The sequence below is a fragment of the Plecotus auritus genome, assembly GCF_963455305.1.
Source record: "Plecotus auritus genome assembly, chromosome: 13".
Taxonomy (NCBI): domain Eukaryota; kingdom Metazoa; phylum Chordata; class Mammalia; order Chiroptera; family Vespertilionidae; genus Plecotus; species Plecotus auritus.
In genome coordinates this window covers 8,119,673-8,229,471 of record NC_137779.1, presented here as the reverse complement: position 1 = coordinate 8,229,471, position 109,799 = coordinate 8,119,673, and the positions used below count along the sequence as shown (strand labels likewise).

Sequence of the window (109,799 nt, the reverse complement as noted above, 5' to 3'; positions counted from 1 at the left end):
CAAGGCCTCCCCAAGGTCACTGTGGGACGACAGCTTGCAAAGCAGGTGTTTGCAGAACAGCTTGCCAAGGCGACTTGTATTTTTAACTCTGTAGCAGCCTGTGTAAACCACCATGCGTTCGCAGCACAGCTCAGCCTCCTTGCCGTGCAGCCAGGAGGGACAGGTTCAGCTCTCAGTGACAGGGTCGGGCCATACGGGACCCGACTCCCATTAGCGAAGCACAGAGAGAATTTTCCGTCCCTTGGACCAGAAGATAATGGAGCTGTTTTGTTAAAGTCCAGCAATAACTCGTTCCCTGAGAGGGTGCATGGCCAAACTTGGAAGCTGCTGTAACCTTACTCCGTTTCCTTATCCATAATTCATGTCTAACGTGGCTGCAGAATGTCTCCCCCAGGCCTCTCCTATTAGATTTCCATTACACAGCCCTTTTGTAACCCTACCAAATTGCTGTTGTGTCAAATTGCCGTATTCGTCCAAAAGCCGAGATCTGGTAACTCTTCCCCCTTGGCGATGTGGCAGTGTAGGATGAGATCCCGCTTTCCACCTGAATCCTGGGTAAGTGACCTCACCCTCCACTGGGCACCGGCCCTGCCCCGCCTTCTCCCTCTGTAGCCCGAGGCCCTCAAAGCCCTGACTTAGCAGCTTCCTTCAAATATTTGGCTTTGCATTGATTTCTGCCTACTTCCTCTTAGTCACTGCAGTTCCTGATAGAACGAGGGCTAACAAATGTATCTATTTGATTTATCACCCGCCTGTGTTAGAATACATTTCAGAACAAACATCACCTGCTTCGATGAGGTGGCCCGGCCAGGGGCCAGGGGGCTGCTGCACTCTCACTGGGTCTGTGCAGCCAGCTGGCCCCTCCTGGGCACACCCGCTCGTTCCGCAGGTAAGAGGAGCCGTTTCCAGGCCACTGCGTCTGGCCCCTGCCCGCTCCACACTACCAGATGGCACCCGAGACCTGTGCCCAGAGCAGCAACCCTCAACTTGTTCATCAAAGGCCAGCAGCCCCACTAGACGGTGGGGTTGTAGCCTACCCTTCTGGGAGGTTTGTACCAGCTAAGCCAGCCCTGGTCACTCCCCAAACGACCGAATGAGCAAAGGCCCAGGCTCACAGAACAAATCAGCTTCCTTCTGAGCAGCATGGCCTGGGCTCCTAGTGAGTCAGTCTCACGCTAATGAGCATTTAAGGTGAGCAGCGGCCCAAAGCTTCAGACATAAAGCCTGGTCCCTGTGTGGTCTGCAAGTGAAAGCGTTCGATGCCTGCCCACATCCCAAACTCCAGCTCAGGGCATGGGGCCGGTGGAAGACACATTACTTATAAAAACACTTTACATTAATGAGCTGCCTTTGTTGAGAAGAACAAAACTGAAGCAAACTGGGAGCGTCCAGCAAATGCAGGCCTGCTGTAGCCAGGGTCCTCCCGCTCTGACCCCGGGTTCCTCTCACTGGGCATGAGGAGGGTACCACGCCTCCGCACGGCCGCGGGGTGCACTGGAGGCACTTCCTGGGCCAGATCCCCCCACACCAGGCTGTCCAGTGACCCCAGAAACCTGCTGTCAGCCAGAAAACCCAAGGGCATGAGCAAGATCCCCAGCAGCAAGGGGAGCAGGAGGAAACCCCATCCCAGCCCTCACCGGGAAACGGCCTGGCTGTCCTCTTCCTAGTTCTCAGTTGGTCTTTCCCACCAGATGTGGCCCCTGGAGGGCAGGAAGCAGAGGCCTTTGCCTCCTTACCCCTCTTGATGCCTAAATGTTTGTTGAATTACACGCTAGTCTAGGATGCAGAGCCCTGGGCAGGACTTCAGACTGTCTGTCACTTACCCTGAGGTTGGGCGGCAGCCTGACCGTCCACCTGCAGCACAGGGTGTGGGGGCCGCAGTCCGCACGTGTGAGATCGTGGTGGCGGGTCCCAGGCCAACGTCCTCGGGCACAGCTGGGCTCCGCGGCCCGGCCCCGTCCTGCCAAGCGCTTTCTGACAACAGGACGCAGGCAGGAGCCTCCGTCAGCCACCCTCGGACTCCTGCGGTCCACACTCGCCCGCTTCTCTCCAACTCCCTTGCTGCTCTGTTTTGGTTTTTAAATATAAATGCCGACATTAACTTCATCCTAGACAACGCATTTGCCTCTGTGTGCCAATGGGGTTAAGGTGAGGCCCTGGGAAGGGAAAGTTGGGGCCAGACAAGAACAGGTTAGAGACCCACATGCGCCCGGCTGTCCCTTTTCCAGTCTGAACCCCAGTGCGTGGGTGTGACAGAAGTACTGTAACGCACTTAGGTCAAAACTATGAATTGAAAATTCGAGAATTTAGCCCAGCCGTGGTGGCTCAGTGGTTGAGCACTGACCTATGAACCAGGAGGTCACAGTTTGATTCCAGGTCAGGGCATATACCTGGGTTGCCGGCTTGATCCCTGATCACTGATTCTTTCTCATCATTGATGTTTCTATCTCTCCTCCCTTCCTCTCTGAAATCAATAAAGATTTTTTTTTAAATTAGAGAATGCAAATAACAGCTGTTGCCAGTTCGCAGGAGAACTTTCTTAGAAGGCTGGAACAGCGCTGCCCAACGAGTGTCAGTAAAGGAACCAAGCGTCTCCTTAATGCGATGCCAGGAGGACGCCTGGAATGCATACAGCAACAGCTCCCACCACCCAGTGCTGTGCCCAGGGTGTCAGTGCTGGGCGAGGTGCAGGGCATCTCGGCTCCCCAAGTGTGACCCGGGCCAGCCGCCTGCTGACTCACAGGCCACGGCCCCACCTGCGATGCACCGCCTGTGCTTCCTCACCCCCACCCACAGCCCATCCCGAATCAGGTGAGCGTTGGGAGATCCTTACCTGGGGCGGTCACCTCCCCCCGCGGTGCCAGGTCTACATTGCTGCCACGGACGCTGGGGACCGAGTGCTGGGCCCCGCCACTGCCCCATCCTGCCAGGAGGGGCCACAGCACCCCAGCCTGAGCCCTGGCATCGGTGCCCAGCAGCACGAGGCCAGCTCGGGCCCCTGCAGCCGCACAGGCTCTAAACGTGCGGCCACGACGCTGCGGAAGCCCACGGCCAAGTGCCCAGTCCCGGGAGCAAGGAGCTGCCTCCTGACTTAATTCCCAGCACTTCTGCAGGGAAAACAGCAGACACATTACCAAATGAACCCAACAAGGAGAAAAAATCCCCTCCTCAAACCAGCCTTCGACCACGACTCAGCTGCTTGCTCCTCGGTCTCCACTGTGCCAGCCAATGGCTGGCCACTCGTGTGGGCAAGGGACAGACAAGAGCCTCGTTCATTAACAAACCCTGTTCCTTTTTTATTAGAGATAAAAACAGTAAAGTCCCACACACCATGCCCTGTCCTGGGGACGGGATGAGCTGCAGCCGTAGGCCCCAGCCCTGCTGCTCGGCCTTGGGGGGCTGCTCGACCTCGGGGGGGCTGCGCGGTGCAAAGTGCGGTCTCCGCGGGGAGCGCTCAGTGGCAGAGGGCCATGGTCTCCATGTTAAGGAAGCGGACGTGCATCTTGGTCTCGATGTCGATCCCCTGCCAGATCTGAAACGCACGGAGCGGCGTGAGGGCCTCATACTGACCCAGGCAAGTCCTGAACCACCCCCCGACCCCCCGCCAGCATCAGAGATGTGTCTGTGGGACAACCAGCTAAGCCACCACAGGGACTGCCACTCTGCCGGTGAGCTTGGCTCTGGCGTTCCGGTTCTCTGAGATGTCCCCGCAGGTGGTGACTGAGTCCGGAACCCACACTCCTATCCCTCCACCGCCTCAGGCTCTGAGTCATGCCCTTACACCTTTTCACCAGTAAAATGCCGAGACCACCACCTGTCCCCCACAGCACAGAAGACTGGGGTGTGGGGTGTCGGATCATCAGAAGCGTTTTATCAACTTTAGGGCTCTGCAGTTGTGAGGTTTCAGTAAGCCTCCATCACTCATTAAAAGGTGACACAGCCTGGGCTTTATAACCGTCCCCTGTTCTACACAGACACGCTCAAAGGAAACGTTTCCACTCAGAGACCAGGTCCATGGCCACATACCGGGTGCTGGAGAGGCCATCCCAGTGCGGCCTGGCCGGGCTCTGCCAGCCACCCCCCCCCCACACACACACACACACAGAGTCCCACACCGGCTGGGTGCTGGAGAGGCCGTCCCAGTGAGGCCTGGCCGGGCTCTGCCAGCCCCGCCCCCCCCCCCCCACACACACAGAGTCCCACACCGGCTGGGTGCTTGCCAGCTCCTCAGCCACACAGCGCCCCCAACCCCCCAAGAGGGCCCCAAATGGAGCGCAGGCAGGAGGGATGCTAACAGCACGGAGGGATGTGGTGGGCGGTGACTTCTCACGGGCTCCCTGCTTATGTAAGAACGTCAAACTCTCAAGCTGTCACCACAGCGTCTCCAGGGACGGCCGGGGGCTGGCAACGGGGAAGCCAAAGCCACAGGAAGGCCTTGGCGCGCTTCTTGCCACTGTCACATGCGCGATGCCCACGTGCTCCCCGGCCCGCAGCTGCCTGGTGTGGGGTGAGGCCCACAGGAAACACCTGGTTCCACGGGCGGGCTCTGGCCTCGCTGGGTGAGCAGGACGTTCCCGGGAAAGATGCCTGGGCACCAGGACGGTTTCTGCCAAAGGCAGGTGGCAACCGGGTCACCAAGGAAGCCGGTGGAGCTCAGGGTGGGGAGGCGCTAGCCGAGCAGGAGAGGCCCACCGGCTGGAGGCCTGGCGGCCAGCCTCCAGGGAAGAAGCTGGCTTCTCAGGCAAAGAAGGAAGGTTTCCTGCCTTCGCCCTGCCCAGCCCTGGGTGGTGCGTCTGGGAAGGCGAAGGAGACCACGAGCCGCCTCGCAGCCTCTGTCTGGGTCAGGCGAGTGCTGGTGACGGGCCAGGTCAGGGCTGCAGACGGAGCAGGGCCTGGCCCCACTCCGTGCACAGTCCCCCCGGCTTCCTCTCTTTCTCAACCCCCAGAAAGGCCTTGGGAACCCCGATGTTGGGGTGCTCAGGGCCAAAGAGCCAGTCAGAGAGTGGGGGCCTCATCTCCCTGCCACGGGGTATCTCCTGTCAGAGCAGCGAGGGGTCCCAGCTCCCAACCTGGGAGTCATGTGTAGCAGGAGGGGTGAGCAAGGCCTGAGTGTCCACTAGGGGGAGCGCGAGAGCCCGCCCGGGAGGCCGGAGGAGCGCAGCCGCCCCGCAGGCGCAGGCGGGAAAGCCAGGGCAGGACCTCACGGGGTGGGTCCCGCGTCTGTGCGCTGGCACCGCTTCTGAGAAGGGGCGAGGGACTCGCCTGGGAGAGACGGAGTGGCGTTGTACACCCTTTGTACCCTCCAAATGTTCTGACCACGCGTGAATATTACTTTTCAATAACATAAGTAAACCGGTTTAAACTGTTTTAAAGGCCACGCCCAGGCCCGACCCTTTCCACAGAGCTGCCAGTCTCCTCCGGACCAGCTGGCTCCCCCGCGAGTCCCACCACAGCCACACCCACGACTCTCTCTCCCCGGACACGCACCTTCAGGAAGTCGTCGAAGGTGATGCCCTCGTACACCTGGTCAGGCTCCTGGGGACAGAGCACAGGCAGGGTGAGTGGCTTCCACCAGAGGCTCAGGAGGCTCTGCCCCACCCCACCCCCGTGCATCCCCCTGTGCCCCCTCCCCCCACGCACGCGCGCGCGCACACACACACACACACACGTGCGCACACGCATACATGGTTGGCCCTGTTTATGTCAAGTCACAAGAGGGTCATTCTGCATTATTTGTCTCCAGCTCAAGGCCAGTCACCCTGAATTCGACGGCCCCCTCACTGGCTGGAGGGTGGGAGGGTAGGTGGGTGGGGACCCCGTGGACGAGGGTGGAAAAGGAGGCGGGGTGGGCGCGAGGCACGGGCTCTCCTTCCCCACCGGCCCCCTCTGCCAGGTCCCAGCAGGACGCCAGTGGGCACGCACTTCCTGGTCCTGCCTCAGCGCCCCAGCACTGATAAGAACCGGTTCTAGGCTGATCCGAGCTCAGGCCACCGGGGAAAGGAGCAGGGGGTCGAAGGCTGGCCTGTGTGCCCAGTGAGTCACCATGAACACGTCTGGTGGTGGCCTCACCTGCCCCGTCACTGGCGGTGCTGGCCTCCCGCTGTGAGCCTGCTGTGGGCACAGGGACCTCGTGAGACGGCAGCTGGGCTCCTGTCCCTTCTGCTGCCACTCTCAGCTCTGCTCAAGGGCCCCGGACACCTCCCCCCAGCCCCTTGGTGATGGGAAAGCCCGGCCAGCGTCCCAGATGCCCAGCCACGTAAACGTCACTTGTCCATGGTACCGGCCACTGTGCGGCCGTTAGAAAAGGGCGATCTATACACGCGATAGGGAAACAGCGCCATGACACGTACACAGTGGAACCAACCAGCACCGTCAGGAGCAGAAGGACGTCTGCGGGCCCCCTGCCCAGCTAACCAGACCCCTACTGCTGCCACGTCGGGGTCGGCACAGAGGAAAGGCCAGGGCAGTCCAACTCGGCAGAGGGCCTCGGAAAGACAGCCAGCAGGGGCATGGCGTGTGTGTGCCTTGTTCCCTTGGAGCAGGACGGGTGGATGGCAGAAGGCCAAGGAGAGACGCTTCTCTCTCGGGACCTCCCTGGAAGCTGTGCTGTGTGTCTTTAAGGAAGTCTGCGACGTGCCAGGCACTGTCCCGAGCGCTTACCACGTCGCTGTCCCGTTACCACTGACGGCAGCCTGGCAGCAGCCTCCCACGGCGGGCCTGCCGGCAGCCCTCACAGGGACGGCCATGGCCGGGGCCAGGCCGCTTGTCCCGTGGGCAGGGCTCTCCCCTGTGGTGTCTTCATCGCACCTGGCACACACACTTCCTTTTAATGTTACCAGTGCAGCCAGTCCTCAGATGCCGGTCATGGGCCCAGGGGGAAGTGGCCGTCCTGTCCCTGCGGGCAACCCCAGTCCCCCGGGCAGCGAGGAGAGCCAAGTACAGACAAGGCCCCTGGCCCGAGCCAGGCTGCAGGGCACCCTTGGAAGGAAGGAGAGAGGGGAGCTCGGGAAACACCCCAGGCCAAGACCCCAGCCAAGCAACGCCCCTCTGGAGCCCTAAGAAGCCTCCCCAGAGAGAACACTCCAGAAAGAAGCTGTTGCCGTCAGTGACAGGCCCTGACGTCCACTAAAGGGGTGATGGTGCTGAGTGGGGCGGCGGCGTGGCAGACGCATTCGGCGTCCTCAGAGGCCGGCTGCACCGAAACGCACGCAGCTCGCCTGCTGCTCTGGCCCACGCCGCCACGGAACATGTGAAGGGCACACAGGATGCCGAAGTGGACGGCGCTCGGACACGGCCGGGAAGCCACGGCGACATGCCCTCTTCGGGGGCTGTGCGGGGTTTATGCCCGTTAGCAGCTGCGAGCCGCCACGTTTACTCCAGCAAGTGGAGAAAGCGAGCCAGCTGGAGCGGAGGGCCGGGAAGCGGCTGAGAGAAGGCGCGTGTGGTTACATCACAGGGGAACTTGGCCCCACAACCGGTGGGCATCCCTGCGCTCCCCGCCGAGGTCACCAGCCTTTCTGTGGCAGTTACGTTGCTGAGTGGGGTGGTTTCTCAGAGGCCAGCCGCCTGCCGGCGCCCAAGCAGCAGGCAGATAAAATACAGGCCAGTAATCCCCAGCCCCACCCTGGGGCAGGCCTGGCCTGCTGTGGCCCCTGGGCTCAGGCTTGGGGCACAAACAGATCCAGCAGGAAACAGCCCCCCACCCCGTGCCACCACACACACACACACTCACACACGCTGTGAACCCTCAGCCACAGAGGCGTGTACAGCGGAGCTGACCGAAACACAGGAGCAGGCAGGGGACGGCCCAGTGGGACCCCGACACGCAGGGAACAGTCCATCGAGACGGCCCCGCGCCTGCCGCGAGGTCCCGGGGGCTCGAGCCACAGTGTCAGGCTGGCCCGCCCGCCCCCCCCCCCCCCCCCCGCCCCACGAGGGAGCTTACTAAGCACGGCCCCGAATTCCAGGAGCTCCGTGTCCCCAAGCCCCGGTCCCCACCAGTAAAAATGAGGCTAAGAATCAACACGACGCGTATGTGAAGGGCCTCGCACGTGGCCGCACACGCTGTGGTCACCTCGGAGGGGCCTCCACACCCCGACAGCAGCGTGAACGCGGGCAGCGGCCGCTCCTACGGGCACATGTGGTGACTATCACTGAGCATTTATCCCTGTGACCCTCAAATCCAATGGCTCTTCGCTGGGGACAATTCCTCCCTCTCCCCACGGCCACGCTCCCCACAGCCACGCTCCCCACGGCCACGCTCCCCACGGCCACGCTCCCCACAGCCACGCTCCCCACAGCCACGCTCCCCACGGCCACGCTCCCCACGGCCACGCTCCCCACGGCCACGCTCCCCACGGCCACGCTCCCCCACAGCCACGCTCCCCACGGCCACGCTCCCCACGGCCACGCTCCCCAGGGACATCTGGCAACGTCTGGAGACATTTTGGTTGTCACAACCAGGAAGGTTCGGCTGGCACCGAGTGGGGGGAGGCTCTGCAGACCGCCGCCCGGCCACATGTCGAGCGCGGGGTGGGGAAGCTGGCTCCAACCCGCCCAGCTCATCACAGGCTGACCTGCAGCCCTGAGAAGTGGCCCGGCCTGTCTACACCAGGGTGACCCAGCCAAGCTCAGGTGTGTCCTGCTCTGTGCTCATGCCCGTGGGTCCCCCCCGCCCCCCCCCCCGACCCCAGCTCTGCCCGCCCGGCCTGAGCAGAGGAGGCCTGGGGGCTCCCACCCTCCGCAGCCTCAAGCTCTGAAGGCGGAGCCCTCGCCCACATTTCAGGTACCTCCCCCTTCCCCCCGCCCCCCCCAGCTCCTCAGGACCCCAGACCAGGTGGCCCAAGAGTGAGCTCCCTGTGAGCCCTGCCTCAGGGCCTCAAATCCCCTCCGAGCCACGCCGGACAGACACAGTAAAGCGAGCCCGCGCTCCACCCTGCCCGGCCCTGCCACGGTGCCAGGTGCTGCCGCTGCCGGTCGCTCCAGAGGCCCCACAGCCGGCCGCCCGGGCAGCTCACTCACCATCTGTCCCACGCAGACGCTGGCCGCCTCCATCATGGCCCCGTCGGCGATGGAGCGGGCCGAGTCCTTCTCGATGTGCGGGTTCCCCGAGAGCAGCTCCTCCACCACCTGCCGGCGGGCGGAGACGTGACCCAGGACCTCCGTCCCCGCAGGGCGGGAGGTGCCAGGAGCCCTGGCCGGGCGGGCGAGGAGCATACTTTACATTTCGATATTCCTCCAGGGTGATGCGGCCGTCGCTGTCCGAGTCATACATGTGGAACAGAACTGGGGCGGCAGTGGGAAGGCTCAGTCAGGGAGGTGGAGGGCGCCCGGGGCCCTGCCCCCCTCACCTTCCCAGCTCCTAACCTGCCTCACACTGAGCAAAAGACCTTAACAGTGAAACATGAATGCCAAAGCCATAGGGGTCAAGGGCAAAGGACAGGGGTCAGACTGGCCACTTCCTAGTAGGTGACCTTGGGCAGGTGACCCAACCTCTCTGAGCCTAAGTTTCCCCACCTATAACATGGGAAGAGCGAGCATCTCCCTCATGGCACTGCCAGGGCTCAGTGAGTGACAGCGGGCGGGTTAGGGCCCAGGATGCCTGGCTCACTGAGCGTGGATGATGTGACAGCATCGTTGGCATGGAGACAAAGCAGTGTCATTTCATGGTTTTGTCCCTGGCAGGGCCCGGGCCCCGGGGCCCTGGCTGATGGGAGCTTCCCGCCGTGGGCATGAGGGGCATCAGCGCCTCCTCCTGGTGACATCCACGCGTTCCTTTGCTGCCATCACTGGCGCCCACAGCAACAGAGGCACCTCCCGCCCTCCGGGCTTGGCCCCAGGGAGCCCCAAACTTAGGAGCCCCCTTTGCTGGCATCTGTCCAGCGCTGGCCTGAGGCCCTGGTCAAACACCCTCTCCCTCACCCTCACACTCCCCATGAGGCTCAGATGGGCTGTTGAAGCTCATGGAAGTTAAGGTGCTTGCCTTCGGCCACCGTTAGGGAGGGGGAACCAGGGCTTTGGACCCGGGTTCATCGATGCCACGATCCCATCAGCCTGCGAGCCAGCCTGGGTGCACAGATGCCCACGTGCAGGCCAAGGTCACATGGCCGCCCAGTGGAAGGGTCTGAGGGAACCAGGTCTCTCTGAACCTAGGGCCTTGCTCTTGCGCGTCACCTACAACCCCTTCTATGCCCGGGACCTCCCGCTGCTGAGGGTGCTCACGGGGAGCCGCCACAGGGCCATTTCGGAGGCGGGAGAGCCACCCTTTGTGGTGGGGTCACTGGGACCGACCTTCCCCCCCCCCCCGGCCCCCACCCCCGCCCAACAGCAGGTGCATACATCGCAGCTTCTCTGTCCGGCACAGCTGCACCTGCTCCTCGCCCATGGTGGCGTCGACGGGCTGGAAGTAGGCCATGATGGTCAGGAAGTCCTCGAAGCTGATCTCGTCGGCCAAGCCGCTGGGCCCCTTGCGCAGGTTCCTGCGGGAGCGGCGAGGCGAGTTGGGAATGAATTAGAGGCCCCACAGCGCAGAGAGCTCGGCCCTGTGGGACACACCCTTCGCCCTCCATGGCCGTCCGAGCTTGGGTTCCGTTTCCCAACAGCCTGCTCTGGGCCCGGGCCTAGGAGGTGCCACGCAGCCTCCCCCACCGCCATGAGGTCTCTGAGAGCGCACACCCGGGGCCTGGCACGCAGGGCCGCCTGGCTGTGCTGCAGGCACAGAGCGGGGACTCGCACCCGGGGAACCGGAGGCTCCGAGCAGGGCAGCGGCTCACCGGGTCCGGCTGACACTTTGCACCGGGGCTTGCGCTGAGCAGCTCAGGGACCCAGGAGGGTCTTCGTGCTTTGAAATGGCTGAAAGAATGTTTGGGGGGAAACCCAAAAGGATGGCACTTCATGGCAAGTGAAAATTACATGAAATTCAAATGTCAGTGTCCACAATAAAGTGGTATTGGCTCAAGCCACGCCGTTCCTTCACCTGTCGCTGTGGCTGCATTCAGGCGACCAAGGCTGGGAGCAGCTGGGACAGAGACCCCGGGCCCCCAGGCCTGACATGTCTGTTCTCCGGCAGCGTCCCAGCAGCCCAGGCGGCTCTAGGAACCTGTCACTACCAGGGCAAAGGTCACACGGCGCCGGGTGTCTTAGTAAATCGGGGCAGTTTGCCGTTGTCCCTGTCTGTGCCGTCCTGAGGGGCAAGAAAGGGCATGTGCCCGGGCGGGGATCTGGGAGCGCACGGCAGGCATGGTCACGGCCACCCAGGCAGGTCCCGGCGACAACAGCTCTGGAGGGGGCCTCCGCCATGGCAAGGCCTCAGACGGACCCGGCAGCCAGTCGGGCGGCTCCGCAGGGAGGTGCCATCAGAATGGCAGGCGGGGTCCCGCCCTTACTGTGCGTCCTGGCCAGGGGGCACCTTCCAGCTGGGACAACAAGCCGTCGAGGGCAGGGCTCCCAATTTACTGGGGTCCCCCTCGGTCGTGACTGTCCTGGTTTAAAAGAAAATGTGTGGTTCTCTCTTCGGGACCCATCTATTCTCTTTCTGCCACTGACCGACCCTGACGTGGGACCACCCTCCACAGTCTGCGTATCTCCCTGGTCCCAGCCTTCCATCCCAGGAGACTTTCCAGAAAGAGGCGGATGCCAAGCCTGGCCAGGGAAGGCGGGCTGTGAAAACTGCAAACCTGAGATGCAGGGAGCCCAGTCCGAGAGTTTTCCTGCCTCCCCTAAAATCTCCCATCTGATAGCGTCCCACGGCCCTCCCGACAGATCCCGGCGACCTCGTAGCTCCCGTGCCAGGGCACAGGCCTAGCCCGGGGCAGAAACAGCCAGGGCACCGGGCTCCTCAGCGCTGCTCCGTGCGGCCGGCTCAGGCGTCCTTCCCGAGCGGCTTTGGCTGCAGCCCCGGGAAAGGCGGCCCTAGGTCCTTCTCAGGGAAGGTCAAGAACCAGGCTGCCTCGCCATCTGGTTTTTGTTCGGATGAGAGAGACCCCCTGGCGCCCTTCGCAGGAGTAACCGGGGCCTACCTCCCATCGGCACCCCTCACGCTCACCAGGGGAGCGAGTCCCTTCCCTCCTCGTGTCCCAGGGAGGCCCACGTGAGACAACATCATGGTCTCCAAAGGCAACGAGCGTGCAGAGGCCAAGGAAACGCAGACTCAGCTCCTGGAGCCAGCCATACCTGCTCTCCACCCCCATTTCCTAAACGGGGCGCCCACAGCCAGGGCTGGTGGACGGAGGAACAGGGGTCCCCACCCAAACCTGCAACCCAGCACGAGAACAGGGCAGCTTTCGTTCTTTTTGCAAAGATGCCGATTTGGAGCAGTATTTTTGCTTCCCTTCACTTTCTGATGTTTCTGTAAGGCGCCCCTGGAAGTCCGGACAGACCCTGCCCTCGGTTCACTCTCCTGTTCCCTGAGGGTCTTGGGAAGCAAGGCTGGTGTTTCTTGAAAAAAAAGTCCCAATGCCAGTGCCCCCTCTGAGGTGCTCCCTCACCTCCTTGTCAGACCTGGTTCATGCTCCACACCCCCCCTTCAAATCCATCAGTGCTCCCCACTCACTGCTCCACGCTGAAGTGAGGACGCCTCTCGCTGGTAGAGGGGCTGCACTAGGCTGCGCTGCCCTCCCACCCCGCTCACCACACTCAGTCTCTGCACTCAGCCGGAGTCCTCCCTGCCACCCTACGAACTGCCCGTGCCTGCCACTGGGCCTCCGCACGAGCAGTTCTCCGGCAGCATCTCTTCTCCCACTTTGCCTGGTGAACTCTCGGTCGCTCTCTCCTCAGGTCTTGCCCATGAGCCCTGGAGGAAGGCCTCCACATCTTCGGGGGCCGCCTGAGGACTCCCTACGCCCCCACCATGAGCAGGCGAGGCTCGGAGAGGCTCAGCGTCTTGCTCGGGCCTCGCAGCCCCAGTACAACCAGAGCTGAGCCGGTCAGGCTCACGCTACTTGAAACGGGTCAGGGAAGTCCTTACGGCCCGATCCCTTCCTTCCTCTTTCTGCTGGTTCTTCCTGTGTCAGCCATCTCTGCAGACAGAGGGGGTCAGGCCTGGGAGGGCGTACCCACCCTCACCGCCAACACAGCCTCACACTCCAGGAGCCGCCATCCGGTCATGTGAGTCTTTCAGCTCCAACAACACGGCATTGGGTGGAGGAGCTCTGGCCAGAGCCTCAGCTCTGGGACTCAGGCAGCCAAGTGCACCGTCTCCCCGAACCTCAGTTTTGCCGTCTGTAGTCCAGGCAACAAGCAGGATAGCCCTTAGCGCTTTAACGCATCATCTCTGCACCCTCACAGCGACCCTGCAGGCAGAGGCTATTACCTCCATTCAATAGATGGAAAAACTGAGGCAGCCTCCCAGGTGGCCCCCAATGATCCCACGCCCCTGCTCAGTCCCTTTTCCAAGTGTGGGGTGACCCGTCCCTTGAGAGATTGGGTTACCAAAACTGGTGGCTTCTATCTGGGGTGCCCAGTCAGTCCCCCTCCTTGTCATTGGGACATCTCAGTGGGGGGAGCCAGCAGCTGCCACGTGCACGTACCCCTATGGAGAGGTCCTGAGATGCCGCCTGCCAACAGGGAGTTCGGGAACACAGCCTCCCCTAGTCGAGCCTTCAGATGCCTGTAGCCCCAGCTGACCCTGAGCCCAAGGACTCAGCTTGTTTGCACCCAGATGCCTGATCCACACAAATGGTGAGAGAATAAATACTCATTGTTTGAAATTGCTAAGTGTTGGGGTAATTTGTTACACAGCCATAGCTGACTAATACAGAGGCCTAGAAGGACTGAGTGAGCCACCCAAGTCACCCAGCTCCGACCCCAGAACGGTGTGACCCAAACCTGTGCTCACAGCTCCTACCCAAAACAGCTCCCTCCTCTTCCCTGCGCCAGCTCCAGGCTGCTCTGAGCACACGAGGGCTGTGAGACGTTAGTTACAAGGGTGGAATGCTCCCCCGAAGACACAGTCCCCTGCCACGGGAAAAGGCCCACCGGTTATCGAAGAAGGCACGGACGATTTTGGATCGGATCGGGTTGAGCTCCAGGTCAGGGACGTTGTTGAAGTGCTCCTTGCTGGTTCCGGACGGACGAGCACCAGGAAAGGAGAGAGAAAAGAAAGCAGATGTCATATAACACTTCACCATGTACCAGGCTGTATTTTTTTTAATCCTCTACTGATGAGAGAGAGAAACAAAAACATCGATGTGAGAGAGAAACATCAATTGGTTGCTTCCCGTATGTGCCCCAACTGGGGATCGAACCCGAAATGCGTTTGGGTACGGGACGAGGCTCCACCCGACTGGGCCGGGGCCAGGCTGTCCCTTTCATCCTGAGTGGGGCCCACGAGAGCAGGTCAGCAGGACTGAGCATGCTGCCCTGACCCAACCCTGGACTGGCAGGAACAGGGCGGGTCTGGAGGCTCAGGGAGGCTTTGGGGAATCCACTAAGTGTCCTGGACATTCCCCTCCAGAACGTTCAAGGGATACAGGATTGCACCCCGTCTGGGAGGTCAGAGACCACTTGCAGCGCGTCACATCCCCGGGTAGGGAAACCCGCCCCGGCCACTGTGGAGTCGCACAGCAGGATGCTGGCCTGGCGATGTGGAAAGTGGTCTGGCCGGTCCTCCAGGCGTGAGATGACAGGTTACCGCCGGACCCAGCGATTCTGCTCGTAGGTGTGTACCCAGGAGAAATGAAACATGTTGACGAGAAAATGTGCAGGAATGTTCGCGGCGGCATGATTCATATTGCCATGGAGGGAAACACCCTACGTGTCCGTCAGGTGCTAACTGGATAAAAAAAATGGGGTCCCCCGCACAGTGGAATGTTCTTCAGCCGAAAACAAATAAATGGACTGTGGATGCATCCTGCACAGAGAGACCCTGAACGCATGATGCTGAAAGAAACCAGACACAAAGGCCACGTAGGGTATGATTTCATTTATAAAAATGTCCAGAGCGGTCAAATCCACAGACACGGGAAGGAGAGGCGTGGCTTCGGGGCTGGGGGCTGGAGCGATGGGCGTGACGGCTGAGGATACGGGTTTCTGTGGGGTGACAAAATGTCTAAAAACGTCTAAAACGTGGCTGTGGTGCTTGCTGTCAACAACTCTGGGAACAGACTAAAGCCAGTGCCATGTGCGTTCTAATATGTGAGCTGAAGGGCATGTGGATTGTATTTCGGTAAAGCTGTTAAAAAAAAAAAAAAGATGCCGACTTGGACGGAGGGGGTGAGCCCACCAAACGCAGTGGCCCGTCGCTGGGCCCAGGCTGACCGGGCCCTCGAGGCTGTGGGTCTGCGGGCACCGGCTGAGGCTGTGGGTCTGCGGGCACCGGGTGAGGCTGTGGGTCTGCGGGCACCAGGTGAGGCTGTGGGTCTGCGGGCACCGGGTGAGGATGTGGGTCTGCGGGCACCGGGTGAGGATGTGGGTCTGCGGGCACCGGGTGAGGCTGTGGGTCTGCGGGCACCAGGTGAGGCTGTGGGTCTGCGGGCACCGGGTGAGGCTGTGGGTCTGCGGGCACCGGGTGAGGCTGTGGGTCTGCGGGTACCGGGTGAGGCTGTGGGTCTGCGGGTACCGGGTGAGGCTGTGGGTCTGCGGGCACCGGCTGAGGCTGTGGGTCTGCGGGCACCGGGTGAGGCTGTGGGTCTGCGGGCACCGGGTGAGGCTGTGGGTCTGCGGGCACCGGCTGAGGCTGTGGGTCTGCGGGCACCGGGTGAGGCTGTGGGTCTGCGGGCACCGGGTGAGGCTGTGGGTCTGCGGGCACCGGCTGAGGCTGTGGGTCTGCGGGCACCGGGTGAGGCTATGGGTCTGCGGGCACCGGGTGAGGCTGTGGGTCTGCGGGCACCGGGTGAGGCTGTGGGTCTGCGGGCACCGGGTGAGGCTGTGGGTCTGCGGGCACCGGGTGAGGCTGTGGAAGTCCCCACCTCCCCACCTTCTCGCACAGCCCACCCTTTGTTCTCGGAATCTGCTTCCTGCTCACCTTTCTCCCTGCGCGGCGCCTGCCACGGGCAGTGTGTTGGAAGAGACCCAGGCACAGGTGAGAATCCGGGGAACAGGGAGGCACGCCCGGGCAGGAGGAGGAAACCACCACCTCAAACAAGCAGAGCCAGGGAGGGACTGGCATCCCACCCAGGACGGGGAGTAGGAGGCCGTGCCGGGAGGAGGAAGTGCCTCGTACGCAGAGACTTAAACACGGTTTCAGTTGAAAGTTTCCCTAAACACCCGGCCGGCCCCTCTGTGCAGAGAGAACGCCCCAGACCTGGACAACCTCTGCTCTCCGCCCCTGTGCCAGTGCCTGTGCCCTGCCTGGCGCTCCCAGCTGGGCCAGAGCCAAGCCCAGACCCCGGGCAGAGCTCAGCCCCTAAGGGCCCAGTCCGACCAGAGCGGCTGTAGCCAGTCCCGAAGGGCGGAGCCTAGTCCAAAGGGGAGGAGCCTCCCCCAGGAGCCCAGCCACGCCCCTAGCAGCACCCCCTCCTCCAGAGGCCCCGGGAGCCAGCCTCAGTGTGGCCCCGTGGTTTCCACAGCACCTCCCCCTGGAGAGTCAGCAGCCCTTTCAACCTCGGGCTCCCAGGCCGAGTGTGCTCACTTAAGGGTCCTCTCCTCTAAGGCAGTCTTGTGGGGACCGGGCTTCCCCATGGCCGGGTCCATTTGATTTTAACGGACCTAGCCCGGGATGGCCCAGCCAAGGCCTAAGAGCCCAATCTAGTCCCAAAGGGCTGACACTGGTTCTGAAGACCCCAACCCAATCACAAATAGCTAACAATGAAGAGCCCAAATGTGGAAGCTGCCGGTTCTACGGGGCTGGGAGAGACCGAGCCCCCATGCGTGTGCACGCGGCCAGAAGGGACCAGCAGCCCTGGTCACCGTGAGATCCCATGAAGCGTCAGCGGGGCCCTGGGGCTGACCTGAGAGGGAGGACAGGCAGCAACGTCCTGGGAGGGAAGGTGAGGAGAAAGGATGGAGGGAGGACCAACCCCGCAGGGCCAGCAGCTCCCAGAGCCAAACTACCCGTCTGGAAAAGCAGGTAGCACAAAGAGGCCTGCTCTCCGACAGCAGAGGGGAGGCGGGGCCAGGAGTCAGCAGGTGCATGAAGGTGTCCTGAAGCCCAGCTGCCTCCGCTCCTTCCTCAGAGGTCGCTGCCAGGCCCACAGGCGAGCAGAATCTCCCCTCCCCCTCACCACAGGCACCTTCCTGACTCTCGGAGCCTCCATTTCCTCATCTGCGAATTGGGTGCAAAGCTCACACCTCCCATATCAAAGGGGATGTGAGTCAAGCTCAGGGGGGGCCGGTCCAGGTGAGCCCCAGCCACGTGTCAGAGCCCCGGATTTCTCACCTGAGAAATGGGATCGCAGGTAACATCATGGGGCTAATGAGACGACTATAGGCACGCATGGTGCAAAGCCCACTGCCCAGCACTCAAGAGCTCTTTACTTCAAATGACGACGACGATGATGAGGACAGCAGCTAACCTCCCGTGTCCTCCCTACGTGCCATCATTACCCTACAAGGTAGGGACTCATCTCCGTCTGAAAGGCGGGGAAACCGAGGCCGAGAGGTGAAGGAACTTCCTGCTAAGGATGACACCGAGGACGTGGGCCGCGCCGCCCTGGCCAGAGCAGGCCCTCTGAGAGCAGGGGGAGGGGGTGTCTGGCTCTCGGGGACACTCCCAATTATTTGCCAACCTCTCTTTTCAACAAGTTGGACACAGGCCTTGTGCCCAGAACTGGGAAAGACTAACCAGTTCCACGCCCCATAAATGCTGGTTTCGGTCTTATTGCCCTTCCTCCCCACTGGCCCCCGGGTGCCCACTGGGCTGGTTGGACCGGCTGGGCTGACGGTGTCTGAGCCGTGGGAATAGGCCCTGCCTCACCTGGGACAGGGCACTGCTCTGGGCCAGAGCTGAGGCACGGTGGCCGGGGCCCCTCGAAGATGCCCCGTGACCCGCAGGGGGGTGTTGGCCCACAGGCCCGCAGGGGCACACGGCCTCCTGCCCCCTCCAGGAGGGCTTTCACGGTGTCTGGCTGTGCTAAGTGCCACCCCATTTCACAGGCAAGAAAATGAGGCCCAGAAAGGGGCAGTGACTAAGCCACGGCCACACAGCAGTAGAAAGGCTGCGAATCGGCTCTGACCGCCCCATGCACTTCCTCAATACTTCCTCCCGCTTGAGCGTTCTTACTTTAAAGAGAAGGAAGAGCAGAGACCTTTGTGGGGCACCTGCTCCCACACAGCCCGAGAGGCGCAACCAGGACCCAGAAAGAGGGCCAGTGTCTGGCCCACAGGGAAGGACAGGATGGAACAAACCACCGAGGCCGGCCGGGACCTTGCGCAGCCCGTGGTGTGGGCTGGTTTCCGGAGGCTTTGAGGCTCGGCTCAGCTCAGTTCAGCGGCCAAGTTCTCTGCGGCTTCTGGCTCTGGGCTGCCCGCAGCCACCCCAGGCTTCCTGAGCCCCGAGCTGAGGGTGCAGGAGGCCCAGATCCTCAGCCCGGACCTCCAGCCTCCCCATCGGATCCCGGTGCCCAGGGCCCAGCACTGGGAGGGCCTTTCCTCCTCCCACCTCCCCTGACCCCGCCCCGCACTCACTGGTCAGCGTCAGCCGCGCCCACGCTGGGCCACTGCATGTTGAACAGGGAGGGTACCGGGGCCCTGGGCCGAAGGGGGGACCGCATCTCGTTTAGCAAGTGTCCTCTCGGGCAGTGGCCAGCTCCTCCAAGCAAGGCCCGGCCAGCAGCGGCGGCACAGCCTGGGCCCTGGAGAAGGCAGAGCCCCTCGGCCCAGACCCGCTCCTCACCGGCCTGCTAGCCCATCCCGGGGGGTGTGCACCCCACGGCCCAGTGCTGGGCACTCCCCAACGGCAAGGGCTCTCCCAGCCACATGCCTGTGCACACACTCCCTGGCAGGAAAGGCCACGCTCTTACGACGCTTCCTCCTCTCCCGCCACTGCTGCGTGCCTGCACCAGCTGGCCTCCGGCGCCTGGCACCGAGCTCTGACCAGGGAGTGGCACCGGCTCGGCGCTGGCTTCACAGGGACGGACCAGCGCAGCCCTCCTGAGGGTGGTGGGGAAACGCGAGGCGGAAAGCCATGTCTCCGGCGTGACGGGCGCCTGGCCTCAGCCTGAGCGGCCGGACAGAGGCCGCAGGGAGGGAGCTGGTGGAAGTCAGCGGGCGGCCTCGTGGCGAGGGGGACACGGGAGCAGAGACCGGAGAAGGCGCGTCCTCAGCCCCGGGGGACAGCTGGCCATGTCTGCGGGCATTTCTCACTGTCGTGGTGGGAGAGGAGTGGCTATGGGCGTCGAGGGGGTGGAGGTCAGGCCAGGGACGCTGCTCAGCACCCTACAATGTGCATGATGACCCCCAGCAAGGATGCTCCAGCCCCAAGTGCCTGGGGAGAGCATTCCAGAAGGTGGACAGTGGGTGCTGGGCCTGAGGCGGGGCCAGCGGGCCGTCCACGTGGCTGGAGCAGGAAGAAGAGGCGGAGGGGGTGGGCCCATCGCACAGGGACCTGCGGATGTGCAGCGGCCTCGGGGGCTCTCACTTCATTTTTCCTGGTGGGATGGACCTTTTGGGCCAGAGAAGCGCCATTTTAATAGGATCCCCGCACATTCCTGTGTGTCTGTGGCCGGGGCCGCGGACAGAAGCCAGGGGTCCAGGGAGCAGGCCCTGCCACACCCCGGTGGGCGGTGGAGGAGAGGAGCGGCTTGCTGGGGGCACATCCATGTGAGGTGGGGACGAGGTGGACGGCCGCTGGGACGTGGCCTGTGTCAGGTTCCTCGCGCAGGGCAGGCGTGGGCATCACCCTCGGGTGTTTCAAGCCAAGAAGGAGCATTCGCTTCCAGTCCTTGCGATGCTCAGCCCCCTGCCTGCCCGGCCCCAGCATCCCGCTCAGGCGGCCCCTCTCCCTGCCTCCGGACAGGGCCTCCGCCCACAGCCCCTCCCCACGCTGCTCCCAGCCCCGCACCGCCTCAGGCTACTTCAGCACCGCCTGTCCCAGGCCCTTCTCCCACGGGTCCCATGTCCTTCCTCTACCACCACACAGAGCCAGCTTGCTTCTGTGAGCCTCGGCTCTGGCTCCACCCCTCCACCCCGCACCCCACCCCACCCCCACCCTCACCCCACCCCCACTCTCACCCCCCGGAACCGCCCCCACCCTCACCCCCCCACACACCACTGTCACCCTCACCCTCACCCCACCCTCATCCCATCCCCACTCTCACCCCCCAGAACCCTCCCCTTAACCCCCCACACACCACTGTCACCCTCACCCTCACCCCACCCTCATCCCATCCCCATCCCCACCCTCACCCCTACCCCCACCCCACCCCCACTCTCACCCCTACCCCTACCCCACCCCGAGAGCAGAAGCCCCCATGGGGCTCGCCAAGCATCCTCAGAGCTGGAACCTGCCCCAGAGGCCCGAAGTGCCTGCTTTGAGGGAGACTGAGTTGGGACAAATTCTGGGAAGGAGTCATTTACGCACGTTCCTGCTAATAAATCTGAGACCATCAGAGAGCGCCCTCCTGCTTCGGGGACACCCAGGCACCCTCCACACCAAACTGATTGGTGGCTGCTTCTCACCGCCCCCCTCCCCCCGCACAGGTGTGGGAGCCCTGACCGGCTGCTGTTTCCGGAGCAGCTTTACAAGTGACTGGGGGTTTTCTTTTTAAACTAGAGGCCCAGTGCACAAAATCTGTGCATGGATAGGGTCCCTAGTGGCTGCCGACTGCCAGCTGCCAGCCTTGGCCTCCCTTCGCACCTGCCTTGGCCTGGTGCCACCCACTCACCTGCTCCACCATCCCGCCAGGGTCCCGCTCTCATCGGGGCCCATTGGGGCTGGCAGCGCCTCCACTGCCGCCCGCTGCCAGCACCACGCTGCCGCCCCCTGGTGGTCAGCGCACGTCTAACTCCCCGTCATCGAACTCCCGCCAGTGGGGACAATTTGCATATTAGCCTTTTATTTATTATAGAGGGTAAATGTGCATCGTCCTAGCGGCGGCTTTAAGGAAAGGCTCGTTAACTCCTGGGATACATCAGGTCCTGACGGTGAAACAGCCGGCAATCCAGGCAGGGCCTCAACGCTTGCGCAATGGCGATTCTAAGGAAACGGTCAATGTCTAGCTATCTGACAGGTTTGTGACCCGGTTAACAAGTGACTCACGGCGGACGGGAGCACCTCACGGCCCGCTCTGCTGGGAGACTTAACCTCTGGGCCTCAGTTTCTTAATCTGCAAAACCAGGTGACGATGTGGACTTCAGAGGGTTCCTGTGAGCATCCGGCCCTGTGCCGGCACACGTCAGCACTCAGCCGATGGCGGCCGGGACTCCCAAGTGTGGGGTTCGCCCTGAGTGAACCTCTGACTGGGAACGCCCACCAGGCTGGGGAGGGGTGCCGTGGGTGTGCCTGGTGTGGGCCGAGGGGAGCACCGCCTGCACCTGGGGCCTGCAACAGTGCACACCACCCCTCCTTCCCCAGGGGCACCTGGGGCCTTTATCCCAGGAGCCACCCGCTCGGGGGCCTCACGGACCTAGAAGTGTGCCTGTAACGTGCGCTATCTAATCGGCCTCCCGCTCCGCCTGGCTGAAGTGGCCTCTGCGGCTATTTCTGGATGTTGGGGAGCCTGCCAGGCGCTATCAGGAAGTGGAAAGTTGCTGTTTAAGGCAGTTGCCAGTGAAGGGCCCAAGGAAAGTGCACGAGGCCATGACTGCATTCTCTTCAGGGCCTACGATTCGTCTTGCAGAGGGTCACTGTGGGGGTCACTGTGGGGGTCACTGTGGGGGTCACTGGAGATCACTGTGGGGGTCACTGTGGGGGTCACTGGAGATCACTGTGGGGGTCACTGTGGGGGTCACTGTGGGGGTCACTGTGGGGGTCACTGTAGGGATCACTGTGGAGGGTCACTGTGGAGGGTCACTGTGAGGGTCACTGTGGGGGTCACTGTGGGGGTCACTGTAGGGGTCACTGTGGGGGGTCACTGTGGGGGGTCACTGTGGGGGTCACTGTGGGGGGTCACTGTGGGGGTCACTGTGGGGGGTCACTGTGGGGGGTCACTGTGGGGGTCACTGTAGGGGTCACTGTGGAGGGTCACTGTGGGGAGTCACTGTAGGGATCACTGTAGAGGGTCACTGTGGGGGTCACTGTGGGGGTCACTGTAGAGGGTCACTGTGGGGGTCACTGTGGGGGTCACTGTGGAGGATCACTGTGGAGGGTCACTGTGGAGGGTCACTGTGGGGGTCACTGTGGGGGTCACTGTAGGGGTCACTGTGGAGGGTCACAGTGAGGGTCACTGTGGGGGGTCACTGTGGGGGTCACTGTGGGGGGTCCTCCTCACAGCAGAGAGCCTGTGAGGCAGGAGAGAGGCTCGGCACAGCGGGTGCTCCATCAGCGTGTCAGACGACCTTGCCTATTCGAGCATCCACCAGAGGCTCAGAGCTCAGCGTTCTGCATTTAGATTTGGGGGTCCTGGATGGAATTCGGGGGCCCTCTTAAGAAAAAGAATGCAACATGATGAACTTTTTAAAATTAGGTGCTAGGCTGTGTAAGGAACCCGGGGGGGGGGGGGGGGCGGGCCCTGACATCCTAGCTTTAAAGGCCTCAGGGTAACCCCGCCCCTCCCCCCCCATGTCCTTACATGATGTCTAGAAACTTATCCCACCAAACATGGGTAGGAAACAAGTGGGTTAAAATTAAAACCAATTTTGGCAGTTTTACGTGTTTGATTTTTTAAAGCTATATTCAAGTTATTAAAGTCACAAATTGCAAAGCCCAATTCTTCGTTAAACTTTTAAAAACGCAGCTTGCAAATCTCACCTGTCTGTGCACGAAGCCTGCGGGTGTGCACGGCCACCTTTAAGAGACCTGTGCACTCGAGGATTTAAATATCCCCTGTGGGAGGCACCAGGGCACTGCTTCCCACACTCACGGACTGGGGTGCTGGGGGCCACGCTCGGGGATCCCCAGACAACGCCCTTCTCCTGATCCGGAATGTCCCCACAACCTGGCCGGCCTCCACCAACAGTTTTCCAAACACTAAAGAGAGGAATCCTTGCCCTGCCCACAAACGCCAGCACAACCCGGGCCCCCAGACAGCCCATGGATGTCCCAGGGACCAGAGAGGCTGAAGGCCTGGCCTGAGGTCACGCGGGAGACCCCTGGCAGAGTGGGAACAGCGCTGGAGACCAGACCGCAGCCCACAGCTCGCTTCTCATTCCTTTGCCCTGGGAGACGGACGGGAAAGCCCAGGGACCGAGAAGCTGCCCCATCTCCCCTCTCCGGGCCCTGGACGGGGGTGGGGGGGGTCAGGAACGGGCAACGTGGTTCCAGAGCCGGGGAGGAGGCCCTTCCTGCAGGCCTTTGCACAAGACGCTGTGGCCAGCCCACCTGCTTCCGGCAGGAGAGTGCAGCGACTCCCCTCCCAGCACAGGCTGAGGCGCGGAGCAGGGGCCGCGGGAGCTGCAGGCCGGGACCCTGAGGGCTGGTCCCAGAGGCAGAGCGGGAGGCCGCTTCCTCACGCAAGATCTCAGCACTGGGTTCAAATCCCGCTCCTCCGCCTCAGGGGCTGCCTGACCCAGGCCAGAGCACGGCCTCCTCAGCCACCTGTGAAGTGGGGGTCTTCCCACCACGACTTCATGTGTGTGGGGGGGGGGCAGGGGACAGGACTGAACAGGCTCTCGCTGGCAGCACATGGACATGCTCACGTAACATCTGTGAGCAGGTCCCGTGTCAGGGCCCCGGGGAAGTCCTGTACTGGGCGACCCTCTGAGGGAAACACTATCAACCTGCTGCCTCGGCCCCTCACTGACCTCGTTCCAGGACTCACCCACCACCCAAGACTGAATGCACCCCGGAGGCACCCCGTGCAAGCATCTGTCCTCATCAAAACGTAACCTGCCGGCTTCTGAAAGGGGAGCTGGCTGCCACCTGCCACCTTCTCATTTTAAACAAATGTGTCTAGTGATTCAGAGAGAGTAAGGGAGAGGGAGAGAGAGAGAAACATCAATGATGCGAGAGAACCCTCAATGGAATCGAACTGAGACCTCCTGGGTCATAGGTTGATGCTCGACCACTGAGCCCACTGGCCGGCCGGCGCCCGCCCTCTTCACCAAGGGCCGCACTGACAACCAGGGAAGCGTCAGAGCCCGTCCCGGCTGCACCCAGCAGGGGCAGGACCCTGGCATTGCACACGGCCTCCACGTGTGCCCGGCGCCGGAGTCCGGGAGCATGCTCCATCTGAGGAAGCCAGGCCGAGGCGGGGCTGCTGGCCAGCTCTTCAACCCTCCCCTTATCTTCACTCAAGTGAGAAGTTTCTGGCCCCAGAAGAAGCAGGTGGCTCCTTCCCTCCTCGTGGAGAGCATCCTGTCCTGAAGGCGCCCGGAGAATGACAACGGCTCCAGGAGAGGGGCACCCCGGGGGCACGCAGGGAAAGAGACACGGAGAGAGAAACTCCCCAGCTGCCCGGACCTGCAGCGCCCACCCCAGCTGCCCGTCTCACCGAATGGTGGGCTGGTCTCCGCTCAACTGCTTAAACCTCCGGCGGAGCTGCTCGATCTGGTCCGATGAGACTGCGAAGTAAGAGAAGGAAAGAAAATGAGACAGAAAGACACCGAGGCTGCGGACCTCAGAGCCACCAGAGGGAGGCTGGAGCCACTGCTCTGCCCACCCCCCCCCCCAGCCCTCCTCTTCCATTCATTCTCCTGCCACCTCCCCCTTCCTCCACCCCCCCCCCCATCCCCACAAGCAGATGAGGAAGCCAGGACAGGGCTTCCCATTCTTCCTGGTAACGCAGCTCTGGGGTCCTTAGCTCTGACCCCCGTAGCAATAATACAGCTGTTACTGGCAGCTGCTGGGACAGGGCAGCCGGCCCAGGCTCCCCCGCCTTCTCCAGGCCTCTGAGATCAGACCTTCGGCCGCTCCTGAAGACGGCTCTTTCCTAGCTGAGAAAGGGTCTCTGTGAGTCACATATGAAGAGCAATACATCAGACAGACAAAGGCAACTACCATGTGATTTCACTTCGATGCAGACTCTAAAAAACAAAACACACAAGCAAACAGAAACAGACTCATAGAGAACAGACTGAGGGGTGCCAGATAGGAGGGGAGTTGGGGAGCTGGGTGAAATATAAATTTCCAGGTATAGATACAGCACAGGGAATATCCTATATTATAAAAGCCTAATATGCTAAGTGTCCAGTCGTCGAGTCGGCCGTTCAACCAATCAAAGTGCAACATGTTAATGCTATGCTAAGGCCACTCGACTGCTCGCTATGACGTGCACTGACCACCAGGGGGCAGACAGTCAACCTGTTGACCAGTTGCTATGACATGCACTGACCACCAGGGGGGCAGACCCTCCAACCAGTAGGTTAGCTTGCTGCTGGGGTCTGGCTGATCAGGACTGAACCAGACAGGCTGGACACACCCTGGAGCCTTCTCACAGTCCCTCCCCGGCTAGCCAACCTCCCCCACCCCTCCCCATCCCTTATCAGGCACTGGTGGGGTCCCTTGGCCTGGCCTGCCCCCTCTCGCAATCCGGGACCCCTCAGGGGATGTCCAAGAGCAGGTTCGGGCCCGATCCCGCAGGCCAGGCCAAGGGACCCCACCAGTGCACGAATTCGTGCACCGGGCCTCTAGTAGTCAATAATATTGTAATAACTATGTATGGTGTCAGATGAATACTAGACTTATTAAAGTGATCCTTCTTTTTTTTATATTTTATTGATTTTTTTACAGAGAGGAAGGGAAAGGGATAGAGAGTTAGAAACATCGATGAGAGAGAAACATCGATCAGCTGCCTCCTGTACACCTCCTACTGGGGATGTACCCGAAACCAAGGTACATGCCCTTGACTGGAATCAAACCTGGGACCCTTCAGTCCACAGGCCGATGCTCTATCCTCTGAGCCAAACTGGTCAGGGTGTCAAAGTGATCATTTTCTAAGTTATATTAATGTCTAACCACTACGCTGTATACCTGAATCTAATATAATATTGGAAGTCAACTGGATTAGATATTTTTTAAATCCTTTTTTATGGCCAAGTAGTATTCCGTTGTATACACATACCACGGCTTTTTTATCCACTCATCTACTGATGGACACTTGGGCTGCTTCCAAATCTTGGCCATTGTAAATAACTCTGCAATGAACATAAGGGTGCATATATTCTTTCAAATTAGTGTTCTGGGTTACTCTGGATAAATTCCCAGAAGTGGAATTGCTGGGTCATAAGGCAGTTCCATTTTTAATTTATTGAGGAAACTCCATACTGCTTTCCACAGTGGCTGCACCAGTCTGCATTCCCACCGGCAGTGCACGAGGGTTCCCTTTTCTCCACATCCTCGCCAGCACTTGTTTGTGGGTTTATTGATGATAGTCTGACAACTCACCCAAGTTACTGCACATACTGCTTGTTCGTGTTCACTATGCACATTATTCCTGTTTGAATGGAGGACACTTTATCTATTCTGCTATTGCTGGGCATTTGGATATTCTCCAGATTAGGGCTATTCAAATCCTACAGCCCCAAACATCCTGCACACATCTTCTGGTGAACGGAATTATTCATTTCTGTTGGGTACATACCTAGGAGCGGAATTGCTGGCCGATCACGTATCCAAATGTCCTTGCTAACATACATGTGATATACATGGCCACATTTACTCCAGAAAGGTGGTCAATGCCCCCAGTGGTTACCTAACTAACCTTTCCAAGGATCAGTTTCTACATCTGTAACCTGGGGATACAACCCCCTCCCAGGGTGTCAAGAGGAAGAGAAGCTTAATGTGTGGGCGGGCCCTCAGAATCTGTTGACAGTCCTAATGACTATTTTCTAGCAAACAGAAGCTCCTAGGAAGACTTGAGAATGCTGAGCTGTAGATTTTTTTTTAATCCTCACCCAAGGTAAGTATTTTTATTGACTTTTAAAAAGAGAGGGAGGGACAGGAGGAGAGAGAGAAGCATTGATGTGAGAGAGACATTGATTGGCTGCCTCCCGTACAAGCCCCCACTGGGGATTAAACCCGCAACCTATGTATGTGCCCTGACTGGGAATCAAACCCACAACCTTTTGGTGCACAGGACAACACTCCAACCAACTGAGCCACTCGGCTAGCACGAGTGTAGATTCTTGAAGAGATTCCAGTTTGAGCCAGGGGCCAACAAAAATGAACAGGGTAGATGCCTCTTGAACAAGAGGAGAAAGGCGGTTAAGGGATGGGGAATGCTGAGCGGACAGTGGTGGGGGAGAGCCAATCTCCAGCTCACCCACTATTTTGGACAGTTTTGCGTGCAGTCCCCAGGAGCCAGACCTAAAGGCTTTGAACCCCTGGACATTCTGGTCAAACAGGCAATATGCAAAGCAGGTAAGGGCAGGCTTTGCGTTGGGCAGACTTGGAACTGAGTCCCAGCTCCACCACTTACCAATTGTGTATGTTTTCTAACTATAAGACAGAGGGAAACGTGCTTCTCACTTACAGGGAGGCTCTGAGGACGAAGCGAGAAGGTGCATGTCTGTGTTTAATACTGTGTGTTTCATCAAATAAGCACTCACGTGCGGCCAGAACCTTCATAAAACCTGGAGCCTTACAAGGCCCAGGCTGAGCGGTGGAAGAAACATGGCCCATCAGCCAAAAATGGTGATTTTAAAAAGTAAGTCTCCTGTGCTGAGGTTTTTAAATCTAGGTTACCGGGGAAATCGAAATACGTGGTCCACAGCAGCAGTTATTAAAATTTTCTTTCTTTTCCCTCCCCTCCCCTTGCCCCACCCACCAGATTCCCTATACATTTCTCACCACAGGTCTCCCAAGGAACTGCCAGCACCGGCCCGAACCACCTTCCCCCTCCCTAACCCTCTCTTAAAATGTTAATTGAATTTACTGGGGTGACACTGGTTAACAAAATTAGGTTTGAGGTGCACAATTCTACAACACATCATCTGTATACGATACTGTGAGTTCAGCACCCCAAGTCAAGTCTCCATCCATCACCATTTATCCCCCTACACCTCCCTCCACACTGCTGTCTGTGGCAATCACCACACTGTTGTCTGTGTCCATGAGTTTTTCCTTTTTTTTTTCTTCTTCTCAATCCACCCACCACCATCCCAGCCCCACCCCTAGAGCTGTCAGCCTGCTCTCTCTCTCTGAGTCTGTCACTGTTTTGCTTCTTCGTTCATTTTGTTCATTAGATTCCACATATGAACTGACTGGCTTATTTCACTTAGCATAACCCTGTCCAGGTCATCCATGCTATCACAAAGGGTAAGGTTTCCTTCTTTCAGAGCAGAAATAGAGTCTTAAAAAACCCAATCCAAAAAAAAAAAAAAAAAAAAAAATCAATGAAACCACGAGCTGATTCTTTGAAAAGACAAACAAGATAGACAAACCTTTAACCAGAGTCATCAAGAAAAGAGAGGACCCAAACAAATAACATCAGAAGTGAAAGAGAAATACCAACTACACCAAAGAAATACAAAAGATTGTAAGAAAATATCACAGACAACTATATGCTAACAAATTGGACAACGTGGATGAAATGGGTAAATTCCTAGAAACTTACAGTCTGCCAAAACTGGGTCAGGAAGAATCACAGAATCTGAATAGACAGATTACAACTAGTGAAACTGAAGTAATAATTCAAAAACTCCCCACAAACAAAAGTCCTAGACTGGATGGCTTCACAGGTGAATTTTACTAAACATTCAAAGAAGAACTAACACATATTCTTCTCCAACTATTCCAAAAACTTCAAGGGGAGGGAAGACTTCCAAGCTCATTTTATGAGGCCAGCATTATCCTAATTCTAAAATCAGATAAAGACACTACAAAGAAAGAAAATTATAGGCCAATATTCCTGATGAACATAGATACTAAAATCCTCAATAAAATAAAGAATACTAGATCCAGCAATACAATAATAAGATCATACACCATGACCAAGTAGGATTTATTCCGGGGATGAAAGGGTGGTACAATATCTGCAAATCAATAAACATGATACATCACATAAACAAAATGAAGGCTAAAAACCACATGATCATATCAACAGTTGCAGAAAAAGCATTCAATAAAATCTATCACCCATTTATGATAAAAACTCTCAGCAAAGTGGGAATAGAGGAAACATACCTCAACATAATTAAGGCCACATATGACAAACGCACAGCCTACATCATACTCAATGGACAAAAACTAAAACCTTTTCCCCTAAGAACAGGAACAAGACAAGGATGTCCGCTTTCACCACTCTTATTCAACATAGTACTGGAAGTCCTAGTCATAGCAATCAGACAACGAGAAGAAATAAAAGACATCCAAATTGGGAAGGAAGAAGTAAAACTGTTACAGATGACATGATACTGTATATAGAGAATCCTAAAGATTCCACCAAAAAACTATTAGAACTGATACATTAATTCAGTAAAGTAGCAGGACACAAAACAAATATCCAGAAATTAGTTGCATTTTTATATGCTAATAAAGAACTATCAGAAAAAGTAAGAAAATAATCTCATTCACAATTGCTTCAAAAATAATAAAATACCTGGAATAAATTTAACCAAGGATGTAAAAGATCTGTACTTGGAAAATTAAAAGACACTGAAGAAAGAAACCGAAGAAGATACAAGTGGAAGCATATACCATATTCATGGATAGGAAGAAGGAACAGCATTAAAATGTCTATACTACCCAAAGCAATCTGTAGAGCCAATGCAATTCCTATCAAGATACCAATGACGTACTTCACGGAACTAGAACAACTATTCAAAAAATATATATGGAGTGGGGTTAGGGGGGCTGGGTGAAAAAGGTGACGGGATAAAGAAGTACAGATTGGTAGTTACAAAACAGTCACAGGATGTCCAGTACAGCGCAGGGAATATAGTCAGTAATAGTGTGATGGCTATGTGTGTGTCAGGTGAGTACTAGACTTATGGGGGTCACTTTGTAAGTCACATAAATGTCTAATCACTGTGATGAACATCTGAAACCAATAGAAAACAATATTGACTGTCAACTGCAATTGAAAAAATTTTAAAAATCTATTGTATATTTGATATGGAAATGTGTCGCACATATAGAGTTAAAAACAGCTTGCTACAAAAGCAGCATGTGGGGAAATATATAAATATTTACAAATGTACATAAGTATTGAAAGAAATCTAGATTTGTTTCTCCAAAATAATAGCAATTATCTTAATACTGGGATCAGAGACTTGGCTTGTTTTGCTTTAATTCATCTATATTTTCCAATTTTTTTCTTATACACTATGTATACTTATTAGTTATGTAACAAATATTTTAAGCACACAATATGGCCCCATATAGGACAGCCGACAGATCTCAAAAATATTGTTACTGATGAATCATCCACTAGCTACAGACCATGTTTCAGGCACACATGTTCTTCTTTAGCCCTGTCTGTGAACCTATGACAGACTGTTCCCATTTTACAGAAGGGCAAACTGAGGCTCAGAGGGGATGGGTAACTTGAAAGAGGCAGACCCAGGATCTGAACTCAATTTGTGGCTTTGCTTTATTTTTCTATTTTTTCTGACAGCCCACACTGCCTCCGTCTGGGAGGTCAGAGTAGACTCACTGGTGAAAGATCCCGGGTGTCACCTGAGAAATTATGATTAGAAATTACAGCAGCACATGCTCCTAAACAATGGCTATTAGAGAAGAATTATCTCGAACACATCACGCTAAACGGGAGGCCACACGCGGCACGGTCCCATGTGTATGAAATGTGCAGAGACAAATGCATAGAGAAGGGAGGGAGACCAGCGGTGGCTGGGGAAGGAGAAGCGGGAGTCACTGCTAATATCACCCCGTTTCTTTGGGGGGATGAAATGTTCCACTATTAGGTTGTGGCAATGGGAACACCACACACACGTGCCCGAGTCACAGCCCCGGACGTGGAAGGTCTGCTCTTGCCCTGAAGGGTTCCTGGGAAGGAAACTTTCCGGCTTCCCTGCTCCTCGCTCAGCCCTTTCTCCAGGCCCCCATGAGGTCACAGTTGCCATGGGAACGGGTGACAGAGACACTGCTGCTCTAGTGCCTGGCATGCCAACCTCCTTATCTCAGTGTTAGATTTCCCCTGGGGGAATGCACCCTTCCAGGTGCTGGGGGAGTTTAATGGCCCAATCTTTGATATGGGGGCGGGGGGGGGGGACATCACTTTGTATCCAAAGCGTAAACAAAGGGTTAGAGGCCTGCACCGAGCAACAGGGAGCGACCAGCCACATGTGGCCACTAAGCCCTTGAAAGGTGGCGAGTGCGAGCTGAGATGTGCCCCGGTGTAGACTACACACAGGCTTCCAGACTTGATACAAATGAATGTAAACTGTCTCAATGCTTCTGACAGTGATTATACGTGGAGATTATATTTTAGATAGAATGGGTTAAAATACAGGATTCAAACTCATTTCACTTTTTTATGTGGCTACTACACAACTCAGGAGGGTGGCACCTCGCGCTGTATCTGCTGTGGGCAGTGCCGATCTGTGTGCTTCGGACAGAAACTTAACCCCTCGTAACGAGTCCTGAGGACTGAGACGGGTAGAAGGAAAACAGACAGTCACCCTCTCTGTCTGTTTAGAACAGTGAAAAATAAAGAAATGCTGAGCCTCAGGACACAGGTTAAACAGATCCCGGTACATCCTGAAGACAGAATACTACACGGCTGTAAAAAATGTGTGAATACTGTGAGACACAGAAAAATGTCTGTGTATATCATTATGTGGAAACTTAGGCTACAAGGTCTCACGTATATGAAAGTTCACGTTGATATACAAGTTGTGCTGATTTATAACAAAATAGTAAATTGTTTCCAGATGTTACAATTATAGGACAGTTCTCTCCTCACCCCTAATTTTTATTTATCTGTCCTTTAACTTCCTTACAATTGACAGGGATTACTTGTGTAATCTTATTTAAATGAAAATGTTTAAACCTTGATGAGTATCATAGGACATAAAGTAAGTGTGGATACGGCCGTGTGGACCTGGAACCCACGTACATTGCTTGGTGGGAGGGGGCCTGGTGCGGCCACTGGAAACAGTTCAGAGGTGCTTCGATGAACTAAACATGGATTTACCATACGATCCAGAAATCCCTCTCCTAAGCACATACCCAAGAGAAACAAAAACACATGTCCACACAGGAACCTGAGCGCATGTTCACAGCAGCACTGGTCACACAGCCAAAAGGTAGAAACAACCCTGATGTCCATGAGGGGAGCACAAAACGTAGGCTCTCCACACAATGAATATTATCTGGCCATGAAACGGAATAAAGCACCGACACATGCTACAACACGGATGAACCCGAAACACACTGTGCCAAGTGGAAAAGAAGCCAGACACATGAGGCCAGGCAATCGACAGATGCAGAAAGCAGACAGTGGTTGCCGGGGGCCGGGGTGGGGAGGAGGGAGCAGTGCCTGCTGATAGACACAGAGCTTCCGTCTGGCCCTGGCCTCTCACCTGTAAGGCCATGGGAGCCAGCCTGCAGCCTTCTATGCTAAGGAAGGGGTCATGGGGGTTGGGCGCAGGGGCTGGGTGGGTGGAGGAATTGTATAGACCAGGGAGTCAGAGACCACCCTCAGGGAGGCAGTGGGAGGAGTCTGGAGGCAGAGATGGGCCTGATGTCCTCAGTGAGGTCCAGCCTCTGGAGGAAGAGGAACCCGAGCATCCCCCACATCCAGGATTGGAGTGGGAGGGGGTTAGGAATGCTCGAGCCCTATGCCAGGGGCCCAAGTCTGCTGTAAGGGTCACAGAAAATACCACTTGCTCCCCAGAATCCATGTTGGCTCACAGAGATTTGGGGGGCCTGGTGGACTCCCCTACGGCCCACCTGTGTCCACTTACCCTCCCCATTCATTAAGAGGTATTTACTGAGGGGGGAATACCTAGGGCCAAGCCAGAAAAGCAACTAAATCACAGAACATCCACCCTGAATTAGGAAATTAGACACAGCCGAGGAGACAATCCTATATAATAAAGAGGTAATATGCAAATTGACCGTCACACCATCACAAGATAGCGGCACTTACAGTGGGGGCGAGGCCGGCTGCTCCGCGCCTGCCGCTGGAGTCCCCTCAGCCCCGCCGGAGGCCTCAGGTCCTCCTGCACCCCCCACTGACAGACAGCTCACCCAGCCTCCTCCAACAAGCTGCCCATCCCTCTTCCTCCCTCCCCCAAAGCTGAAGCCTGACTCTGGTGTCCAACAAATTGGAAGTTATAACTCATGTCGTTGAGAGTATCTTCCATTCCTCAGCCGGGGCCAGATGCTCCGCGCGCCTGCCGCCGGAGTCCCCTCAGCCCTGCTGGGGGCCTTGGGTCCTCCTGCACCCCCATTGACTGAGGCTCAGGCAAACAGGCCCAGCTGAGGCACAGGCAAGCTTCAGATGGCAGCTGCCCAGCTGCCCAGCTTCCCAGGGCCAGCCGAGGTGCAGATGCAGAAAGCAGACAGTGGGGGGCAGCAAGCCTCGGATGGCAGCTGCCCAGGGCTGCCTGAGGCTCAGGTAACCATGGCCGGCTGAGGCTTGCGCTGCCAGCAGTGGCAGCAGCAGAGGTGTGATCGGGGCGTCGCCTTCCCCTGATCGCCTGGGTTGCCTCCCATCCCTGAGGGCTCCCGGACTGTGAGAGGGGGAAGGCCAGGCTGAGGGACCCCCCTCCAGTGAATGAATTTTCATGCACTGGGCCTCTAGGAAGGACAGAGGACACCTAGAGAACACCGCTTGCCAGCCGTTCCCTGCCTGGAACCACCACCGTGCCCCGGCAGTGAGTGGCGCAGCACCTCCCGGCAGGCTCCCAGACATCTGTGGGGAGTGCGTGCCACCACGGTGAGCTCCACACCAGGCCACCTCACCAGCCTGCTGGGACCCAGTGTCCTAGGATCTGGCTCCAAGACCCTACCGTGAGTGCGAGCCAGGAAAAACCCTGTGCCCCACCCCCACCCCAGAACCAGGCTTCTAGCCTGACCTGGAGCCACCCAGCACCAGCTCCACCCCCAGCCCTGGGACCTGCTGCCAGGGTGACCCAGAGCAACCCAGAGCATGCCCCAGTCCAGGCCACAGGGGAGCTCTGACTGTGCAACCCAGAGCAACCAGGACCCGCTCCAGCATGGCCCCAGGACAGTCCTGCCAGGGCCTCTCGGAGCAACCCAACGCACACCTCACCCCGCACAGGGCAGCTCGGACTGAACGACCCAGGGCAACCCGCCCCTGTTCCACACGGAGGAGGGGCGAACTGGAGCAACACACTGCATGTCTCACTCCGGGCTACAGGAAAGTGGGGACTGTGCGACCCAGAGCAAGCCACGCCCACTCCACCGAGCCCAGGGTTTTGCTGCCAGGGCAACTAGGAGTAACCCAGTGCGCGCCCCACTTGGGCCACAGGGGAGCTCTGACTATGCAACCCAGAGCAACTCTCCAACGCTTCTCCCCGGCCCCTGGAACAGTTGCAGGGGCTACCGGAGCAACCCAGCACACGCCTCACTCGGGCCATAGGAAAGCGCTGCCAGGGTGATCTGGAGCAAGCCAGTGTGCCCAGCCAGGGGCCACAGGACCATGGTGCAAGTGTGCTGCCAGAGGGACCTAGGGTGCCACCCTGCCACGGGTGCCAGGGCCACACAGCAAATTGCATGCCATAGGGTTCTGGGTCCTCACAGGGAGTTGCACATCAGAGGAACTGTGCACATGCTCCCACCACCCCAAGCATCTGAAGCAGACAACTGAGGGACCAGATCCGTGGGAGAAGGGGATACAACTCAGAGCAGAGATAGTAAAGGTGTGACACTCGAGGCAGACCCAGCCTCTGGGCTAATTATTTCCAGACCATTGCCCTGATAGGGTCTTCAACCTCTCAAACCCCAAGCAGGCTGCCCAGAGCCAGAAAGAGACAACAAAAATGGGGAGACAAAGAAACAACCCCTAAGGAACTGAAAAGGATGAATTGCCAGGAAAGGAACTAAATGAAACAGAGGCATGCAATATGTCAGAAAAAGAATTCAGAGTAAGAGTCATATGTTCATAAACCAAAAGGATGAGAAAATCAACTTATGTGGGAATCAAGAGAAAATAAAAAATGATATAGCTACAATAAAAAACACCATGGAAGGTTTCAACAGTAGACTAGAAGAAGCAGAGGACTGAATTAGTAAATTAGATGATAGGGCAGAAAAACATACCCAACCTAAACAGCAATTGGAGAAAAAAATTAGAACCCAGTAGGAGAGAGTAAGGGAGCTTTGGGACAACATGAAATGAAGTAACATATATATAACAGGGGTGCCAGAAGGGCAAGAAGAGAATCAAGGATTAGAAAACCTATTTGAAGAAATCATGACAGAAAACTTCCCTGATTTTTTTGGGGGGGAGGGTCCCCATGGGCACAGAGAGTCCCAAACAAGATGAGCCCAAAAAGACCCACACCAAGACACATTGTAATTACAATGACAAATGTTAATGACAAAGAGAGAATCTTAAAGGCTACAAGCGAGAGACACAGAGTTACCTACAAAGGATCTCCCATTAGATTATCAAATGATTTCTCAACAGAAACACATCAGGCCCGAAGGGAATGGAATGAAGTATACAAAGTGATGCAAAGCAAGGGACTGAGTCCAAGAATACTCTATCCCAGTGGTTGGCAAACTGCAGCTTGCAAGCCACATGCAGCTCTTTGGCCCCTTGAGTGTGGCTCTTCCACAAAATACCACGGCCTGGGCGAGTCTATTTTGAAGAAGTGGCATTAGAAGAAGTTTAAAAAAATTTGGCTCTCAAAATAAATTTCAATCATTGTACTGTTGATATTTGGCTCTGGTGACTAATGAGTTTGCCGACCACTGCTCTATCCAGCAAGGCTATCATTTAAAATTGAAGGGGAAATCAGGAGCTTCGCAGACAAAAACCAGCTAAGGGAGTTTATCACTACCAAGCCAGCAGTGCAAGAAATGCTAAAGAGAAGAAGTAGAAGAGGAAGAAGGAACACAGGCATAAAGAATAAAAATGGCTACAAACAAGTACCTATCAATAATAACATTAAATGTAAATGGACTAAATGCTCCAATCAAAAGACATCGAGTGGCTGAATGGATCAGAAAACATGACCCATATATATGTTGTCTACAAGAGACCCACCTCAGAACAAGGGACTCACACAGACTGAAAGTGAAGGGATGGAAAAATATTTTTAGGCAAATGGAAATGAAAAAAAAAAAATCTGGGGTAGCAATACTTATTTCTGACAAAATAGACCTCAAAGTGAAGGCCATAACAATAGATAAGGAAGGCCACTACATAATACTAAAGGGAGCGATACATATAACTCTGGTAAACATATATGCAGCCAATGCAGGAGCACCCAAATACATAACAAAACTTCTGGAAGATATAAAGGGAGAGATCAACAGCAATACAATCATAGTAGGGGATTTTAATAACCCATTGACATCACTGGATAAATCCTCTAGACAAAAAATCAGCAAAAAAAAATCAATCCTAAATGACTCACTAGATCAGATGAACTTAATTGACATCTTCAGAACATTTCACCCCAAAACTACAGAATATACATTCTTCTCAAGTGCACATGGAACATTTTCAAAGATAGACCACATATTGGGACACAGGCAAAGTCTCTTCAAATTCAAGAAGACTGAAATTATATCAACCATCTTCTCAGATCACAATGGCATAATATTAGAAATAAACTACAATAAAAACAATAAAAAAATTTAAACACTTGGAGGCAAAATAGCATGTTATTAAACTACTAGTGGCCTGGTGCATGAAATTCGTGCACATTAAAAGGGGATTAGAGGAAATAATTTAATATTGCTATTTGCCCTTTCTCTATAATAGAAGTGTCAGAGATGAAAGAAAATTAGTAAAATGTATATGAAAACCTTCCTCCTGTCAGAGTCTGGGGCACACCATGGGACCCAGAGTCAAGTTCTCACCCACCCACATGCGCCTTAAAATTGGGTGAGACCCAGACCTGGCTGACCCCTCCCCATTGGGATAGATCCAGGCCTGGCTAGTCCCACCCTTGTCAAGCCCCGCCGGCAGGGAACGTAGCCTCAGGTCCCCTGGCCCAGCACCAGGATGGGGGGCATGGCCTGAGGTGCCCCAGCCCAGACCGGGGTGGGGGGGTGTGTGCCTTGAGGTCCCCTGTCAAGCCCAGCCAGGTGTGGGATATGGCCTGAGATCCCCTGTTAAGCCCTGCTGGGTGGGGGGCATGGCCTGAGGTCCCCCGTTAAGCCCCGCCAGTTGGGGGGGCACAGCCTCAGGTCCCCCAGCCTGGCACCGGGAGGGGGAACAGCCTCAGGTCCCCTGTCAAGCCCCACCAGGCAGGGGGGCACAGTCTCAGGTCCCCTGGCTTGGTGCTGGGGCGGGGGGTGCGGCCTGAGGTCCTCCAGCCTGGTGCTGAGGTCGGGGGCTCAGCCTGAAGTCCCCTGTCAAGCCCCACCTGGTGGGGAGCGTGGCCTGAGGTCCCCCGGCCTGGTGCTGGGGCGGGGGGAGCCGCCTGAGGTCCCCTAGCCCAGCACCAGGATGGGAAGTGCACCTTGAGGTCCCCTGTCAAGCCCCACCTGGTGGGGGGGGCGTGGCCTGAGATCCCCTGTCAAGCCCCACGGGGGTGGGGGAGGGCGTACCCTCAGGTTCCTGCAGATTGCTTGTTAAGGCTCCTTATGGGAACTTGGCCTCAGTTGTGGGTGCAGCCATCTTTGTGATGGAGTGATGGTTAATTAGCATATTCCCTCTTTATTAGATAGGATTGTTGGGTTACTGAAGAGATCAAAGAAGAAATAAAAAACATCCTGGAAACGAGTGATAATGAAAACACAACAATTCAAAATCTATGGGACACAGTGAAAGCAGTCCTGAAAGGGAAGTTCAGAGCATAACTCAAAAAAAAATAAGAAAAACTGCTAATAAATTATCTAACTCTATAACTTAAAGAATTAGAAAGAGAGTAACAAGAAAAGCCCAGAGGGAAGGAAATAATAAAAATCAGAGTGGAAATAAATGACATAGAGACAAAAAAAAAAAATACAAAAGATCAATGAAACGAAGCTCTGGTTCTTTGAAAGGATAAACAAGATTAATGAACCTTTAGCCAGGCTCACCAAGAAGCAAAGAGAGAGGACCCAAATAAACAAAATCAACAATGAAAGAGGTGAAATAACAACGGGCCCCACAGAAACACAAAGGATTATAAAAAAAAATACTATGAACAACTCTATTCCAACAAACTGGACAACCTGGAGGAAATGGACATATTCCTAGAAAAATATAACATTCCAAAACTCAATCAGGAAGAATCTAAACATCTCAATAGGCCAATAACTATGGAAGAAATTGAAGCAGTCATCAAAAAGCTTCCAGCAAAGAAAAGCCCAGGGCCAGATGGCTTCACAGGAGAGTTTTACCAAACATTCAAGGAAGAACTAAAACCTATCCTCCTCAGACTATTCCAAAAAGTTCAAGAGGAAGGAACACTTTCAAGCTCTTTCTATGAAGCCAGCATCATCCTAATCCCTAAACCAGATAAAGATACTACAATGAAAGAATTATAGGCCAATATCTCTGATGAACATAAATGCTAAAATCCTCAACAAAATCCTAGCAAATTTGACCCAGCATTACATTAGAGAGATCATACACCATGACCAAGTGGGATTTATTCCAGGGATGCCAGGCTGGTACAATATCCACAAATCAATAAATGTGATACATCACATAAACAAACAGATAAAAATCACATAATCATATCAATTGATGCAGAAAAAGCATTTGACAAAACCCAACACCCTTTCTTGATAAAAATTCTCAGTAAAGTGGGAATAAGAACATAATAAAAGCCTTATATGACAAACCTACAGTCAACATTATACTCAAAGAGCAAAAAGTAAAACCATTTCCCCTAAGAACAGGAACAAGACAGGGATACCCACTCTCACCAATCCTATTCAACATAGTACTGGAAGTGCTAGCCACAGCGGTCAGACAAGAAGAAATAAAAGGCATTCAAACTGGAAAAGAAGAAGTAAAACTGTCATTATTGGCAGATGACATGATACTGTACTTAGAAAACCCTAAAGACTCCATCAAAAAACTACTAGCAGGATACAAAATTAACACCCAGAAATCTATGGCTTTTTTATACACCAATAATGAGCTCACAGAAAGAGAAACAAAACAAAACAAAAAATCCCATTTACCAAAAAAATTAAGATACCTAGTGATAAACTTAACTAAAGAGGTAAAGTACTTGTACTCGGAAAACTACAGGACATTGGAAAAAGATAGAGGAAGAAATAAACAAATGGAAGACTATACCCGTGTTCATGGATTGGTAGAATCAACATCATTAAAGTGTCCATATTACCCAAAGCAATTTATCGATTCAATGCAATCCCCATTAAAATACCAACTGCATATTTCACAGACCTAGAACAAACTCTCCAAAAATTCATCTGGAATAAAAAAGACCCCAAATAGCCACAGCCATCTTGAGAAAGAAGAACAAAGTTGGAGGGATCACAATATTGCAAAGCCATTGTTCTCAAAACTGCCTGGTACTGACACAAGAACAGACATATAGACCAATGGAACAGAACAGAGAACCCAGAAATCTACCCAAGCCATTATACTCAATTAATATTTGACAAAGGAGGCAAGAACATATAATGGAGTCAAGACAGTCTCTTCAATAAATGGTGTTGGGAAAATTGGACAGATACATGCAAAAAAAATTGAAACTAGACCACCAACTTACACCATACACAAAAATAAACTCAAAATGGATAAAGGACTTTAACGTAAGATGGGAAACCATAAAAATCTTAGAAGAATCCATAGGCAGCAAAATATCAGACATATGTCGTAGCAAATATCTTTACCGATACAGCTCCTAGGGCAATGGAGAATAAGGAGAAAATAAACAAATGGGACTACATCAAAATAAAAACCTCTGCACAGCAAAAGAAACCATCAGCAAAACAACAAGAAAGCCCACTGCATGGGAGAACATATTTGCCAATGTTATATCTGATAAGGGCCTAATCTCCAAAATTTATAGGGAACTCACACATCTTAACAAAAGGAAGATAAACAATCCAATCAAAAAATGGGCAAAGGACCTAAACAGACACTTTTCAAAAGTGGACATACAAAAGGCCAAGAGACATATGAAAACATGCTCAAAGTCACTAATCATCAGAGAGATGCAAATCAAAATGACAATGCGGTACCATCTCACACCTGTCAGAATGGCTATCACCAACAAATCAACAAAGGACAAGTGCTGGCGAGGATGCAGAGAAAAAGGAACCCTGGTGCACTGCTGGTGGGAATGCAGACTGGTGCAGCCACTGTGGAGAACAGTATGGAGTTTCCTCAAAAAACTAAAAATGGAACTCCCATTTGACCCAGTAATACCACTTTTAGGAATATATCCCAAGAAATCAGAAACACCAATCAGAAAGGACATATGCCCCCCTATGTTCATAGCAGCACAATTTACAATAGCTAAGATTTGGAAACAGCCTAAGTGCCCACCAGCAGATGAATGGATTAAAAAGCTGTGGTACATCTACACAATGGAATACTATGCTGCTGTAAAAAAGAAAGAACTCTCACCATTTGCAACAGCATGGATGGAATTGGAGAGCATTATGCTAAGTGAAATAAGCCAGTCGGAGAAAGAAAAATATTACATGATCTCACTCATTTGTGTATTATAATGAACAACAGAAACTGATGAACAAAGATAGAGACATAGAAGCATCGAACAGACCATCAAACCTCAGAGGGAAGGCAGGGGAGGGTGGGGATAAGAGATCAACCAAAGGACTTGTATGCATGCATATAAGCCTAACCAATGGACACAGACAACAGGGGGTGAGGGCATGTGCTGGGGGATGGGGTGGCCACGGAGAGGTCAATGGGGGGAAAGGAGACATATGTAATACTTCATGTAACTAGAGGCCAATGCATGAAATTCGTGCAAGGGTAGGCCTTCACAGCCCCGGCTGCCTCGCAGCCCTGCAACCCCGCCCCCTGCCCACTTGTCGTTCCGGAAGGTCGTTCTGCTGTCCGGTCTAATTAGCATATTAGCTCTTTATTATATAGGATACTAAACAATAAAGAATTTTTAAAAATAAAAAAAATAAACTGCTTTAAATAAAAAAAAGTAGAAGAGACATTTACTGAGCGCCTCTGATCTGCCAGGCTCCTCCTAGATGCTGGGTTGCAGTCGTGAAGGTGCGCGTACCTGGCCGCGACCCAGGATAACAACTGCAGAGTCAGCTTGCCAGGAGCACCCAGGTTGCAATGGGGCTTCCAGTCCATGGGCTGGGTGGGAGACGATGCCCGATGGGGGCCAGGGCTCACAGAGGCAGAGTGGGGAGTGCTGAGGGAGCCCTAATTCTTCAGCAGGGGTGGAAGGCAGGTGGGGAACAGGGGGCGGGGGCAGGGGCACAGGCTGGGCTAAGGCATTTAGATTTCACCCTGAGTTTATGGAGGATGCTAAGGCAGGGAACAAGATTCCATGTGTCTGGGGGCAGAATGGAGGGTAGATGCACATGATGGGGCTGCAAACCCGGGAGATGGGCAGGTGGAGCAGTCCAGGTGCTGGGGTGGGGGTGAGAGTGGGGGGATGGTGGAGTGGGGGGATGGTGGAGAGAGCAATGGCGTCTAAGAGCATGCGCCTGCTCTCTCCAGGGGTGCCCAGGTGCCACCCTGCTCCCCCAGCAGCGCCAGCCTGCATGCGGGCCCTGGGACACCAAGGGCATCCCTGGGAGGTCTCAGCGGCTTTCAGGGCCCCCAAAGCTCTCCTGCTGCGAGTGTCCAGACAGACTGGTCAGGACTCGGCCCAGAAAGGGCTGAAGTCCGGAGTACAGAGGCAAGGCAGGCCAGACAGAGAGGTGAGCCCACGCCCCTGCCCAGAGCTGCTGTTGGCTCCCCAGCGCCCGTCCTACTCCGCTGTCTCCTGGGCCGCCGCCCCTCCTCCGCAGACGCGGTAATAATAGCGCCGCCTTCAGGAAGCTGCTCCCCCGTGAAAAACAACCAAGAGCACATCACAGGACGCACAGTCACCAAAATGTGGAAACACCCAACGTCCGTCAACTGGTGAAGGGTCCCAAAACGTGGTCCCTCCGTGCACTGGAATGATCCCCCGCCCCCCAAATACGCAGTAATGACACGTCACAACATGCATGAACCTGGAAAACATGCTAAGAGAAAGAAGCCAGTCACCAAAGTCCACGATTCTATGCTCCCCTTTATGTGAAATGTCCGGCATAAACTAGCACATGGAGACACAAAGTGGTGCCAGGGGCTGCGGTTTGGGGGATTAGAGTGACTGCCAACGGGCATGAAGTTTCTTTCTGGGGCGATGAAGACGTTCTGGAAATACTGGTAATGTTTGCACAACACTTCGAAGGCACTCAATGCCATCGCCTTCGATGCTTTAAAGTGGCGAAGACGGTACATTTGATGTTACGTGAATTTTGCCCCAATTTTACAGCAAACCACCGGCACACTTGTCACTGGACTGGCAGGGGCCCGAGACACGGGCGCTGCCCCGAGAGTGGTCTTTATGCCCGTAAAGCACGAGTCCCTGGTGCCTCTGAGGCTCTTCGGTGGCTCCATGCTCGGGAGGGAAGAGGCAGCTTGCTGTGTGCCGCCGGGGCTACAGCCAAAGCAGTGACAGCCTGGGCCTCCCAGCCCGGCGGGACTGCCCTTGCAGGGGGACCCGGCTCCTCTCCTTCACCTGCCTCCCCCTGGAAGCCACGTGCCCAATGTGTACACGTTACAGACCACGCCTTGCTGCCGGGATTCTACAATGAACCGAAGAGGACCTGGTGCGCTTGGCCTTGAGAGGGAGGTTATCAAACCCAGTTCTGTTCCACAGCAGAAGCAGCACCTAGAAGATGGCTGGCTGCTGGCTTTGATCCCGCACCCTCACACCATCTAATGCGCACTCCAACCCGCTCTGTAAGTGCGCAAGCCCAGGCACTCCTGGTGGGAGCGGCCGGGCCCACTGCAGTGCGGTGTCAGCATCGATTTTAATCTCGGGCCCTGCTGGTCTCGTTTCTGGATCTCTGCGCTTCTTCCCTGCACAGAAGGGACCCTCCGATTCTCGGGACTGGAGGGAAAGCTGGGTTGGAGTGACGTGGCTTGACTTTCTTCTCATAAGCGATGAGACAACTCGGAAAGCTGTCAGCGTGGGTGTGCATGACTCGACTTCACACAGCCTGCGTCTTGCTCATCCTCGCTCTGCTCCCTATGCTACGGTGTGTTCTCTGCCATTTGCTTTGCAAAGTAATAATAACTGCCATGTGTTAGCATTTACTCAGCGGCAGAAACCAAGCCAAATGCCTGGCAGACATTATCTTATTTGGCCTTCCGAACAGGGCCTGCCTCCGAGGGTGAGTCTCCACCCCTTTTACAGGTAAGGAAGCGGAGTCTCAGAGGGGTTAAGTCACCGGCTGAAGGTCACACAGCTACAGACGACAGGTCTATGACTCCGGCATTTGTTTCTCGTCACCGTTGACTATGCTGTATGCCCAAACCGAGAAGGGACTGGAATAATGAAGACATGACATTGATGTCACTGAGGAGACAAAGATGTCTCTATTTTAATAAAAAGACTAAAGATGATAAAGGGGGAGCAACAGAGAATCAGAGATTTAGAGAGTGGGTGTTGTTCAGAGCATCTGAGGAACTGGTTTTCACCTCCTCCCAGAACTGTCTTCAGCTCCAGAATTACACGGAGGCCACATCAAGTGGAGATGGAATTATGGAAGGTGTGAGGGCGTCTTTTTGTTTTTTAATGGATTTTTATTGATTTCAGAGAGGAAGGGAGAGGAAGAGACAGAAACATCAGTGATGAGGAGGAATCATTGGTTGGCTGCCTCCTACACACCCCGTACTGGGGACCGAGCCCACAACCCGGGCATGTGCCCTTGACGGGAATCGAACCGGGGACCCTTGAGTCCACAGGCCGACGCTCTATACACTGAGCCAAACCAGCTAGGACGTGAGGGCTTCTTATGCAAGGACATTGGATAAAGAACTCCATTCCTGCTAACAGACTCTCCATTCCACTGCAAACACACAAAACACTGGGTAAAATAAAAAAACAAAACATAAAATACACCCCTAAGTTGAGAAGAAAGGGAAACCCCCAGGTGCCAGAAGCAAGGAGGGAGCTCGGGCCCAGCAGGGTGGGCGTGCCGATGCTGCCCAGGGTCCGGAGGGGACTGCGATGCTACGGGCTGCGACAGCCAAGGGTGGGGCTTCTAGCCCACTGACTGACAGAAGGGGTCTACGCTCTGCATGAGGTAGGAGTGAGACTCCCAGCAAAAGCTGAAGCACAAAAGGCTGCTTCTCCATGTAAGGTGGGCCAGAAAAACTTTCCCCACTGGCCCAGGGAGTCAGCAAGCAAGATGGACCTGCGGAGGAGGTGGCAGGGCGCAGAGGAGAGAGCGAGGCCTCTGTGATGAATCAAACCAGCCTGTGCCTTGCACGGGTGAAGAACCCATACCTCTGTGGTGCAGGAAAGGCAAATGGAGAAGTCACGTAAACAGTGTTTCCAAGCCAGTGGAAGCCCCAGGTACCGAGCACATAAACACATAGCGCTGTGTGAGGCGCTTCTGTGACCCAGGGTAGCCGGGAGTCTCGTGGATGGTACTCTCAGTAAGCTCACCTGCACTGGTTTGGCTTCAGCATAAATGTGGAGCTGAAGATAGTTCTGAAAGGATGTGGAAGCCAGAGGGAGACAACACAATCTAAGATGAGCTCATAATCAAAAATCAAACCACACAGCAAATAAAACACCACATGGGAGAATCAGCAGACACAATTAACAAAAAGGACTAGCACCTCAAGTAGGTGAAACAGAAGAGACTATGTAGTAAGCTTTAAGTTATTACAAAAATAAAAAGCAGTATCCCATGATCAAAGTAGTGAATTTGAAAACCATACAGAACTTTTACAATGTTTTAAAAAAGTCATTGGAATTAAAAAACTTAATAGTTAGGCTAAAGCAGCAAAGTTGTAATAGCTAAAGAGAGAATTAGTGAACTGCAAGACAGATCTAATTAACTGAGCCAGATAGCATAGAGCAATAAAAGAAAATATGAAAATAAGGTAAAGAAGTATTCAGGGCAGAATGACATATTTCTGGTCCTACATATTTCTTATAAGAATTATTGAGGAAGATGATAAAGAGAAAGGAGAGAGATAATGTTTTTGTGATGGAAGACATGAGTTGCCTTTAGAATAAAACAGCATAAACCATTCTCAGACAGGATAAATAAAATAAATCCACACCCGAGACACAGTATAATTAAAAAAACAAAAACAATTAAAACAAGTAAAAAAAAAAGCAGATTTCTATGAAGAAATATTAGACAACAGAGCTGACTTCTTAACAAGAGACCATAAAGTGCTGAAAGAAAATATGCAACAACCTCAAATTTTATACCCAGGTAAATGATCATTTGTGTATGCTGACAAATAACCACATTTTCAGACAAAACTGACAACACACAGACTCATGGAAAAATAAAAATCTATAAAAGGTATGTTACATAAGAAGAAAACGAAACCTATACACAACCGTTGCAATAATTAATAGGGTCTGCACAAAACAATAAAACCAATCCTATCTAATAAAGAGGGAATATGCTAGTTGACTGCCCTGCCCTCAAAGATGGCAGCACCCACAGCCAATAAGGAGGGAATATGCTAATTGCTGCCACGCCCTCAAAGATGGCAGTACCCACAGCCAATAAGGAGGGAATATGCTAATTGACTGCCACACCCTCAAAGATGGCAGCGCCCACAACCACAAGATGGTGGCACCCAGTCCCCTCAGGCCCGCCGGGGTGGCAGGCGCATGGCAAGGCCAGGCCCGCCTTGCCACGCGCCTGCCTCTGGAGTCCCCCAGTCCCCTCAGCCCCCTAGCTGCCCAGGGCCAGCCCGAGACACAGGCAAGCCTCTGATGGCAGCTGCCCAGCTGCCCAGCTGCCCAGGGCCGGCCTGAGGGGTAAAGCCTTGGAAGGTGGCTGCTCAGCCAACACCTGAGGTGCAGGCAAGCCTCAGATGTCGGCTGCCCAGCTGCCCAGGGCTGCCCGAGGCTCAGGTAACAAGGGCCGGCTGAGGCTCAGGTAACCAGGGCTGGCCGAGGCTTGCAGGGGCAGCAGCAGAGGTGTGATGGGGCGTCACCTTCCCCTGATCGCCAGGTCGCCTCCCGCCCCTGAGGGCTCCTGGACTGCGAGAGGGGGCAGGCTGGGCTGAGGGACCCCCCGCTCCAGTGCATGAATTTTCATGCACCGGGCCTCTAGTAGGTTTTATAAATAAAGAAAATATGTTACATGGTGTTACAACTTAAAGCATGTTAAGGCCCCTGATCATCAGCACAAGGGCAAGATAATGACTAATTTCAGGGATGTCACAGATGGCAGACATGTCAAGAATAGAATTACTGAAGAAAGTTAACAATGCCCTTAAAAAGCTTCTGAAAGGCTTATAAGCAAAATGATTAGTAGCTACCAACCACTACCGAACACTTACAATGTGTCCAGAGCTTTACTTATTCTCATTTAATTCTGACAACAACCCTGTGACACATTCCCATTTTACAGATGAGGAAACTGAGATTTGGAGGCAAAGTTACTTGCCTAGACAGTGAACCAGGCACCGTGAATCAAACCCACATCTGTCTGCTGGTCAAGGTCAAGGTGGTGGGAGGCCCATGTGTGACCCAAGTGGGCCTCTGGCTGAGCTCTCAGGAAGCAGGTGATGACAAGACAAAAGAGCTCCTTAGCATCACCAGCTGGGTGAGGCCTGTGCTGGGAACTTGCAAGGGGCTCTTTGATCACTGGGACCCTGGCCTGGGTGCCAGGAGGAAGGAGCGAACACCCTTCCAAGCTCCGTGCACAGGGGAGTCATTCACGGGAGCCACCTTCTCTTTCCGCGGCTAAGACTCGTCCACAGTGCCGATGCCTCCTGCCTGGCCCCCGCCCACGTTCCAGGAGGTGCTGCAGCCTTCAGACCTGACTGCTCCCGCTCATCTCCCAGGGAGCTGTGCCCAGAACGGAAGACCCACTGCTGACAGCCTGCCAGTCCCCAAAGGTCACGCTGCTGGGACAACAAAGGGTCTTTTTGTCCTCGTGCTTAAGGTGACCGCCACCAGCGGAAACCACCCACTCAACCTTCTGGCTTTATGAATTAATAATACAATTAGAGCAGGAGACAGGAGGGCTGGCAGGACCTGGGTGCCGGCCTCCTCCCTGTCACCTTGCTCAGTGCCACCAGCATGGGCAGGAGGAGGCCCTGCCGTATCTTCCCAGAGCACGGGGCACTTCTGAGCCCAAAACGCCTCGTTCCCTCAGCTTGAGATACTAGACACCAAAGTGCCTTGCAGAAGTAAACGGGTCTTATCAACGCCCGAGGTATTCTGTCTGTGTGACTGGGCGAATGGTGCATCCGAGTGTTGATTAAATTCATGCTGCATTCTGGGGACCATTAACTCACAGATAAGTATCCTGCCAGCGTGGGGGTGGGAGCGGCACGAAAGAGGCACAAGGGATCTAACCGCTACGAATCCGTGGAGCTCAAGAGTCTTGATGTGGATTCCACGCGGAGAAAACACGAGCCTCCTGAAACACGTGAGCCACACAGTGAGGCACCAGAAACGGACGAGGTGGCAGACTGAGCCTCTTTCTCCCAGGGCTCCGCACTCCGCTCACACTGCTCACCGCTGAGCCTGCCCTCCCCAGGGATAGCCCACAATTCTAGAACTTTCCACATCACCCAGAACCTTTCTGCCTCGAGGTCCCATTCTCCCCTTGCCAACTCAGTAAGCGAGCATGGGGGACCCTGTTAACAAGGTCCTGGGGCAGCAGCGAGGCTTCCCCCAGATGGACAGACCTGCAGACCCAGGCCTCAGTCTCTATCGGGGGCGGGGGGGGGGGTTGGGTCACGTGGAAGAGGCTGTTTCTCCTTGAACTGACTGAAAGGCCTGGTTTTGAATTTGGGTCCCGCATTCAGCATCTAAATGACCTTGAGCAGTCCCCGAGCCTCAGTGTCCTTCCTCCTTTGTAAACTGGCAACAGTTGTGGTCTTGCCTCCTTGGGCTCTTAGGAGGGTCAGGAGATGATTGACATGAGGTGCCCAAGAAAGAGCCACTGTTGCCTCATTCACATCACGGCTGGCTGGTCAACCGCCCCATTTTCCACGGGTGGACACGGTGGCTCAGGGAGGGCGATGGCCCTGCCCAGGCAATTCAGCAAGACAGCCCGGGGCCAACCCGAGAACACCAGCTCCAGGCCGGGCTCCACAGCTACTGCTGGGAGGGGCCTGGCCCCAGCTGAACAGAGTACAAATATTAGCATGGGCCAGAGCAGGTGCTTTCCCAGAAGGCAAATTCACTTGCTACCCAGCCCTTTGGAAAACTTCCAGGCCTGCCCGTTTCCACAGTGAGCGCCCAGGGCGGGGGGAGGGGAGGTCTGGACCCCTCCCCCACTTACCAACATGGAGAGGGTTCCGAAGGGCTGGGCCACGTGGGCTCCTCCCACGGTCTTGACCGCTGTGCCCAGGATGCCAGGCCTTTGCCTCCGGGGACCTGCCCTGAGCGCTCAGCCTGTGGGGACCGGCCCTCCCTGCCAGGAAGCCATGCTTTTTCTAATTCACTAAGTGCTTTCACAGTTTCCCTACTGAGGTATGATTTATGCGCAATCCCCGCACTTCCATGAGCTTGAGTGCTCGGGGTCCACGTCCCTCCTCCCCTTGAGTCACACAACATAATCCTGCACCCTAGTTCATGGGGTGCAGAGACTCCCCGGGGACCCCAAGTTAAAAGCCGCTGTCCTCTCCAGAGGAACTGGAAAGGAGCTGGGCAGGTTCTGCTGGTCTTAGCGACAAGAGGAGGAGCACAGTGGCACCGGTCAGCCTGTCCTCCCCCTCCAGCCCCTGAGCATCTGGAGGGAGGGGAGCCATCTGGTCCCCAGGGGATCCCGCGCCTGGAGCACAGTGGGAACATGGCAGGTGGTGACGGGGCGAGGTCATGGTCCAGGGCCGCCTGGAGGCTTTCTGACCTGGAAGTATTGCCTGGAGGTGAGAACCCAGTGGAAACTGCACCCCACCGGTCGGCCAGGCCGCCACACCTCTGGTTTCCCCTGCCCCCCCAAATGTTGAGGTCTGGGGCTTAGACCAAGACCTGAACCCTGACTCTACTCAGTAGTCCATGGCCTTGGGCAAGTCACATCATCTCCTGAGCCTCGCGGTCCTCATCTCTAACGTGGGAAGTGCAGTGCTGCTGGGAGGGTCCATGGGTGAATGTGGAGGAGCGCCGCGGCTCGGGCCAGCGACTGGCAGATGACGGCAGTGGGAAAACATTAGCTGTTACCATCAGAGGTCTGCACTCAAGATCTGGGAGATTGTTTTTTCTTCCTCCTTCTGGCAACTTCTTGGCATCTACACAGACGTGCCTGTGGAGCTGTTTGGGAGCCTGAAGGAAAAAATAGACCCTTCACATTTCCCAGAAGCCTTCTCTTATTATTTCCTTTCCAAGGCCCGGAGCAGGCACCGCCTGGGGGGGTCAGGAAGTGGGGCTACCTCCAGGCCAGCTCGAGGTGGTGAAGGGGCAGGACTCGTTCTTCCTGTCCAGGGACCATTTCACACCTCGGGACCCACGCCCAGCTTGATCAGAAGGGCAGCACAGGACCCGACGCAACCAGGACGCCTTCGCTGGAGTTTTTAATAGTTTTGACCATCTAGCTCAGTGGTTCTCCACCTTCCTAATGCCGCGACCCTTTAATACAGTTCCTCATGTTGTGGTGACCCCCAACCATAAAATTATTTTCGTTGCTACTTCATAACTGTAATTTTGCTACTGTTATGAATCGTAATGTAAATATCTGTGTTTTCCAATCATCTTAGGAGACCCTGCTAGTGGTTCTCAAACGCTGCTGTAAAGCCTAAGACCATCGGAAAACACAGATATTTACATTACGATTCATAACAGTAGCAAAATTACAGTTATGAAGTAGCAACGAAAATAATTTTATGGTTGGGGGTCACCACAACATGAGGAACTGTATCAAAGGGTCGCGGCATTAGGAAGGTGGAGAACCACTGAGCTAGCTAATCAGCTTTCTTGGCTCAGAAGTGATGGCTGGGAATGCTTGTTTATGCTTTCAATCAATCAAGGAGGCTCCACCAGGCAGAGGAGGTGGGCGTGCAGCCCCGGCGGTGCCCTGCGTGGGCGAGCGAGTGCTTGGGCCTATTTTTGGTGAAGCTGCTTCAGTGCTGAAGCCAATGGGATGCATGGCGCAAGGAGGGAACCAGAGAAGCTGGTGGGTGGGGGGAGGACTAGGTTTTCTATTGGACACATGCTCCTGGGCAATACTCCTTGTGTTATCAAGACCTCAGTCATCACCCCTTTAATGTGAACCTCGTGTTGTCAGTGAGGACCATACATCGTGTACAAAGGGGGGGGGGCACCTTCATTCCCATCTAAGGGCACTCCAGGTTTCCAGGGATGACAGGTGACAGCACCAGCAATGACAGCAGGCTGTCACGTGGCTGCTGTGGGAGGGGACGCAGGGCTGCGGCGTCCTGAGGACGGCCTTTCACCCACACAAGTTGGACGGGGAGAAAGTAGCCAGGGGTGGCTTTCTGGACGGGAACAACAGCTAAGCTGAGCCCTGAATGGCGGAGAGCAGGGGTGGGGAACGTCCGGCCCGCGGGCCGTGTAAGGCCCTCAAAGCATTTGGCCTGGCCCTGCTGAGTTAAATGTTTGACCCAACAGAGCAGGCTAATGTTTAAGCAGACAATGTTGTCTGGCCGCGAATGATGTTATAAATACCCACACGGCCCGTGGGGGGAAATAGGTCCCCGCCCCTGCTGCAGAGCACGAGCTTGTGAAGAGGCAGAGGAAGAGGATACGTTTGCAGCCTTAACCCCGGCGGTGGCCACAGCGGCTCCCAGAGGCGAGCCCTGCATCGTGCACAGTAAAGTGAAAGCGTGCTCCAGGCAGAGGGCACGGCCGTGCAAAGGCCCGGGGGTGAGAAGGACACACGGGCAGGCTTCCCCCTGAGGCCGCTACACCCAGGGAAGCAGTGGTGCCGGACGGTGCACTTGGGGGTCCTGTGACCCACCCCTCCTCCACTTACAGGCAAGTTTTACCCTCTGAGCCTCAGTGTCCCTGAATGCAAATCTGCCTTCCCTGGAGGAGGAGGAGGAGGAGGAGGAAGAGTCCACCCGAGCGCACGCAGGGAGCTCGGCCCAGAGCCTGGTGCGCAAGGAACCATGTCTGCCAGCACAGCCTCTGCTCGCCCTCCTCGTGGCTTCCAGATGGGGGTCTGCGGGAAGGGCCACCCTGATCCTCAGAGAGAGGCTGGGAGAGCCCAGCAACCCAGGATCCAGGGAGGGGGGTGCTGATGCTCAGAGAGGGGAAAGGCTTGCTAAAGGTCCTGGCCTGGGAAGAAGTGAGGCCAAGATTTAACCCTGAGCTGTGGCTCAGTGACCAGACATGCGGCTGTGCGGAAAGCCGGGCCAGTCATACTGAACACCAAGCCACGTCCCCGCCAAGACCCTAAAGTGAGTGAGGCTCTTGCCACAGGCTGAGCCCTGCCTGTGCGGGTCCGCATCTCACAGGTCTCACTCACTGTCCCCAGCAGGACCTGCAGCTGCTGTTCCTTCTGTCCAAACCGCACCTTCCGCTGACCGTGTGACTGGCTCCTCCTCCTCTGGGTTTCTGTTCCCTGACCGCCTCCCTCCTCAGAGAGGCCTCCCGTCCACCCTAAAGACCTGCGTCCCTGCCCCTCCTCTGACCCTCGTGCTCCCACAGTGTCTTGTTCACAGAGCTTGATACTTGGGAGTTGATTGGACTGTCCTGTGTGTCTCCCCTCAGGAACGGCAGCCTCTCTGGGTTACTTCTAACTCCCCAGCCCCTGGTCCATAAATACCTGCTGACCAGTGAAAGTGCTCAGGCTGCGGGGGCCCCTGCAGAGGACTGGGGGGAGCTCCTATTTACGTCCAGTTCAGAGAACGGAAGGCACTCCTCCTCCCCTCAGACCTCAGAACCCCTTCCCTGACCCACCATCTGCCTTCCTCCCTCGGGAGGTGGAATCGAGTTCTGGCCAGCAAGAGGGGACGCTGCGTCAGCCACGCCCAGGGGAGCCGTGGAGCAGGAACACTCTGCATGTCACCCCTCCCCCCACCAAGAGCAGCCCCAGGAATTGGACAAGATTCCCAGCATGCTCTGCAGCTCCATCACCTATCAAACCCACAACCAGCCGAATTCCCCCAGATTGCCTGCCTGCCGTGGGGGCTGCCTTGGTGGGGGGAGGGGTGGGGCCACTGGTGACCAGCCCCCTTCTGGGAAAGCTGTTAGCTACAAAGAACCCCCACTCCCACCAGTCCAGATACAAGACAGTGAGAGGCAACGAGAGGGCACTTGAAAAATAAAATCCAGAGCAGAGCCAAGAAGGCCAAGGGGAATCCTACCTCCTCTCTCTTGTTAGCCTGGGGCTGAACTGGACTTTATAAAACATTTTGGAGAAGTGAAATATTCACACGTGGTTCACAATGAAAATACAACTAAGTTTACAGTGAAAAGCTCACCCCCCTATCCTTTCCACCCAATCCCCCATATATATTCATTATTCTTACTGCCTATGGGTCCTTCCAAAGACCTTGATGCAAATAAAGCATTTACAAATATATACTCATATTCCCCCTTTTTTACAAAGGGGTTCCATATTATACATCCTATATAATCAAAGGCTAATATGCAAATCAACCGAAGGGCAGAACTACTGGTCGCTATGACGTGCACTGACCACCAGGGGCAGACGCTCAGTGCAGGAACTGCCCCCTGGTGGTCAGTGCACTCCCACAGGGGGAGCGCCGATCAGCCAGAAGCCAGGCTCACTGGCGAGTGCAGTGGTGGTGGCCGGAGCCTCTCCCGCCTCGGCAGTGGGACATCCCCTGAGGGCTCCCGGACTGTGAGAGGGCGCAGGCCAGGTGAGGGACCCCACCCCCGTGCACGAATATATATATCACCACACCACACCTTTTTTCCCTATAGATAGTTCTGTATTTGCGCACTGAAGATATATACATATGTATGTGTATGTGGACATGTGTGTATACACACACACACTCACTCCAGTTGTTAAGGGGTTTCTGTAATTTCCATTCAATTATCCTGAAAGAGGTGTTCAGATTGAGGGTCAGGAGTCGTCTTTCAGCCCACGCACAAATGGCTGGTTTCCTCCCATGACTGACTACAGACACGGGCTGTCCGCACCGAACTCAAAGCAGGTGCCAGGAGCAGCTCCTTAGAAATAACATCTGCAGCTCCCACCCCTTGAGCATCTACCAGGGACTGGCAGAAACCCTGCTCCAAAGAGAAGGTAAAATGACTGGTCCAAGGTCACACGGCCGGGCAGGAAGTGGTGCAGGCAGAGTTCCCACCCTGTGTGTCCATCTCCAACGCCAACTTGCCGCTCCCCCGGCCGCCCTGGTCTCCGGTCCACACACCTCTTCACAGCCGGCGGCTGAGCCCGGCCCGCGAGCCCACGGTCCAGGGTGCAGCCCGGCTGGGCTTGGGCAGACAGGCGCTTCCGCCCGTCAGGTCCCTGCGGTCACCTCAGCCGCGCCGGCCTCCCTGTGCGCCCCGCCCCGCCTCTGCGGGTCCCGGGAGTCCCCGCGACTCGAGGAAGGTCGCCGGCCTCCCGCAAAGTGCTCTGTGGACGCTGCCTCGCTTACACTTGCCAGCTGCCCGGGGAGGTGCGCCCCCCTGAACCCATTTTACAGAGGGGAGAACGAGGCCAGAGCCCGGATCCCACCCAGCTGCGGCCGATTTCAAAACTTTCCGCCCCCTGCGCAACGCGAAGCCAGAGGACTTTCAGGTGCCTGCGCCCCAGCTGGGCGTAGCCAGGCGCTCTCCCCCGCCCGGCGCCTGCCCTGCGCGGGGAACCCGGCCCGGCCCTCCCGGGTCCGCAGTCCCCAGGCCCGGGGTACCAGCTAACTTGCAGAGCGGCCAGGATGAGTGGCCGCGGCACTTTTCAGCATCCCCCCTGGGCTCCGCGCCGCAGCCGGCAAAGTGGCCGGCAGGAACCCCTTGGAAGGTAGCAGAGGCTGAGCGCAGAGAGGGCCAGCCACCAGCCCAAGGTCACACAGCAAGCGGCGCGAAGCCCGGCCGGCGGCGATGGGCTGGGATTCCCCGCGCGAACCCGCCGGCGGCCCCCGCCCGTGTCCCCGAGCCCATGCCCCGCGCGATACTCACAGCCAGTCTTGCCCACGAGCTCCCGTATCTCCTCGGACGTGGACTGGGCAGCGCCCATGGTGCCCACGGCGGGGGCTCCGGGGCGCGCGTCCCTCACAGGCCCTGGGCGGCGTCGCTTGCGCAGCGGCCGGTCCGGCCTCGGGTTCAACGCGAGTCGGGACGCCGGGACCGGTCTGAGCCGCGGGTTCCGCGTGGGGCGCGAGCGCGGCCTCTTATAGCGGCGGAGGGCGGCGCGCCGCGGTCCTAGCGCACGCCGGCTTCACGCACTGCGGGGTGTGGGGAGCGCCCCGCCCCGGGGCTGGGAAGGGCGGGGAGGGACCGAGGAGCCCACCTCCAAGGTCCTTCCGTCCCGCAGCAGCTGCCTTGCAGGTCGAGCCTCGCCCCTTCCTCACGGCTGCAGGCTCTGGAAAGACGCAGGTGTGAGCAGAGGCGGGTCAGACCCCCGGGAGGCTTCCGTGCTCACTCCCACCGGTGCCGCCACACATCCTCCCGATCTCGGGAGCGGAAACTCGCCTGGAGCAGCGAAGTAGGCCGGCAGCGTTCATTCGCTCCGCTCCGTGGCGAGCAGCTACAGGTACAACAGCAACCACCTTGGATGCACCAGGCACCAGGTGCTGTGCTTGGCTTGTTCCAGGAAAGCCCTCCCCGCTCCCAGCACCTAATGAAGTGGACACACCCGCGGACTAGCCCGCCCATCCCAGGAGCTTGGCCTTGGGGGTGTCCTAAACTTTAGGAGCGGGGAGCGCTGCCCCCCCCCGCCCCCATTCTGACTCATACGGGCTGCATTTCAGACAAACTGCCAGAGATGCGATGCTGTGGTTCCAAGTCAGCCGGAGTTCTGCGTTAAGATGCTTAAAGGGGTGGGGTTCGGTAGCCAGTGTGGTCCATGGGGGCTAGTCCTGCCACCTGTCTCACCAGGGTTCCTTCTCCAGAAAACGGGGATCATATAGGTAATGAGAGGCCCGTCAGAGGGCCGGCAGGAGACACAGCTCTAGGCGGTCTCCACTAGTGGAGTCATGTCCACTTTGTAAGTGAGACACTGGTTCTCGGAGAGGTCACACAGGAGAGCTGCCAATCAAAGTCCAGACTTCCAGATTCTCAAGCTCAGGGCTCTGGGGTGCTGGGCGACTGACAGGGCCATCAATGATGGGCATGCACGCTGTCCTGGGTGCCAGGCTGTGCGATAGTGCTGGGGTGGGGGCCAGGGTCCTCCAGTGCTCACAAGGATTTGGGTGGCGCTGAGGAGGGGGTGCCCTCGCTGCAGGCCACAGGCCCAAGCCAAGGGTCACAGCCCTTTCCAGGGGCAGGGTGCCTTTCAGAGCCACCAGGGGGCTCCTGAACCCTGCCAGAGCAGCTGCCCATTACTCTGTTGGCACCCAGAGAGGGGCAGCTCCTAGAATGTGCATTTTCATTTTTTAATTTTTATTTTTTAAAATATTTTTATTGATTTCAGAGAAGAAGGGAGAGGCGGGGAGAGAGAGATAGAAACATCAATGATGAGAGAGAATTATTGACTGCCTGCCTCCTGCACGCCCCCCCCTCCCCCCCACTGCGGATGGAGCCCACAACCTGGGCGTGTGCCCTTTACCAGAATCGAACCTGGGACCCTTTGGTCCACAGGCCGATGCTCTATCACTGAGCCAAACCAGCCAGGGCTGGAACGTGCATTTCACCCACAGGTGGTGCTGAGACCTAGCCTGGCTGGGAAATGTTGGCTGTCAGATGCCAGCTGGTCTCAGTGGCCTAGGAAGCTGGCCTGGAGACTGCATTTGGGTCAGAAGGGATCTAGAAGCCTGGACTGGCTTTGGGTTAGAAAGGGGGATCCCAGGCCCTTGGGAATGACCCACAACTGCTGGGAACTATTTTATTCTAACTTAAAACATCAGTTCCGAAATGTTGTTATTTTAAACTAGTGGCCCGGCGCATGAAATTCGTGCCCATTAAAAGGGGATTAATTAGAGGAAATAATTTAATATTGCTATTTGCCCTTTCTCTATAATAGAAGTGTCAGGGATGAAAGAAAATTAGTAAAATGTATATGAAAACCTTCCTCCTGTAAGAGTCTGGGGCACACCACGGGACCCAGAGTTAAGTCTCCGCTCACCCACATGCACCTCAAAATCACATGAGACCCAGACCTGGCCACCCCTCTCCCCATTGGGCTAGATCCAGACGTGGCCAGTCCCACCCTTGTCAAGCCCTGCCAGGCAGGGGCCATAGCCTCAGGTCCCCTGGCCCGGCACCAGGATGTGGCGTGGCCTAAGGTCCCCCAGCCCAGAACAGGGTGGGGGGAGTGCGTGAGGTCCCCCATCAAGCCCCACCAGGTGGGGGACATGGCCTGAGATCCCCTGTCAAGCTCTGCCAGGCAGGGGGGGCGCAGCCTCAGGTCCCCTGTCAAGCCCCACTGTCAGGGGGGTGCACCTTGAGGACCCCTTCAAGCCCTGCTGGGCGGGGGGCATGGCCTGAGGTCCCCTGTCAAGCCCAGCCAGGCAGGAGGGCGCAGTCTCAGGTCCCCTGGCCCGGTGCTGGGGTGGGGGGCGCGGCCTGAGGTCCCCCATCAAGCCCCACAGGGGTGGGGGTGGGGGTGGGGGAGGGCGTAGCCTTGGGTCCCTGCCGATTGCTCGTTAAGGCTCCTTATGGGAACTTGGCTTCAGCTGTGGATGCAGCCATCTTTGTGACAGAGTGATGGTCAATTAGCATACTCCGGCTTTATTAGATAGGATTACTCAAGGGGTCATTGATGGGGCTTTCTGCTGGGGTATAGAAAAAGGCGTCCTCAAACTGCATCTCCTCCCCTTGGCAGGGCTGCTCCGGAGCTAAAGACAGTGCCTGTGGCTGGGGACGAGGCCCTGCGATGGTGCTGGGGCAGGACGGCTTCGCTCTGCCCTCCAGGTGATCGGGGAGCCCCCACACCCATCTCTACCATCACCGTGGCCTCAAGGCCCCGGCCGCTGTCAGCTCCCAGACAGCACTTACAGTTGTTCCTCTGCCCGGAGCTCCCTTCCCCTCCCTCTTCCTGTGCCCGGGGCTTCCTCTTCAGATCTCAGGGCAATCACTTCCTCCCAGAGGCCTCCCAGGGTCCCCACCCGCTCTCCTGGGTCTGCTGTGGCACAAGCCACTCAGCCAGGAGAAGACTGGGGTGTGAGGACCGAGCGGGACTGACTCCTGATGGCAGGGCTCCGGGAAGTGATCGGGGACTCCCTGTGGCAGCGGGAAGGTGCCGGCGCCAAGGCGCAGCTGTGGGCTCCTTCCTGCCTACCTTCATTTGCTCCCTGCACATTCGTGGGGGCCTGATGTGTGTGTTCAGGCGCGGGCTGGGTCCAGGCGCCACTTCTAAGGAAGTCCCGGAGGAGTGGGGGCACTGACACCCTGGAGGCGACCACCCCACGGGGTAAACAGGCCCCTGGAGACCTGTTATCCCTAAAGCTGAGCTTTGGCGAGTCCATGATTGTCCCCAACTGTGGCAAACACTGGGTGGCCAGACGTCTCCATGAGTTTGGGGGGCCCTGCGGAGACACCCACCCCTCCCTGGGCTTTGCCCCTTCTCTGGCAAAGATGCACACACAGCGGGCTCGGCACACCAAGCCCTTGGCGCCGGGCCAGGCTGTCACGGCTCTAAGTCGACCTCACCCGGGGCTCTGCTGGCGCCAGAGGAAGGAGGTCTGAGCTTCCATGGGCTCCGGCTGGGTTGATTGGATCTGCCGTCTGCAGCCCTGCATGGGGGGCACCCCGTGTGGCGATCTTTACCCTGCGGCATACGGCATGACCTTCTGAGGGTTGGGACATACTTGGTCACCAGGCAACTAACCACGTCCCTTCGTCCGGAGGAGGTGATTAAAAACCGCGGCCGTGATGAGAATGGAGGGAACCTGTGGGGCCACAATGGGCAGCTGAGCCAGAGGCGGCGAGAGCAGTCTCCGTTCGGCTCTCGCCTTCCTGTCAGGGCAGGCCAGGGAAACACACTCCCGCAAGCGACTTCACTGCTTCCCCATCTGTAAAAAGGCACTACTAATGGTGGGTGTCACGGTTAAATGTGAATTCCTGTCTGTAAAGTGCTGAAGCAGTGCTGACCGGCTAAGCGCCCCATGGTGTGCTAGGAAACAGGCTCTGAAAACGGGGGAGAAGCCCGTCTTGTAGCATTTACTGACCTCTTTCCTGGTGTAGATATACTCACTGTGGTCAGTGTCAAGCTACCAGTAGTTTAACAGTTTGGGCTGGTGAAGTTCCTGAATGCTTAACACTTTGCTCTTACAAGCCGTCTGCGACAACAGCAGTAACTGTTGTCCTCATTCACACATTCATTAATTCATTCACTCATTCATTCACACACTCACTCACGACTCAGTGCCAGGAATTCAGACTGCAGTGAGCCAGTCAGTCCCTGACCTCAGGGATCCCGGAGGCTGGAAGGAAAGAGACAGGAACAGATCATCACTAAAGGGCACACCAGTGGGTACCAGCTGCTGTGGGAGCCTGGAGGAGAAGGACCCAACACACACCCATTTTATGGATGGGAAAACCAAGGTGTTTCAGAATCCGCGTGCAGATGTGAAGCTGGGTAAGTGGCAGCTCCTAGCACCCACCTGGCTCACTCCCCGGTCCCTCTAATCATGGGCTGGGGGTGTTTCCAGGGCATGGCTACCTTCTGGGAGCAGCAAGACACCTCTATTCTGGAGGCACTGACCTAGGAAATTTACGGGGCTCTAAGTGCTCTCCTGCTTAGCCTCTGACTTAGAGAGGCCCACGCCCAAACCACTTCAAACAAGGAAGGATCAGTGATGGTCTCTGAAATACACCCAGGGAGGGAAACGCCACAGGTGCCCTATGCCTGTCTCAACTCCAACACGGACAGTTCCTCTTATGCTCCTTCAGGCTCTGATGCTGGTCTCATAGGTCCTGGTCTCTTGGTTTTAATGTGAATGCAATCAGAGAAGAAGCATGCCCAGTTTGCATTTTGAATTAAAGTTATATTTTTAAGAAGGCTTTCTCCCCCAAGGCACCTGAGGGGACAGCGTTTTCGGGAGACAGATTCTGATCTGAGTTGGATCGCCTCTGCCATCCCTGGTTGGGTGTCCTTGGGTTGGTCACTTTGCGCTCTGAACCTTGGCATCCTCATCGGTATAATGGGTCCACAATCCCATCCTTATAAAGAGGATTCAGGGAGGGGTCAGTGGCTGGCAGAGCACAGCCTCCACACCGTCCAGTCCCTCCTTGGAGGAAAAGATCCAGGACTTCCCAGCCAGACTCTCTCCTCTCTCTGTGAGCCCTCTCTTCCCACGATACCGGGTGGGACAAATAAACAGAACCCACCCTCGACCCTGTCCAGCCCCCACTTTTTAGGAAATCACTTTCAGTCTTAGGAGAGTGGTCTCTGCCATGGGATTTTAGAATTGCCCCCCTCCCACCGCAGCCACCACATCTCTGTCTCAGCCCAACCGCAGAGGGAGAGACAGATCCCCGGGAGGGAGGGCTGGCCGCCTAAAAACAGGAGGCCGGGGCTCCCTGGGGAGTGCGGCCTGAGCGTGTTTTCCTATTATTTCTTTAATTATAAATAGGGACGTATGACGGGCACTTGCAGGGGACAGATAGAAGGGTGTCCCTGGATGGGCTTCAAACTCTGCATTGTTGTCCGGGAAGCAGACTCGCCAGAGCAGCAGAGGAGGTGGCAGGAGCCCCAGCGCCGCGGAGCTGTTTCTGCCCTCGGGCTGTTGTGAGAAGCTGCTAAGGCACTGGAGGCTGGAACCCCTGCGAAGGCCATGCTGAGGGGAGGGCGGTGAGCACAGGGAACTCCCAGAGCGGACGGTGCCTGTGCAGCCACGTGGCATCTCATTGAGCCATCACAGCCTCATGACAGCTGACTGGGCAATTTAGGGTTCCCATTTCCCCCATGTGGAAACTGAGGCTCACAGGGGCTCAAAGCACATGATCAAGCTCACAGTTAAGAGGCAACAGAGCCCCGAGCCCCAAGCCAGCGATGCCTCCTGTAGGCGTCCGTCTCCCCGAAGGTTACACGGCTGGCAGAGAGAGAGAAAGCAAATGGAAAATCCACTTCTTCCATCGGCTGAGCTGAGTGCCACCTCTCTGCCCGGCTGCCGGTGGTGCTGGGCGTTGCCCCCGCGTGCAGAGCACAGAGCACTGCCTGTGTTATACGCCCCCCCCCGCCCGCCCCAGCGGAGTTCCAGAGCACGGTGGGTGTGTTCTGCACACCCCATTGTAAGAACAAGGAGCTGAGGCTCAGGGAAGCAGCCGAGTCCGAGCTCTGTGCTTCCCCAGGGGGGCGAGGGGGGCGAGGGGACCTCAAATGGTTTTGTGCTTCTGCGTGTAAATGGTGAGCCCAGGACTGTGCATTTGTGACAGGGATCCAAATTGTTCCTGATGCAGGGCGTCTGAGGACCGCACATGAAGAAATGGCACCACCCCAAAAGTCTTTGACAGAGGAGGGGGCTGGGTGTGCTCACATGACACCCCTTTAGCAAGTCCCCCAAATCCTTCGGTGAAAGGTGAGGGGGCTGGCGTCCAGGACTGTGCGGTTAGAGGCCCTTGGGATGGAGTCGCTGGCTTCGCATATCCCCAGACACCTGTGGTGATGGAGCCCACACCTGGGGACCCCTCCCCAAAAGGCCCCCTCTGTGGCCACAAACAAGCAGGGACCCTGAGGAACGCCAGGTTCTGGCACTTTCTCTGTGATTACTGGCTGTCCCTCGGCTGCCTGGCCTGCAGGACCTCCCCCGCCCAGGTGCAGCAGGTGACCTCAGGGGCAACCGGCCAGCTGTCAGCAGGGCAGTGCCACTGGCCTGGCTCAGCTCACACCGCAGCCAGAGGGTGAGGATGGGGCAGGCACAGCCATGGCCCCCTCCCCTTCTCCCTTCACGCCTGGGACGCCTGAGGTACCGGCGAGACCCGGCCGAGTGCCTGGGAGGCAGGATGATAAATATATGTTGGGGTTCAGAGCTGGCGCAGTCAATAATTTGGGGCTTACCTGGGAGAGGAAGCAGCAGGCACCTACCATTTGGGCCAGCTCGGGCAGACTGCGGCGGCGTGGGCAGGGGCAGGCCTGGGGGCCGTGGAGGTAAGAGGAGGAGGTGGGGAACCCCTGCCCCCCCCGCCCCCCCCCCCCGGCCTGGCTGGCAGTGCTGACTCCGCAGAGCCCAGGGCCTGGGCCTGCTGACAGTGCACTTCCCAGCTGGCCACTCAGCGGCCTGAGCTCTCCCGGGCGGCTGAGAGCAGGGTGGGCATGCCAGCTCTGCCCTTTGTGAAGGAAGAAGCAGGTGTGAAGGCAAAGGCAGGAGGCCGTGGGCACAGGGAGCCCCTGCCAGAGACTCCAGGGCGGTTGGGGGTGCTTTGGGGGCTTCAGGGCCGACTGCACGTAGCGGCAGGTGAAAATCCGGGGCAGAGGTCACTGACCCGGTCGGGGGCCTGCTGGGGAGAAGCCCTCCTCCTCCCCTCCCCGCATTGCATAGGTGGGAGCCAAGGAGGGGACTCAAGGCACAGTGAAGACCCCCTCAGAACCGGCTAGCTCAACCCTCATTTTCAACCAGGAAGAAGGTCAGAGGGTCAAGGGCATGGAGCAAGGATGAGCCTGGCTGGGCTGAGGCTAGAACGGGTCCTCAGCCTCCAAGCAGGTGGGAACGGGGGCGGGGGGGGGGGGGGCAGGGGGGAGGGGGCGGGACGCTGCAAGGCTTTTGCATTCTTGTGTAAAAATGCAGGTTCCTGGGGCCTACAGAGAGAGAATCGCTAAGGGGCTTTTTATGTCTCCAATTTGAGAACCTCTGCTGTAGAGGCTGGGGTGAAGTTGGAGGTCTGGGTTCAGACCCTGTCTTTGGCTTTAGGCTATGACTTTCCCCCTAGAATTCTTGGTCTCCATCTGTGAAATGGGTCCATGAGACTTTACATGAAGTGCGTACTTACACGGAGCTGGCCCGAGGAGGGGGCTCTGTCCCCAGCGACCAAGACACTGGTCACTGACTCGCTGAGGGACAGGTGCCTGTTCTGGCCACGTCTCGGTGGGTGGAGGGCAGGTCCCTGCAGCAGCTGATGTGCCTGGGGACAGTCTGCAGGGGAGGGTGTGCTCAGCTTGTCACGAGGAGGACTGTCCCTCGGCCTGCCGGAGCGAAGACGGGCCCCAAGAGGCCGGGCCTCACAGCCTCCATGAAACCTGGCCTCGAGCCCAGCCACCGGATGTCACAGGGTGCAGAGAGGGCCTGTGGTTTCTGGGGAGAGGGAGGCGGAGCAGGGAGGAGTGAATCAGCACGCAGGCCCCTGTGGGCTTGCAGGTCAGAGTGAACAGGAGAGCACATGCTGGGGAGGGCCCAGGAGCTGGGCGCCAGGAAGGAGGCCTCCCTCCAGGGGACCTCAGTCACCAGGTGACCGGGCAGAGTGAGGGCACCGGGAGCCGCCCGGCGGCTCTCCTGAAATGCCCAGGGGGCTCTGTGGGCTCAGATCCCGCAGTGAGCATCCTGAGTGCCCGGATTGGGGCTGGGCGACAGACGGCATAGTCCCCTGTCCTGTCTGTGCCTCTCACGCTGAGCTTTTATTTGCTAGTCAGGAAGGTGGGGACAGGAGACTCATTGCTTTGGATTCAGAAAGTCAGGAGCAGAGTTTTCCCTGGAGATGCATATGCAGCGTTAGAAGCAGCGCCGGGCTGAGGACGTCTGAGCCACCGGGGAGCTTTTAGAACTCCTAGTGCTCAGACCCCAGGCCCCACTTTAGTGGGCTGGGGCAGGCCTCAGTGTGTCCCCCCGCAGGGAGTCCAATGCCCTGGCAGGTTGGAGAGCCTCTGCCTCGCAGCTGCATGGTAATGAGCCTCCGGGGCGCCCTCAGCGCGCACCTGCGAGGCTTGTGGGGGGAGAAAGCCCAGGTGTCGGTGTTTGTGGACGGTGCCTCCTGGGTGGAGAACCACCGGTCACCTCAGGGCGAGGGGACTCCTCTGCCGCCTGGTATCACGGGCCTGGGCCGGAGAGTGCCCGCAGTGTGACCTTGAGCCCAGCCCAGGCTCTTGGCAGCTGCGCTGAAAGTCATGGCTCGTTAACCCGTGCCCGAGGCGAGGGCCACATCGCCCCGAGGGCTGCGGAGCCAGAGGGACGGCTCACAGGCGGCACCGCCGCTCCTTCTCGGCCGCCAGTCGCCTCCCCGCCACCTCTTTGGACTCACAGAGCATTTGAGGCCACTCAGGGCAGGGACCATCCTGGCAAAGGGAACACTAGGGTCTGCGGAGAATGTCGCCGTGACCTCGGGCAAGCGGCATCTCTTCTCTGGCCTTGGTCCTTCCTTGAAGACAGTGCGTGGCCAGCACTGCAAGTCGGTTGTGATGTTTCCAAGATGACTTGTCAGGCCCCTACTAGATGTCAGAAGGTAAACCCACACCGCAGGAAGGGGAAACTGAGGCCGAGGGGGCTGAGTTTCGTGGAGCCAAGGGTGCAAGGTCAAAATCCCGGGCAGCCAGTTACCCTCCAGCTCCCCGCAGCGGCAGGAAAGCACGGTGCCCCGCTTTATGCACACAGGCCTGGGCAGTAAACCTGAACAACACAAAAACGCAAACGCCCAGTAACATGCCAGGAACACACGTGCCTGACAACGGGGTTTTAAATGGACCCACTCAAACTGCTCCTGTCCCTTTACTCCCCCTCCCCGGCCCCCTCACCTTTTGACTGAAAGCGGCCAGCTCCTTGGTTCCACGCCGTCTTTATTCTCCCCCCAGAACTTCCCCCACTCCAGTGAGGGTCCCCTGCTGGGGCTTTGAGAAAGGTGCATGCAGTTCTCCTTCCTGAGACCCAGAGTTCCAAAGCGGGTGGGTTTGAGAACCCCAGTGGGCAGGGGTGCAGTGGGAGGAGTGGGGGCTGGTTCACACTTGTTAGAGTCCCCCCAGGTGACGATGAGGCAGGGGTGACCAGGACAGAGGCACCCATGTCTTCCACTGCTGGGGAAAATGTAGTCTCTGGGCTGGCCAGGGGCCTGCCCCGTCCTCCCCCTGCTGACCTCTGCCTTTGTCCGGGCCCTGCTGCAGAGGCCGGATGGCCAGCACTCAGCAAACAGTGGGGTGGTAGGGAAGGGCAGACGTGACAGATGAGAAACTCCAGACTCAAGATAAAGCCCGCTCACCTTGGGGGTCCCCGGCCCGGCCCTACACCTCCGTGGAGGCCCCAGGCTCAGTGCAGCCTTCCAGGGGGCCGCGGAGCCTACAGTGACTATTGCTGCTAAGCCGGAGAAAACCCACGTCCCCCCCACATTGCCACTCTCCCGGCTGTGAGTGAGGGGGCTGCCGCTCTGATGTCACCAGAAAGCGGCTCCTGTCGGGCCTCGGAAGCTATTCTTAGTCTAGAGAACACACCTCCGCGGGTAGAAGTCTCTAGACTTCAGCAGGCTTTTTATAAATCACAGAATCGTCATGTGCCGGCAGCTGGGCAAGTACTGATTTGACGCACAATGTTCCGAGTCTCGGTGGGGGCACCCCCTCCCCCCTGGAGAGCCTTGTAAAATGCCGTGATAACAGTAATGCCCACGTCCGGGAACTGCCTGACCTGCCGCCTGCAACAGCAGACAGCAGGGGTGCGTCCTGTGGAGCTGCCCTGAGCCCCGGCCATTTCGGAGGCAGTTCTGCGGCAGCTGGGTGACCTGGGCTCCGACCCTGCCCCGGCCGTCACTGGCCACCGGGCCTTGGGGAACTCACGGGGCTTCTCTTTGCCTCTGGGTGGACGGCTATGACGGGGGGACGGCTATGACGGGGGGACGGCTATGACGGGGGGACGGCTATGACGGGGGGACGGCTATGACGGGGGGACGGCTATGACGGGGGGACGGCTATGACGGGGGGACGGCTATGACGGGTGGACGGCTATGACGGGGGGACGGCTATGACGGGGGGACGGCTATGATGGGTGGACGGCTATGATGGGGGACGGCTATGATGGGTGGACGGCTATGAAACCAGGACGACAGCAGAAGCAGCAACACCCCGAGTGCTTAGAGCAGCACAGGCGGCCTGAGCTCTGTGTTGCCCATGATGCAGCGAGAGGCACCCTCTGATGTACCTTTCTTCCAATTTGCCACAAACAATGGAGACCCCATCTCCAGGTCAAATGACTTCCGCGCTCTCAGGAACAGCAGCAGTAAGTATTTGAGCCACTTCTGGGCCACTGTGAAGTGCATGGTCAATTCTGGAGCTCTGCTGCCCCCTAGGGTTTGGGGCGGGAATCAGACCCAATGCAGGTCAGTGGGGCTTCCCACCTGGAAAGCGGGGACCCACCTGGGAAGTGGGGACCCACCTGGGAAACCAGCCCCGCACCATCCCACTGGGGAGCCATCCTCCACCATCTGTTTCTTTCTGTGTCTTTTGCCTTGAGACCTCGGGCAAATCGGTGCACCCTCGCTGAGCCTCAGTTCCTGCATCTGTCAAATGGGTTAATAGGCACAGCATCCACTCTGCAGAGTAGCACGAGGTTTAAAAGACGTGTTTTCTTAAAGGCACCGACCCCACCTTCAGGGTGGGGGCCATCTTCACCTCCTGGATAAGGCAGGCCCTCCGGGAGCAAGGCCGGATGATCTGGTCTTCCTCCAGGTCTCCCCGCAGACCCCCAGGGCTTCATCTTGGCACAGGTCCTCTGGGGGATTGCCTTGGTTGTTTGTGTGAAAATGTCTCTCTCGGTGGATGCTGAGGCTCTGCTGATGTCCTGGCTGGGAGCAGGTACCCGGGGGAGTTGGAAATGCTCCCCCTCACCGCCCCGCCCCCCCGCCCGCCCCGGCATTATGGAGTAACTCTGCGCGGTAACACACCGGCTGGGGACCTTACCCAGGCGTTTGCGTGTTTCCCACTGTGATGGACACCACACTTGGTTCACCTCACAGCAGGACCCGGGCCTCTTGCCAGCTCCAGGAGGGAGTGATGTGACCCCTAAGGTGCAGCCTTGCCCTGTCCCCAGGCACTTGGGTGCAGGGAGGGGGACCTGTCGCCCTCCAGTCTGATGGCTCTCAGTTAACACAGGGCTGCTCACTCCATTTCTGGCCCCATCCCGCCCTTGCTGGACCCCCATCAGATGATGGAAGGGGAGGAGCCCCAAACCGATTCACTTAAGGGGAAGCTTGCAGGGGGTTGGGGGGCAGAGACAGTGCCCAGCTAGTTTCATTTAAAGGACTACAATGAACCCCCCTCTCAAGTTTTCCTTCTCCTGCCGGCTCAGCCTCCTTTCTGGAACATCCTTCTCTGCTGTCCGGGATGCCCAGCAACCTCTTCCGTGTCTGAAATGCAGTGGGGGGGGGGGGGGGGGGAGGGGGAGGGAGCAGGAGCAGGTGCAGCGCCAGCGAGGCACTGGGTGCTCTGTCTGAGCCATGCCCCTGGCAGGGGGGCAGAGGTCAGTACCAGGCAAAGCCGGGGAGGCTGTGCAGGCAGCTGAGGAGCAGGGGGCCGGAGACCCCAGCTGGGGCATGTGAGGCCATCCTGTCAGTCATCGGACCAGGGAACCTGGGCATCGAGGCCACCACCCGCCTGCAGGGAGAAGCGACCTGGAATCTTCCATCAGCACAGTGGCTGTAATTAGGGTTCAGCCGAGGTCCCTGGACAAAGGAGTTCCGTCTTCCTGGCCAAGGAGCAGTTCGCAGTGTTCCGCACTTGGCGTGAGCACGGACCAGTTCCGGACGGCACAGCGCCTGCCTCAGCTGTGTCTTTCGTCCCCAGAAGAATCGGTGTTTCGTACGCAGACAACGAACGAAAACAAAACCTAGCTGTTTGTGTTGGCACTGTGGTTATCGGAAAGTAATCCAGGTACATTTCATACTTCAGGTGATTGGAACGTTGAAGAGAGTCTGACATCATCTAACAGGAAGACTGACATGAGGAGCCAGATGGCTCTCCCCACGGGGTCTCCTCTGGCCTCTGGTTCCCCGGAATCTAGGTTTTCACCCCAAAACTTCTCCTCAAGGATTCTGCATATTTGATTGGAAAGTAAACAGGGAAAGGACTCCAGACTGGAAGTCACGGCAGGAGGACACGTACTGAGCTCCTTCTCTGTTCTAATGAGCACTCATCTGTGCGATGATGGTCACAGGGTGCGATTTAGGTTAGTTAGTATCTGCGCGTGAACGTTTGGTGCAGACATCACGGACGGGGGTTATCCCTCTTATCGAAGTCGGAGAGGGGCATTTCTAGGGTTGGCACACAAATTCAGCCAGTGGGGGCTGCAGGCCGGCATGTCTGAAATTCTGTGGGCCTTCCCCTCGTGGCTGCAATGTGCCTGCAGCAGCACCAGACATCACACTGTCTCTTGATAATATTCACATCAGGAAGGAGGCAAAAAAACAATGTTCTCTCCCTTCGTCGGGGGCCAAATCTTACCACACTGTTTCTGCAATGTCAGACAGACTCGTTAGCCATGCCGGCTTCACCCTCTCATAGTTAGTTTACATCCTGGAGCTAGGTTCCTGCTGCCGAACAAACTCTGGTTCTACTGGTAAGAATGAGGGAGAAAGGGCTGTTAAACAGGCACCCCGTGTGCAAGCTGCCCTGGCGATGGGGTGGTGGGCCCTTGCTCATTTCCATGGGAACGAGGAGCTTCATCTGCAGTCCTCACTGGCAGGCCCTCTGGAGAGGGAGGCCCCTGCTTTCCGGAGCAGCACTTCCCAAGTGCAGGGTGAGGCCATATAACTGATTCCCCCCTAAGGCCCTTCTGGTCTATTTGCCCAGTGAGTCACTCTCCTCCCTGTGTCCGAAACAGCCACCGATGGGGAAATGGCAAGTCCTTCCCAACACTCAGACGGTTCTAGGCCTTAAGTGAGAAACAGTAGGTCCTGGCCATGGGGGACGACAGGAGAGGAACTGGGTCCGTTTCCTCCGAGTCACTTACTGGAACCGAGGGAGTCCACTTTGATATGCATCTGATTCCAAAGACAGCGTTTTGGAAGGCGTGGCCTCCCTCGCATGCCCTTCCCAGCCTGCTGTGTTCTGGTGGATTTGGGGCACATCCCACAGGCAGCAACATGTGACCAAAACCTCGTATCCAAGTCTCCTGAACCCCCTCGACATTGGGCCACCAAGGGGCAGCGGCATTTTCATGTAAAACAGAATGACAACAGAGAGACAGCATTTCCAGGCAACTGCGGGGCCTGGGCAGATGCCAGGCTTCCGGAGGTGCAAAGGGAAGCAGGTCGTGAGAACATGGGACCAGGCAAGGGTGTGGGGCAGAAAAATCTCTTCCAGCCTTTGCTCTTCGCGGCTCAGTGACAGAAATGACAGAAGTAATAGAACAAGCTTGGAACAGACCTTGCTTTCTTCTGAGTCACCGGGGACGGAGGATGGAAAATTCTCACTCCCCCTCTCCCTCGTGCCCAAACGGGAACACGGGCTCCTCGGGGAGGACAGCACAGCCTGGGGTCCGCGACCAGGACAGCTGGCAGGACACCTGGGCCATGCTGTGTGGTGGCTCGGTCCCTCCGGGCTCCTGGTGCTCCCTGCCCAGCACAGCCTTCTCTTGGCAGGCCTTGGAGTGCAGAAGCTAGTGAGCCTTTAAGGCTGGCGGGGGTCCGCTTGGGGCTGCTGTGCAATCTAGACAGCGGGGCGGCTCATCCCGAATGAGCCTTGCTGCTCTGTGACACTCAGCAGAGTCTATCACCACCAGATAAACTGCAAAACATCTGCCCCAGGCCCCATCACCCTCCCTCACTCCGGAACCATCTGTTTGTCTCTATTACTGCAGCACAATGCTCTTCTGCCTCCCTCCCTCAGGGCTCACTTTGGGATCTCCGCTCCACGTCACAGAGCTGCGCATCTCGGACCTGGAACCCGCCCTCTGCTCAGCAGCAGCTTGTTCACCGCCCAGCCCCCAGCGGAGGGAGAAACCCAACTCCAGTAACTAACAAATGGTAAATGGTGCTTAGATGATTTCGGGGAGTGATGAAGAAACAAGAAGGTGGAAGTCCTAGCACACACGGGGGAAATCTTAGCTGTTGTTAAATAACATCTATATATATAAAAGCCTAAGCAACCGTTGCAACCGAAACAACCAGATGACCGAACAGGCTGCGTGGAGCAACCAGGCCGGCAGGGGGGTTAGTGAGGGCCGACCAAACGACTGAGCAGCGGGCTGCACAGGCGATCAGGCCGGCAGGGGGAGCAGTTGGAGGTGACCAGGCCAGCGGGGGGTGGGGGTGGGGGCGGGACAGTTAGAAGCTATCAGGCAGGCAGGCAGGTGAGCAGTTAGGAGCCAGTGGTCCTGGATTGTGAGGGGGATGTCCAACTGCCAGTTTAGGCCTGATTCTGGGGATCAGGCCTAAACACTGTGTTTGGCAGTCGGACATCCCCCAAGGGGTCCTGGATTAGAGAGGGTACAGGCTGGGCTGAGGGGACACCCCCCACCCCGTGCATGAATTTCGTGCACCAGGCCTCTAATAGTAATATAAATACATGATTGAGAAACCAAGAAACCAACACAAACATTCAGTCTGTCCTCTGAACATCTTTGCCTGGCAGCTACTGATCCCTGGAAAGGCAAAATACCGACGGGCACACGAATAAGTCGTGCTTTGGCAAAAGGTCCCCGAGTCCCCCTTTCTGGGGTTCACTAACTCAACCAAAGTGCACTCGCTGGACTTTGTCACATGATCCCTGGAAACTGTACATACACAACTTTGTACGGGAGAGCTGCCTTATTCTAGACGTTTCCATGAGGAAAGAAGCCAAACTCCGCTGGAGAAGTGGTTATTTTAACCTGCTCAGGCTGCTGCAGCAAAAATACCAGGGGCTACGCGGCTTAGACACATGGGTTACTCACCGTCCTGGAGCCTGGGAAGTCCAAGATCAAGGTGCCAGCAGATTCGGTGTCTGCTGAGGGCCTGCTTCCTGGTTCAAAGGTGGCAGCCTCTGCTGTGTCCTCACGGTGGAAGGGGTGAGGGGACCTCGGGGGTCCCTTTTATAAGCACACTAATCCCATGGGGAGGGCTCCACCTCATGACCTCATCACCTCCCCGAGGCCCCACCTCCAAATGCCACCCCCTTGAGGGTAGGTTTCGATGTCTGACTTCTAGGACAGGGGCATTTAGTGCACAGGGCTGTAAAGAGCAGCTGGGTTTGCAGCCAGCGGAGCTGGGTGAGGATCTGGGCCCTGCTCTCAGTTGCTGTGCCATTTTGGGCAAATCACTCAACTTCTCTGAGCTTCAGTTTCCTCGCGTGTCAAATTGGGATCATTCCAAGTGGATCCAGGGCTGGCACAGAATAAAGGCCCGGGAGACAGTGAGCTCTGACACAGTGTGAATGTTTGTGCTTTTTGGCAAGGAGTGTTTTGCTCACGGGACGGTAAAGGACTTCACCTCACATTCTAGAAGCGTCCGCCTGCCTCTTATGTGTCAGCCGCTGTGGACACAGACAGGAGGAAGTGTGAATGCTGACCCCAGGAGCTCACACTTTACATCCCACTGAAATCTCCAAGAAAGAAAAGCCAGCCCCCGCCCTCCACCCCCTCCACAAACGAGCACAAGGAAAGCCTGCTTCATTGAACACGTGCCAACCAGACTGTGGGGGATGAGTGCCTGCTTCCCAGCCAGGTGGGGTCTGAACAGCATGTTACCCCTGTGCTGCCTCGAGTCTAACCACCCCCTCCCCCAACACACACACACACACACACACACACACACACACTTTTTCTAGGCTCTGCTCACTGTGTTTTCCATGACGAGGTCCATGTCCCACAGCAGAGCGTGAGCAGACTCATCCCAACGCAGAACTGTTGCCCCACGCCCAGCGACCCACACCAAGCAGACAACTGGCCCATGAGCAGAGCTCGTTTTCAGGGACAGTGTCAGCTAAGGCCTAGGGACCTGGCTGAGCCCCAGCACACAGTCTCTCCAGCCAGTAGACTTCCGGCTGGGCCTCGAAGTCAAATGCTTGGACGTCTCTGAAAACGGACAGCTCTCGGAGACACAGACCAGCATGTTTATATTCCCCACAGCCTGGAAGCAGAGGCGCCTAACAGATGGAAGATGGGATAATGGGAGAGGGGAGAGGGGCTTGCTTACAAGAAATATAAGCAAGCTGGTATGCAACCTGAGCGGACCGAGCAAGGTCAACCCTCAAAGGAACAGGAGGGGTAAGAGGTGCATCACACAGGCCGCCTCCCCAGGAAGCAGGGCGTGTCCGCCTGGGAGGAGCACACGCAGGCATGAGACGTGGACAACAGCTGCTAGCCACACGTCGCTGTAGGTTCCCAGCCCCCGGCGAGTGTGAGTGGAAGTGGCAAGTTCCGCTGCAGCCTCGGCTCCCTGGACCCCTCAGGCAAGTCCCTCCAGGCTTGGTCCCCTGCAGATTGGATGGAGATGGGCTCAGGGTGCTCCTGTAAGCACACAGGCAGTGGCTCTGTGACTGCCCCAGGCCCGCCCCACCCACCCATTCCCCTGCCCATTACTTCAGCAAGAAAGTTCTTTTGTGTATGAGCCATCGAATATTTTTGGGTCTATTTATTACAGAAGTAGCATTACCCTAATACAATCATTGCTAAATGGCCGTAGTACATTTATGCTATAATTGCACATCATTTGAATCACCGCAGGAATGTCCTTTTCTCTTGATACTAAATTTTCAGAAGTGAAAGGTAAGAAGTTAAAGTTGCTGCAAGGCGAAGGATAAAAACATTGCGAGGTAGTCGGTAGTGTGGCTGTCAAATGCCAGGTTTCCCACCTACAAACAAGCAGGGTGCGCGATTCCCCATCTGTACAGCGAGCGGAATGCCAGGCAGGCCCACCCCTCGGCCGGGGTCAGCAAACGATGGCCAGGGGCCGCATCCGGCCTGCGCCTGCTTCTGTACAGCCCTCGAGCTCAGGATGTTTTGTACGTTTTTAAAAACAGAGAGTAAGTGACTGAGACCCTATGCAGGCCAGACAAGTAAATAGCCACCCACCGGCCCTGCCTTACAGGGTTGCTGTGAGGGCCACCACAGTGCAGGCCGGTGCCTGGCTCAAAGGAAGCAAGCAATACGAAGTGATGCATGCAACACAGCTATTAGTGTTACAAAAATAAACTGCCTCGTGACGGGTTCCTCATTTCCTCTAGGTGAACAGTCTCCCCTTCCCTCCCAGAAACAACAAACATCTTGATTATTATGGACAGAAGATCTTTCAAATGAAAAGTTGCTGGCAGTTCAAGTTCATGACTAAGAGAAAGGAGTAGCTCTCTTGATAGCAAAGGGACCTGCTGGCAGCAGAACATGGAGGTGCGACTCCGTCTAACCGTCGGGGAAGACCGCGACATTTGACGTTGTAAGTTAGACATTAAGTAGGTATGGTAAGAGAGTAAACGGACTCAGCGACAGGCCTGAGTGCTGGTTGTCGCAAGGGCACACTTTGCTGGGTAAACGCACTTGCAATGGAGATCTAGGACAGGGCTCAGGCAGAGACAACAAAAAGCCGGCCTTTCAGAATCCGATGGGGTGGGTGATGCTTTCGAACACGACGCTTGGCAGGACTGGTCTCACAACGACAAGGTAGAGACTAGTGTCGGGCGTGACTGGTGTCTCACCGAGACAGCGTTTCCCAAAGGAGGTCTGCGCACACGGGACCCCTGGGACGCCACGGGCACGTGTGCCTGTCCAGGGGGCGTCCCAAGCAGGGACGTCGGGAAGGCAGGCGCAGCACCCACTCCTGAAGTACACATTGCAGGCTTTGAGAACACCGCAGGGCAGGGACCGGGTGACCGTTTAGCCCACGAGCTTCCTCCCGCACAGCGCGCGGTGACATCGCGGAGCATCAGGACTCGGCAGGACATTCTGGACGGGCGGCATGTCGCGCAGCTTTCGGGTCCACATTAGCGACACACCGAGAACCTGGGTTTCCCTCAAAGCTTTTCAAGTTCTCGTTTTACAAACACACACTTTTAACAGAACTGAAAAGCTGCAGTCTTTCCATTATAACCAGATACTTGTGAGCTTATAAAACTCAGATTTGGCAGGAAAATCACAGTCTAAAGATACCCTGTCCACTCACCACCGTTAAAAGTTTCAGCAGAGCAAATTTTTGCCTATTTTGATCAGAAGAGATGGGAGACATTCTGTGACAGGCATGGCAGGGCCTCTGTCCTGGGATGAACTCGGCCAGGCCATTCCTGTGGTGTCCCTGGAGGAGTTCCATTTATTAATCATTGTACAAAAAAAAAAAAAAAAAAAAAAAAAAAAAAAAAAATCTTGGCTGTCATTGGAAGAGAAAAGAAGTTAGTATATCCAAATATTTAAGATTTTAACACTGCAAAAGTTCTACTTTTATAACAGGGTTTTTTTAAATGGAGAAAACTTTGGGAAAATTTTAAAAAGAAACTTACGATTTATTAGAGTACAGGTTCCAAAAACACATTTTTAGAAAAATATAAAGTGCCCAAATACCAACTTACACAGGTGACAGAGGCCTCCTGGAGCCAGGCGAGCACCCGTGAAGAAACCTTTAAACAGTCTAGATACATATTTACACGGTCACCAAAGGGAAAACCATCTTATCTTTCTTGGCGTCGATGTTACTCTACGAGAAAAGGAAATCAAACCGGAAAACCAACAATCATAATTCTCAGCATGCTCCACGGTTTCTTTGTAATACATCTCGTTAACATTTACTCCACACTTCCTAATTTCCACCTTTAAATGAGAGTAGTGTGAAAGCCCCCGGCCTCAGGCAGGCAGGGTGCTGTGAGTGGTCACAATTTCAAATGCAAGTCCTAATCGTCTGACTTTGGATTCGATGACCATGATACCGGATGATAGCGAGTTCAGGCTGGAAGGGGCCGGCTGGCCACATCTCCATCTTTTTCTAATAAATGCTTAACTCAGCCGTCACTTGCTATAGAGTCTCAGGTAGCGTCCCCAAACCTCAGTCATCTCAGGGTTCATTAAGGACCAATGGAAGGCAGTCATCCAACATGGTATGCAAATCCTGCACTCAAATGAGCACAGCAGCGAGAGTGACTGGATCCCTGCCCCCTAGAGCCTCAGGCATTAGATCAACTGGATTCTCCTAAACTTAGAGAGTGACGTCATGAGGCCCTAACTTCAGATACCAGCCTCGACTGGTGACCTACAAGACTAGCTGGCAGGAGACCTGGCGGGCGGGCGTGGTGGGAGTTCCAGAGCTGCACAGTGTGGAACTGTCAGCGCTTGGTCACTAAGAACGTGGGAGAGGGGCCAGTGCGGGCTGAGTGAGCGGTCAGTCCCCAGGGGACACGAGAGCAGGCTTTACCCGGTGCTGTCATGGCCATGGTGACTGAGAAAGCAGACTACACTCGTTTCTTTTCCCATGGATCAGACGCTCTGAGATGAAAGACGCGTTAGTTGCTCTACCCTGCCACACTCAAAAAGGTCTCCAAGTGATTCTCAGGAAGGACGGGGGCATGGGGCCTCCTCTTTCATTTTTGAGGTTCATTTTTCTTCTGGTTACAGAAGTGAAATCTCATTTTTATGTCTTTGGAGACCTCGAAGTATAATTTCTAAAAGCAAGCATTTTAACATCAGATTGTACTTCCTACTATGAAAAGAAGCCATCACTGATTCAAGATCTACTCATGCTACTGGACAGTATTAACATAAAAGAAGTTACTTTAAAGGGAGGAACAGTAGATGAAGATGGAAAAATGCATCACCAAGGCCATTATTATGCATTTCCTCAAAGAATTCCATGTAACAAAGTGGGAAACTAATGATTCATAGCGATAGGAGCGTAAGTCCAAGAGGGAAAACTGTGTTATTCTTCTAACTCAAATACAGACAAAGACAAGTGCCTGCAGTCGGTTTCACACATCAGAAAAAATAAATGCAAACGACTCTGATTAGCACTACTTTGCTCATCACCGAGATGCTGCCAAGCTCACTGAGCTTCACCTCTGAAAAAGCAGCTAAATTCAGGCTGAAAAGACCAACGACCCTGGCTCAGGACTGCACCTGGGCCACAGAGAAGTCAGGGAGAAATCGCTGAAACTTACGAGCCCGTCGCCAGCAAATGAAATGTGTGAGTAAGTGCGAGACAGACTAATGAGAAGGGAGCTAAGGAACGATTAGACGGGTGTCGACTGTGAGCCCTCGTGAAGACAGAATGGCACAGACTGTCACCACAGACAAGCAGACAAGCCATGCCACCGAACAGCGCCTTCCCAAGGATTCACTAGTGGAGGCGGAGAGCGACATTGTCTTTGCAGCTGAGGAGAGCACGGGCCACTTAAACTGGCGGGAGGCAACCAGCACTCGGGCCAAGTGGCTTCCTGGTGGTCACGTCCAAAGGGGTCCGGGGACTCCTGGAGTCCTGTCTCCTGGAAGGCAGCAGCAGCAGCAAAGGCACAATGTCCTCTCCTGGCCTTTACTCTGCGTTCTCTTTCTTCGCACTGTAAATGTTCTGCACCGTTTCGTACACAGACTCCAGGTCCTCTGGGTATCGGAGCTCTAGCTCTGCGTTCGGGATGTAGTGGGTGCCAGTAAACTCTGAGAAATAGCGTCCGACATCGGGGTGCGAGATTTCTTGAGGCTCCACATTATATTCCAGGTTTTCTGTTGATAAAGAGGCACATTCTGGTTAAAATGGACTTTTCTGCGGCATCTCTTATCCCGAGTACTTCCTAGCAACCGTTTCCAAGTAGCATTTTGAGATGGAGGAAAAGGAAAGACAGAGATGTTTATGGAATATGCAGGAGCTAATAGGAAAAAGGCAGCGAACGGCCATCGGGGGAAGGAGGAGTGGTGGCCTGGGACCCCCAACAGCTCCACAAGGAAGACAGGACTTCCCTGTTCTCCGAACAAGGCATCTGGCTCCAGCAAAGCTCCGACAGTCTCCTGGGGACGGGCAAGCCAGAGACTCCCCTCTGACTTGATCTGACACAAATGTGAGGACAAGGGAACCCTCGCCGGCTCCGTTCGCCAGCGGTTAAGCTCCGGAAGCCCCACATCATCTGGTGACGCTCGCGTACCTGTGTCCTTCCTGTCTACTAGTGTGAGCCCCTCCACACGACCAGTCCCGTCCCAGCTCCGTCCTTTCAACACCGCCATGTGCCTCCCAAGGCGAGCACCTCGCAGGGGGCAGGAGACCCGGCGGGAGGAATGCACACTGCAGACCTTCCACACAGACGGATGGTTACGACATCTGCATGCCTCCTAGAAATCCATGCTCTCTCCACACCCTGCTCTCTATTTCACCACCAGGTGAAGGAATAAAAATCAGACTCCTTTACAATGGAATGATAACAGAACAACGATGATAATGCAGGCGAGGTTTTTTTTGGTTTGTTTTTTTAAAATATATTTTTATTGATTTCAAAGAGGAAGGGAGAGGAAGAAGGAGATAGAAACATCAGTGATGAGAATCACTGATCAACCGCCTCCCACAGGCCTGGGTTGCGGATCGAGCCCTGACCGGGAATTGAACCGTGCCCTTCTGGTTCATAGGCTGATGTTCAACCATTGCACCATGCTGGCCGGGCTAGGTGAGGTATTTTAAAGGCTGAAATCCTTTTAGGTGGTTTCTCCCCAAAAAACTACTTGAAAAACAGCTCTGCATGGGCCCAATGAAAGAGTGGTGGGTGTGTATCCTTCCTCGCTGGCCCAAGACTGGGCATGGGCCCCCAGCCTCACCCGCCCATGACCTGGGAGAAAGGAGCTGGCCAGGCCGACCTGCTCTGACCGTGTTCCGGGGCAGTCTCGGTTCCCTGCAGTATGAAGCCACACTGCACAGCCTGCCACTGGAATTAATGCAAGTTAGTCTGTGCACAGGCCTGGCCGATGGGCTAACTCACACCCTAAGTGTCCTGAAATGCACGCAGGACACCTGGTCCCCCCACCCAGAGTGCACAGGACCAACACCAGCTTATCTCAGCATTACTCTTGACAGCATCCACGGCAGGTCACTGTGTAAATAAATGATGGCACATTAATTCAGCAAAATGCTGGGCCGCCAGGAAAACGAGCAATGTGCTGTCGAGACCCGATGGAGGAACTGGGAGTACGAACACATGCTACTTAGAAAGTGCCTGGAAGGCCACATATCTAGGCGCCACATCCCAAGGCATAGCTAAGGTATTTTATTTTTAAATACATTTTTATTGACCTCAGAGAGGAAGGGAGAGGGAGAGAGAGATAGAAACAACTGGTTTACTTAATTGGGGCTTAGTATTCCTTAGTTTGGATGTACCCCAATTTGCTAGGAAGTCCTTGCGAATGATACTGGTTTGCGATGAGAAGGGACCACAGGCCCCCTGGCGAGCATGTCCCGAGTGAGGGACTGAGGACGGAGCCGACAGGTCAGAGGAGGTGACACTTGAGATTTTCACAGTTTAAAACCGAGCACCAAACTGCCCTTGGGAAGGGCTGAAATGTCCCTCCTCCGTCCTGATGTAGGCCTCCACACCGCCAGCACGGGCACACCGCCACTGGGAGTGGGGAGTGGGGTGTGGAGCAGGGCGGGTGCTGCAGGAGCTTCAGTTTGGAAACGCAGGACAACTCATGGAGACGGAACTAACACTTGTAGTGGACGCACAGGCACCAAGCACTCTCAACTAGAGGTCACGTCCCACTTGAATTCCTGACCTTCCAATACGGGCAGCTGACTGAAGTTCAGAGCATCTGGCCTGGATATTCGTTTCCCACGGTATCTGAGCAGTCCTGGTGGGGGAGGGGGCTGGGACAGGCAGCAGGCCCCCTCGTGGGGGACATGATAAACATGCTAGGTGTGGTATACCCCTCCTTTAGGATTTAGGTTCACACTAACACATTGTTGGGAAAATTCCCTTGACTGTGCAGAACAAAACTATTTGAAGACATTGTACATGCATGTGGCCTATAATCTACCCTTCAACTCTGTGGAGAACTAGTAATTAAAAGAGTATTCATTCATAGATTTTACCCAGGTTACTAGGATCATGGAGAAAAAGTTTGAAAATTTAGATAAAAAAACAAGTTGTAAAACAAAATAACTTAATATAAGCTCGGCTGGTGTTGCTCAGTGGTTGAGCATCAACCTATGAACCAGGAGGTCATGGGTTGGATTCCCAGTCAGGGCACATGCCTGGGTTGCGGGCTCCATCCCCAGTAGGGGGTGTGCAGGAAGCAGCCAATCAATGATTCTCTGTCATCACTGATGTTTCTATCTCTCTCTCCCTCTCCCTTCCTCTCTGAAATCAATAACAATATACTTCAAAAAGTAACTTAATGCAAATAAAAGTTAAAAACATATTTAAATAAGTATTTTTAAAATTTAGCCTCTCAAGGTCTCCCACTGGCTAAATATGGTATAATTTGAGCAAAAAAAAAAAAAAAAAATTGTTCCAAATGATTAGAACACATTGACTAAATAAAAGTCCAGGAATCTATGAGAGGAGAGAAGAAGTGCTGGAGATGGAGGTAGGGGGAGGGTGTGAGAGGAAGGGAGGGAGAGGAGGGATCGGAGGGGGAGGGGGAGAGGTAGGAGGTGAGGGAGGAAAGCTCTTGTTTACAGGAGTGGAGGGAATAACAGCAGTAGGAAATCATCGTTCTGCGATTCTCATATGATAACTTAGACAGAGATGCAATAGGTACTGACATAACAAGGATAAAGGTTACTGCGGAAGATGGTACACATAGGATGTCACAGTAGGACTCCAGGGGTTTCGTGTTAATTGCAAAAGGAAAACTGTCCCTTAGAGTGAGTCACTATCTTAGCCAAGTGACCAAAATCCGCTTCACTGACAGCAGGACAGCGGACACCATCGGCCTCCGGAGGAGAGGCAACGTGACACACAGCATTTGATAGTAAATATTCCGGCCAAATATAGTAACAGCCTGATCTCATCAAGCCTCAGACTTAGCTTCCAGTCCACAGACAACACACAGCTGAGCAAACAGTCTGACAAATCCAGAAAGTTAGACATTTTACAAGATAACCAGCCTGGACTCTTCAAAAAGTCAGAGTCTTGTGGAAAAGGATGAAAGAAAAAAAAAAGGAAGAAAGAGGAACTGTTTTTTCTAAGAGAGACCCAGGAGACACAACCGAACGCAGTGCATAGACCCTGGCTGGATCGGGATTAAACATGAACACGCACACACGCCTACAAAGGCTAGTCTGTGACCCTGGGGGTCGGAACGGTGACCGACGATTAAACATGAACACGCACACACGCCTACGAAGGCTATTCTGTGACCCTGGGGGTCGGAATGGTGACCAATGTTAGAGCCTGTAAAGTGTCTCTCTGCTAGGGGTGAAGCTGTAACTGTGGCCCCACAGTGAGATGGCCTTACACTTACAGCAGGCATGGGAGTGTTTAGGTCGTGATGTCTGCTGTGTTCTTTCCAACGGTTCAGCAAAAACTGAAAACCATCTGCAGGTCAAACAAATACTGTCAACATGCTAACTGCTGACTCCAGTGGAGGGTGCAGGGGTATTCACGTCTGAAATGCTCTTCACCCAAAGTTGTTAAAAACCACACCTGTTTGCAAACGTCTCGCTCTGTGACAAGGACCCACAATCACTTAGTGGGATCTCAGTTCTAGAAAGGGTAAAATTGACAGCCAGAGGGTGAACTTTCTTACAAAGTCATTCCATGCTGACTCTGAACCCTGCATTGCATGTTTACTGAGGATACGATCAGACATGAATTCCTGAGACACTGAAAAAGTTCAGAACACTTAAAGCCAAACGCCGTTTTACTACTCTGAAAAGCCCCTTTTAAAGTTGACATAGATGTTTCTAGAAACTCATAACAGGCACTGAAGGCATGAGGCAAAGCCACAGGCGCTGGCCAAGTGGCGGTCACAAGACAATGCCTTTATTCTCGGGACACGCTTCATGATGTACAGTGTGAAATGCTTACCAAGTAATTAATAGGGGGACAAAGAGTCCACAGATCACTCAACAATTTTCAAATCATGTTGAGTTTTTGAAATTTAGAATGACTTTTTGTCACAGTATCAAAAGTTAAATAAAATCATCGTCAGCACCTTTGTCTGACATGGGCGACATTAACCCCCTCTTACAACTCCCTCATTATACTGACAAGTTAAAGAGACCTGTAATAGACACAGAATTTCTTTTGTTGCATGTTATCATCTCACAGTTTCTGATGAATTAGTAACAATTAATAAGAAACCTTTTCTATTCTCTTTGATACTTCTGAGATTTTTATACATCCAGTATTTCTATTAAAGCGCTTACCAGAACATAATACTGAGTGAGATCAAATATGCTTTAGGCCAGACACAAAAAGCTTTAACATGATGATTATGAATAGGGCTTTGCCAAGCTGCCTGGGTTCAAATTCATGCTCTGTAAGTTAAGATTTAAATGACTGCGTGCCTCAGTTTCCTCATGTACAAAATGAGCCTGATGAGAAGGATGGAAATGAGTTTCAAATGGAGTTAACAGACATTGCATTAACACCTGTGTTCATCCTAACATATAAAAAGCCAAGGGCCATCACGACCAAAATAACCGACTGACGACCGAACAGCAGACTGCATGGGGCAACCAGGCCGGCAGGGGGGTTAGTGAGGGACGACCAAACAATTGAACAGCAGGCTGTGTGGGGCGACCAGGCCGGCAGGGGGGTTAGTGAGGGACGACCAAACAATTGAACAGCAGACTGTGTGGGGCGACCAGGCCGGCAGGGGGCAGTTGGAGGCAACCAGGCCAGCATGGGGGGCAGTAAGGGGTGGCCAGGCCAGCAGGGGATGGGGCAGTTAGGGGCGACCAGGCCGGTGGGGTGGGGGGGGGGCAGTTAGGGGTGATCAGGCCTGCAGGCAGAGGTGGTTAGGGGTGATCAGGCTGGCAGGGGGGGCAGTTAGGGGGCGATCAGGCAGGCAGGCAGGCAGGTGAGCAGTTAGGAGCCAGCAATGCCTGATTGTGAGAGAGATGTCCGACCACCGGTTTAGGACATCTAAACTGGCTGTCGGACATCCCCCGAGGGGTCCTGGATTGGAGAGGGTGCAGGCTGGGCTGAGGGAACCCCTGCCCCCGCCCCCCACCCCCGGGCTTCTAGTTTTTATTAATAAAACGAATGCTGTAAATGCCACCACAGGCAGGCCTATAGTAACTTCGTCCCATTAAGTGGAGGAACAAAGAAAAGAGCCGCACAGTGAAGGCATTTTGGTCTCTAACCTGCCTCCACGGACTCCATTTGTCTGTCCTGGAGTGCCCTGGGCTAGCACCTGCCAGGCCTGGCAGAGGCCCCACCTACCCAGCCCCACGCTCTAAGAGGTAGTGCAATGGACTGCAGTTCCCACGGTGGTGTCTCTGGGGGAGCACAGGAGGCTGCCAGTCTCAGGAGGCCAGAGGGTGCTACGGTGGCTCCCCAATAGTGTCCATTCAGTGCCCTCCAGTTCAAGCAGGCGGTATTGAGCAGGGCACAAGATGACCCTTCTTAACTGGAGGGAGCCCATGGCAATGCCTAGGAAGCAGGCACTGGGGATTTGACTGGCAAAGGCAATGACCAATCAGAACAGAGGTCAGCAGCAGCACTGGAATAGGGTCCCAGCTCTGGTGATGGAGGGGGAAACTTTTTAACCTGCGGTATGGCTGTACCAGGGCATATCAGCCATGTTTATTAGCTAAATACCGGCCCTAGGAGGTGAGCTACTGGAAATTCATGACTGTGCCCACAGTATCTGAGTGCTCAAATGTGTGCTTAAAATACACCCAGGTGTTATTAAAGCTGCAGACAGGAACTAGCCTAGCCGTGGGCAAACTACGGCCCGCGGGCCGGATCCGGCTGTTCTATCCGGTTCTCTTGTTCTCCCCTCCGCTCCTTTACTTTGAATTTATATTAGTTCACACAAACACTCCATCCATGCTTTTGTTCCAGCCCTCCGATCCAGTTTAAGAACCCATTGTGGCCCTCGAGTCAAAAAGTTTGCCCACCCCTGAACTAGCCACTTACCTTGGGCTGCATAGCGGCAAGAACCATCCTCCACCAGAACATTGTAGAAAGGCTGATGATGGCCGTGAGGCAGGCTGTGGACGTTCATGTTTCGAATCCACTCGTGTCCCATCATGCAGGTGGGGTCCCAGCCATAGATGACACAGTTATAGCCATACCTAAGCACAGGAGCACACAGTCAACCCCTGGGATCCTGGCACCTAGGAACTGGTAAGCGAGGGCTCAGCTTCTCTTCAACTCCCTTTCTTACACATTTACCTGCGTTTGCTCCACGTCGAATCCTTTTTCGGACACCCCTGCCTCTCTTTACAAACCCCTCTTACTATCAACCTAGCACTTCAGTTAGAAAATAAACTTTTTTGATGAAGAGAGAAGGGGCAACAACTGGTCATCAAGGTGGAAAAAGGTATCAGGACCAGGCCTGCCAACAACGCTCAACACTGGTTCTGGAGAACAGAGACCTAGAGGCAAAATGCAGAACTTCCCAACTGTCTTCACGACTCGGGATGGAGAATGATTTCCTAAACAAGGTCCTGAAAATACAACCATAAAGGAAGAGACGGATTAATGTGACCGCCATAAAGGACTGATTCAGACTACCTACCTATCTGTTAGGGAACTATTTCTTTTTTTCTTGGATACGACAACAGGGTGGCAAATGTTATTTTTAACAAAAGAGAGAGCCCTTACCTTCCAGAGACACTGAAATAGCTCCAGATGAAATGACATCTGGGATTTGCTTCCAGGGAGGAGGGAAGGGCAGGTGGAGACGGACCCTATTATGATAACCAGTGGGGCTGATATGGGACATCATCTGATTTGTTATACTCAAATCTTTTTACTGTTGGTGTTTGAAATTTCTACAATAAGTTAAAAAATAGAATGCAATAAAAGAATGAGAACACTAACCAAAACCTGGAAAAAGACACCTGGCACTTAAGCGCACACAGAGACTAAATATATGGAGAAAGCACCGCTATAAATCAGAAGCACAATATTGACAAGGCACTTCATGAAAGGAAACGTGAATGACCAGGGACCTGTGAAGAGAGCCTCAATCGGTGCAGCTGGCAGGGAAACGCAAATTAAAGCCACAATGAAGCACCCTGGGCCACTGACGACCTGAGTGCGTTTTTAGAAGTCTGGCCGTGCCACATGCTGGTGAGGAGAGGCGCTCTCAGCTCCCAGCCGGCTGGGGGATGCAAGTCAGTGCCATCGCTGGGGACACAGTCCCATTTTGTCTAGTATATCGGCCAGGTGTGTACCCTACGACCCGGCACGCCCTGCCTACCATCTGAATTCGGGAGAGCGAGAGGAGAGCAAGGACAATGCACGAAGGAGAGAAAAACTGTTCACAGCAGCTGCTCCATCTTCCCACAAAGAGAAGGGTCAGACATCTGGAGGTCACAAAACATTAGACCTCCCAGTCAGGACCACAGTCCCTTCTTAAAAAACAAAACAGTTAAAGACGCGGGTCAGCTTGTGGGCATTCCTGCGGTGCGACCCAGGTCACGCTGCTGGGCGTCGGGTCCCCTTCAAGCACGTCACTGCGGCCGCTCACAGGCCCTCGGTGTCCTCTGCAACCACGCGTGGGCGGACGCCGTGGGCACTCACCTCTTATGCTTCATAATGAGCCCAATGGAGTAGCAGACATCCCTGTGCTTCTCGTGGGAACGGAGCTTCACCTCCACACCCACGTCCTCCTTCTTGCGCTCAATGTGCTCTAGTGTGTGCTGCACCAGGTAACCCACGGCCCCGTGCTGCCCGGGGTCTAGGGTCTGAATGTGCTGGAGGATGTCAAGCACCTTCAAGACAAGACAGAAAGACTGGGTGATAATATTTTTATTAAGGCCTTTTCCCTGTTACTGCACTGGATTCAACCCTACCTAGCCTGACAAAGGACAGCAAGGTGGGCCCTGATGGCGGCCCAGGTCCGCGAGGCTGCTGGGACTCTCCCCAGTCAGCTCGAAGCTGGCACCCTCACTTCTGATCCTGGGCACAGGCCCAGGCACCCAAGTGCAACCAGCGTGAATGTCAGAAATTGCTGAAAACACGGTGGATTGGAGTCAGCGTGGGGGGAGGCAGGTCGGCCACTGACAGGCACATCTGGGTAAAGTGAGCTCTCAGAGGGTTTACGTTCTGCATCAGCGTGGGCTTCACTTAAAAAATGTTATTTACTGGTTTTAGAGAGAGGAAAGGAGAGAGAGAAAGAAGCCCCGGTCCACTCTTCCACCCATTCACGCACTGCATATCGGCTTCACTTTCTGACACACAAAAAGGAAACAACTTTAAGCTGCCTGCACTCATGAACCGGTTGGGAAAAAAAGGCTACGTGCCTCAATCAAGAGGACATTGGACAGAACTGCCTCGGGACCATACAGATGGGAGGGGCCACAGAGAAGCCACCGAAGGGATGCACCTTCGTTTCGGACCTTACGCCTGCAGAATGAAGATGTGTGCACCGGGTTCTGGAATCCTACCAGCCATTGCCATGACGTTAACTCAGGACGCAATATCGTATTCAAGTGGGCTGGGAGAAACCACATCTACGTGGGGCTTAAATAACTAGCTGGTAGAAGCAGAATTCAAGGTGATATTCTCTCTACTGTCTCAGTGGCTCCAAGAAAAATACAAATTCTGATCAAGTTCCTACCCGCACACGCAGGTGCAAACACAAACACGTGCACACAATGACCGAGGACGGCAAGGCGGGCCCTGCCAATGGCAGAGTCTCTGACACAGGATCTTTCCCTAGTTACTGAGCCCTAGGACCAAGCAACCTGGACTCTCGTCCCAGGTCTGTCAAACTCGCTGCTTCTGATTAACAAAGGCCCTGTCTTCCTGATATGTATCATGTTATGAAAATGAACATTTTATGCAATATAAGATATCATTATTCCAATACCCAACCTCGCCTTCCAGACTGAGATTTTCTGGTCTCAGTACTGACTAAACCAGGGGTGGGCAAACTTTTTGACTCGAGGGCCACAGTGGGTTCTTAAACTGGACCGGAGGGCCGGAACAAAAGCATGGATGGAGTGTTTGTGTGAACTAATATAAATTCAAAGTAAAGGAGCGGAGGGGAGAGCAAGAGAACCGGATAGAACAGCCGGATCCGGCCCACGGGCCGTAGTTTGCCCATGGCTGGACTAAACACTTATTTCTTGCTGGTCACTGTGCCAGTCCCATCACTTTTTTATTTCATTTAATCGTCCCAACTTGAAGGTCAGCCGAAGAGGAAGCAGGCTCAGTGAAGGAAAGGAACTGGCCTGAGGTCACAGGTTATGAAGACTGGAGTGAGGATGAGACCGGGCTAACTCTAGTCTAGACTCTAGTATCACCACCATCACACCAAAGCAGGAGTAGGAGTATTTTAATTAACTGTTACGCACGTTCTCAAACACATAAAAATGGGCAGAATGGTATGACCGTGAACCTCCAACCCAGCTTCACCCGTCAGCTGGGAGCCCAGCCCCTGCGAGAGGCTTTAACTTGGGAGACACTAACCACCTTCACCTTCTGCAGCGAACGGCATGGGCTTTAACAGCGAGTCCTACTGACTGGGCCTGCGCAATGCGTTCCTCGTGCTCCCCTGCCGTTCCGACCAGTCCTGTGGACCACACTTCTGCTCCCTCCTGGCACAGCTCCCCTTCCCAGCAGCACCCCCCCAACCCCCTGCCAGAGCAGGGAAACAGGCCTCACTCGGAATCTTCAGTGCACCAAGGAATTCTCAAACGCCCAGTCTCAGAGATGAGGCTCAGGGACGGTCCCCCGCCCTTCCCTTGGCGTGTAGCTGACAGGGTGAGGGGAGAGGGCCTGGTGATCCGGGCCTTGTATGTTCCCAAAGGACAGTGCCGACACCTGGCTCCTGTGCTGTGTCCAACCAAAGTCTAGGCCAGCCGGGGGAAACTACGGCCCGCGGGCCGGATCCGGCTGTTCTATCCGGTTCTCTTGCTCTCCCCTCCGCTCCTTTACTTTGAATTTATATTAGTTCACACAAACACTCCATCCATGCTTTTGTTCCGGCCCTCCGGTCCAGTTTAAGAACCCATTGTGGCCCTTGAGTCAAAAAGTTTGCCCACCCCTGGTCTAGGCCTAGAATCCCCAGGCCACAACTTTTGGGGTAGAGATCTTGGAAGAGAGGGAGGGGATCTATCACTCATGATTGATAAACTTTTTATGCAAAGGGCCAGAGAGTAAATATTTTAGGCTTTGCAGGCCATTTGGTCTCTGACTCAAGTAGTCCCCTAGGTCGCTGGAAACTGGCCAGAGACAAAGAAGCAAGTGGGCGTGGATCCATAAAACCAGGCTGCCTCGGGCCCACAGGCATGGGGTGCTGGCCGGCTGGTCCACTGACTGCAGCTTCCCCTGAGGCTCTCTCTGGAGCTCCTGGCTCCATCCTCTGACGTCCACTGTCTGTGAGCGCTTCTTTTTTGGGGGCTTCCACTACCAGATGCTGACACGCGGCTCCAGGACCTATCAAATTCCACACACCCAAAACTAAACCCCTTCCCATACCATGAAACAGGCCTGCTCTCCAACACCCACTGTTCACGTGGCCACGAGTAGTTGGGAAATCTGGCTATCCTCCGAGCCTTCCCCTCACTCAGAGCGCGTGGAGACCTGCATTTCTTCCTCACTCAGATAAAAACTTGTGAGCACCTGCCATGGGCAAAACTGTGCTGCGAGCAAGGGGAACAGCTCTGGTGAAGGCAGCGGCTCTGGTCCTCGTCCTTACAGAGCGCCTAGTGGAGCAGCACAACACACTCCAGCCGCTTTGCGAAGGGCAGCGGGGCCCATGCCGAGGGCCTGGGGAGGGGTTTCGGAGGCAGAAGTGAAGCAGGTGGAGTTGAAGGGCAAGAAAGGTGCTCCAGGCAGAGGTGCAGCAAATGCAAGGACTGACGCAAACAGGGACGAGTGGAGGATGTGGCTGTGGCAGCGGAGTACAAAAGGGGCCAGTGTGAGAGACGAGAGAGCTTGGGTGGGTGGGCCAGGCCACCAATATCCTAGTGGGCCACCCTTAAGAGAATGAACCTGGTCTTCAAGACAGTGGGAGCCACCCAGAGGGTCCTGAGATTTTACTAAGATTACTCTGGCTACAGTTTATCAAACAGGTTGCAGGGTCTAAGTGTAGAGGAAGGAGAGCACGCAGGGGGCCTGTGCAACCACCTAGGGACAGAGCCGTGTACAGACGTGGAGGGACACCTGGGGATGCTGCTGGAGCCCAAGGTCCGGCCAGGAGACGGAGCCGGGAGCCGGCAGCCCACAGGTGGGGCCCGGAGCAAGGAGAACAGGTGTGAGCACCCTGGGCAAGTGCAGAAGGAAAGGAAGCCTAGAAACTACCAGAGGACAAGGAACAGGCAGGAGCCTGAGAGCCAGGAACCGAAGTCGAAGGAACAGGGTGTTCGGGGCGGGGAGTGGCCCCCAGCGATCACGAAAGATAAAGAAAAACAAGTATCTGCTGGATTTGGCAACAAGAATGATTTATCAGAAAGGGGTCATTGGCTTCGCTGGCAAGTGCGGTTCCCAAGGTGGAGGGGTGGGAACGGATCCCCATGTTCCGAGGAGTGTGTGGGAGGCGAGGCAGGTGGCCGGCACGGCCAGCGAGCAGGCTTCAGCCATGCAGGGGAGAGAGATAAGGACGCAGCTGCAGGGAAATGCCAGCAGGGCTGTCATGGGAGTGCTTTTATGTTTTCTTTTTCCAAAGATGAGAGAGATTTGAGTATGTTTAATGCTGACGGTGGATAATAGAAACAGGCAGTTGAGGCCTGGCCGGTATGGCTCAGTGGTTGAGTGTTGACCTATGAACCAGGAGGTCACTTTCTGATTCTCAGTCAGGGCACATGGCTGGGTTGTGGGCTCGATCCCCAGTAGGGGGCGTGCAGAGGAAGCCGATCGATAATTCTCTCATCGTTCATGTTTCTGTCTCCCTCTCCCTTCCTTTCTAAAATCAATAAAAATATATTTACAAAAATATTTTTAAGAGAATAAAGGAAAACTTAGTGATCCAAGAAAAGGCAGGGGAGTTGGACCCAGAGCACAGCAGGTTTGCCTTAGAAAACTGGAGGGATATCTTTTCCACCAGAGATAACGACGGATCAAAGTAGGGATGCAGGTATGGCAGCAGGGAGGACAGCGTGCCCGTCTGTCAGCTTCTCTGGAGTCAGAGGGCTCAGGCACCACCCATGTCTGAGCAAGGTGCTTCAGCAAGCTCCCAGCTTCTCAGTGCCTCAGTCTTATTATTTGTAAAACAGAAAAATAGTGCACCCATAGGGTTGGGAGATGTTTGATAAGTGCTAGTGGCTTTAAAAGCTGGCCAGCCTACACTCTATTTCCGTCACAGCCACAACACCCTTGGACTACCATGGCGGGGACCAGGAGGACCTGTATTTTGCTCTTCCTGGTTTAATCCAATTGAAATCACGCTGACCTCCTGGTCTCTCCAGCTTAGGAATGTTTCCCTTTCATCCGATAAGGTCAAGCAGATTCCAAGTCCTGCACAAACTGATCGAAGGCCCGGAAACTATTTCACATACACAGACCTACATGCACATGCACACGTACACGTACAAGGACCCTTGTGAAGCTGACCTCTGCACACACCAAGCTCTCTACCTCTGTGTTGTGCGCACACCGATTGGTGTGCATAGCAGTAACCCACTTTCCTGCCTTCTGAAATGGCTGGCCATCCTCCAACGTCCACCTCAAATCCTTCCTCCGGAGAGGAGCACTTTCTAACCACCTCAGCATCCCCCAATCCTTCCTCTTGGGGAGCCCCACAGGGCTCCTGGCTAGAGTACACGTTTACAAGAGGGAGTCCTCACTCCCCGGGAATGAGCCACTTTTCATTCCTGATCTCTGAATGGGGAAACACCTTCGCCAGCAGCAAATGCAGGGTCATCATGAGGACGAGTGCTGTCCGGGGAACGAATTGGGAACTTGTTTCAGTGACAGTGACCCTTGCTTGGCAGACGGCAGTCTTGGCCTCCTGAGGACTTGAGGTGGTTCCCCGGGAAGCAGCGTGCAAGCACAAAGCTGAGCCAGGTGGGTGCTGAGGGTGAAGCCAGAGCCCCTGTAGACTTCCCCACAGAGGAGATGGTAACCTCACTCCTCGGAGACGGACGTGTAAATTAAGGACAGAATCTATACATACATACATATATATATATATATATATATATATATATATATATGTATATGTATATGTATATGTATATGTAAATAAATAAATAAATAAAGAGGTAATATGCAAATGAGCCGGGACATCGTAACAGTCACGACCGGCTCAGGAGGAGGCTGCGCATGCAGATGGGCCTGGAGTGGAGACGCAACACACAGGGGGGCCCGCCCTCGCTGGGAGACAGTGCGCAAGCAGTCCTGCCTCTATGCGTGAGCTGCAGAGGAAACACCTTTTCTTACAGGTCATTGGCTAAGCTCCCTGTACGTCACTCGCAGTGTTCTTGGTAACTTGGGTAATAAGAATCCAAGATGATCTAGGGTTTTTCCACCTCACTTTTGGAGTTAAAAACGAAGGTCCACTGCTGAAGGGGCTAAGAAATGTCATATCCTGCCCTTGCCAGTTTGGCTCAGTGGATAGAGCCTCGGCCTACAGACAGCAGGGTCCGGGTTCGATTCTGATCAAGGGCATGTACCTAGGTTGCAGGCTCCTCCCTGGCCGGGCCCAGGTCAGGGCTCATGCAGGAGGTAACCAATCGAAGTGTCCCTCTCACATTGATGTTTCTCTGTCTTTCCCTCTCTCTTCCATGCTCTTTAAAAAATCAATGAAAAAATATCCTCAGGTGAGGATTAAAAAAAAAGAAAGAAATGTCATATCCTATGAAAGAGACATCTTGAAAATGCCTAAAGAAAGTTGTCATTTTTTCGTGGTGAAGGGAATGGAGTCTGTGTTGATGAAAACACCTTGGTGGCTGTGGCGGCCAGCAGTGGCAGCAGCAGCGGGTTGATGGGGGTGGTGCCTTCCCCTCCACCTCCCTCAGAGGGAGGCCAGACTGCGGCTTAGGCCCGCTCCCCACAGGGAGCAGACCTAAGCCATCAGTAGGACATCCCCTGAGGGCTCCCAGACTGTGAGCGGGGCAGGCTGGGCTGAGGGAATTTTGTGCACCGGGCCTCTAGTTTATTTATAAAGAAGCCCTGCTTTGAAAGGATCACTGCATTTCACAAATTATCACAAAATTTCTTAACTAATCTAAAGCAAAACGTGACAGGAATTATATATATCCTATTATCAAAACTAAGTAACATAAGCTATTGAATCCTAGACAGCAGGATTTATTTGGGCTCTGGGAAGTGGGTGGGGACTTTGGCAGAGTCTAGATTTCCCGGAACTCTTCGACCAGACCACATGACTCTGCTCCTTGGGCCACACATGACATCTTCACTTAAGATAAAAGTCTAGAGATTTTCTTACAGATGTGTCATTTCCTAGAAATACTTCACAACTTTGAAGTTGTGAGTAACTAAGACAACTTAAATCTAAGCAAAGTCAAGTCATTTACATGATTTATCTCCTCAAGCGAAGGTTTTACTCTCTAACAGCACAGCCGACGGCTTTCTGACGACATCTCTGTGAGAGCTCAGAGCTTAGTGCCCTCACCAGACTGCTCTAAACAAACAAATGGATCACTACATATTTCCCTGGGAGAAATATGCAAGGGCCTGATGCAATCGTGCAGCTACTCCTGCTCTGATACTCAGCTGGCCTTGAGCATCGCCGCCCACAGCTGCTGAGGAGCACTTCTGACCTCACACCGCAGCCGCCTCAAAGTGCTTGCTGCTAGCCACAGGGGCCGTGGCAGAACTGGGAACTCCTGTGGAACAGTATCAAATTCAGGGACTGAACTAGTCCAGCAGCAGGACGTGTACACATCTAAGAAGTAACTTTGCTGTCACATAGGGCAGCTGGTGTGCAGCCACTGTAGTTGCTAACAGCACAGCTGGAGGCTGAGCATCCCAGGTTGGCCCCCTGGCCAAGTCAGGGTGACTTGGGGAAATCTTCCTTAGGGGCAGCAATAGGGGAGTGGCAGGGCAGTGGCCCTATGGTTCTTGACATTTAAGGCACTGACCACAAAGAGAATGGGCAACTCTAGGCAATACAACCAGTTTTTTTTTTTTCCGGAATAAAAGAAGAGCCCCCAAAATTTGAATGATAGGTCAAGACTGGGAGACTTTGAATAGATTTGTATTTATCCCCATCTATAATAATAAAAGTGTAATATGCTAATTAGACCGGACAGCTGAACAACCTTCCGGACATCCTTCTGGATGAAGCTGGGGCTGCGAGGGCCGAGGCAAGCCGCCGTGGCTGCAAGGGCTGAGCCCCTTGCATGAATTTCGTGCATCGGGCCTCTAGTGTTAATATAAGGACAAATCTGTAAGAGCCGCCTTTCAAGCTATGATTCCCTCTCTAAGGCAAGTGCAAAGCATCAAAGTCAAATAATTACCTTCTCTGGCCAGATCCCCAGGTGGAAGTAGAGCCTGGCTTGGAGGAGGAGGAGCTGCACCTGGTCCGGGTACATCGCCAGGTACAGGTCCAGTGAGTCTCGCAGGAGCTGGTACGACTGGTCGATGCCTTCCCTATGGGAGAGAAACCTTCGTCTTACCCCGCGTGCTTCCAAGACCCTCTTTGCAAGGCCCAGGTCTTAGAAATAACTGACAGACATCCCATATATTTTCTGATTCTGATACTTCCTCTCTATTCAGCAAATAGTTACAATGGTCTTAATAAAGACCCACTCACAAAAGAAATACAAATTTTACACCCCACTTTGGTGATGGGCACTAAACTAAAAGTCGTGTTTCATTACGTAGTTGCCTCAGTAGCATCGTATATAATTAAAATTGAATTCTGAAAAGTCAGAGCAGAGGACTTTTAGGGCAGAAGCTGTTCTGTGTGACACTATGATGGCAGATACGTGTCTTTAAACATTTACTAAAACCCGTAGAGGGTACAACACCAAGAGTAAACCTGAACGTATGACTCTAACTCTGGACTTTGAGTGATTAGGTGTCAATGCAGATTCATCAATCATAACCAACGTGCCACTTTGGTGCTGGATGCTGACCTGGGGAGGCTGTGTATGCTGGGAGGCAGAGGTATCTGGGGAGTCACTGTACTTTCTGCTCAGTTGTGCAGTGAACCTAAAACTGCTCTAAAAATAAAGCCTATTTAAAAAAAATTCTGCCACAGCAGAAAACTACTGCTACAGCGTAAGCTTCCTCCTTTCTCCCCGGACACATTTCCCTTGGACTCAGACACAAGCTTCTGTGTGCCTTCTGGTCTAAGTGATGGAAAGGTCCATGTTACAAGATGACAAAGCACTTGGCATGAGAACACCCGGCTCCTGCAAGAGAAGCTTGGCCAGTCTGAGACCTTCCTGTCACTGAAGGGTGCTTTCGGCATTTACAGAGAAGCTGCCCAAGTCCACTGAGAGATTTCAAGGGGAAATCAGAGCATGTCTTAAATCTGACAGCATTATGTCACGGGAACCAGCTTCTCTGTGGAGGTGACAGCTGTAGATACCCCAGCTGTGCCACCTCGTCCATTGCTCTGCTGTATCACAGGGAGGCTCATTAAAGAAAAGTCTCCATAAGGCACTCAGGCCCCGAGGTCACGCCCTCCGCAGAAGCACTGGAAAACTGAGAAAACCTTACCGCTTTCCCAGGCTTAAAAGGTTTCCCACCATTCGCTGCAGCACCTTCTTCACGTTGACCACCCCATACAGCGCTGCAGTCACATGCTGGCCGATCAAGTATTCACACTCTTTCACCGTCAGCTGTCTGCCTTTCCCAAAAGCATCGATGTAGATGTAGTCAAAGATGTCCAGGTTGGCCCTGTACAAAGAGCACATAGAGTCGCCACGTCTCATGTCAGAGCTGAGCAAGTCAATACTTCAATCCCTAACAAGTAGCTCACATCGGAGACTGAAAGTTAACACAGTAGCATTTCTACTTAAAACAACAAGGCCTTGTCCCAAGTTGAGAATCTGACCCTTCATTCGTGCTGTTGAGCTCAGGGCACTGATATTTAGGATGAAGGGTACTTACGTATGCCATCTAATATAGTTCTTCAGGGAGACTAACCCTAAAACCCAGTGCCAGGAATACCTGTCAGAGTTGGATGGCCTCATACAGATCAGCAGTGCGAATGTCTGTGGACCCTGGGCCCTCGAGCTTTGCACAAAGTTGTGGCACCTGCCACCAGGAGTATTCTGCCCTCAGCTCTGCAGACACTCGGGGAGTCACAGACCTGCTAAGCCCAACCAGGGCCTCAGGCTGGTCATGTGCTCCTGGACTCAGGCCCATTGCCCTCCATGAACCCTGCTCTTGCACGTGGTGGTGGCCACCCTGCAGAGCGCTCTACGAGGGCTCCTGAGACACTGAGGTGGGTCTTTGTTCCAGGGACAGCTGTATCTGACCCGTGAGCAACTGTTTCCGATTTCTTCCCTATGGGAGAGAGGCCATATTAACAGCCCTCCTTTGGCAAGACATTTGTCAATGTCATAGAAACAAGGAATGTTTTTCAATGCTTTTTATGAATTTAGGAGAACCACATACACACAAACACAAGCAAATCGAATGCAGCAATTTAAAAGAACCCATGTGATTAAGTTAGATATACCCTGAGAATGATGAGTTGAACATTAAAACATCTATTTCAAGCATATGCAGACTAAAGAAAAACCGTATGATCTTATCAGTAGACACAAAAAGAAATTTTAGAAAAGAGATCCACTGTGCAGTTATTAATACAAGACTTAGTGAAACAGGAACTTAGAAGGCAGCTTTGATAATCCTAAAGAAGACACTGTCCCCAACCATCATGCTTGAGGTGAGATTTTACAAGGATTCTATTTACAGCCAAACTCAGGCAAGGGGTTTGCTGTCACTGACCGTTCCTATTCCACTTGGCTCCAGAAGACTGGGCCAGCAGAATTAGATAAGCAGAAGGAACAAAAACAGAGCAAGGCTAGAAAGAAAAGAAACAAAACTGTCACCATTCAGACAACATGACTATCTACAGAGGAAAGCCAAGAGCTGACAAGTTATTATTACTCACCATTTATTCAGCGAAGGCGCTGATTACCAGGCCTATATCTAAATATTATCCCAATCCCTGTTCAATGTCAACCCTAAAAAATGTTATTTTAAAAATTTACTATTTACAATAGCAACAAAAATTTAAAGTGCTAGGAACAAATCTAAGGTGTCAAAAGGGCTCGAAGAAAACAATAAAATCTTTTTAAGAACATTAAGGATGACTTATAGTACATATATGGGCGATATGTTCACAGACAGACTCAGAGTGGAACACTGGCAATATTTCTCGTATTAATGGATGGTCAGGTAAGCACTGGTGCCAATCAATATGGGGTTTTATTAGAGCAAAAGACTAAGAACAGCCAAGGCAACTGGAAGAACTCGATGGAGGTCTCACCTACCAGTTATCAGGACTAATGAGAGGGTACAAGTACAGTGAATAAGTATGGTCTTGGTGCAGGAAGGAAGGAAGGAAGGAGGGGAGGGAGGGAAGGAGGGAGGAAGAAGGAAGGAAGGAAGCAGAGGAAGGGCCTGCAGCCAGCTGTTGGTAGGAGACCTGTGCACTCGCCTTGCCCACTCTTCCCTGCCTTTCCCTGAGGGCCCAGCCCAGCTCTAGATGGGTCTCAATGTTTGTTTTTGGCCAGGAGACCTGGGATGCTAACAAATTATTTAACTGCACATTTACACTGTTCATTGTAGCCTAGGAAGGCAAAATTATACTGCTACCACAACTGTACTCAGTAATAAGTTATTGTGGTAAGTAATATGGTAATTGGTGTTTTAAATGCTTTATATTATGCAGAAATCGTGGTGGATTATTATGCAGGCATTTAAGAATATTTTAGAGGTATTTGGAGAGAGTGGTTGGGTTATTCAGGAAATGGAAATGGGCTGGAAAAAAATCTTTCTTTCCCATTAATAATGGAAAACAGAACCATCCAAAAAAGGAACCATTGAATACATACTTGGAACAGACCATATTTGGGAAAAAAGGAACACAGTACATATTATTTAAGGAAAAGTACCTATGTATCAAACTATTAAAATCTGCATGAAAATAGTAAGTATTATTTTCTGGTGGTTATCTCTGGAGAGGAGAGGAAGAAGAAAAGGATAAGGAAGAATACCCAGGAAGCTCCAACTATACATATGTTTTCTTTCTTCAACTAGGAGGTAGAAGTACAGAGACCAGTTATACTTCTTTTCTATGTATGCATCAGAAACTCTGCTACGTGAGCAAAGCCCTGGGGCCCTCATTTAATCCTCCAAGACGCCTGATGAGAAACTATGGTCCCGTTTCACAAAGGAAGAAACTGAGGCTCCGAGGAAGCCAAGGTTTGAACCCAGTCTGACTTCAAATCTCAGGCCCTTTCTGTTATCCTACCCATCACTTTACCAAAGGGTTCACAACTGGTCGCTTGAAAGTGGGTTCAAAGAACAGGATATAATTAAATAACTTTGCTTCTTTTTCCTCCAAATGGCACATTTAATGAGAAGATATCCTACCTATTTGATGAACGATTTCTTGTAGAAAAGTCAGACAAAAGCTGAAAAGGAGCTTTATGCCAATAGAACACCAAGTTTAAGAGAGAACAATTCATTAACCTGGTCTCTACAATGCATTTCAATCACCAACCTTGCCCAAGAGGTCTGAGATGAGATAAGTACTCGAATATTTACTCTGCACATCAATGAAGGACTTGGCTAATCTGTTCCCTCTCCCCGTCTCTTGTGCGGGGAGGGAAGGGAGGTTTCATGGAACACTGGAAAGTACGTTTAAGAAACCTTCAATCTGATCTGCTTTGAACAAAGAGATTTTGAGAGTCACATAAGCCCTTGAACCCCTAGTCCTATTCTTTAAAGTTAAACTTCTTGAGACAATTGTGTATTCACATGTAGCTGTCAGAACAAATACAGACAGATCCAGAGCACCTTCTCCCACCCAATTACTGAGAAATACAGTCAAGAAATGCAACAGTCCCATCACCTCCTAGCCCTCTCTTAACCTGCTTCGTTACATTTCTCTCCACACCGTGGGAATGATCCTCAGGACCACCCACCACGTCACAGATGGCTCACCCTTCCGCGCCTTGGCACCACCTCAGTAAGAAGTGACTTGGGAAGTTGACAGGTTCCAGGGGGACCCCCAACTGCCGGGCAATGGTCATGTAGAGCAGAGACATGCTGATTGGGATCCCTGTTCTGCGAATCAGAACCTAAAGGAGGAAAAAAAGCTTTAGCGCACTAGAAAGCAACCACATGTTCTCATCCCTTTGATGCACATCTCTGTACCAGGCAGACTAGGTGCTGAGGCTCAAGTGGATGAATAGGTTAATTATCGCGACCAGAGGTCGCAGTCCACGGACCAAATCTGGCCCACCACCTGTTTCTGCATGGACCGTGTAAGAACACTTTCAACAGATTTAATGTTAAAAAAAGTCAGAAAAATACTATTTCATGACACACGAAAATCCTGACATGCAAATTTCCACGCGTACATATAAGGTTTTATTGGAACGCAGCGGTCACTTGTTTCGTGCGGCCGGTGCCTCTTTCCAGCTGTGATGGAGAACTGGGCAGTAGGACACGAGTGCGTGGCCGGAAGAGCCAAAGCAGTTCACTGTTGGCCCTTCACAGAGAAAGCCCCCACACCTGTGACTTAAGCCCTCTTCTTCCAGAAGGAACTCAAGGCCACTTCGAGGAAAGACTGTGAGACGTGAAAAAGAAGATACAAGCAGCATAGAGAGCAACAGAGGAGATACAAAGAGGGAGCCAAGTAGGAAGCAAATAAAAAAGAAACGTCCGTGACGTAGCTGGCCAGACTTCCGCCCACCTCCCCAGGCCCGGACAAGAGGGAAGGCCGGGGTAGCTCCACAGTTTGGAGTTCACAAGATGCACACGGAGGCACAGAAAGACCTACTCCAGTCAGGAGCTCATGTCAAAGGCTTCCCGACAAAGGCTACCTTGTGGATGAAACAACAAACGTACAGTGGTTTCCTTACAGTAAAGGCAAAATGAGTTTATAGGCAGTGAGTGAGGAAAAAGATGTAGCCCTTGCGCTCAAAAACTGTACGAGTGATCAGAGCTGGGCGGAGTTATTTTTTTATAGACCCACACCTACCTGGTGCATGTATAAGTTGAGGGCGTTATAGTAGTCCATGCGGTTCCCCTTGAACTTCAGCTGGTCATACAGGACATAGTTCATGGCGTCCAGCACCTGGCTCTGGAGCTCGATCTCCATTACCATGGAGGACTCACCTGAAACACAGAGTCCACCCTGAGGACACAAGCACAGGCTGCAACATGCCGACACTGGCCAGGCCTAACAGCACCCGTCAGGTGTTACCAACCCGGGGAGAAGGGATTAGCTATTTAAACCCCTCCCGTTACCCAGGTAAACACGTGGTTGTGTCAGTGCTTTTCTGGGACACCAGGGGGAGCACACTGCAGCATGTCCACGGAACCAATTAGCCTAGGTGTCCCCGTGCACAGAGGAGATCCAAAGCAATGCCACACCTGCCTTGAAGGCCAAGCTGGGGTGGCGGCTGTTGATGCCCCGCAGGGTCTTGCGCACAAGCTCCACGATGCTGCCGATTTGGGCCTGGATGTCTCGGAGGCTGATTTCGGAGAGAGGATTGCAGTACTGGTCGATAAACACAGCACCTGAACAGGAACCAGAATTACTGAATACATTCCTATTTTTACCTTTTCTTCTTAGTTTGTCATTTGCCCCAGATGCCTGAGGCCACAGCTCCTGACCACACCCCACCAGACAAGCAGCTTCTATCTTGGATGTCAGGCTGGCTGCTAAGACACCGAGAAGGCCAAGAAACAGTCTCACAACAAAGGAGCTCACACGTCACTATGCTGTTGTGTTTGTAAATACACCAAACCTCTTTCAGAGGTCGTGAACTCAAAAACCTGAGTGATACTTGGCATATTTCCATGTTCTATCGTGAGAAATAAATGCTATAAAGGAGATCTTTCAAACGACTTCTCTCTTCTTCTAATTCCCCTACCGTTTAAAACCCAACAACTCTGAACACAATGTTGTAAGACAGTTCTTTAACTTAAAAAAATAGTTGTAAGTTCTCAGTGACAGACAGATATGCCATTTCAACAAACTGTCCCTCCCCAAGGTGAGCCAGTAAATGGACTTTGGAGATAATCATACTTTCAAAGTAGGCGGCCAGCTACCCTCCAGGACCCTGCGGCGAAGCAGCTGCACAGAGCACACTGCACACCGTCCATGCCAGTCCCTTCTGCACTGCCCTCGGTCATTTCTTAACCAGAGCCCTATGGACTCTCGTGATCATCTGACTGTAGGACATTTTGAGTTGGGAAAACACTTTAAATACAAGCGGCCTCAAACCAGCTTGGAACCTGGGCCCCTTACCCACACCCTAAGGAACTGAAGGCAGGTGAACGGGCATCAAGAGATCAGGACCCTCGTCCGTTTTGCCACTAGCGGGGGTTTGGCTCCCGGGCCTCCTTGGAACTCAGCTCTCTACCTGCACCTGAAAGGAATTTCTGCTGAACTTCCAAGTCCATTCCATCCTAACGTTCTGATTCCCAGACTGTCAGTGGCGTCAGATTATCTAGTCAGAGGACAAGGACCAAATCCATTCACTCCTTCCATTCACTCAACTACTTAAAACCTCCAATGGCTACCCAATGCCTACAGCACTGATTTGGACGGGTTACTTGAAAATGGTAATACTACTTTATAACTGAAAGATGAAAAAGGACTCAGTTTCATAAGTAAGCCATGGAAAAAAGCTTGTCAAAGCATTCTTGACTGTGGAGTAAACAAGCTAGGATGACTGGCAATTCCAATATGTTCATCAACGGAGGACAGGGCGGTGAGGATATTTCAATGAACTGCAAGACTTTTCATTTCGTTTTAGAGGATAGAAGACATACAATCCAGCATCTGCCCCAGGCATTGTGGAGTAGACAGTGATGGCAGCATAAAGACAAGGAACACAAGAAAACCAGTGACTACTTGGAGAAACGACTCGTACACACACAAGACAGAAATGATGCAACAGAATTTGGTAGCCAACGCTCCTGCGTTAGTTCCGAGGTGAGTAAAATTTGTACTGCAGTAGCCAGAGAAATTCGAAGTGGAACCCGAACTGAACGTTCAGAGGGTGAGTAGGATTTAAGAGGAACTGTGAGGAAAAGGGATACCATGAATGGTGTGAAGCCAGGGGTACCTGTAGGGTGAAGTGAGGACAATGGCCTGGCTGGAGCAGATGGGACACTCTGGAGAGCCCGGGGCAGGGAAGGACTGGATTATGGAGGCACTGAAAAGCAGGCAGAGGCAGGATAAGCAGCAGGACATCAGCTGGCCGCATGCCGTGGGGAAAAGGCTGGACTGACTGGTAAGGTGGTTGGCTTGAGGGCAGAAGGGGGTAATGCTCATGAAAGCAAGTGATACTTAGAAAGCTGCTGCTGGGAGAGGTGGTGAGAGCCGGGACGAGAATGGAGATGTGACGGAGAGAAACACTGATAGGAGCGAGTGAATTGGGTAAAACTCTGGGAATAGGGAATGTGTGTATTTCATAACCACAGCTTCTGTGAGTGTTTGCGTAATGTGCTAAGAATTGAACATTGTTTGGAAAATAGTCACATGTTGTTCTTGTTCAAGTTGGTAGGAGCAGAAAGTTACTACCTTTATCGCTCCTGTCCACTCGACTTCTCTCCCCTCATTTCTCAGGAGGGCCAGGCACACTCACTGATGAGCAAGAACATTTCGTCCCCATTACACTCTAACCAGAGGGGGCAAGGGATTTGCTCCAGTCACATGGAGACAAAAGTGGACCAACTGACTTCTGATTTGGAAGTGAGCCTTCAAAGCTTAGAAAAAGAGGGACTTATTTCATTATCTGAAGTATCAGCCTCTCATGCTTTGAACTGAAGGTGCATCTTGAGAGAAGACTGTCTCTTCAGCTGACAGCTAAAGGTTTTAACAAAATTTCAGCTGTACATTTAATAGTTCTGCCCTCCTACATGACCGGACCACACACTCCAACTCCGAAGCCCATGCGGCTGAGCCGACTTCCACTGCGGGCTCATCCGTTTCCACCGCTGCTCCAAGCAGAGCGTAGCTGCCCACTGAGACAGCGCTGCTAACGTCTCACCTTCGAGATACGATTCATAGTCATCCGAATGCTGAAGAAAAGCCTTGAGATTGTTTAAAATTTTCTGTTGTCGTAGGTAGTAAAGGATTTTTTTTGCGTAGTACTTCCAGGTCAAAGCTTTCCTGGAAAAAACAAACTATAAGTCAGTAAGAATGAAGATATTACAACGTTGAGTGGTTAGTTTTTTACTTCACACTAGTCATACCACGTAGAGTCTACCTAACAAGACAGCTGTAACTGGTTCGTGGCCATAGTACTTATTATCATGGAAGCAGACAACACAGTTCAGGACTTTACTGCACATTTGTAATGTACAATTCAGGATGTGCATTTGTAATGTAACACTAAATTAGTCGTGGCTGAAATTCAAGAAAGTTATCTGTTTGGTTTCAGAGTTACTAAAAGGAAACTGAAGAGAAACCTGAAAAGTGAGGGGAGTGGGGTGGGCCTCAGGAGGGGAGGGGGCAGGTCTGGAATCCTTGGCTGTGCCTCTGCACCTAGCAGAGGGTGCTCAGGCCTTGGGCTGCTGCTGCCCCCCTACGCTCAACACCAAGGTGATCTCACCCAGTCTCATGGTTTCAAGTATTATCCACACAGACAGTCCCCAATTCATTTTCCAAACAGATTTCGTCCCTGCACTCCAGACCTATATATCCGACTGCTACTTCACATCCCCACTTGGGAATCTGGTGAGCCCCTTAAAGTTCTTCTGCTCCTGGAATCATCCCGATCCTATATAATAAAAGCCTAATATGCTAAGTGCCCGGTCGTCTGTTCAACCAATCAAAGCGTAATCCTATATAATCCTATATAATAAAAGGCTAATATGCAAATTGTCCCCTTGGGAGTTCAACCAGCAATTCGATCGCTCACTATGACATGCGCTGACCACCAGGGGGCGGCACAGAATATGGCAGGCAACCAGAGGCTGCAGCAGGGCGCTGAGGGAGTGAGGGAAGGAGGAGGTGGGGAGGCCAGGAGGTGGGGAACCTGATTGCTCTGATCGCCAGCCAGGCCTAGGGACCCTACCCGTGTATGAATTTTGTGCACCAAGCCTCTAGTATGCTACTGATATGCGAAGGCCGCTCAACTGCTCACTATGACATGCACGGACCACCAGGGGGCAGACAGTCAACCGGTTGACCAGTTGCTATGATGTCCACTCTCCTTTAGGGGGCAGATGCTCTGACTGGTAGGTTAGCTTGCTGCGGGGGTCCAGCTGATCAGGACTGAACAAGACAGGTCGGACAAGCCCTGGAGCCCTCCTGGGGTCCCTCCCCGACTGGCCAACCTCCCATGTCCCTCCCCAGCCCCGACTGTGCACCAGTGGGGTCCCTTGGCCTGGCCTGCACCCTCTCGCAATCCGGGCTGAGGGACCCACCCTCTCCGAGTGCACAAATTTCATGCACCAGGCCTCTAGTCTCAGAGAAAGGCAACTCCATCACTCCAGTTAGGCCTCAAACCTTGAATCATCCTTGATTCCTGGCTTTCTCTCATTAGTCCCATTCAACCCATCCACCAATGCTGTCAGTTCTATCAGGAAAGTGAGCACTTCCCACTAACTCACCTAAGCCACTGTCGCCTTTTGCCTGTATCATAGTGGCATCCTCCCTACTGAGCGTCCTGCTTCAAACCTTGGCCCTCACAGTGTAAGCTCAATACAGTAGCCCGAGCACTCCAGGGAACATATCAAATCACAGCACAAGAGCTCTCTGTCCCAAATTCTCCAGCGTTTCCCACCTTGCTCAAAGTAATAGCCCAACTGAACTGTGAAGGTCATTTGAAATAAATCTGCATATCAGCAGACCTGACCTGCAAACTTCAAACCCAAGTTGTACAAGGGTCAAATGTACTCATTTGTTTTACTTCGCGTCTCTCTCTCTCTCTCTCTCTTTCACACACACACACTTTCCAATATTCTCATCACCTTGATGATTACTGAAAAACTTCTAAATATTTTGCTTATGTTTTCCCCCATTCTCTGCTGTTTAAACAGCAGCATCATATCCACATTGTCAAGGCTTATGACCACTATATACAATACTGACTACCCTACTGTCATTTGGATTTAATTCTACAAGGTAATACATATTTTTTAAAGTAAGTACATATTTAATGCTCACCACTAGTCCTTGTCAAGGCCTCTTTTTTCAAGTTCATTTTCTAGCATGTTTCAGAGGAAGGGCTCAAAAGCCCCCAAGTCCTTGCAATTTGGTAAGTCTGTCTGCAGCTTTATACTTGAAAGTCAGTTTGGCTGGATATAAAAATCCTTGGCTGACATTTTTGATCCCTGAGTATCTTAAGTACGCTACTCTCTTTTCTTCTGGCACTGAACATAATATTCTGATTTTCTTTTCCTTAGAAGTGACTTCGCTTTGTTGTTGGTGGTGTTTTGTTTGTTTGTTTGCTTGGATGACCAAAGGACTTTTCCGTCTTTAATATCCAGTACTTTTACTAAAATATGTCTCAATGTTGGTCATTCTAGGTCAATTTTCTCAGGTACTGTGTACCCTTTTAATATGTTGTTTCAAATCTTTATTGCAGGATATACTCCTTTTAAAAACCACAAGAACACCATAAATGCAAATTGTTTTCAAAGATCCAGAGTGTTCCTTTAGCATTTACAGAAACCACCCTTGCTCCTTCTTCTGTTTTCCATATTCAGACAACAAGCATTTGGCAGGAATAGATACAAATAAGGTCCTTCATAAAAACTGGCATTCCAAAGTACTTAATAAATGTGACACTATCCCTTGTTACCTAAAAACAACACTGTTTTTTTTTATTATTTTTAAAATCCTCACTTGAGAATATATATGTGTGTGTATATATATATATATTTTTTTTTTAAATTGATTTTAGAAATAGAGGGAGAGAGAAACACCAATGTGAGAGAGAAACATCGACTGGTTGCCTCCCATATTCGCCCTGACCAGGGATTGAACCCACAACCTAAGTATGTGCCCTGACAAGGAATCAAACCTGCAACCTTTTGGTGTATAGGATGATGCTGCAACTCACTGAGCCACCCAGCCAGGGCTAAAAACAGTCCTGTTTTAAGATCAAAATCTATGTCAGGTCAAGGCGTAACATATCTGTTCTTTATTTCTAAAAAGACTGTAATAATGTATGTTTGTACTGGTTGTGCATATTCAGTCTTTTCCCCAATCTACTAAGTAAAAAAAGGAGTATTTCACTATTCTTTGACATGTCTTTGAAGAGTGAATTTAAAGGTCTTTGTTCATAATCGCCAGCCACCTGGATTTGCTCTTCTGTAAATGTCATCCTCCTATCCATTTTTCAATTTCTTCCTGGAAATTCTAAGAATTATATTGACTTTATGATTTCTTTGGTCATACAGAAGTTTGTTTTCTTTTTAATTGCAAAACCACCCGCCCATATTCTTTTACTGCTTCTGCATTATCAATCTTGGTTAAGGAGGTCTCCCTGGATTATATATAAAATCTCCCATTTCCTTGAATGTTTTTCACTGTGATAAAATTTAAGTTGTTTAATTCTGGAATTTTGGTTTTATATATGATGCAAGTTTTACTTCCAGATGGATAATCAGTTATGCCTAAAAGCATTCATTAATAATCCAACTTTTTTCCTCTGAGTTTAAATGTATCATCTTTTATGCTGGGACATGTTTCTGAATTATCCTTTGCCACAGACATGACTACTGATTTTTACTTAAACATTGTATTATTTTCATTACAGACAGCTTTATAATATGCTCTAATATCTAGTGATGCAAGTTTCCCATTGTAATTATTTAAAAATTGGGGTTTGTTTTTTTTTTGCTCTTACGAATTTATTCTTTTTTGACAATATTATCCAATTAAAACACACAAAAAAACTCCCAAAACTTTCCTTGGTTCCTAATTAAAATGGCAATAGTTTTATGTATTAATTTTGGAAAAACTGACTTTTTTTGTGATGGTAAGTCTTCCCATTCAAGAGCACGCTCTTATTTTGTGTTTTTTCAATAACTTTCTATAATCTGACCTAGGAAATCGAGTCGCAGGAATCTTTCACTGAGAAGTAAAAACCACCAAAACATCACTCTCCACAGTAACATAAAAATGGAGAAGAAAGTGGTTACCCATCAATAGAGGAATGGTTAAATAAATTATGGTATACACTACAAAACAGTAGGCAGCCATTTAAAAAAAGGGAATTGGATTTTTTTACCAGTTGATTAGGATCCATTTCAGTAAGGTAATATTGAATGAGAAAAATGATACAGAAAGTACCTATTTTATGATCATAATTTTTTTAAAATAATGATCCTCTGGTTCCCTTATATATCAGTGCATATTAGCATGGAAGAATACAACCTAGTGTGTCATCATGAATTACAGGGTGGGGACAGGGGAAGGCCAATACAAATGGGGTCGGGAGGGAGAGAAAACCAGCATAAATAAGAAAAAAACAAAGTCTGCACTAAAGATCATATCAAAACTAAATAAACTCAGTATATATGATCTTACATGTATGTGTGTAAAAGTATATGCATATAAATGTAAAAAGGAGTAGTCAGCTTTTATTTTTAAGGCTGCACAATACTGGCTATCAGATCATACTTCAATTCATTTATAGAAAAACCAAAATAGAAATGGAAAAATGACCTCTGGATCTGAACTCATCCAAGGCCTAGAATAGTGACACATCTTACCTCTCCCCTACAGTTGTTCCCCTACAGAGATAAACAGGTATTTATCTCTCCCACACCACCTTAAAAACAGCAAGGAAAACATCTTCATGCCTTGTTTGTGAGGTATTGCATAATGATCTCTCTTAAGGAAGATACTAAACTAACATTCTTATCTCCCATGACCAGTAAAGTTTCCAGAACTCATAGGTAAGTTAGGCTGGAAGCCAAGTCACCTTTCAGGCAAGCTGGTAATTAACCCTCACAGTGGAAAATATGAATCATATAAATTTTTAGGCAACAACCAAGAGATAATGGATTCTTCTTGATCAGGAGAGATAAAAGAGGGCCCAACCAAATATCCATAATGTTTAAGACCAAAGTAAGATTATTTTTTACCCAAATGACATGATAGATACAAGTGCTCAGAGCACAGTGTTTGACCTGTGGTAGGACTAAACACGTATTAATTCTCTCTTCTTTCCAAAAGCATTTTTTGCGTGTTTTTTAAAAATAGCAATTGTCATGGTGTACTTACCTTACTTACACAGGATTTTTCAAAAATGTTAACTGTAGCAACATAGAAGGCATTTGGAAATACATGTCCGTGGTTCATCCACATACAAACTATAGCAACTAATTCTGGGGTTATTATGAAAACAAACAAACAGACAAACAAAAACATCCCTGCTATAACCATGGCTTACCTTCCTTCCATATTTAGGATACACACCAGTTCATCCTCAAAAAATATCTCTGGCCCCTCGAGATTCTCAATGTCACTAAAACCGTTACAAGGGACCTATGCAGAAGACATACACAAACAGGCCTCAGTAACGAGTAATGATGTTCTTGTCACGCTCAGACACAAATCTGAGTTGCAAAGAAAGATGGTCATTTTTATCTAAGTGGTAACACCTATCCCATACCATCCTGTACCACCTACCATGGGTGGAAAGTAATATGCAAAGCAACAATACTTTGTTCAGATCTTGTTGTTAGTTGCAAATTAATTATGTTTTCATATAATTTCTGAAGCTAATAACTCGAGAATTCTAATGTGAAGAAAAATAGCTCTGTAACAAGAACTAGAAATACAAAATCGAATTCACTATCTCATGCGTTCTGTGTTGCATTCAACTAGGAGGGAAGGGCCAGAGAGAGAAGTCCAGTGCTTTGGGCTACTCAACCCACTGGGCATGCTTTCTCCTCTGCAAATTGAGGCAACGGTCCCAATGAGCTTTAAGAATCCCTCAGTTTGAAATTCTATTACTTCTCCCATTTTTCTTTTTGAAGGTAGCCAGGAAACTTCATGTCAACCTGTGTGCATGCAGTGAACACAGGAATACAAGGGTCCTGAGCCACAGTCACAGCCCACCCACAGACCAATCTTAAGTATACCCCTGCTATGTTCAAAGTCCTCGACATAATTCTAACTAAGCAGCAGTACTGGGGAAGAGGGAGCTAAGGAAAAAACACAACAGTTCATCATTGCTAGACAAAGGCACAGGCTGTCAAAAATGCACACAAAATCAGCTAGACTAGCAGCAGAGGTTGCAAGTTAGTTGCCCATGACCAAGCGCATGAAATACACGTATGTGCAAACACTTTTAAACAAGCACCTAAAATCTGTGATTCTGAATGCTTTTAGCCAGGGCATGGCTTATCCAAAACGGAACATGAATTTTGTCCATTCTAAAATTAATAATCACTTATTTATAGAAATGAATGACATTAGGGAATATCCAGTTGTATTCCCCATAGGAGAATAAGTTCAAAATTTGAACTTTCCTTTTCAAAACTTAAAGAGCCTTGAAAACATTTCAAATGTATGAACTCCATTAAGTAGCAATAATTAAAATGAGAAAATAAGAATTAATCTGCAGGAAACCAGGATAGTAAAATAAATCAGATTGGCTGTATTTCTAGCCCTCCCACCCCCATCCCACCAGAAGCACATTTAAAGAATTAGTGTGGACTATTTCCCAGAGTTACAAAAAGTTAAGAATCAGGACCTGATACAGAACTCCTGTGAACGCTTTATGGAAGGAAAAACAACAACAACAAAACATGCATTTCCACAAGATATAAAAGAAAACTTGTCAGAGATAATGAATGCAAGACAATTTACTTGAGGGAGTAATCATTCTGATTTACAGATAGGTTTTAATCCTGTTAGCTTAAAAAACAGTCAGTTCACTATTGGTTAGAACCTGCAAAGCCAGGGAGAAGAACCGTATTAATTTCGCCAACCCTTTTGGGCAAACAACTGGGTGAAATTTGTGGTGCTCAATTTTTGACGATTTCCCCAGGTCAGGTAGAGGTTGCAAAAAACAAACAAACAAAAAAACCACACACACACACACACACACACACACACACACACACACGGTCAACCCACTTGTAGAGAAATAAGGCTGATCTGAATTCCCTCTACATTGTGCTGCTTGCTGGTCCCTCCCTCCCTCATTCTCTCTCCGGCTATAGAAAAGTAAAGCTGGCAGGGACAAATGGCTGCATGTTGTTGGACAGGAGGAAGAGGACACAATGACTCTTGCAGCCTTCTAAGTGAGTAAGGGATTGTGAGAGCACTGAAAAGGGAGATAGCAAAAAAAAGCTGGATGAGCTAATGCCTGACACACACACACTCTCACACATGCACCCCTCCCCGCTCCCCTCCCCAGGCAGAAGCTTAGAGCTCCATGGCCAGATCCTTACGTGCACACACACATACACACACACACACACACACACACACACACGCCCCCCACCCCCCTCCCCAGGCAGAAGCTTAGAGCTCCAGGCCAATCCTTACGTGTACACACACACACACACACACACACACACACACACACACACGCCCCCCACCCCCCTCCCCAGGCAGAAGCTTAGAGCTCCATGGCCAATCCTTACGTGCTCTGAAAAGAACCTCTTTGAGAAGGAGGCTACAATCTTCCGGGCTTCTAACCCAGCTTTTTGCCGAACTTTATACTCTTCCAACCAATTGACGTAGTCGGTGGGGCTGTAGTGTTTCATAAGGGAAGGCCACCTACATACAAGGAGAAAAACACCCCCTCAACTTACACAGACACTCAAAGGCGGGCGGGCGGGCGGACACGAATCAAAGGCAGCCTGGGAAAACAGTGAACGCAGGATGGTTTAGTGGTCACAGGGGCCCAACCGACGGACCTCGTTCAAATCCCGAGCGGCAGGCACGCACTCGCTCACGGCGTGACCTTGGCATAGCAAGATGAATGCTGTCTCCACTCCCCATCCATAAAATGGGGGCAGTGGTAGCAAGAATAACCACAGTGGTGACAGTTAACATGTACGGGGCGCCTCCTAAGAGGAGGGCCCTTGTATGGTCGACATGTCATCTCTTTTAATAACCACAGCCAAAGGTAGGTCTAACGAGCACCAAAGTCGATGAATGAGGCTCAAAAAAGGGAAGTCTACCCCAAGGTCATACGGCGAGTATGCCGGGGCCAGATTTTATCCCGGGTCCCACCCCGAAATCTGCGCGCTCGGCCAACCACCAGGCGATGCTGCGCCCGCTGCCTCTGGGGCTGTTAGGATCACAGCATCCCCGGTCCATGTAAACATTTCCGCACAGAGTCGGGCACAAAAGGAGCGCGCAGAACGGACTAGCAGCTGCGCTCCTGCCGTCGTCACCCGTCAGCGAGGGCCCTGCTGCTGGGCGCTTCCCGATGCGCAATTTGGGCACTGGAGGGTCCGCGCGGCGTGGATCCGCGGGGCCGGCGGCCTGGAGGCCTTTGTCTGTCGGCCCACGGGAAGGGATCCGGGGGTGGCATCCGGGGTGGGGTCCGCGCGCGTGTGTGGGGAGGGAGGCGGCGGCGCAGGCCGGCCAGGCCCGGAGCCCCGGGGGCGCAGCACGGGCACGAGCGGCTGCGGGCTGCAGGCTCACCTCACCCGGAACTGCTCCTTCCACACCTTCCCGCTACTCTGGCAGAGTTCGCGCAGCCGCCGGCAGGTGCTGGAGACGCGGCTGATGTCCGTGGCCGTCAGCGAGCCGCAGCACAGGATGTACTCCAGCACTTCGCCGGGCAAGTTGACCAGGCAGCTGAGGCCCGCCGCCTCGGGCACGGCCTCCTCCGGCAGCGCTTGCACCACCTCCATCGGGCTGTCGACCGCCGCCGCCATCTTGTCCGAGTACCTGGGGCCGCTGCACGCTCGCGCGTGCGCTCTGGGGAAACCCCATTTCGCCCCGCCCACCTGCCTGCCTCAAGGGGTGGGGCAAAGGCTCGCCACGCCCACGCCTGTAGCCCCACCCCCTGTGCCCGTGCCTCTGGGGAGTGCTGTAGCCCCTCAAAGGGAAAGAAACGCGTTTTTGGAAAATAACTGGGCTGTGGGCCTTGCAGCCGTGAACCAACGAATAATAATGCCTATCTTTCCCAAACGTGCGTCCTCGAATGTTTCATATGAATTATTTTCCCCAAGTTTCAGCTGGGGAAACAGGTTCAGGGAGAGAAACAAGAGTCCCTTGTCCTACCTAGATTCTAATCCAGATCTGCTTGACTTCTGCTTGACCGCGCTCTAAATGAGTATGCTGTAATGATCACAAACTTGATATCCTTGCGTGATCCTGTGCCAGGCACTTTAATTATGGTTTTCTCACCTATGAAATGAGGATAACAATAGATCTCCCTATTAAATTAAATAGTATAGATATTACTATTACTGCATTGTTTTCAACCACCACACACAACTGTACCAACCTCGACCAGGTCCTGCAGGGCCTGGAAGAGGGTTGGGATTTTGTCTTACATTTTATCTTATAATGCTCAGAGGCATTATCCAAGTT

At 53.4% G+C, this 109,799-nt stretch overlaps 2 protein-coding genes across 3 annotated transcripts; both read right to left on the bottom strand.

Annotated features, from left to right (window-relative positions):
* Positions 1–3,271: 3,271 nt before the first annotated feature.
* Positions 3,272–54,468, bottom strand: TESC (tescalcin). The gene is made up of 8 exons (XM_080649605.1): positions 54,286–54,468; positions 24,465–24,534; positions 13,975–14,055; positions 10,339–10,478; positions 9,224–9,285; positions 9,022–9,129; positions 5,488–5,535; positions 3,272–3,532 (listed from the first exon to the last, which is right to left on the bottom strand). The coding sequence occupies exons 1-8, from the start codon at positions 54,341–54,343 to the stop codon at positions 3,455–3,457; spliced, it is 645 nt and encodes a 214-aa protein (XP_080505731.1). The 5' UTR covers positions 54,344–54,468; the 3' UTR covers positions 3,272–3,454.
* Positions 54,469–73,548: 19,080 nt separating this feature from the next.
* On the bottom strand, positions 73,549–109,169 carry FBXO21 (F-box protein 21). 2 transcript variants are annotated; one of them, XM_080650207.1, is made up of 12 exons: positions 108,903–109,169; positions 107,891–108,026; positions 105,685–105,779; positions 100,324–100,445; positions 97,694–97,840; positions 97,299–97,435; positions 96,257–96,393; positions 92,792–92,971; positions 91,582–91,714; positions 83,735–83,946; positions 82,121–82,278; positions 73,549–75,773 (listed from the first exon to the last, which is right to left on the bottom strand). In XM_080650207.1, exons 1-12 carry the CDS (start codon positions 109,136–109,138, stop codon positions 75,586–75,588), a joined length of 1,881 nt encoding a protein of 626 aa, XP_080506333.1. In that variant the 5' UTR covers positions 109,139–109,169; the 3' UTR covers positions 73,549–75,585. The 2 variants fall into 2 exon arrangements, with proteins under 2 accessions (XP_080506333.1, XP_080506334.1); XM_080650208.1 differs by having other exon boundaries at positions 83,735–83,925.
* Positions 109,170–109,799: the final 630 nt, after the last annotated feature.

What these genes read in the sequence shown, in the direction of transcription:
- TESC (XM_080649605.1), bottom strand. Translation starts at nt 54,343, where the DNA reads ATGGGCGCTGCCCAGTCCACGTCCGAGGAGATACGGGAGCTCGTGGGC. An exon ending in GCGTCTGCGTGGGACAGATG is followed by an intron (nt 5,536 to 9,021) that starts GTGAGTGAGCTG and finishes CTCTGTCCCCAG; the next exon opens with GAGCCTGACCAGGTGTACGA. An exon ending in CCTTCGACGACTTCCTGAAG is followed by an intron (nt 3,533 to 5,487) that starts GTGCGTGTCCGG and finishes CGTGCGTTTCAG; the next exon opens with ATCTGGCAGGGGATCGACAT.
- FBXO21 (XM_080650207.1), bottom strand. Translation starts at nt 109,138, where the DNA reads ATGGCGGCGGCGGTCGACAGCCCGATGGAGGTGGTGCAAGCGCTGCCG. An exon ending in TGGTGCCAAGGCGCGGAAGG is followed by an intron (nt 92,972 to 96,256) that starts GTGAGCCATCTG and finishes CTCTTTGTACAG; the next exon opens with GGCCAACCTGGACATCTTTG. An exon ending in CTTTTAAGCCTGGGAAAGCG is followed by an intron (nt 91,715 to 92,791) that starts GTAAGGTTTTCT and finishes TCTCTCCCATAG; the next exon opens with GGAAGGCATCGACCAGTCGT.